The sequence below is a fragment of the Xenopus laevis genome, chromosome 4S (genome assembly GCF_017654675.1).
Source record: "Xenopus laevis strain J_2021 chromosome 4S, Xenopus_laevis_v10.1, whole genome shotgun sequence".
In the NCBI taxonomy this organism is placed as follows: domain Eukaryota; kingdom Metazoa; phylum Chordata; class Amphibia; order Anura; family Pipidae; genus Xenopus; species Xenopus laevis.
This window is the reverse complement of record NC_054378.1, coordinates 14192394-14336572: the sequence shown is the minus strand read 5'-3', so window position 1 is coordinate 14336572 and position 144179 is coordinate 14192394. Positions and strand designations below refer to the sequence as shown.

General features: G+C 41.2%; 1 protein-coding gene across 7 annotated transcripts; it reads left to right on the top strand.

The window, feature by feature from the left end:
- The first annotated feature begins 37827 nt into the window (after window positions 1-37827).
- phf21a.S (PHD finger protein 21A S homeolog) lies at window positions 37828-143896 on the top strand. 7 transcript variants are annotated; one of them, XM_018260210.2, is made up of 18 exons: window positions 37828-38644; window positions 73661-73802; window positions 78356-78388; window positions 80470-80535; window positions 116371-116583; window positions 120461-120709; window positions 121047-121136; window positions 124111-124395; window positions 124772-124855; window positions 126490-126585; window positions 126686-126737; window positions 127354-127433; window positions 129457-129517; window positions 134803-134825; window positions 136740-136895; window positions 140750-140825; window positions 140948-141051; window positions 142983-143896. In XM_018260210.2, the coding sequence occupies exons 2-18, from the start codon at window positions 73743-73745 to the stop codon at window positions 143226-143228; spliced, it is 1974 nt and encodes a 657-aa protein (XP_018115699.1). In that variant the 5' UTR covers window positions 37828-38644; window positions 73661-73742; the 3' UTR covers window positions 143229-143896. The 7 variants fall into 7 exon arrangements, with proteins under 7 accessions (XP_018115699.1, XP_018115701.1, XP_018115703.1 ...); XM_018260208.2 differs by lacking the exon at window positions 134803-134825 and adding an exon at window positions 134887-135050 and having other exon boundaries at window positions 37830-38644; XM_041560950.1 differs by lacking the exons at window positions 37828-38644; window positions 134803-134825 and adding exons at window positions 61329-61696; window positions 134887-135050.
- Window positions 143897-144179: the final 283 nt, after the last annotated feature.

Genomic DNA, 144179 nt, shown 5'->3' with positions numbered 1-144179 from the left:
AACTATAAAAAATAAAGGGCAATTAAAAAGTGGCGCAGATATGGCATTCTATACATAGTAATATAGTAAGTTAGGTTGAAAAAAGACTCGGTCCATCAAGTTTAACCTTTTAAATTCATCTAGAATCTGCCTAACTGCCAGTTGATCCAGAGGAAGATGAAAACCCCCATCTGAAGTCTCTCCAATTTGCCTCAGACTCCAAGATGTAACCAGACCAGTCCCTGGATCAATTTGTACTATGAGCTATCTCCCATATCCCTGTATTCCCTCACTTGCTAAACACCATCCAACCCCTTCTTAAAGCTATCTTATGTATCAGCCTGTACCACAGATTCAGAGATAGAATTCCAAATCTTCACAGCTCTCGCTGTAAAAAAAAACCCTTCTGAATATTAAGCCAGAACCTCTTTTCTTCTAATCGGAATGGGTGACCTTGTGTCAGCTGGAAGGACCTACTGGTAAATAAATCATTAGAGAGATTATTATATGATCCCCTTATATATTTATATATAGTTATCATATCTCCCCTTAATTGCCTCTTCCCGGGCATGAACAACCGCAACTTGGCCAGTTTTTCCTCATAGCTAAGATTTCCCAAACCTTTTACCAGCTTAGTTGCCCTTTTCTGTACCCTCTCTAATACAATAATGTCTTGTTTGAGTGATGGAGACCAACTGTACGGCATATTCTAGATGGGGCCTTACCAGTGCTCTATAAAGTGGAAGAATGACCCCCTCCTCCCGTGACTCTATGCCCCTTTAAATACAGCTCAAGACCTTATTTGCCCTTGATGCTACTGACTGGCATTGCTTGCTACAGCCAAGTTTATCATCTACAAGGACTCCAAGGTCCCTTTCCATTATGGATTTGCCTAGTGCAGTCCCATTAAGGGTATAAGTGGATATTTTTACATCCCACGTGCATGACTTTACACTTAACTGCCCAGATTGCCAGTTTGTCAAGATCGTGTTGCAAGGATGCCGCATGCTGGATGGAATTAATTGGGCTGGATAGTTTTGTGTCATCTGCAAACACTGATACATTACATACAATACCCTCCCCTAAGTCATTAATGAACAATTTAAATAAAATAAAATAAAATACCGAGCCCTGAGGGACCCCACTAAGAAACCTACTTCAAGTAGAGAATGTCCCATTAACAACCACCCTCTGTACCCGATCCTGTAGCCAGTTTCCTATCCACGTGCAAACGACTTCATTAAGCCCAACAGACCTTAGTTTAGAAAGTAGTCATTTGTGGGGCACAGTATCAAACGCTTTCTACTGCTCCCCCTGTGCAGCATCTTACTTACCTCATCATAAAAAGCAATCAAATTTGTCTGACATGACATGACCTATACTTCATAAAGCCATGCTGATTGCCATTCACCAGGACAACATTTTGAATGTGATCCCTTAACAAGCCTTCAAATAATTTGCCCACCACAGATGTCAAATTTACTGGCTTATAATTACCAGGCTGAGATCGTAATCCCCAGTGGCGTAACTAGATGTTACTGGGCCCCACAGCAAATTCATTTTATGGCCCCCAACATAACTACATGTTGCCCTTTTTTACCAATATATATTGAAATTGCTCATTAATTAGGGCCTCATGGGGCCCCTATACCTCCTGGGCCCCCCTGCAGCCGCAGGGTCTGCTTCCTCTGTAGTTACGCCCCTGGTAATCCCTTTTTAAATATTGGAATGACATCAGCTTTTCTCCAATCCATAGGCACCATACCAGATAAAAAGTGAATCTGAAAAAATAATAAATAGGGGCCGGTCTGAAAAGGAACTTAGCTTTCTTAGAATTTAGGGGTGTATGCCGTCTGGTCCTGGCACCTTGTTTACATTATTTTTTATTAAAGCTTTATGAATCATGGGTGAAATTTTTTGATACAGTTCATCCAAAGACTTCATTGTATTATAAAAAAAAAATGTTGCGGTTTGGAAAAAGTCATGTGAAAAACCACCCATTGACTTCAACGCGTTTGGCAGTTTTGCTAATTTTTCGACTTGCAAAATGAGGCATATTCGCCCATCAATAGATTGCTGATGTGGGATGTGTAAACTTTTCTGCTTGATAAAGTTTTTCTGTGAAATTCACACATTTTCAAAAATTTGTGCTAAAATTTCAGCATGGGTTTTGACAGAGCCCATGATTTTGCTACTTTTTCGGCTGATATTATCCTGGTTGTGTTATCAGTATAGGTATGGGATCCGTTATCCGCAAAGAAAACTCCGAATTACGGAAAAGCCGTCTCCCATAGACTCCCTTTTATACAAATAATCCACGTTTTTAATGTAGTGATTTCATTTTTCGCTGTAATAATAAAACAGTAGCTTGTACTTGATTCCAACTAAGATATAATTAATCCTTATTGGAAGTAAAACCAGCCTATTGGGTTTATTTAATGTTTACATATTTTTTCTGGTAGAAAGATCTGTTATCTGTAAAACCCAAGGTCCCGAACATTGTGGATAATAGGTCCCATACCTGTACCTGAATTAAAGGAAAACCCAAGATGATGGTGTCTATCAGTCGCTCATTCTGCACAGCTGCATTCCTTGACTATTTCCCCATTCCACTGGTACATAGTTTCCTATAGAGCGATGAGAGCAAATTAAGTTTAATATATTGTATTTTCCCTAATCGCAACGTTTAGCGATGAAACTAATGGCGAATAGCAGATAAATTCAGTGCAGTTCATGAACTCTGCAGGGGAACATATTCAGAAAAAATGCAGCAGCTCACAGGGTGCACAGACATAGAATAGCCCTCCCCACCCGCCTGACACTTTCTCATTTCCCTATTTATTGGGTGTCATTGCTTGGGCTGGCCCAGACATGCTGGGTGAATTTCGGGAGTGCACTGGGAGAGTGGAATCCCTCAGGGTTAGAAATGAGAGGGGTGAATATAAAAATCATGTGAGCTAACGACTTACGGCTATTGTGGGAGTCACAGGGCGCAATGGAGACTACGAAGCATTCGCGACTCCCTAATAAAACCTCCAAGCAACAGGCTGCCTTCCATCAAGATACAACTCACACAGGGATTTGCCGTTACTACACTCTCCAGCCTGTTTGTTTGTTTTATACACTGGAAACATATCGGATTTCTGTAGTGAGAATGGCTATAAAAAGGGATCCAGGATTTATATCCCAATTCAACATTGTATTCCTGCTGTTTATTCGAGTTTTATGCATCATGAACAATGCTTCTAGTTATGCAGAGAACTCTAAGTATCACTCATATAAGGGAAAATGTACCCCCTACTGTAAATGATAAGGATATTAGAAGTCACTGAGGTGGTCTGTGACCATATAAAGGCACAAGGCTGCAGGCTGAGTTATACAGGGAACTCTATGTATCACTCATGTATTATAAGGGATAATGTACCCCCTACTGTAAATGATAAGGATATTAGAAGTCACTGAGGGGTTCTGTGACCATATAAAGGCACAAGGCTGCAGACTGAGTTATACAGGGAACTCTGGGTATCACTCATGTATTATAAGGGATAATGTACCCCCTACTGTAAAGGATAAGGATATTAGAAGTCACTAAGGGGTTCTGTGACCATTTACAAAGTCACAAATCTGCAGGCTGAGTTATACAGGTCAGGGATCTCTGAGTATCATGTAGTCAAATATAAAGACTTGGATTAAGGTGACAAGGTCAGTAGCAGGCGGCCAGAAGGCACCCAGAATTTCTTGTGCACCACAAGTGATTTGTGAATTCTGCCAGTGGGTGGGGGCTCAGAAGTAAAGTTTTGCACCATAAAAATTTTAAGCCACTGCCAGGAGGTATAGGGGGCCCAGTGGGGAACTGACTGATAAACATTTACTGTGCTCTATGGGGACCATAAAATGATTTTTCAGCCAGAGCCCGGTAGTGTCTAGTTACTGATGCCTATATATACTGGGATTTTAATCCTAGCGACATTTGGGGAAAGTATGCCTGAGAAAAGCGATCTCCCCTTAAAGGAAAGTGTTTTCCTTAGTAGGAGCAAAAGTATGATCAAATTCTCTTCCAGCAAAGGTTGTTTTGGCAGACAAATGAAATACCTTCAAAAATGTTTGGATACCTTCTCAAATAAGCAGTATATCCATAGTTACTGGATTTAAGTTGAACATGGGTAATGGGTAGGATGTTGATCCAGGGAGAAATCCAGTTTGTAGGAAGGAATGCTTTTCCCCACTCAATGCATTACTGGCCACAGCTTTGCGGTTCCCTGCCATCTTCTGGATACTCACCAAGAATGGGGTTTTTATTAAGGGTTGATTTGGGTGGAATTACAGTTCCTTTCAGTTAAAATAACTATGAAATTAAATAGCTAAAATGTGAAAATTGATGGGGTAGATGAGTATGCCTTATATCAATGTGGTATCGCCATATGGACCTTACCGGGAACTGAACACTATACATGCTTGGCGGTGCGGTTTGGTCTCCCAGATGATGTCATGTAGAGCAATTTTACTCAACCTCATGCTAAGGACCACCTAACTAGCATAGATTTCTGGATAACTCTGCTTAGGTGGGGTGCAGAGGCACCCAACTGATATTTCATGCTAGTAATTTATATACGTTCTCAATTTGAGAATCAATGATCGGCAGGTGATCAATGGTAATTTTAAATGATGCCTAGTCTAGCCACCCAGCCGATATGATGGACATCTTTGACATAGTACCATGAACATGCCCAAGTGGCCCTACCATAAACTAGGGAGGTAGAAGGGACATCACTAGAGAAAGTCCACCCAAGCCAGCACCAGAACTTGTCATAGCTGCTCTAGGAGCAGATAACTTTTAAGGGAAAATGACCTGAAAGTTAGACATGGGCTACAAAAAAGTCTCCTAATTGGTCCAGCTGGCTTCTGGAGATCTATTGTCTACTTTGTGAGTATCTTTGGAGATATTCGATGGTGGCTGCTGCAATGAAAATAAGACGTATGCCAGTTCCCACTTTTCTCACGCTCTATAAACCTACTTTAGTGTCTATATTTTTGAGGAGCTTCTAAGAGTCTAAGACTGATGGAGTGAGATAAGGGATTCCACATTTATATCATATTAGGAAATATTTTTTTGCTTTAGCATCATGATAACGTAATCTCTCAGCCACAAACTACATTGCTGAACACGCAAGGACCTGGTGTTAATCCTATCAGTTTGGCGTACTCTCCCTGTTTTATATCTCAAGTTCCTACATTCTACATTGACATATTTTCTCTGGTCTAATGCCTCCTTAAAGCTGTCTTGAGAATCAGTGGCGTGCAAGTGGTCATGGAGAAGTAAAAATGATGTGTATTTAGGGCTGTTGTGTGGTCCAAATTCACAGCTCATATATCGTTTTTGGATGAGGGAAGCCGAAATGGAAAGTCTGAAGGGCTTTTAGGACAATGCCTTAAGCTTACCTTAATAGGTATGATTCGGGGTAATATGATTGCAAGTTTTGTGCATTAAGATATAAAATTCAACTTGGCCGAGGCACGGTAACATTGGATAATCATATTTCTGAAATAACATTTTTTTTACTAGAAAGTACAGTATCTTGATAATCAAGTGTAACATCATGAACTACACCAAATAACTCACTTTGAAATTAGCTTTGGTTCCTAATAATCCTATAGTTCCTAATTCTCTTTTGACAGAGCATCCAACAGTTACTTGATGTGTGGTCAATCAAGGTTGTCCTAGTCAGTCTGATTACTCCATAGAACTTGCTTGCGATTTAAGGATCTTCTAGTGCAGGGATCCCCAACCTTTTGAATCCATGAGCAACATTCAGCAGTAAACGGAGTTGGGGAGCAACACTAGCATGAAAAATGTTCTTGGGGTGCCAAATAAGTGCTGTGATTGGCCATTTGGTAGCCCCTATGTGGATTGTAAACCTACATAGAGGCTCTGTTTGGCAGTGCACCTGTTTTTTATGCAACCAAAACTTGCCTCCAAGTGTGGAATTCAAAAATACGCACCTGCTTTGAGGCCACTGGGAGCAACATCCAAGGGGTTGGAGAGCAACATGTTGCTCACGAGCTACTGGATGGGGATCACTGTTCTAGTGCCAATGAGGAACTGAAACCGGTGTGTGCTTAGCACTGCAATGTGGTCCAAGCTATTTGCTCATAGTGTCTGGACATAAGTAGGAATTTTAGAGCAATTCCATAAATCTAACACAGGGATTATGTTTTGAGTACAAAACTGATGGATTAAAGGTGAACCTTGGCCCTAGCCAAATACCCAAATGCAAACATATCCCAACTCATTAATTGATTCCTGGTTCAGAAAACCTTAAAATAATCTCGATTTCAGTCATCGGGTCATTGATTGTTTGCAGTTAGTACCATTAATGGGTTTTCTGTTGGAGATCATGGCTACATAAAGCTCTCAAGTTCCTACGTAATCTGTTGACGGAATACTAGACTGGCGCCTTACGGGTGGCCAAACAAGGTTATGCTAAAATTCTAGCAGGCCATTGATTGTTTTTAGTTAGTACCAGTTAGGGGCTTTTCAGTTGGAGATCATGGATACATAAAGTTTTCAAGTTCCTACATCATCTGTTGACGGAGCACCCAACTGGCAATTTATGAGTGGCCAAACAAGGTTATGCTAAAAATCTAGCAGGCCATTGATTGTTTGTAGTTAGTACTAACTTGGGGCTTGTCTGTTGGAGATCATGGCTACATAAAGCTCTCAAGTTCCTACATCATCTGTTGATGGAGCACCCAACTGCCACCTTATAGTTGGCCAAACAAGGTTATGCTAAAATCCAACTGGCCTTAGAAGTTATTTAGGACCTATGATTGGATCAGTATTTAAAAATTATGCGTGCTATGCTACTGTGTGGTCTAGCCACCTTTAAGCAGAGTGAGTGGAAAGTTTGAGGCTTATAGAACAATCCATTCATCTTATCCCAACAGTAGGTTTGTTTTTGAGGGGGACAAGATTCTGAGACTGACAGATGAAGATAGAGAATTCCACAGGGTGGGTTCAGAAGTGTAACATTTGCTAATCATCTGTAACATTTGTAAATCATATGAACGGCACTGGAGAACATGAGAAGAACTATGAAGATAAAGTATTTGTTCTTTGAGCTTTTTGAGTTTTTTTTGTTTGGCTGAAACCCTTTTGAAATTTTCTCAGCTCTCACTTTTCTTTTATTTACACTTTCTTTTCCATTACCTCTGTTTTGTATTTTGGTCTTCTCTATTATGTGTCCCATTCCAATTCCTTCATATCCTCTCTGTCTTTCTATATCACTCTCAGCAAAGAGATGATATTTCCACTGTGAACATTGCTGGGTCAATCAGTCACTGGCAGCCTGGGGAGCAGTGTAATTCAACTCAGATCTCAGTACACAGCTGCCAAAAAATATAAAGAAACAACAAAAAAAAAGGAGAGGAAGAAAAAAGATCCTTGCACACTTTGCTTACACATCTGGAGGAAAGATTGTGCTGATGTGGGGGGGTTGGAGACAAGAGAAAGGGTGGAAAGAGCAGATGCATTGAGGATACAGGATAGAAGAAGGCAATGGATCTGCAATAGAGACAGTGTTTGCAACACACATGGGGAAATAAAAGATATGGAATCCAGCAGTGCAGTGGGGGTGCTAATATTACAGCCATGAGCAGGATTCCGCAGAGCTCGGAGCCACTGGCTTCTGCCTTGCATACTTTATGGGTTTTCCTCCAGTGCTGGCAAGTAGGCAACAAAGAACAGCCATTGAAAATAAGTTGGTTCCTATGCTTGGTGAAACTGGGAATAAAACCCTAGCAGATGTTTCTCAGTAATTACATAGACTGTAACATGGTAGCCATTATACACACATGGGCCAAGTATGTGTTGAGACAGGGTTTGTTGGAATAAGGAAAGGATTGCTGTATATGAAACTGTCAATCGTCTTCAGCAGAGGTGTCTAATGACTATAGCTGTGCGGTCCAGCAAAGGATAATCAATCATAGCTGAAACTTGCAGGCTGGGTATAGTTATTAGTATGTATCAGCAATATCTATATTCCATTTATGTTATGTATAAGAAACTATGAAGGCATATCATACTTTTTTGTGTGGCTGTATTATGACTTGACCCAAAGGTACAGAGTTTAGGAAAGAACATTTCCTTTATTTATTATGGGCACCAAGAGAATGTGTAGGCAGAGAAATTAACCATTAAAGAATAATAAGTTAAGACCTACCTGAACTGGGAAGCAGAGTGGAGCAGGGGCTGGTGGTCCTAAGACATACTTATACATACAATAAGTTAAAAGTTAGAGTTTGGGAAAGAGCATTTGCCATTATTACTATGGGCAGAAACCAGATAAGCCAACTAATTAAAGACCAATAAGCTAAAACCGACCTGAGTCAAACTGGGATGCAAATAAAGAGTGGAGTAGGAGCTGGTGGTCCATTACCATAATGTGCACTACAGTTTGGAAAAGAGCATTAGCCTTGATTATTATGGTCCCCAACAGAACAGGCAGAAATTGGATATCCTTACCATTCAAATTGTGACCTACCTGACTGCAATTGGAACTCAAATGCAGAATGGAGAATGGAGCTGGAGGTCCATTACCATAATGTGCACTAAAGTATGCAAAAGAGAATATGCCATAATTATTATGGGCACCAAGAAAAAGCATAGGCAGGAACCAGACAACCTTGCCAATCTATTAAGACTGAGCTAGGACCAGGTTCTGGTGGTCCTTGAACATCATGAGCACTACAGTTTGGAAAAGAGCACTCCTCTTGATTATTATGGTCACCAACAGAATGCATAGGCAGACACTGGAAAACCTTACCACTCAAACTCTGGGCTAAGACCTCCCTGACTCCAATTGGGACTCAAAAGCAGAATGCAGTAGGAGCTGGTCCTTGACCATAATGTGCACTAAAGTATTAAAAAGAAAATTTGCCATCATTATTATAGCCACCAAGAGAAACCATAGGCAGAAACCAGACAACCTTACCAGGACCAACTGGCTGCAAGCTGGGATGCAGAAGCAGAGCAGGAGGAGAGTAGGAGTTGTTGGTTCTTGATCACAATGTGCACTAAAGTTTGAAAAAAAGCATTTGCCTAGATTATTATGGGCACCAAGAGAAACAGACACAACCAGATAACCTTACCACTCTATTAAAGGCTGAGCTAGGACTTACCCAACAGCAGTGGCGTAACTAGTTGTTACTGGGCTCCATAGCACATTTAATTTAGGGCCCCAAAAAAAAAGTTGGCCTATTTTACCAAGATATACTAAAATTGCTAATTAATTAGGGTCTCACTGGGCCCCCTACACTCCTGGGCCCCCCTGCAACCGCAGGGTCTGCTTCCTCTATAGTTACGCCCCTGCCCAACAGCTAAACTGGGATGCAAATGCAGAGCAGCATAGGAACTGGGGTTCCTTCACCATAATGTGTGTTAATTCTGCAAAAGGGCATTTGCCATGATTATTATGAGCACCAAGAGTATGTGTATAAAGATAAATTTACCACTTAATTTAAGGCAGAAAAGTCATGACCTACCTGATTGCCAGTTGGGTAGCAAATGCAGAGCGGAACACATGCTGGTGGTCCAAAGACATTCATGACTAAAAGTATGCTAATATGTGGGAAAGAGAATTAGCTTTGATTACTATGGGCACCAAAAGAAGGAATAGACCTACCTGACTGCCTGCTGGGAAGCAAATGTTGAGTAAGAGATGGCACTGTATGATCAGGAGAATGATTGGCTGAAAGTGTGAATAGCATTGATACTATGGGTTGCTAATGCTTACTCAGGTTAGTGGGATGGAGGTAGCAACTTAGGCAAAAATAAATTGTTTCCTTTCACTAGTGGGGAAAAGAAAAATTCCAATGGGAATTGCAATTACATGCAGGAGTAGGGGTATATGAGTGGTCAGAATTCTGTAGCAGGAACGCCTAGCACTCTCACTGCTTTATTTTTTTTACATATTCTTTATTTGGTTTTCATTTTTCAGAAAGATAAAACAAAGACAATATACAGAAAGAAGAATGAAAAACAAAATAATAAGAATAATAGAAATTATACCAGAAGGGTGTGACCCCTGGTTGCATTCACATGACGGTTATACAGTTAATGCATTCAGCAGTACATAATACTTGACATCGTCTCTGGAACAATAAAAGTAGTACCCATTAACTTCCTTTTAATCAGTTGTGTCAAGGGTCTTCAAAACAAAAAAACAAGGGTGGATCAGCACATCACAATCTATCAGATCATAATAATACAGCAACATCACGATCTATCTTCTAGCTCGTAGTACAAGAAGTTCACATATTTTGATATTACCTTTCTCACTAAGAAACATCATACAGCAGCCAAAGCATGGGTATAATCCAGGGATGATTTGAATAAGGTCCAGGATGTCAAGGATTCTATATATTTGGTGGGGGATTTATTTGTGTATGAGAGTAACTCTTCCATGCGTTGTATCTGGTTAATTTCCGCTACCCATTCAGCCACTGTAGGAGGCCTAGTACACTTCCATAATCTGGGAATGACAGTTCTGGCTGCTGCTATTGCAAATGCTACAAAGCCACTCTCACTGCTTTTAATGTTATAGGAGTACGAGAGTATATGCCGAAAATGTTACATTTTATACCAGGATTCCATCCAAGGTGAGAAACGCTGCAAATTAATTGACACATATTCCATTAAAGGATAAGTCAACCCCAAAAAAAATTTTTTGCCTAATAAAAGAAAACACAATTCTAAGCAACTTTCCCATATATATTCATTACAAATTTTCTATGGTTTTTAATTTATTTGTATATGTATTGCTATTGTCAGCGCTGCAAAATATGTACAGCGCTACAAAATATGTTGGTGCTATATGAATACATAATAATAATATTGAAAGCAGTTTGTCTGACCTGCTTTCAATAACAATACATATACATTAACTTTTACTTAAAACCGCAGAAAATTTGTAACAAACGTAGATGGGAAAGTTGCTTAGAATTGTGTTGTTTAGGCAAAACCCATTTGTTTTTTGGGTATACTTATCCTCTAATCTACACCTATGCATTATTTGTGGAATTAAACAGAATTCATCTGTAACAAGTATGGTGCATTGTCAACCCTATAAAACTACCGCATGGGATGTACAGTGGATGGAAATATGTGCACTATGTCGCTAAAAGTTATTTTTGGCCTATTTTTATTATCAGACTGACATTATTATAGCCGTTCAGATTGTACTCACCATCCCTCCACTGTAGGGGTGCATTCTGCAACATAAATAGAGCCTGTAATCATAATAAGATTTAGGTTATGTTCTACAGATACACAAAAATGCTATAAAACATTAATATCCCATTTAGGATGCACTCTTTACTCTCTGCCATAAACCCTCCTTATGTAGCAAGAGGCCCTCTTTCTCTTATGGCACCTGTTAGTTATTAGCTGGACATTTGGTCTAGGTTTAGGCCCATATATACATTTCAAATGTCTAGTAGGAGAAGTAGTAAATAACTATTGTATATCGTGCAGCAGGAGCCAAGGGCTTTCCCAGGTCTGGGCTTTAACTTATTTACATTGGATGTGAGGCGAGCAATTACACCCCCACCCGTATACATTTAGCACTTCCGATGGTGCAATGCAAACTGTGCTTGCAGACAATTTTTTGGGAGTCTCCAAGTTTTGGCCCCACTCTTCTGGTCAGCCATGTCCTATTCTAAATAAATATATAGATATTTATGAAATGTGATGTTGTCTCTAATTTGTTCACTACACAGAGTTTCTGGTTAAAATTATAAGTAAAGTTCATTTTCCTTTAAAGTTTCTGAAAATGCTCTGTCTTTTGCAGCCCCACAGGAAAATATAAAGACTGGAAATATTTGTGGAGCGTTCCCTCGGCACTTGGTGCCACCCCACCCATGGGCCTAATTTGGGCTGATGAGGAAAGCAGATGGGGCACTTTCCTCCTGTTAAACTGACAGCAATTGGAGCTGACAGGCAAGAACAGCCTATCTGTTTTCCTTCACTCTGATACCCTGGAAGCCTGTTGTTTGGAATATATGCTTCCTTTCTTCCTTTCTTTGCTCCTGTATGTTCCTTCACTTCTCCTCCAATGTATAATCCAATATTTCTCTGTACTTATTCCCCAGCCCCTTCTCCTTTTCAGATCCTTGTTCTCGTAACTTCCCTAGCACTCCAGTTCCTGCCATTCTCTGCCCACCTGAGACTAGGTGGGTGCAGTAGGGGACATGCAAGTATGATGCAGAACACATTCCTATTGGACACTGTCTGTTCATAATATGGGAAAAGGTTTGGAAATCTGTAAGTTTCCCTTTGAGATTCTAAGCTCTTGTGGGCATGGCCCTCTCTATCTTCCAACAATGGCTACTTTAGTGACAGTTAATCCCCAACCAATGTGATTTTGTTGCAGAACACATTCCTATTGGACACTGGCTGTTCATAATATGGAAAAAGGTTTGGAAATCTTTAAGTTTCCCTTTGAGATTATAAGATCTTGTGAGCATGGTCCTCTCCGTCTTCCAACATTGGATACTTTAGTGATAGTTGATCCCCCTACGTCCACAACCTCACTCATGCTCTTGTGGCTAATAGCTAATCCCCAACAAACGTGGGTTTGTTGCAGAATACATTCCTATTGGACACTGGCTGTTCAAAATATAGGAAAGGGTTTGGAATATTTTAAGTTTCATTTTGAGATTGTAAACTCTTGGCCCTCTCTGTATTCCAGCAATGGCTACTTTAGTAATAGTTGATCCCCAACATCACCAACTTCACTCATGCTTTTGTGGCTGAATAGGAACAAATCTCATCAACTATGTCCCAAAATCTAGTGGGAATCTTCCCAGGGGAGTAAGGGCTTTTATAATGAAGAGAGGGGTAACTTCATACTGGTTCATGAAATGTTGGACAGGTAGGCATCAGACTACTATTGGGCTTACAGTGTGTCTGTGTATGCATATATCTATATAAATTAAGTTATGTGTTCTTCTAGAGGTAAGGGACAATGAGTCAGAGCTTGGCTTTGGAACTGTTATGTGCATCCAGGAACTTACATAATGCTACAAATTTCTGGCATGAGAGCAGGTGTAACTTTAAGTCTCCTTTTCAGAAGCAGAAGAGGGCAGCTCAATAAAAAATCAAGTTTGAGGTTAGGACCAGGGAAAATCAGAATTCATGGAGGAGGCGCAGTTTCAAAACAAAATAAAAGGCAGATCAGGTCAGACACAAGCTCTCCAAGGCTTGGTGCTACAAGTCTAGCAATGGGATATACAGGCAAGGGACGAGATGGCAGTTATAGTTGGCCTAGTGTGAGGAAGAAGCCATACTAAAGTCCTCCATCCCACCCCCCAATGTTGTAGGGGAGCCAGTGCGAAGCCCACATGGAAGGATAAGTGCATCTGCCACCTCCAGGGGCAAAGCTTCCTCTCCCATGTCAGAAATCCTACTTGGGATGTGACAATATCATAACGACACTGGGAACATATGGCAAAAGGCTTTGTGGTCAGAGGAAACAAAACAGGCACTTTGTCCCATAAAAGCCAGTCTCTACCTCTCCAACCAAACTAACACAGTGATTCACCCAGTCATCGCCATCCGCTGCTTGTACAGTCCCTCGTCGCCTAAATATAGATGGAAAATGACACACTTGGCCACCGGAGAGACTTGTAATGCTGTCATTAGCAATTTGCCGCAGGCCTCTTTCCCTGCAAAATACAACTCTGGCTGGAACAGACCAGAAGAAAAATCATAGAACAGCAACAAGTTGTGGGTAAGGAAGAGCTTGTTGTGTCAATGGGCTGTGGCCTTTGACTCTGATTTGTGGATACTGCTTTAGGGGGTCAAAATGGGGACAACGGGCTCTTTTGATTAGAATGGCACAGAATATTATGTGTATCCATCCTCAGGGCCGCCATCAGGGGGGCACAGGGGGTACTTTTGTACTGGGCCCCCAGGCTGTGCTGCACTTTTTGAAATAGCCAGGCCCCCCTTGACAGTGCCGAAGCCGTGCCTAAGCCGCCACGGTCCCGAACCTTTTAAGTTCTGAAGCACCAAAGTCCTGAAGCCGCGAAAAGACCCAAAGCCACGAAACACCAATGTGTTTTTTTTTTTAAATTTTATTAAATCCGTGGCCACTAATGTATTATTTTAATACTCTATAGGCCCCTGCCACCAATGTTTTTTCAAAAACATGTGTGGGGGAGTTTACTATTTTTAGCACTGATGTCGGTGTGGTCTTTTAACTGTGGGGTGGGTGGGATCTGGGGTGGGGCTTGGGGGATGTGGTGAGCAGGGCGCAAGAGGCCCAGAATAATTTGTTCGGGCCCTATGATTTCTAATGGTGGCCCTGTCCATCCCCACCCCAATACTTCTGAGCATAGTCAGCTGTTGTGGTTCAACGACAGCTGACCTACCGCCTTACTTAATACCAGTACCCCCAACTACTAACCCAAAGCCTCTTTAGCCATAGGCTCTGCCGATAGCTCTGCATTTGCTACCCAGCATGATATTGGGGTCTCATAATTTCATATCATGTGCCCCTGCATCAGGCCTGGACTGAGATTCAAAATAGGCCCTGGCATTTCAGGTACCCAGAGGCTCAAACAGCAGCCCAAACAGCCTCCCACCAACTGAATATACAGTGACTCTCTATGGCAACTTACAGCAGCCCCTCTGGCATTTGCCAGAACCCACAGATTGCCAGTCCGGGCCTGCCCTGGGTCTTCCTCCCCCTTCGAGTTTTCAGCCTATGATTCACTGTTAATACAATGCTCAGACGTGTTGAGATTCCTGTGGATTCCGTTCCTCATGTGGCCTAAATATGAAAATGATTACACAGGTTTTCTCTTAATACTTGGCTTTCCACCACAACAGAAATCTCAGTAGCAAGGAGACTGTAAAGGATTCTGTTTGGTCTTCTTACCTGGTGACAATGGGGACTCACTGTCCCCACAGTTCTCCAATGTAGGCAGCCAAGGAAGGGGGTGGATCACCTTTAACTTAACTTTTAGTATGTTATCGAATGGCCAATTCTAACCAACTTTTCGTCATTATTTATTTTTTATAGTTGTTGAATTATTTGCCTTTTTCTTCTGACTCTTTTCAGCTTTGAATGGGGGTCACTGACCCCATCTAAAAACAAAATCTACACATTTATTGTTATTGCTACTTTCTATTACTCATCTTTCTATTCAGTTCATCTCCTATTCATATTCAAGTCTCTTATTCAAATCAATGCATGGTTGCTAGGGTCATTTGGACCCTAGCAAAGATAAATAATTTAAAAACCACAAATGATAAAAAATGAAAACCAATTAAAGGGGAAAATTAAAGGGGAACTTCGGCTTCCAAACCAAAATGTGATAAAGAGGCCCACATAACACAGAAACCCCTAATAAACCCATCACAGTTATCTGTTTCTTTGAAAAGTATGAATAAATGGCATTTTCTGTGCTGAAATCCAGCTGGTTAACAGTTCTTCTCTTTCTGCATCATTTGAAATCCTGGCAGGGAAGGAGGGACTAAAACACTGATGTTACAAATTGTAACAACTTCTCCACCGCTTACAGACAGCATGCAGGAACTACATAACCCACAATGCATTGCACTGTGATGTTCCGTTCCTTATTGAAATCACGTGTGCAGGGAATTGTGGGGATTGGAGGATGCAGGCTGAGGACAGATGGCTGTTGATACAAAGTAACAGTAGTCAGTCAGCTCAGCAAAGTAGTCAGAGAGATCAGCAGGAGAGCAGGGGGCTAGGCTTAGGGAACTGTTCCAGAATATTAAAAATCATGAAAAGTCTGCATATTTTTTTTAATTGATGTATATTGCAAGGTTGTTTGAAATTATGTTTACTTTTCAAAAAGCTTAAATTATGTTTTTGTGGGGTCCCCCTTTAATTTAAAGGTGAACAACCCCTTTAAGGATTCCCAGCAGTTTGACACTTTCCTGGGGTAAGGGTCCTAACGAATCGACACATTGGGGTGTTAGAACTCAGGAGCACACCTGGTTTTTAACAAATCTCAGAATCATTCATTACTGCTGGAACTGCATATATGGTTCATAACCATCATTACCATATCTGCCTCATAATTACAGCTGGGGAAGGATCCTCCAGTGATAATCCTGCTTACAAACACTAGCTTTTTGGGGTAGGGTCCCCCCTTTTCAAAGCCAACGGCCAACAAGTGGCAGTGCCAATAGCTGGATGGCTAAGGGGGTTGATATGCAGATAAGGAACACGATTTAGGAGGGTTAAACTCTCTAGTAGGAGAGGACCTGCTTGGGCTAGCGCAGGAATACACATCAGATAAGGAATTAACCTGGGGCCCCCCTGCAGCTGAGCAGAGGTGAAAGGAGTCACGGTGCTGTTTTCTGATGGCTTGGGGCAAGAAGGGGGAATGTTCTTTATCAGGTGTCTGCCAATTTCGCAGAATTGGACACTACAGCCATCACTCCTCCCAGTGCCTGGAGCCTGCATTGTACTTGGTGCAGAGCTATCAGCTGCGTGTGTGTGTGTCGGAGCATGCTAAGTATGTCTGTGCTGCTGCCTCTTCCTTCTTCTTTATGTGTTCCTATATAAGAGTGCACTGTACGTGACTGACAGGACAGGGGGCATATTCAGGGTAAGCAGGGGGGGGGTGCCTTATAAAAGCAGAGGTTTCCATATCCAGTACTGGACACTTGCTTGATGGATGGGTAGAACCACAACCGTTGACATTAGATTGTAAGCTCTTTGGGACAGGGCCCTCTTCATTTCTTTTATCCGTTATCGGTTTCTTTGTATGTAATTCTGTATGCTCATTGTATAGTGCTGCAGAATATGTTGGCGCTTTATAAATACATGTTATGCAATCAAACACCTTACCAAGAGGTAAGTAAAGGCATCGTAGGGCCCTGGACAGAGCTAGGGTCAGCTAAGAATCATCTGCTGAAATTATATGCAAAAATAGGAAACACGAACCAATAAAATTGTTTGAATGTATGTTGACCGGATGATCCAATCTGTAGCCATATACTAGCGCCTGCTTTGAAACTGTCATCTGCCAATAGCCAGTTTATGGTAGGTGAGAAAGCAGAGGGGAACAGTAGCTTCTCTTCTCTTCCTTCAGTTCTGATTGTTCAGGCCCAAAAGAACGGAACAATAAAAAGGTGGCAGTCAAAGCCCCTGAATGGATCAGTGTGGAGCCAACCTGGAGAAAGTGGGCATGATTGCTGCACAAAGGGAACGTACCGTACTCTTACTCTACTCAAATCTCTTTTTATTTAGCATTCTGTATAAACCAGAACCCATCGTGTTTTAATTAGAAGAAAAAAATTCAACTCTCTATATCAGTTCATATGTCAGATGGTTTCTTGAGGAGCACACTATAATTTATGGGAAAGTAAAAAGGAGCCAAATTGTATCAAGATTTTTCTTAATCTATTGAGTAACCATAGGAAGCTGAACTGTGTAGAACTGGGGGTAGATTTATAGGAATCAACAGCCAACAGCAGCTCCGTACTGCTCCCTCTGTACTCCTGGGGCCCTCCAGCAAATAATGTGAAATTATGAGCTAAGGGGGCCCAGCCTGAAGGCCAGTTAGGGGCAGATTTGGGGTGAGTGCTTATTTCTACCGTGGGTACCCCTGGAACTATAGCAGGGTGACTGTTACCCCAATGTTTCTATATATCTGTAACCTTGTTATGAGCTAAGGGGGTCCAGCCTAAAGGTCAGTTAGGGGGATATTTGGGGTGAGTGCTTATTTGTGCCCTGGGTACCCCTGGAACTATAGCAGGGTGACTGTTACCCCAATGTTTCTCTATATCTGTAACCTTGTTATGAGCTAAGGGGGCCCAGCCTGAAGGCCAGTTAGGGGGAGATTTGGGGTGAGTGCTTATTTGTGCCCTGGGTACCCCTGGAACTATAGCAGGGTGACTGTTACCCCAATGTTTCTATATATCTGTAACCTTGTTATGAGCTAAGTGGGTCCAGCCTGAAGGCCAGTTAGGGGGAGATTTGGGGTGAGTGCTTATTTGTGCCCTGGGTACCCCTGGAACTATAGCAGGGTGACTGTTACCCCAATGTTTCTATATATCTGTAACCTTGTTATGAGCTAAGTGGGTCCAGCCTGAAGGCCAGTTAGGGGGAGATTTGGGGTGAGTGCTTATTTGTGCCCTGGGTACCCCTGGAACTATAGCAGGGTGACTGTTACCCCAATGTTTCTCTATATCTGTAACCTTGTTATAAGCTAAGGGGGCCCAGCCTGAAGGCCAGTTAGGGGGAGATTTGGGATGAGTGCTTATTTGTGCCCTGGGTACCCAGGAACTATAGCAGAGTGACTGCTCTAAAACACAATAGTAATAATGTAACAGGTAAAGTTCCCTAAACAAGTATTTCAAATCTTCTTGATTGAAGTAATCTAAGCTGGCTTCCTCCCCAGTGCTAAGCAACCCTGTATGTTATATTTTAACAAAAAAAAATGTTAGACACAAGAATAAAAAAGCGATCTAAGGGCCTGGTCACATGAACTTACAATCTAAAGGTGGAGATATAAGCAATAGATTTTTTTTAAAAAGTTGCAGGGCCCGACACTGCTTATTTTGTAAGAGCTAAGATTCTTAGCTTTCAGCCTGACAGCGCCCTTGGGGCTAAGTAAAATTAAATGTGTAGGGAATCTACCTAATCCATGGCCTGATCTGCCCAAACACCTCCCAAAGCCTGTCCATTCTCAGTTTAACCCCATCCCCTCTTGTGGTCCACACAGGATTGTTCCACTGGGACTGGTGAGCCCCTATGCTCAGGGCCCGGATTTACATAGTGGCCGCTCCTAGGCCCACTGCTGTTTGTTGCCCCCATCCCCTATATATGGGCACATTTTCTTCATCGGGACAGGAGCAATGGGGATTGGTGCACAGGAAATTTAAAAAATCATATCACCGGTGTTTGTGAACCAATGTGGGTGTGGTTGGGCTGCATGCTGGCCCTAAAATCCTGCTGCCCTAGGCCCGGGCCTTGGTGACCTTTCCACAAATCCAGTCCTGCCTATGTTCCAGGTTGGTGTGTCCAATAAGAGTTTGCTATGTTGGGGCAGGAGGCATCAGCTAAAGGGGCAAGTGATTGGTGGCAGGAAGGGTGGTTGCCAGCTGGGAGGGGTGGTTGGAGGCGATGGGGCACTGCAGATCCTTCAATGGGCACTTGGGTCTCCACACTGACACTGCATGAAGATCTGCCATCAGGAATCAATAACCCCCATACTACCCATGGGTTTTCATGGACCCAAGTAGCCCTAATTTTTTAATAGAATAGGACCCAAATAAAAAAAATGGCATAAGCATAAATGACCACATCCCCTGATCTGCCCCATACACACCCCATTATGCAGAACCTCCACCCATTATTTACCCTAACCCTGCCTGCTGCCCACAAGCCCTGACCCCTTTGCAACCTAAAAATCTCACTTACTTGTCATGGTGGTGCCCCAGATTACAGAACCCCCTTGATAACAACCCCAGTTCCATCATTGAGTACATTACAACTTTCAAGACTCTGCCACTGCTGTGGGGGGCCCCACAAGCTTAGGGGCCCTAAAATGATTTTGCTGTGGGGTCCATAACAGGGTACCGTAGTCCCTTACATGAGTAAGTAGTGGAGTGATTGTGATTAGTAAACTCAGCAAGGAAAACGGAACTACTCAATTACTTTCTGAGATGAGTGTCCCTAAACTCTTGCATCACGTTTGCAAAATCAATTGGAAAGATGTCTCATTCTTATGGGAGTTGTTTTACAAGAGGAAATGACCATGTAAGTCCCAGAGTTTATTTTATAAGGCCACAGAGGAGGCACAACTAGACCCTGGGGACTAAATTCCATTTTTCTGCTACTGTTTGTCTTCCTTACGCCTCCGCAGCCAAGAATCTCTTTTTTCTGTTCTTCTAACAGCCGGGGATTGCCTGGTGGGAGAGGTCATAGTTCAACAGCGCTTGATCCCCATTAAAGGTCACCAGCCATCCCTAGTAGTGAAAGTACGAGACAGGACTAAGGCAAGAGGAAGAGTGGGTCCTGCTGCTTTTTATAAAGGTTCTGGGAGATTCTGCAGCAGAATGTAATGTGCAATTTGGTTTTTATTTTAATATAGCTTATGGTACAACTCTTGGCAGCTGATGGTAACCATTGGCTTGTACTGATTTCTATGGGGAATGGGAGCAGCCATACTGTTACTCTAAGAACAGAGTGTGAGCTCTACTGGGGGCAGGGACGGCTGTGAATGATGTACAAATTCTGTAAAGTGCTGTCCAATGTTGGTGCCATATATACAGTATCAAGTAATAAAAATGTTCCATACACTTTAATGTGAAAAAGTGTCCTCTAGTGGCCACATCATCGTGGAAAATGGTAGAATGCCACCCACCTTTTCTCTTCTCCCGCACAGTGATGCCAGGGGGTGGGAGAGATGATATTAGGGGAAGGAATAATGATTTTTAGAGGCTGGGTGACATGTCAGGGGACAACCATACTCCTGAGACATGGACGAATGTAGACTCAGCAGGAGAAGCCAACCAAAACATGAATGACCATTCAGAAACAGAGCGGCCCGGGAGGAGGAAGAACAGAAAATCAGAACACTGTATCCGGGTAACTACAGGGGGAAACTGGATTTACTTTACCCACAGGAAGGTTCTTGCTTTGGCTAATGAAAATGGGTAAGTGCCCCTATAGGCACGAAACGTGTTAGGTCTTCATGTCCTAATACATTTTTCTACTTTTTACATCTGTTTCTTTATTTTTGGAGACCCTCACACCCTTTGGATACAATGTTTTTGGTTTCTGCACCTTGGGACTGAGGTGAACTGTGAGTGTTTTTCTCCTTATTATTTCTTCTATTATACATTTTTGTATCTTTACTTATTTAATATTCATTTTGTTGAGTGGTACCATAGATACTTTTTTGTAGCAGTAGCATAAACCAAAGTATTTTCAGTTTAATGAAAATGGTCCCTGGTTCATCTCAACGGTACTTCCCCTTTAAAGATGTATCCACTTGAGCAAGATCCATTGAGCAAGAACCATTTTTTTCAGAGAAATCCCAAGTGCCATGATCGATCTTGTTCTAATAACCCTAAACAACCAACCAGTGGGTAGAATTTGAAAGCAAAAGCATTATTGGTTGCTATGGGTTACTAGACCCGCTTCAAGCTTTGGCTCTGTAATGACTTTACCAATCGGTGGCCCAATAACTAGTAAAGAAGGAACTTTGCACTAGCACTAAGGATATTATTATTTTGCTAGGGAGTCTGAAACTATACATTTGCACTACTAACATCAATCTAACTCCTTTTACCGCCTGAACTCTATCAACCACTCAGCGCAACTTTCCTCCAGATCCACGGCCAATCAGCTGCAACACAAAGCATGGAGACGCCTGTAACATACGAGCAGCTCCCGCTTTGATTGAGGTACATTGCTACCATGCACAAGAGAAAGGGCTGCAAGATAAATGGACTGGAATGCAGTGCAAAGTTTGCTTTTGTTTTTTCAGCGGGTAGAATTTGAATGCAAACGTCTTATGTGTTGCTATGAGTTACTAAGCCCACTGCAAACCTTGTGTCTGTAATGACATAAACAGCTTGTGGCCTGTACTAACTAATAAAAAAGGAACTTTGCACTTGCTGTAAGTGACCCCTAGTAACTATTAATTTTGAACTCTTATGTTTACCCTTTGTTGTGACTGTTTTGTTATCAAGAGCCCATTATGCAGGATTATTCTGTGCTGGAATTGGAATTATCTACCTCGCATGGAGTAGCTGCAAAACGTAATATATACATCATACTAAAAGCCCATTTTAAGGTAATCTACTCTTAGTTCTTTGTTGGGATTCCCTGCTCCATGGCAGAACCATGAACTACAAGAGCTTTGCTGACATCAACTGGCCAGTATGAGGAATGATCAGACACATGCCCCAACAACAAATATTCACAAAGGATCATGGGGCACATTTAAATACAGGGTGCCAGTTTACTTAGCAACCAATCAGAAATAAGCTTTTATTTTAAGTGTAGTACAGTAAGGGTAAAAGAAAACCACTGACTGGTTGTTAGGGATAAAGCAATTTGCTTGCCAATGTCTATATAATATTAAAGGAGAAGGAAAGGTACCAAAGAAGTCTATTATCAGAAGATTAGCCACAATAGTGCAAGCTATAACACTATTTATTCTGTAGAATGCTTTACCATACCTGAGTAAACAGCTCTAGAACCTCTCTGTTTGTTTAGGATAGCAGCTGCCATATTTTCTTGGTGTGACATCACTTCCTGCCTGAGTCTCTCCCTGCTCACTCATAGCTCTGGGCTCAGATTACAGCAGGGAGGGGAGGGGGAGAGGAGCAAACTGAGCATGCTCAAGCCCTAGCCCTGGAGGTTTAAGATGAAAACAGGAAGTCTGATACAGAAGCCCATGAGTACACAATAGAAGGAAAGAAATGCTGTGTTTCTTTTGACAGAGGACTCAGAGCAGTATTACTTTGAGGGTTTACTGGTGTATTTATATAGACCTTTCGAAAAAAGCTTACTTAATTTTAGCCTCTCCTTCTCCTTTAAAGGTCATTTAAAGATCAATTGGACCTTTAAGGTCAAATCTATAAAACAAAAAAATCAAAAAAAATAACAAAGTTTGTTATAAATGACATGTAGCGATGAATGAAATCTGTCCCATTCCTCTTCGCGGAAAAATTCAAGAAACTGTGAAAAAATGCACGAAAAATGCACAAAACACATTGAAGTCAATTGGCGTCAAAATTCTTTTGCATGCGGGACAATTATTTCTCACACCAAATGCATTAACGTCAATGGGTGTTTTTTTTTGTGGCGACTTTTATGTCTCTGCGACTTTTTTGTCCAAATTGGACAATTTTTGGGGGGTGTTTATTCACCGCAAGTCCATGGCTGGCGAAAAAATTCGCTCATCACTAGCCGTGAATCCAGGACTGTAGGAAAAATTTGCTCGTCAGTAATTACATGTAGCGTATTTGATTGCGTCCTGCCGTCAAGGATACAATTCCCGGGTTTACCAAGAGGTGGAACCCATGCTCCGCCAAAGTGCTTCCATATATGACTTTGCTAACGGCAAACTGTCCATAACGAGGGTGCTGCCACCCACTGACTCTTCCCCCTTCCCTTCAGGAGGGAAATACAGCAGGTAGGTAGTCACAGAAAGAAGGTAAGTATGATACAAGTATACATAAGAATATTGCATTTCAAGCAGTGGTTGGGATGAGACTCCCTGAACCCTGTGCAAATGACACAACACCATGGTGCCTTGAGCAAAAGAATATGAACATGAATGTCCTCCTTGACTTATATGCCCAGATTTGGTCATTTCATCCAACAGCTATCTGAAAATGTATTTCCTGAGCAAGGATGCTTCTTCTGATGTTCACACTACCCTGCTCACTAACTTCTTTATCGATACAGAACAATGTCACAGAATGTACCTGATCCTCAATAAATTAATTTTCAGCTGACTGTAGGCACACAGCAAGAACAGCAGGTGGCACTGTTGTTTCAAGTTCATATTTACAACATTGTAAGTTTAAGATCTCAAAACTAGAACCAATTTAAACTGCAAAAGTGCTCAGATGAGCATTTTATACTGATTTGTTTTAGGGCAGGCCCGGACTGGCAATCTGTTGGTTCTGGCAAATGCCAGAGGGGCTGCTATAAGGTCCCATAGAAAGTCAGTATTTAGTGGGCTGGTGGGAGCTGTTTGGGTCTCTGTGTACCTGAATTGCCAGGGCCTATTTTAATTCTCAGTCCGGACCTGTTTTAGGGGTTTATATTTCCTTTATTACAGGTTGATAAAAGCCGATGAAGGCGCCAGGATTGTAGGGGCCCCAACGGGGCTCTAATTCATACCCGGACAAAATCTAGTCAACCACGGAAAGAACAGACAGACCAACTGGGAAAACACAGTTTCTTATGTATTGCCTGTTCCTTTATCGATTTCTCGGTGGAATATTGCATAAGGCTGCTTTACTTATTGCATTCCTACAAAGACCACTAGAGGGCTGCATGGCAACAGTATTTGCAACATGGGAATGCCAGACACCAACCTTTCACATATGGGAGATCCTCGGGTATTTTTAGGCCTTTTTTATTTTTAGAACAAGAGCAATTGTGAAGCAAAGCACAGGGTGATATTCTCATTAAACTCATCAGCTGCCAGCAGTAAAAGCCAAAGGAATGTACAATAAATACATATTATACTACAACATGTATTCTTTATATCCCTGTTTTAATCCACGGATCAGCGCTTGCTTTCAGTTCAAGTCCCCCCCCCCACCAAAAATTGGTCAAGTCCCCCCCCTCCTCAGCAAATACAGGTTCATACCACAGCTCTCTATTCACTTATTTAGCATCTTTTGGGCAGTGGTACACGGGGCTACTTTGGCCACTTTATGTGCTGTCTCCAAAGCACTAGCATAGCTTGATGCTCCATATTTTATCCTCTTACCTCAGACCCCAAAACACTGCACACTCGTGTGTCAGATAACATGGAGAGAAAAAGGGACTGGGAATAGGTGAAGACAGAATGGAGAATGTGGGGTGGGTGAAACACATATAGGGCCCATATAGTTACATAGTTAAATCGGTTTGAAAAAAGACCAAAGTCCATCAAGTTTAACCCCTCCAAATGAAACCAAGCGTCCATACATACACACACACACTGACAATGAGCCCTCTATACACATAAACTATATATACTAATATCTTTACTAATTGTAGAATTTAGTATCACAATAGTGTTGGCTATTATGCTTGTTCAAAAAATCATCCAAGCCCCTCTTAAAGTCATTAACTGAATCAGCATCACAACATCACCCGGCAGTGCATTCCCCAAGAGCAATGTCCTCACTGTGAAGAACCACCTTCTCTGCTTCAACTGAAAGTTATTTTCCTCTAGTCTGAAGGGGTGGCCTCTGGTCTGATGATCCATTTTATGGATAAATATATTCCCCGCTAGTGGTCTATAATGCCCTCTAATGTACTTATAAAGAGCAATCATGTCCCCTTGCAAGCGTCTTTTCCGCAGAGAAAACAACCCCAACCTTGACAGTCTCCCCTCATAAATTAAGTCTTCCCTCCCCCTAACCAGTTTAGTTGCACTTAGTCTCTGCACTCTCTCCAGCTCATTTATATCCCTCTTAAGGACTGGAGTCCATATCATCTGAGATCCTGATACTAATACTATTCCACAGTCCCTTCCTACTGCTACTATAGGCACCATTTCTCACTACTATACCTGCTATCCCACAGCCACACTCCCTTCCCAGAGACTATTATCCCACTGTTATTATAGGCACCATCTCTCCCTACTATACCTGCTATCCCACAGCCACACTCCCTTCCCAGAGACTATTATCCCACTGTTACTATAGGCACCATCTCTCCCTACTATACCTGTTATCCCACAGTCACACTCCCTTCCCAGAGACTATTATCCACTGTTATTATAGGCACCATCTCTCCCTACTATACCTGCTATCCCACAGTCACACTCCCTTCCCAGAGACTATTATCCCACTGCTACTATAGGCACCATCTCTCCCTACTATACCTGCTATTCCACAGTCACACTCCCTTCCCAGAGACTATTATCCCACTGTTACTATAGGCACCATCTCTCCCTACTATACCTGCTATCCCACAGTCACACTCCCTTCCCAGAGACTATTATCCCACTGTTACTATAGGCACCATCTCACCCTACTATAACTGCTATCCCACAGCCACACTCCCTTCCCAGAGACTATTATCCACTGTTACTATAGGCACCATCTCTCCCTACTATACCTGCTATCCCACAGTCACACTCCCTTCCCAGAGACTATTATCCCACTGTTACTATAGGCACCATCTCTCCCTACTATACCTGCTATCTCACAGTCACACTCCCTTCCTAGAGACTATTATCCCACTGTTACTATAGGCACCATCTCACCCTACTATACCTGCTATCCCACAGTCACACTCCCTTCCCAGAGACTATTATCCCACTGTTATTATAGACACCATCTCTCCCTACTATACCTGCTATCCCACAGTCACACTCCCTTCCCAGAGACTATTATCCCACTGTTACTATAGGCACCATCTCTCCCTACTATACCTGTTATCCCACAGTCACACTCCCTTCCCAGAGACTATTATCCACTGTTATTATAGGCACCATCTCTCCCTACTATACCTGCTATCCCACAGTCACACTCCCTTCCCAGAGACTATTATCCCACTGCTACTATAGGCACCATCTCTCCCTACTATACCTGCTATCCCACAGTCACACTCCCTTCCCAGAGACTATTATCCCACTGTTACTATAGGCACCATCTCTCCCTACTATACCTGCTATCCCACAGTCACACTCCCTTCCCAGAGACTATTATCCCACTGTTACTATAGGCACCATCTCACCCTACTATAACTGCTATCCCACAGCCACACTCCCTTCCCAGAGACTATTATCCACTGTTACTATAGACACCATCTCTCCCTACTATACCTGCTATCCCACAGTCACACTCCCTTCCCAGAGACTATTATCCCACTGTTACTATAGGCACCATCTCTCCCTACTATACCTGCTATCTCACAGTCACACTCCCTTCCTAGAGACTATTATCCCACTGTTACTATAGGCACCATCTCACCCTACTATACCTGCTATCCCACAGTCACACTCCCTTCCCAGAGACTATTATCCCACTGTTACTATAGGCACCATCTCTCCCTACTATACCTGCTATCCCACAGTCACACTCCCTTCCCAGAGACTATTATCCCACTGTTACTATAGGCACCATCTCTCCTAACTATACCTGCTATCCCAAAGCCACACTCCCTCTTTTGTCCTGCCAGAACAATGAAGAGATGAGTGTTGCATTACTGTGCTTTCCAACATTCCGCCCTCTAATTACCGCTCCTGTTCTTGCATCTCAACTATGTACAGGGTCCAGAGCATTTGGATCATTGTCATGTGCACACTGTCAGCTGGTGGCAAAGCACATTTAGTACTTAGGTCTCTTACTGACGAGCGGTAGTAACTGTGCTCCCCTGCGTTCCGTTTTTCTGCGTTCAGCCGCAGGGGAGCGCAGGAATAGACGCATTACATTTTTTCCAATGGGGCTGTATTCACACAGGCGCGTGTAGGCGCCGAATGCCGGTTGAGACGCAACATGCTGCATTTTTCCTGTGTTTGGCGCCTACACGCGCCTGTGTGAGTACAGCCCCATTGGAAAAAATGTAATGCGTCTATTCCTGCGCTCCCCTGCGGCTGAACGCAGAAAAACGGAACGCAGGGGAGCGCAGCTACAACCGCTCGTGAGTAAGAGCCCTAAAACTAGGCCATGCTCCACTTGAACCAGTTGCCGCTGATTATCTGCCAGTCAACATCAAAGAGCAATAAGGTGACATGTAGGAGTGATATGAGAATGATTTAGTTGAGGCCCAGGGTTAGGTTTTAGTTGGAGGTTTAGATGTGATCTGGTGGCACTAAACACTAACTAATAAGATGGGGTACTCTGGGTTCACAATAAAGATATAGGAATAGTCCAGTGCAGAAGAGATCCCCCCCAAACTTCCAGCCTAGGGAAATTCAGAACTGGATAATGAATTGTGTTTCGTTCTCAGCAATTTATTACAATCACAAAATCTCAAAATCAATTAGTTAAGTGACTGGCCAGCCTACTATGCATAAGTCATTAAAGGGTTGTTAACTTTAAGTATGATGTAGAGAGTGATATTCTGAGACCATTCGCAATTGATTTTGATTTTTTGTTATCTGTGGGTTTTGAGTTATTTGGGTTTTTATTCAGCAGCTCTCCAGTTTGCAATGTGGTTGCTGGGGTCCAAATTACCCTAGAAACCATGCAGTGATCTGAATAAGAGACTGGAATATGAATAGGAGAGGCCTGAATAGAAAGATGAGTAATAAAAAGTAGCATTAACAATAAATTTGTAGCCTTAAAGAACATTTGTTTTTAGATGGGTCAGTGACCCCCTTTTGAAAGCTGGAAAAGGTCAGAAGAAAAAGGCAAAATCATTTTAAAAACTATAAATAAATAAATAATGAAGACCAATAGAAAAGTTGTTTAGAATGACCCATTGTAAGTTAATTAAAAATTAACTTAAAGGTGAACCATCCCTTTAAAACAACAGTAAACACAATGATATACACAACAACTCGTGTAAAAGAAAACTCAAACAAAGGAGTTCATATTGTGACCACTGATTAAAAATAAAAGTTCACAAATTTCAATTGAATGGTTAAAAAATCAAAGTTCTCAGGGTTAAAAACAAAGTTCGTATAAGTAGTGATCAAGCAACAACTCAGTCCTGGCAGCTAAAAATATGACTTTCTCTTTAAGGGCAGGACGCGATGATGCATTTTGACCCGACACGTCGCAATGCGACTAAACGCATGCGACGTTTCGGATGTTTTACTGAAAACGGAAGTGAAGGAGAAATCGCATGTTACAACTACGTTTCATCCGACAGTCGGATCAACGTAGTTGTAACATGCGATTTCTCCTTCACTTCTGTTTTCAGTAAAATATTCGATACGTCGCATGCGTTTAGTCGCATTGCGCCGTGCCGGGTCAAAACGCATCATCGAGTCCTGCCCTAAGACCACTAGAGACTGATGTTTTTCCATCCAATGAAAAAAATGCTTCAGCTGGGGCATTTAAAATCATAGCATAAATATAAATACAATCTGCAGAAAATATTTTTTTTATTGTGCATAATTAACTATATCTATATAAATAACATAATTACATAATTAACTATATCTCAGGTTTGGAATTTCATTGCCTATTTAATTACAAACCCTAACAATTAGGCATTTATTTGGAAGTCTGAATAAAAGATGAATAGGAGGCGGCCTCTGCAGAAGCATAAGAAATAAAAAGTTGCAATAATAAAACTGAAGCCTCTGATTTTATGAGAATCTGAGTTACTGGAGTTGGCGACCCTGCCGATCAGATAGCAGTTATAGCTATATTCTGGAAAGAGGCAGAATAGGAAGTGCAGGGTTTTAAAAAATGAGAAGCCTCATTTACAAGTTCCGTATATTTACATTCATTTTTATTGATTGTGTCCCTATGATTTTAGTGTAAAATTGTGTTTGGAGGTGGTGTCACACTAATGTGCAAAGTGTTAATAATGGCATCAGTGTCGGATCCACTTGGTGTAAGTAAGTAGTAGCTATTGACAGGAATTGGCTCTGGCCACTAGTTGCTAGGGGCATCCATTTCTTTGCACTTGCGGGGTGTAAAGGGGTGGTTCACCTTCATGTTAACTTTTAGTATGTTATAGAATGGCTAATTCTAAGCAACTTTTCAATTTGCCTTCAAGTTTTCATTATAGTTTTTAAATTATTTGCCTTCTTCTTCTGACTCTTTCCATCTGTCAAAAGGGGGTCACTGACCCCATCTTAAAAACAAATGATCTCTTAGGCTACTCATGTATTGCTATTGCTACTTTTTATTACTCGTGTTTCAATTCAATCCCCTGTCCTGTTCATATTCGAGTCTCTTATTCAATTCAATGCACGGTTGCTAGGGTAATTTGGACCCTATCAATGAGACAGCTGCTGAATATAAAGAAAAAATAACAAAAACAACATGAAAAAAATATAAAAACATGAAAACCAGTTGCAAACTGCCATAGAATATCACTCTATACATCATACTAACAGCTCAATTAAAATAAAACATCCACTTTAAAATACATCTCACACAATTAAAAAAAAAAAAAAAACAAAACATCGTCCCTGTCACCAAAATATTCATTGATTCAATGAATCTCCTACATTGGAGTGGAAAAAATTGTATAAGTAGTCTAATACATTTGCATCTATCAAAAAAAAAAATACAGGTATGAGACCTGTTATCCAGAATGCTTGGGACCTGGTGTTTTCCACATAACGGATCTTTCCGTAATTTGGGTCTTCATACCTAAAGTCTACTAGAAAATCATGTAAATATTAGATAAACCCCATAGGTTGGTTTTGCTTCCAATAAGGATTAATTATACTTGGGATCAAGTACAAGCTACTGTTTTATTATTACAGAGAAAAAGGAAATCATTTTGAAAAATTTAGAATATTTGGAAACTGGAGTCTATGGGAGACGACCATTCCATAATTTAGTGCTTTCTGGATGACGGGTTTCCAGATAATGGATCCCATACCTTTACCAGGATCACAATAATAATAGTACTCAATGAAAGGATTACAATATTGAAATACACAATTGCTATGAGAACCTCAAGCACTCAATAACCAAAAACAAATTTCACCCATCTAGCTTCCTCATGGGGAATCCCACCAGACAATTCCAGTTTGCAATTTCAGCAGTCTGGTCGCTAGGGTCCATATGACCATAGCAACCCTGCACTGATTTAAATAAAAGATTGAAATATAAATAGCATCAGGCCTGAGTAGAAAGATGGGTAATAAAAGTAGCAATAACAAATAGGCTATGATTAAGGGGTGTTCCCGAAATGAGTCCATTACACAGCAGCCACTTGTTTTTAATGGTGCAATAAACTGTGGTTTTTACTTCATGAGACAGTGTGCCTACAAACGTTTCTCTTTTTCCCATTGGTTTTGCATTCTATAACATACTAAAAATTAAAGGTGAAACAATGTGTGCACACCCTGCTCCCATGTAATCTTCACTGGACGCGTGAAAAACAAGTTTATTCACTCCCTCTCTTTTGCCCAGTGGGCTGCGACTTTGGGATTAACCGATGCTTGGCGATGGAAGAATCCACAGTCCGCTCAATTTACATGCTATTCGTCAGCTACGGCTGCTCTTTCCCGTATAGATTTATATCTAGTCACTAGTGAGATATTGCAAGTAACAGAGGAGGTGCTGATATTACCCAGAATATGCTCGGACCATGCTCCCATGAGATTACGGATCAGAACCAAACCCGTTCGCGGCGACATGCAGTGGCGACTATCTCCTAAATGGGTGCAGCACCCTAAATTGGTTGAGGACATCTCTCAGGCATTGACTTTCTACTGGGAGGCTAATGAGGGCACGGCGTCAGACTTGGTAGTCTGGGATGCGGCTAAAGCCTTTGTTAGGGGTACTTATGTGTCGCTTATCAAAGCTGTAAGGAAACAGGTAGATGAGGAGCTGGCACAATCCCGTTCTAGGCTATTGGAGGCGGAGAGGGAGCTAGCTGAGACTCCTTCTGCTGAAACGGCAACCCAGATGGCCGCAGCCCAAAGGCAAATTGACTTACTATATGTAGATAAATTTTCCCAGAAGGAGCTCTATCGAAATGCTGTTTGGTTCGATAAAGGTGACAAAAATGGGAAGCTGTTAGCAATGTTGGCGAGGGGGGCTCTCTCCCGCACTGTCATAAGAGGAGTGTATAATAGTACTGGTGACCTGGTTACTGAACGGCAAGAACTTGCTGACACGTTTGGCCGATACTACCAATCCACATATGCCGCCCCTCCCTCTGCACCCCCCTCTGACCTTGCTGAGTATCTTGGCTCCATTGGATTCCCCCGATTATCTGATGAACAGGGAGCTCACCTTGATATAGACATTTCCCTAGAGGAGATTGAACAGGCCATTAAGGACCTGCCACCAAATAAAACGCCTGGCCCTGATGGCATCCCAGGTGAATGGTATAAGCAGCACAGTAACCTGCTTGCCCCCAAACTAAATGCCTGGTTTAATGATATTACTCCAACCACAGCACTGCCCGACTCCTGCTACCAGGCTTATATAACGTTAATCCCTAAACCTGGTAAAGCACCTGATCAATGTGACTCGTACCGCCCCATTTCCTTGCTTAATTGCGATCTTAAAATATTTGCCAAGATTTTGGCTAACCGGCTCAAGGGTGTGATTGAAGATCTTGTCCACCCTGATCAAACTGGCTTCATGCCCAATAAGTCCACCAATATTAACTTGAGACGTCTCTATACTAATCTGACGCTCCGGCATGACAATGGGGGGCAGAGGGTGGTGGTGTCGCTTGATACGGCTAAAGCCTTCGACACTGTGGATTGGTCGTACCTATGGGAAGTATTGGCGTGCTATAACTTAGGTCCGAGGTTCAGGACCTGGATTCGTGCCTTGTATGCACGTCCTCAGGCGAGAGTTTTGGTGAATGGGGTACTGTCCAACGTGGTGAACTTGGAAAGGGGTACGCGGCAGGGATGCCCCTTGTCGCCATTATTGTTCGCTCTCGCCATAGAGCCCTTAGCACTACAAATCAGAGCTAACCGGCAGGTTGAGGGGCTTAGGTTGGGACCGGTGACAGAGAAATTGTCTCTCTATGCGGATGACATGTTAATCTACCTGGCGAACCCTAATCAAGCTCTTACAGCCCTCCTGCAAACAGTAGCCTCTTTTGGCGACTTTTCCGGTCTTAGGGTTAACGAATGTAAATCGGTGATTTTCCCTATTGATCCGCTTCCAGGGAATTGCCCCCCGAGAATTGGGAACTTGCAAGTAGTTGATACTTTCAAGTATCTAGGAATAAAGATCCACCGGGACCTGCAGCAATATACTGCTCTCAACTTAGACCCTATAGTGAAGACACTTTCTGCCAACCTAGATACGTGGCAAGAGCTCCCACTCTCACTGCCTGGTAGGGTGAATATTTTTAAGATGGTTAGCTTACCGAAATTTCTTTATGCCTTTCAGAACTCGCCTATAACTCCACGAGTAGGATGGTTCAAACGGGTAGAGGGTCTGCTCAGAAATTTCCTATGGGCGGGGGGACATCCACGTATAGCATTCAAGACACTTTGTGCCCCCATAACAGGGGGTGGTTTAGCCCTACCGGACCTCAAATTGTACTTTCTGGCTAGTCAACTGGTCTTTGCACATTGGTGGCTGAATCCAAAACTGGATAACCAAGCAGTGGTTTTAGAGGCAGCGGCAGTAGGCTCCTTTGAAGGTCTGGCTCGGTCACTATATAGGGGACCGTCCCTGCACTATACTGCTACTTTGCCTATGCTAACTGTGGCTCGGGCGTACCAAAAAGCACTGCAGTTGGTAAAGACAGACCCTTTATCCTGGTCCATTTGGACCCCCTTATGGGGCAATAGTAATCTACCCCATTTTCAACTTGTCCCCGATGTTAGTTGTTGGGCCAATTCTGGTATCAGGGTTTTGGGGAATATCGTGTCAGGGGGAGACCTTAAACCGTTCCCGGATCTCAAGCAAGAGTACAATCTCCCTTCCAACATGTTATTCCGCTACCTACAACTTAAGCATGCGTTCTTAACACAGTTCCCTATTAGGCCACTACTGACTGTGGAAACAACGCTAGAAAAGTACCTACTCAAGGCAGGGCTGCGGAAACCATTCTCTATGTGTTACACTCTACTATTGAATGCGGGCACTAACCCCTTAGATAAAATTAGACACAAGTGGGAAAGGGACATTCCTGAATTGGATGAGGAAATGTGGAGGGATGCACTGAAACAAGTGCCTGACATAGCAATTTCAATGAGGGATAGATTTATCCAAATAAAGTTTCTAAATAGAGTGTACTACACCCCTTATAGATTGGCTAAGATGTTCTCCAATGCCTTGGATGTTTGCCCCAAATGCGGTAACGCAACAGGGACGTATCTTCATGTCTTCTGGGAATGCCCAGAGATCCAGCAGTTCTGGGGTGCTGTAACGCTATACCTGGCGACAGCTCTGGATCTCCCGGACATTTGTTCTCCTCTTACGTGTCTACTGGGTATTGTAACAGACGGTACTATGAGTAAATACCAAAGACTGTGCTATTTACAATCACTATATTATGCCAAGAAGGCGATCTTGCTGCAGTGGAAGTCGGTGTCTGCTCCCACCCTCACCTTCTGGAAACAGTTAATCAATGACTCTCTCTCAAAGCTAAAGTTGATTTACATTACGAGGGGATGCCCTAAAAAGTTTGATGAGATTTGGGGAACTTGGGTTTCGGCCCAACCTTAACAATGTGCGTATATGTATCTGTAATGTATTACAAGTGTAACTGTTTTGGCTTGAATGATGTACTTTATGACATTGTCCGCTCTCACCGACCCTTGAGACTCTGCTTCTTCTCTTTCTTTTCTTCTCTCTCCCTTTCTCTCTCCTCTCTTTCTCTTTTTTCTTGTTAAAATTTCAAATAAAGAAAATCTTTCAAAAAAAAAAAAACAAGTTTATTCTAAAAGCAATATGGCTGCCCTTTTGATCTGGGCCTGTCTCACTAATGAGCGGGTTAGCGCCTGCTTTTCTCTATGGAAGAATTCAGGCCCGGACGGGTAATCTGTGGGTTCTGACAAATGGCTGTTTTAAGGTGCCATAGAAAGTCACTATTTATTGCGGGGCTGTTTGGGCCTCTGTGTACTTGAACTTCCAGGGCCTATTTTCAGTCTCAGTGGAAGCATGCAGCAAGCCAACGTCCACTGCTCCTTTGTGTGTCGGACCTGAAAATATAATCCCTAGGATGACACAGTAACTATTAATCAGACTGAAGAATTTAGCTGCACTCTATTGATTGTAAATCAAAGTGAAAAATTTATTTAGCTCTCCAAAAGGTAAGGCAGACGACGTTTCGGACCCCACTGGGCCCTTTTTCAAAGCTTGAAAAAGGGCCAAGTAGGGTCCAAAACGTTGTTACCCACAAAAAAAAGAGGGTACCCTGAATGAGGCTAAAATTTTTGGGTGCGGGTGTCTCTGCCCACTTTTGGTGATGTCACTTCTGGGTTACAGCAACCGCACTTCCTGTTTAATGGTGGTCATCGGGTTGACGATTGGGTTGTGGATAAGGCAGTTGTGGGCCGGAGTTGGGTAGCGGATCCAAGTGGGTAAATATACGGTTTGCAGGTCCGATTCTAAAAAATTCGTTCCGCACAGGACTCTAATCCACGGCACTGTACAGAGATTAAATATCATCATTCCCATCACTCCCTGCCCCAGCAGAGTTTCAAATCTTTTGGCCCAACACACACTATATATAATCCCTAGGATGACACAGTTACTATTACTTTTTTTATTTGTATGGCAGTGACATAATCCATGGTAGAGTCCGACAGCGCATCAGGTACCCTTGGGTTACCCACAAAAAAAGCAGGTACCCTGCGGAATGAGGGTAGAATTTTCGGGTGCAGGTATAGATGCGGGTCGGTTGACGGGTCTCATCAATATTTCTTATCTTATGTTATATTGTCTATATGTTACTAAACTTTTTTCTATCTCCGCCCCCTTTTGATGTCACTTCTGGTTTACAGCAACCACACTTCCTGTTTAGCAGTGGTCATCGGGTCGTGGATAAGGCAATTGCGGGCCGGGGGTTGGGTATCAGATCCAACTAGGTAAATATGCGGGTTGCGGGTCTCAAAAATTTGTTCCGCACAGGACTTTAATCACATAGGGTTGCCACCTTTTTAAAATATTCTTACCGGCCAGTGGGGGAGGTGACATACCAGGAGGTGGGGTGATGACATAAAGGGGTGGGATTATGGTGGTGAGGGCTGGGGTGATGACATCACCAGACGTCCGAGAGAGTCTTTGGGAAGGATGAAGAGTAAAAGACTGGTAAATTTTTACCGGATGAGGGGGAAGATTACTTTGGCACTATGGGATATTACAAATTTACCGGCAACTACATTGCCAGTAACTTTGTAATACCGGCCCCGGCTGGTGTTTTCCAAACTAGGCTTGGTGGCAACCCTAGCGGCAAAAGACAGCGGGTGTCATGACCGGCACCCAATACCAGAACAGGTACCAAGTACCCTGGTCTCGGCTCGGCTTCACCAGTAGTGTGACCACCGTTGGGCTTCGGGAGGAGCCCTCAGCTTACTTGGGTGCCACCTGGACTTAACGAGGGGTACAAGGCAAGATGTTCTGGCTAGCAGAGGGGCACGGCAGGTAGCAGAGTCTTTTGGGCCGAAGGTCACGGTACAAATGGAGCAGGCAAGAGAATCGTCAGACAGGCTGGGTCGAGGCAGGCAGATATCAAGAATCGTCAGGCAGGCAAGGGTCAAACCGGGTTGTCAATCAAAAGGGTTAATCAAAAGAGGTAGTCGGTAATCAGGCAAGGGTCAGGCTCCAGAAGTCAGAATAGTCAAAAGCCAGGCAAGGGTCACAACAGGAATCACAAACAGGTTCAGACAGAAATAGCTTAAGCTCAGAAGCACCAGGAACAAATCCTATCACGGGCAAGGTGCTGTGGACATGATGGGCTTTAAATACAGTTTGAATTTCGCGCCTTTAACTGGAAGGAGGCGCACCGCGAGCGCGCCCTATGGAGGAGCCGGGGCCAGCAAAAACACGCTGCCGCGGCTAAGAGGAAGGAAGGTGCGGCGGGCGTCCCCGCCGATGGCGCGGAGGACGACCCTGCCGCACAGGTACCTTCACAGCGGGCCTAGGGGCGCCAGCTATGTAAATTTGGCCCTGCCTAAACCCAAACAAAGGGGGCAGGGCAGACTGCATTGGGGGTGGAGCAGTGATGACATCAGAGGTAGGCACAATGAAGTAAGTGGAGTAATGATGTCAGGGTGGGGATATCGCATCACGTAGACACAAGTGGCTGGATTTCCATCCAGTTTTCTCAATGTTGTAAAATGGACAGAAAGTTTTGATGTCCAGTTCAAAACCACACTGATGGCAACCCTATCTCTTATTTATATTCTGCCTGATGAGTGAGCCCAATCCTTTAATTATAGATATGAGATCTATTATACAGAAATCAATGATCCAGAAAGCTCTGAAATACAGCAGTGCTCATTTGGAGAAACAATGTCTTATTTTTGATTGATTTGCTTTTTTTTTTGTCTCTGTAATAAGAAATGGACCTCACTTGATAATTCCTTTATTGGCCCGATTTTTGTTTGTTTTTTTTCCCAAGGCTGAAAACCGAACAGAAACTTGAGACCAGAACAGGCCTTTAAATAACGGAACTGTTCGGGTCAAAGCCAAAACCCTAAATCCATGGCACTGTAAAAGTTTTAAACATCACTCCCATTGCCCCAGCAGAGTTTAAAATCTTTGGGCCCTACACACTAGATTCCGTTATATCAGGAGCCAATGAAACCGCCCGTATGTATTGGGAGTGTGGGAGGAAACCAGCGCAGCCTGAGGTACTACGTCGGCCATCTTGCTAACATCTTAAGGCTGTTCCCATACTGTTTTGGCTTGTTGCTATTAGATGTTCTGCGTAGCCAATAATTAATTATTTAAAAAAAAACATGAACAAACCCCCGCAAAGTTTTACCGCACAATAAAAACGAGTTCCTGGCAGTCCAATGGTGGTTTTTTAAAGTCACTGAATGGTATAAAATTTGTCTTAAGTGATTTTGAAACTACACTACAACTCCCACAATGCACTTACAGCCACATTATGTGGTAGAGATACTGGGAGTGGTAGTTCTGCAACGGCGATGGAGTTACACCTTAAGAAAAAGACAGTTATTCTATATAAATCCACTTATATTAATATCCCTGACTTGTGTGGAGTTGTTGTGTCCCATGTTCAAAGTTATTTTCTTCAGTCCCTTTATTATTATTATTATTAATTAGTACAGCAATAAAATTGAGCCAATATTATACAAGTGACTAGAACTTTCTTTGTTCTATTTTTCCGTATTGCTTTTATTTTATTATGTTCTCCTGCTCTACTCTCCCTCTTCTATTCCCGCTCAGTTCTTTGTCCTGCCATTGCTTTCCTTTCATCCTCCTCCTCCTCCCTCTCTCCCACCCTTCCCCTCTCCCCTCACTTCTCTTTACTTTACTTTTCCTCACTTTACATCCGGGTTTTTTCCCTAGGCAATGGGAACCGCATCACACCCCGTTCCTTAGGCAAAGTGAAATAAATTCGCCGCACCGACACGTCAAGTAGTCCCTGCTTTCCCTTCGCTTTTTCTCCCCACCGGCCGCGACTAACTCAGCCTTTCTCCACTCAGTACAGGGGTTGTGGCCTATGGGGAACCTTGTTGTCCGAGTATGCGACGTCTGTGAAGCTTTTCACCACTAACCTGTAGGTCCCATCACACCCCCTCTCACTCCGCTTGCCGGGCCGCTCGGGCCCTTTTCTATTCTACGTCACAGGGCCTGTGTGCGCGCGTTCCCGACAGCCCTCTCACTTTGCTTAGCGGATAGGACCCCGCGGGAGCGCGCCTGATAGTGAGTGAAGGGGGGAGAGTGCAGCGGAAGGATCTGACTCCCGGTGCGCTGCGGTCGGGGAGGGAGAGAGAGTTCTTTTGGCATCACTTTCTCTTTATTTATTTATTTGCCCCCCGTCCCCTTATTACCCTGCCCGGGGCAGCTCAACCTCTGCACCGCACTCTCACATCCCTCCGGCAGCTCTCTTACTCTTTGGCCTCTGCTTTTTCTCTCATTCACCCCCTCCTTTTCCTGGAAGGGGCAGTGCTTGTGGTGCAGGGGGGCGACCCCCCATATTATTTACCCCCAGCCTGTTGGGGCAGGGGGGAAGGGAAAGAAGATGTGGCGGTGACAGCCTGGGCCCCCTCCCCTGAGAGGAGAACAAGAAGAAGAAGAAAAAGGAAAGAAAGAAGAAGAAGAGAAAGAGGAGAAGAAGAAGGAGGAGGAGTGGGGAGCAGCCCTAGGAGCGGGGGAGCACGGCAGCAGCAGCAGCAGGTGTGGGGGGATGAGGTGCTGGGGTGGAATTGGGGGCTGTTGGGAGTTGTAATGGGGGGGGGGGCAGGAAGTTGTAGGAGAGAAGTCACAGGCTGATCAGACCTGGGAGGGAGTCAGTGTGGTGCTGAGGGGACAGCTGCTTCCTACTGCCTGCTGGGATTGTTTGTGTCACACACTCACTGACACTCTCACTCTGTGTGTATATGTAACACTGACACTCTCTGTGTGTGTATATGTAACACTGACTCTCACTCTGTGTGTATATGTAACACTGACTCTCACTCTGTGTGTATATGTAACACTGACACTCACACTCTGTATGTATATGTAACACTGACACTCTCACTTTGTGTGTATATGTAACACTGACACTCACACTCTGTATGTATATGTAACACTGACACTCTCTGTGTGTATATGTAACACTGACACTCTCACTCTGTGTGTATATGTAACACTGACACACTGTGTGTATATGTAGCACTGACACTCTCTGTGTGTCTGCTGTGGAACACTCTTCAAAATCACTAACTCTGTGTGTGTGGAACACTGCTGCAATCACTGCCATCCTCCATAATAACATTCTGTCACTCTCTGTGTGTGTATATGTAGCACTGACACTCTCACTCAGTGTGTATATGTAGCACTGACAGTCTCACTCTGTGTGTATATGTAGCACTGACACTCTCACTCAGTGTGTATATGTAGCACTGACATTCTCTGTGTGTATATGTAGAACACTCTCCACAATCCCTAACTTTGTGTGTGTGTGTGGAACACTGCTGCAATCACTGCCATCCTCCATAATAACATTCTGTCACTACCTGTGTGTATATGTAGCACTGACACTCTCACTCAGTGTGTATATGTAGCACTGACACTCTCACTCAGTGTGTATATGTAGCACTGACACTCTCACTCAGTGTGTATATGTAGCACTGACAGTCTCACTCTGTGTGTATATGTAGCACTGACACTCTCACTCAGTGTGTATATGTAGCACTGACATTCTCTGTGTGTATATGTAGAACACTCTCCACAATCCCTAACTTTGTGTGTGTGTGTGGAACACTGCTGCAATCACTGCCATCCTCCATAATAACATTCTGTCACTACCTGTGTGTATATGTAGCACTGACACTCTCACTCAGTGTGTATATGTAGCACTGACACTCTCACTCAGTGTGTATATGTAGCACTGACACTCTCTGTGCATGTGTGAAACACTTCACAATCCCTAACTTTGTGCTGCAATCACTGCCATCCTCCATAATAACATTCTGCCACTTTCTGTGTGTGTGACAAACTCTGCCACACTCCCTGCAACTCTCTCTCTGCCACCCGCTGTGTCTGTGGCACATATTCCCACAGTTACCGTTTGTGTACTACACACTCATCCTGTTTGTGTTCAAAGCTACAGTCACAGGCTGTGTGTGTGTGTGTGTGACTGCCACAATCTTTGTGTCATTCTTTGATTCTTCGGGGACCTGAGACAACCACTGGCCATGCCATGAGTTTGTATATAAATCAACCACAATATTTTTTTCTGTGCGTGTAACACTCTGATAAGTCACTAGGACTCGTTGCTAAAATGACTGGAGATTTTGTGTGTGACACTTTGCCACAGTCAGGTGCATTGTTTATGAAGTCAGCGTGCGACAATCTTTCTCACTTAAGCAAGTGATGACCCCCACCCCCCAAAAAATGTTGCTGTACACTGACTTAAGAAACAACTTGCATAATTGGTATTATTTGCGAATGCCTTTTTTTTTTTTTTTTTTAAAATACAGGTATTGGACCTATTATCCAGAATGCTCGTTACCTGGGGTTTTCTGCATAAGAGATCTTTCCAGTAATTTGGATCTTCATACTTTAAAGGGGATGTTCACGTTTGCATTAAGTATTTGAGTATGATATAGAGATCATTATTTTGACTCAAGTTGCAATTGGTTTTCATTTTTTATTATTTGTGGAGTTATTTAGCTTTTTATTCAGCAGCTCTCCAGTTTGCAGTTTCAGCCATTTGGTTGCTAGGGTCCAAATTATCTTAGCAACCATGCATTGATTTGAATAAGAGACTGGAATAGAAATAGGAAAGGCCTGCATAGATAAAACTGACAGACTAATAACAATTAGCAATAACAATAAATGTCTAGCCTTACATGCCATTTTTTTTTAGATGGGATCAGTGACCCACATTTGAAAGCTGGAAAGACTCTGAAGAAGAAGAAGGCAAATTATTAAAAAACTATACAAAATAAATAACAAAGACTGATTGAAAAGTGGCATACAATTGGCCATTTTATAACATACTAAAACCGGTATAGGATCTGTTATCGGGGAACCCATTATCCTGAAAGCTCCAAATTACAGGAAGGCTGTCTCCCATAGAATCCAATTTTATCCATATAATCCACATTTTTAAAAATGATTTCCTTTCTCTCTCTAAAAATAAAACAGTATCACGTACTTGATCCCAACTAAGATATAAATAATCCTTTCTGTTTATTCCTATGGGATTTTTTAGAAGGGTTTCTATCAATGGGTGAAAGCTCACCATTTGAGAAATACACTTCTAAAAATCCCACCCAATAGATAGAAAGTGGGGGAATTTTTCTCTAATCTCACATTGTGATTAAGATGATCCTAAAAGTAAATTTAAAGGTGAACTGCCCTTTTAAGTGGGTGGTCTGTTGACCGTTCTCATAAATGAAGTGCAGATATGGTTCCGGAAACCCGTTATCCAGAAAGCTCTGAATTACGGAAAGGTCGTCTTCCATAGACTCCATTTTATCCAAATTTTTAAAAAACAATTTCCATTTTCTCCTTATTGGAAGCAAAACCAGCCTATTGGGTTTATTTAATGTTTACATGATTTTCTAATAGATTTACGGTATGAAAATCCAAGTTAAGGAAAGATTCCTTATCCAGAAAAGCCCAGGTCCCGAGCATTCTGGATAACAGGTCCTATACCTGTATACCACAACTTTTACACTTAAAAAAAAAAGTTTGCACCTATATCCACCATAGTCTGCTTAGACAGCTGCTTATATTTGTTTTGACACTAACAGTTTTTCAGTGACTGTGGCAAACGCTTACAATCAGTGGCGTAACAATAGGAGGCGTAAACCTTGTAGAGATTGGAGGCCGGTAAGGACCTGCAAAACCCCAGCCCAAAAACCTGTGCCACCAGATGGATAGGCATGGAGGATCCTGGGTGTCATGCCTGGGCATGGCGGAGCGGAGGCCATAATACGTTTTTTTTCATGTTACATTTTATATGTTTGGAGTAGGGATGCACCAAATCCACTATTTTGTATTCGGCCAAATCCTTTGCGAAAGATTCGGCCGAATACCGAACCAAATCCTAATTTGCATATGCAAATTAGGGATGGGAAGGGGAAAACATTTTTTACTTCCTTGTTTTGTGGATAAAAAGTCAAATTAGGATTCGGTTCGACCAGGCCATTACCGAACCGAATCCTGGATTTGGTGCATCCCTAGTTTGGAGGGCCTGGTTTATTTGTCAAAGTTAGTGATGCTCTGTGTATCTGTTCAGTACTATATGTCCGACACAAACTCCGTTGCAGTGAACCTTAAAAACTTTGTGTGGGGATATACATCATACTAAAGTTACTCTTGGCTTGGGTTTGTGGGAGACCATGAGTTAATAAGATTGACACAGTGTGTCTCACAAACAACCCCAGTAAGTAGGGCTCAGTGGGTTGATTCACTGACATAAGGCATCCATACACAGGCTTATCTCATACTCTCTCCAACCAATCTGGGGCAGATGGAAGAGGCGGTACGAGGGGCCATACATAATATGGGCACCTTTCTGTTATTCCAGTCATTTGTGCAGAGCACACAAAACCATTGGAAGTGAAGAGTAGCTCCAGTTCCTCTTAACTTAAAGGAACAGTTCAGAGTAAAAATAAAAACTGGGTAAATAGGTAGGCTGTGCAAAAAAAAGAATATTTCTAATATAGTTAGTTACTGTCTGGTAACCAATCAGTGTAAACCAAGAGAGCTGCAAAGCAGGAAGTAGTGTTCTGGCTATTATGTTAGACATCCAGTCACTCCAGCCTTTATACATTACGTTTTTTGCTAACTAACTTTATTGGAGACATTTTTTATTTTGCACAGTCCATCTATTTACCCAGTTTTTATTTTTACACTGAACTGTTCCTTTAAGCTTTCTAACCTGCCTGATCTCCTTACCAACCAATACCCATTGGGCATGGTTATCAGTCGGCAGGCCGGCCTACAAAGTTGTGTGTGTCACTGGCCCACAAACACCGACACTATCTAAGTGCTCTATGATTACTTTATGCTTTCTTAGTTCATGTTTGTGTGTTTAGCATTTTAAAAGTAAAATGTTTATTAGTTATAAATATTTAACATTTATTTACATGTTTAAAATGCAGTAATGCAATAAATCGGGTGCACAGTGATTGCCCTTTAAGGATACAATAACTTCTAGTGTAATCAATGTTTTTACTTTATAAATATGGAGTTATGTCTACACTTATATTATTGCTCCATTTCTACTTTTATGCAACTTGCTTATTGTGTATTTGTGTGTGTGTGTTAAACACTATAGTAAAATTGTGTTTGTTTAAGTTGGGTACTGAAATCCTGGTCACACCAAGGCAACACATTTGTGTGGGATTGTGGTGCATATGTGTGTGTGTGTGTGTGTGTATGTATATATATAGAAGTTCACAAAGTACCTGCACTCCTTCTTTATTAGTCAAAGGTGGGTGCTTGGTCAGTCAGAGTATACAATGTTCAAAGTGGACCAGCACACCAAATCTTCAATCAAAAAAGGTTTATTTCAACATCACTCACGTGTGAAACGTTGGACACGTGAGTGATGTTGAAATAAACCTTTTTTGATTGAAGATTTGGTGTGCTGGTCCACATTTTATATATATATATATATATATATATATATATATATATATATATATATATATATAAATAATCAAAGTCCCAAAGGTGCACTCCGTTTCCTCGGGAAAGTACCTGGGTGCCCGCTAAGTAAGAATAGCGGCACTCACAGGGTTTTCAATAAGAATTTTTTAATTTTTTTTTATTAAGCTCAACGTTTCGATCCCCCACAAAAAGCTCAGAATAACGGAAAGACCGTCTCCCATAGACTCCACTATAATCAAATATAATCACATTTTTCAAAATGATTTCCTTTTTCTCTGTAATAATAAAACAGTAGCTTGTACTTGATCCCAACTCAGATATAATTAATCCTTATTGGAAGCAAAACCAGCCTATTGGTTCTATTTAATGTTTAAATGATTTTCTAGTAGACTTAAGGCATGAAGTTCCAAATTACGGAAAGACCCCTTATCTGGAAAACCCCAGGTCGCAAGCATTCTGGATAACAGGTTCCATACCTGTTACTGATCTCCTTGGCGACTTCTAATATTTCTACAATTAATAATAGGGGCTATAGTTTCTCTTATAATACATGATACTTAGAGTTCCCTGTATCACTCAGCCTGCAGCCTTGTGCCTTTATATGGTCACAGAACCCCTCAGTGACTTCTGATATCCTTATCATTTACAGTAGGGGGTACATTATCCCTTATAATACATGAGTGATATTCGGCATTCCCTGTATAACTCGGCCTGCATCCTTGTGCCTTTATATGGACACAGAACCTCTCAGTAACTTCTGATATCCTTATCATTTACAGTAGGGGGTACATCATTTTGTCACTATGTCTGTTTCTCATTTTTATACACACAAAAACTGTCTTTGATGTTTCTTGTCTGTGACATTGACAAAGTGTGTGTAGTGCATTTATATAGTTAATCATGTGTAATGGAAACACATTTTCTGTGCATGACAGGTGACACATTTAAGGCTTGTGTGTTTCTATGACACTGTGCCATGTGTTGATGTCATTTTGGCTGTATCTTATATAGAGGATGTGTGAGAGGGGAGTAAACTGATATACAATATACAAAGTATGTGTAATGCGGGACACTGTGCAAATGCACTCGCATGCCATTGAGAGGAGCAATGTAGTTTAAAGTCTAAAGAAAAGCCTTTCAGACTCAAAGGTTGTGAGTGATGTTCTAACCATGTATTTAGCATTTATTTATGTACACAATGTTTTGCTCTGCTGTAGGGACATTTGTGAAAGAAGAGACTGACCCTTAGTGGCAGATTTATTAAGGGTCGAATTGAAAACTAAAATTTTCAATTTTTTTTTTATGATCACAACTCTCAAATTCGAATTGTGAATTATCCAAACTCAATTCGAGTTATAATTCGAATTTCGAGATTTAACACACTCTGGCCCTTTAAAAACTCAAATCCGACTGTTCATGTATAAGTCAATGGGAGAGGTGCAGGGACCAATTTGAACATGTTAGTAGCCTTTCTGACATAAACTTGAATCTGATTTGAATTCAATTTGAGTTTTCGATTCGGTAAAATTTGTGCGAGTTTAAGATATTCGATTTTTTTATTACATAACCCCCAATCCAATTTAGAGTATATTCGACTTTAAAGGAGAAGGAAAGGCTAAAATTAAGTAAGCTTTATCAGAAAGGTCTATATACACCAGTTAACCCTCAAAGTAATGTTGCTCTAAGTCCTCTGTCAAAAGAAACACAGCATTTCTTTCCTTCTATTGTGTACACATGGGCTTCTGTATCAGACTTCCTGTTTTCAGCTTAAACCTCCAGGGCTAGGGCTTGAGCATGCTCAGTTTGCTCCTCTCTCCCTCTCTCTTTTCCCTCCTCCCCTTCCTGCTGTAATCTAAGTCCAGAGCTATGAGTGAGCAGGGAGAGACTCAGGCAGGAAGTGATGTCACACCAAGCTAATATGGCTGCTACTATCATAAACAAAGAGAGAGAGCTTCAAGAGCTGTTTACTCAGGTATGGTAAATCATTCTGCAGAATAAATAAAGTGTAATAGCTTTTACTATTGTGGCTAATCTATTGCCAATATACTGCGTAGGTAGCTTTCCTTCTCCTTTAATAGAGTTAAAAAAAAACTCACATGAATTCGAAATTGGACCTTTAATAAATGTGCCTCCTCATATAGTTCAGGAGTTACCCGTACCTAATTACTTGGGGACTGGCACTTTTCTCGTTGCAGCACTGTGTAAGTAAATTGGAGAACTAGCAGCTAGTTATGTGCAAGTAGGCACAAGAGCCGACCCTAACCTGCACTCTCCAAACACGACCCAGCGTGCTGTCATTTATATACCCATCTCTGATGTCACCAGAGGGGGCAGGGCTTGCAGGTGACTGCTGCAGTCTTTGGGGACACACTAACTTCAGGGGTGGGGTGGTGCTACGGGCAGACCACTAATGATGTGATTTGCCTCTTGAACCTGCCCAACCCACAGGTAAACTCACTGGCATTGGGCTGGCCCGCACATCTCTAATAGCAGCAGCTTGATGGGCAAATGCCGTGGGTTTACTTTAAGCAACAGTTTAATACCCCTTTGGGTTATTTAGAAATAAAATAATAATAATAATAATAAATCATTTGATTTAATATGGTGTACTGGTGTGCAAACCATCCACCCCAGTTTTCCTAAATCTGACGGCTATGAGTCAGGTTTGATATATTTTTCGTTAAGCTGACCATACAGGAACCGATAAAACCATTTTGTCGAATTTTTCTGTATGTTTATGCCGACTGGATGATCCTGATTTATGTCTAAATACCAATAGTGGGTTTGAAAATGTAATCTGATAGTGTACTTTGTTGGCCAGTTTATGGTGCATAGGCAGGTGAAAAGTGAAAAGGAGCTGCAGCTTCACTTCCTGCACTTCTGGGCTATCGGCCTAAAGAAAAAGACAAAAAGCCATTACGTGTATGGCCTCTTGTGTGATATCCATCTGTTTGACCAGGGTCTGATGGGCCAGATACTACACAGCAGTGATCCCCAACCAGTGGCTTGTGAGCAACATGTAACTCTCAGTGGCCTTAAAGGAGAACTAAACCCTAAAAATGAATATGGCCAAAAATGCCATATTTAATATTCTGAATTTATTGCACCAGCCTAAAGTTTCAGCTTCTAAATAACAGTAATGATCCAGGATTTCAAACTTGTCACAGGAGGTCACCATCTTAGAAAATGTCTGTGACACTCACATGCTCAGTGGGCTCTGAGCAGCTGTTGAGAAGCTTAGGGGTCGTCAAAAATTATCTAGCAGAAAATGATGTTGGTCTGTAATATAAACTGATGCTACAGGGCTCATTATTAAATTCTGATGCTAATTGCACTGGTTTCTGTGCTGCCATGTAGTAATTATCTGTATTAATTACTAATCAGCCTTATATTGGGACATTTCTATTCTATGTGTACTGTATATTGTGAGTGGGTCCCTAAGCTCAGTAAGTGACAGCAGCACAGAGCATGTGCCATGAATCAGCAGAAAAGAAGATGGGGAGCTACTGGGGCATCTTTGGAGACACAGATCTTTACTGCTAATGCTCGGTGATTGCTTTGGGCTGGTACAGAAGCCCACAACATCATGCACAACATTTCTAGCTACTTCTTTAGTTAGGCTTTACTTCTCCTTTAAAGCAGCAGCTTATTTTTGAATTTATGGCTTGGAGGCAAGTTTTGGTTGTACTGTCAAATACAACCTCCTATAGGTTGCAAGTCCATATAGGGACTTCCAAATAGCCAATTACAGCCATTTGGCACCCCAGGAACTTTTTGCATGCTTATGTTGCTCTCCCAACTTTTTTTTACAGTTGAATGTGCCTCATGATTTTAAAAAAATAAATAAATAATAATAAAAAAAAAATGTTGGCGACCCCTGCTATACATGATTGGCCGTGTAGTTTCACCTTTAGAAAGGTGTTTGGTGGTGCCAGCAGGAGATATTTATCTCAGTCTTGATAAAAGTCCATGTAACAATGCCGTACATGTTATTTGGCCTCCCCAGCCCTATAACCAGTTGCTGATCCTGGAAGATGTAATTATTAATTGGCAGGGGGCAGAGATCCCGCACAGAATAACAAAGAAGAACAACATTTTGTTTAGAAGAGAAGTACGTGTCTCTGCAGTCGTCCTGTGTGTGTTTAATTAATGTTGAACTTGGTAGGGATAATTTACTTAACATATGGTGAGTAACTGTAAAGCAATTACTAGAGATATCACTTGTCTGTCGTGATTGTATTATTCTACCTGTGCTAAAGTGTGTTACGTCTCTCCAGTGTAAAATACTGTATTTAGAAACTAAAAAGGTGATAATTTTTTTTTAAATTTGAAATTAATATTTAAAAATGTCATATTTAGCTCCGTAACGGATATAGCTGCAGGTGTAAGCACACCTAAATGTATTTTACTTTCCTTGGTTGTCCCTGTGAGCGCTGAGATCTGTGTGTAAGCAACTGATGCAGTTTGATTTGTTCAGCATGTGCCACTCATTGAAATGTATAAGGGCCCTTAAGGCGGCCATAGACGTTACAATTACAATCTTTCCAGGAAAGATCATTCTTTTCAATACACACGTGTAGAGCTAAATGGTCAGATATACAGATAGAAACGATAGAATTCTACCTGTATTTGACGATTCAGCACTAACAGTGGCCGATGTTCTAGTGCCTTCTAAGATCAAAATTTTTCAGCCAACCCTATCGTTGAGCCATCTGATATCCAAGTCTTCTGCCGATATTGGTCCGCTTGTGTCCCACCATACACACTAGAGTCCTGCAGCGGGTCGGGTATAAGTTCCGGGTGCGGGTATAGACACAGTTCTGCGGGTTTGCTGGTCCCGGGTCGGGCAGCGGGTCTTCTCAATATTGATTTTTACTCTGATCACGCCTACTACTGATGATGTCACTTCATTTACAATGACAGCACTTCCTGATTCTTGACGGTCAGCGGGTCCGGGTTGCGGATAAGGTACTTGCGGGTTGGGTCACGGGTCCAAGCGGGTAAGAATGCGGGTCTGGGTTGCGGATTGCAGGTTGCGGGTACAGGTCGGGTACGGGTTCCAAAAAGTGGAGCCGCGCAGGACTCTAATACATGCACCGAATATCATACAACTATATTGTTTCATACCATATTATCGGTGCATCTACGGCCACCTTGAGACTTTGTTCAGCAGATGCAGTGTTTGTTTCAAGATTTTGAAACAAACACTGCAGTGGGGGGGAGGGTTTTTGCGCCAACTAGGTTTCCTTCTCCTTTAAGAATAATTCTTTCAAAATGGGTAAACTAGTTTTTAATTGTATTAACGCCTATATAGTAATTAATTGCAATGTGCTTTTTCACACAAATACTGTTTGTTTGTTTATCTATGTACCCCAGGTTTCCTTATTTCCATCAAGTTGCACTTCTATTTTTCTATTTGAAATTCTCCGCTATTGTTAGGGCCACACTAGTGAATCGATAAGGTCATACAATGGCTTGCAGTTTCACACATGTATTTGGTTTGACAAAAGATGTAATTCCTTTTCTAACTCTGCTTTCAATTTACTTGCACTACATGTTTTTGCTAAGATGTCACATCAATATATATTTAATTTCTGTTTCAGAATAGCATTCCAGGATTTTGTTTTTGTGTACGTTATGAGTTTTTAGTGGTCATTATGATTTTTATCTTGCACTTGTTTTCGATGGTCAGCAGGTCACGGATCCGGCTTACAGATAAGATACTTGCGGGTCGGATAGCGGATCCAATCGGGTAACAATGCGGGTTGCTTGTCCGGGTTGCGGGTACAGGTTGGGTATGGGTTCCAAAAAATGGACCAGCGCAGGACTCTACCAGGAGCATCTGTACTGTTCCAGTTTGCTACATTTCGTTGATGCAATTAGTTACATAGTTAAATTGGGTCCATCAAGTTCAACCCCTCCAAATGATACATTTTGCAGCAGGATCTTTGGAATATTAGCAACTATTGTATCAATTCTAACAGCTACCTTTAAAGGGGAACTCCACACAAACATTACAAGCTTTTTGAGAAGCAAACAGAATTTCAAGCAACTTTGCAATATATATCATTTAAAAAATATGCAGACTTTTCATGATTTGTAATGGTTTGGAACAGTTCCCTAAGCCTAGTCCCCTGCTCTCCTGCTGATGTCAAATTATCAATTCGACCCTTGCTAAATCGGACCCTAAGTATTGAAAACGAAAGATTGGTCTAAGGAAAGATCGTATTTGCCACGTTTAGTAATAAAAATCCTTAACAATCCTTCGTAATAAAATAGGAACAGAGTAGTGATGCATCCCACCTGAACCCCAACGGCACTTCTATTTATAGGGATGGGCACGTCTATAAATAATGGCTGCCAGAAGCAGAAGCCGGCACAGTAAGGTCATTACCTGCAAACAGTGTGCGGAAACCGACCCTAAGCCGTCCGACCCACAGGTATCGGGTCGTACCGCACATCACTAAAACAGAGGCCCTACTATACAAGTTTTTACAATAAGAAGACAAGTGTTGCAGTAATTACAAATAAATAGACACTGTAACAAAAGATTATAGTTCCTTTTAAGAAATGCGGGTGGTCCCTGTCTTGTTTTATAATCTTACATCACCTGTGCAGTTGTTTGTTCTAATGAATATTTATAAAATGTTATTATTTTAATATTTACCATTGTAAAATAATGAATTGAATGTTGAGGCTACATAAAGAACGCAAAAACAAGGCTACATACAAAAACGCACCCAGAATGTGTTTTTATACTTTGAGACTAAGTAGCGGTGTTCTTCCTTGCGTTTCCTACATAGTAGATTCTCTAGGTTTTTACCAGTGCCTGATTTCTATAGTATTATGTGCGTGTTAAAGCCCCTGAAATGGCACGGCTGATCCATCTAGTTGCACCTGTCTCGTGCATATTGTGTGCTCCTTATCCCGTCCTCCTGCAAAGGCCATTATTGTCTTCACGCGGCATGTGTTTTTCTGTAAGCACAGCTGCCATACCATCACTAAGCAAAGTGCACGCCGCTCTCTCTCCCCACCCCCTCGCACTTTACAGGGGTTTGAAGAGGACACAATTTGCACTGCTGGAGGAGAGACTTGTGTTTTCAGAGCCTTTGTTCCAGAGAGGGCCTGCCTTTCCCCCTGGTTTCTTTATAGCAACTTATAAAGGATGCTGCCTTTTGTGTAATGGAAATCTTCTCAGCCAGAAATGCATTTTTTTTTTGTTCTCTGCAACAAATTTGTTGATTTTTTTTTTTTTTTGGTGTTTTTTTTCATAGACTAAAGTGGAGAATGTTGGTTTACTTTCTTTCAAACGGATTGAACCTGAACTTTATCTTTATCATTAAACATTGAACTTGCAGACAACTTTATGTATACTGCAAAGCTTTACAAGTGTTATCGCTGTATTTGTGTACACTCCGACCCATCTGGCACTGTGGGTTTTAAAAGACAGATGGTAAGGGAGTTAACCAATAGAGGTTTATTTAATAATTGAATAAATATATATATAAGGGGGTTATAACTAAACTCTGTTGGGCTTTTTGTGGCAAACCGTGAACTTTTCGTTTTTTTTTTTTTTTTTTTTAACTCAAATTTTTCGAGACTTATTAAAGTCCGATGCAGCAAAAAGCCGAATCCGACAAGCCACCATCTCAGACCTGCCGAGGTTGTGTGTAAGTCAATGGCAGAGGTCTCTATCCTAGTTTAAGTTTCTGTTGTCTGTGTTTGAATTAACCCGAAAAGCCGTCCTTTTCAAGCAAAATTCCGAACATTTTTGGGTTTTCGGGCAGAGCCCGAACAGTTTTTGTTAAAATAATTGATAATATGATTTTGGGATTTACTGAGCTTTTCATTGAGCTTTTTAATTAATAAATTAGGTCAAATTATGGATTTGGTCGGACATTTTGTATCTAAAAAAATCTGTAAAATTCGGATTTTTCTAAATAACCCTCTTAAGTTTGTGTGTATGTATGTATGTATGTCTGTGTGTATGTGTGTATATATATATATATATATATATATATATATATATATATATATATATATATATATATATATATATATATATACACAAAAGCCATGAATATCTTGTAAATTATATCCTTATAAACGGTGAGAAGTGATGTAATTTCGGTCACATGACTCACTGAAGCTTGTCTAATATTAAATAAAGTGCCCCCTCTTGTAAATTATAAGGATATTAGAAGTTACCTCGGAGTTCTATGACTTGTATCATGAAACTCCTCGGTAACTTATAATATCCTTATAATTTTCAAGAGGGGGTACTTTATTCACTATATATTTTACATCCTCTCATTTTAAGTTTTCCCTCATTTTACATTTCTGTAAAATCACTTAAAATGGGGGTTCTATTGTGTGTGTGTACATGTGTGTGTGTGTGTGTGTGTGTGTGTGTGTGTGTATATATATATATATATATATATATATATATATATATATATATATATATTTACGCTGCAAAGAGATTCCACACTCTCAGGACTTATAATTATTTAATATATATATGTATATATATATATATATATATATATATATAGATATATATAGATCTATATATATATATATATATATATATATATATATATATATATATATATATATATATATATATATATATATATATATATATATATATATATATATATATAAAAAGAGGGAGTATGGAGGAGAGCTAATATATGCCAGTTGGTATATGGGACATTCTGTTACGTTAGCATTTTCCTTAGACTGGTGCCTGCTTGTTTTGCTGTATTGTTGTTTTTTTTCCCCCTTGATGAAAGTGCTTAAAGGCTTAGCAGATCATAGCACTGAATGCATCCTCTGCAAATCATTTTTATTCTTTAAGGTACAGTTAAATCTTGTAAACTTTAGCAGGCTGCTGTTCCCTCTGTAGACTCCCGGTATTACAATATAAATCCCATTCTCATTGTGGTAGAGAATGCAGAGAGTGATGCATAAGCTGTGTAAGATCTGTTCTGCATGAGTACTGGTATAATGTTAGTCTAATAGCTATTGTTTAATTCATTTCTATGAGCCAGATTATTTTATACAGGTATGGGATCTGTTATCCAGAAACTTGTTATCCAGAAGGGCTGAATTACAGAAAGGCTGTCTCCCATAGCCTCTATTTTAACAAAATAATCCTCATTTTTAGAAATGATATTCTTTTTCTCTGTAATAATAAAACAGTAGCTTGTACTTGATCCCAACTAAGATATAATTAATCCTTATTGGAAGGTATGAAGATCCAAATTAAAGAAAGATTTGTTATCCTGAGCAGTCTGGATAACCATAGATGGGCAGATATCTGTCACTTTGGCCCACCAATATATGGGCAGATACCAACTGTCAGTTTGACCTCTTTTGGTCTGGAGCTGTGTTAGGCCCTATGCTCAAGTGAGTGCTTTTGCTGGAACTGCTCTGTGTAAAGCGTTGGAATGTCTTGGAATCTGTTATCTGGGAAACCAGTTATCAAGAAAGCTCCGAATTAAGGAAAGGCCGCCTCCCATAGACTTAATTATATAAAAATAATCCAAATTTTTTAACATTATTCCCTTTTTCTCTGTAATTATAAAACAGAACTTGATCCACACTAAGATATAATGTATCCTTATTGGAAGCAAAACCAGTCTATTGGGTTTATTTAATGTTTACATGACTTTCTAGTAGACTTAAGGTATGAAGACCCAAATTACTGAAAGATTCATTAACCGGAAAACCCCAGGTCCTGAGCATTCTCGATAACCGGCCCCATACCTGTATATATGTGTGCGTGTGTCTTTTTTTTTTTCTTCTTTTTTTTTAATTGGAGACGCTACCAGCATATTCGTTTAACCCCTGGGCCACTTATGCCCTCAAGGAGTGAAGCTGTATGAGTCCTAATAGTCTGAAGTCAAATCTCCGCTGTCCGTCTGTCACTGCTTGTAATATTAAATTCTGAAACATGCAAACGTGGTAAATGCTCAAAATACCTCTTGTGCCATTAACCTTTTAGAACAGGTGGGGTATCTTTAGTGTGGTTTTTGCGTGGACAGTGTGTAGGAGAAAGACGATGTAGAGTGCGGGTAATATTATTTGTGGGTGCGGTCCTTTTATAAGAGCAGCTCCTTTCTTTCCTGGCTTTCACTTGCCCTTTTTATCCCACCCTTGTTTTATAATGGGTGATCTGTTGCAAGTTAAGTTGGCGGTTCAGCAAACACTGGGCCTTAGGGTCAGGGCACACGCTCAGATTCTGGGAGATTAGTCGCCCGGCGACAAATCTCCTCTTCTTCGGAGCGACTAATCTCCCCGAACTGCCTCCCGGCGGCTAGAATGTAAATCGCCGGCGGGATGGCACTCGAATCGCTTCGTTTTCCGAAGTCGCCCGAAGTTGCCTCACGAAGAAACTTCAGACGACTTCGGAAAAGTGCCATCCCACCGAGGATTTCCATTCTAGCCGGCGGGAAGGCAGTACGGGGAGATTAGTCGCCCTGAAGAAGAGGAGAATTGTCGCCGGGCGACTAATCTCCCCGAATCTGTGTGTGTGACCTGAACCTTAATTAGGTCATGACAGACGGTATCTTTCCACTAAATAATGTTAATCCTAAACAGCATTGTAACATGATCAATAAATCACTTGCAAGTCCTTTAAAAGACAAGGAAAGACTGGGGTTGTTAATTTGCCCGGTTTCCCATAGCGACTTAAATTGCTAAGCTTTTACCTTGGGCTAATATGTGCCTCTATTTTGCTGCAGAGGAGACCCCTAATCTCAGGTTCCCCTTACACAGACTTGGGCTCAGTGAATGCACATTATAGTAATTCTTGGAAGCCATACTGCACCGTCTACTGCTACTCTAGTCTCCAGGTATTTAAGTGTCCCTTAAAGCTGCAGGAATACAATTTTTTTTAAAATCTGCCATTCAAGGGGGTTGTTCACCCTTGAGATAACTTTTAAGGGGTTATTTACTAAATTCCAAATGCAAAAATCATGAAAAATGTGTTGTTTTTTTTTAAATAAAATATGACTTTTTAATAATCTTTTGTAATTTATTAAAACCCGAGGATGGAAAAGTCCGATTTAGAAAATCCGGCATTTCAGACCTGTCGAGGTTGCATATAAGTCAATACTCAAATCTGAGTTTTCGGGTGAAAAATCCGAAAAATTTTTTGAAAATGGGGATGAAAAATCGTGAAAATCTGATTTTTTTCCCCATAAAGCAAATTTTCAGGAAAATGTAATATTAAATAAGCGTAATAAACCTGAGCGGATCTGATTGGAGTTTGTAGCAGAAAATATTGAGATAAATAACCCCCTTAGTATGAGCAGAGAGGGATATTCTGAGACAATTTGCAATTGGTTTTGATTTTTTATTATCTGTGGTTTTTGAGTTATTTAGCTTTTTATTCAACAGCTCTCCAGTTTGTAATTTCAACAATTATGTTGCTTGAGTCCAAATTACCCTAGCAACCATGCATTAATTTGAAAAAAATACTGGAATATAAATAGGAGAGGACCAAATAAAAAGATGATTAAATAAAAAGTAGCAATAACAATTAATATGTAGCCTTACAGAGCAATTTGTTTTTTAGATGGGGTCAGTGACCCCCATTTAAAAGTTGGAAAGAGTCAGAAGAGTAAGGCAAGTAATTAAAAAAACTATAAAATAAATAATGATGACCAATTGATAAGTTGCTTTGCATTGGCCATCTTATAACATACTAAAAGTTTACTTTAAGGTGAACCACCCCTTTAATCTTATATGCTAGAAAATTCTAAATCTAATATACTTTTTGTTCAGGAAAAATATAATTTAAGAAAACATGCTTTCTGTAATGTAACGTCTGTTTTTGCTACGGATTTAACCCGATCTGTTTCATGTTGGTGACCTGAATCTCAAGAATAATCGTATTAAAGTTCCCATAAACATTTTACAGCTCTACAATAATTTATAACAAACAGCAATTTAACAAAGGGTTAAAGAACAGAAATACATTTGGAGGGCCCGTTACAGCTCACAATCTAAAGGATGAACGAGAGATCTCTCGTGACTACACATATCCTTTTGACAGATGTGACGTGTTTGCTTTACACAGCGGTGTAAAATTTATTATTATGTAAATGACACTTGTTCAGCATTAAAATCTGCCATATGGATGCTAGTTATGATGTGCGTAAAATGTGTCATGTTCTGTTATTCCGACTTATTTGGCATGCCTTGCTCTTAAAGGAACAGTAACATCAAGAAATGAAAGTGTTTTAAAGTAATAAAAATAAAATGCAGTGTTGCCCTGTACTGGTAAAACTGCTGTGTTTGCTTCAGAAACAATGCTATAGTTTATATAAATAAGCTGCTGTGTAGCAATGGGGGCAGCCATTCAAATGAGAAAAGGCTCAGGTTACACAGCAGATAAGCTCTGTTGAACATAATGGTGTTATCTGTTATCCACTATTTATCATGTGCCATATAGCCTTTTTTCACTTTCTGCCATTGCTACACAGCAGCTTGTTTATATAAACTATAGTAGTGTTTCTGAAGCAAACACACCAGTTTAACCAGTGCAGGGCAGCACCACGCGATATTTTCATTACTTTAAAACACTTTAATTTTTTGGTGTTACTGTTCCTTTGATGGTTCACCTTTGATTTAACTTTTAGTATGTTATCGACTGGCTAATTCTATGCAACTTTTTCAGTTGGTCCTATTTTTTATTTGGTATTGCTTTATAATTATTTGCTTGGCTTATATACTTCTTCTGAATCTTTCCAGATTTCGAATGGGGGTCACTGACCCCACCTAAAAACAAATACTCTGTAAGGCTACAAATGTATTGTTATTGCTACTTTTTATTGCTTCTCTTTCTAGGAACCAGATGGCTGAAATTGCAAACTGGAGAGCTGCTGAATAAAAAGCGAAAAAAGTCAAAAACCACAAATCCTATAAAAAGAAAACCAACTGCAAATTGTCTCAGAATATCACTCTCTACATCATACTAAAAGTTAATTTAAAGGTGAACAACCCATTTAACTTACAATTTAGGTATATTAAGACATTATTTGTATTGCTTTTATAAAATTCTGTTGCAATGTGCAGTTTTGTTTTCTTCAGCGGCTAGCCCTCTTCCCTTAGTATATCCCATTTTATGATCAATCAGTTTACATATTACTGGTATGGGACCTGTTATCCAGAATGGTTGAGACCTGGGGTTTTCTGGATATTTCCGTAATTTGGATCTTCATACCTTAAGTCTACTAGAAAATCATATAAACATTAAATAAACCCAATAGGCTGGTTTTGCTTCCAATAAGGAATAATTTTATCTCAGTTGGGATCAAGTACAAGAGACTGTTTTATTAAAAAAAAGGAAAATCATTTTTAAAAATTTGGATAAAATGGAGTCTATGGGAGGTTTTCCAGATTACAAATCGTAACGGATCCAATAACCCGTATACAGTGTTTTTAACTTGATTTGGCTTTTCCCTTCCTTTCCTCTGTATTCTTATCTCAGCAATCAATGGCTTGTGCAAATCTAAGCGATTTTGATCAGTTATTTGGCTGCCACTTACCTGACTGACTAAAATGACATTTAATGTTCTGTGACACTCGCATCTGGCCTGTGGCTCATTTTTAAGGCACTAAGCAGTATCAGGAGTGCCTAGAAAACTCTGCAATTACTTCTTGTCATTTGGCATTGTACTGCAAGACTCCATGCTGGTATTAGAATGCAATTTGTGCTTGGTGCAACGGTGCCCAGACTTTATAGATGTAGTTTGTACTTTTGTTGAAAGGCCCTTAGTGATACCGGTATGTGATCCGTTATCTGGAAACTCATTATCCAGAAAGATCTGAATTACTGAAAGGCCATACCCATAGACTCCATTATTATCAAATAATTACAATTTTTAAAAATGATTTGCTTTTTCTCTGTAATAATAAAAAAGTACCTTGTACTAGAGTCCTGTGCGGAACCAATTTGTTAAACCCTAACCCGACCCGCAACCCGCATACTTACCCGCTTGGACCTGCTTCCCCACCCGCAAGTACCTCATCCGCAACCCGATCCGCGACATGCTGTCATTGTAAACTGGAAGTGACATCATTAGAAGTAGGTGTTATCAGAAAAAAAGGAGTAAAACAGGAAGTGCTGTCATTGTAAACTGGAAGTGGCATCATTAGAAGTAGGCGTGATCAGAAAAAAGGAGTAAAACTCGCTAGTGAGAAGACCCGCACACCCGAAGAACCGCCGACCCGCGTCTATACCCACTCCCGAAACCTGCAGGGTACCACAGATTTTTGCAGGTAACCCGCAGGTACCCAACCTGCTGCAGGACTCTACCTTGTACTTGAGCCAAACAGATATAATTATTAGTCCTTATTGGAAGCAAATTCAACCTATTGGGTTTATTTAGGGGCACATTTACTATGGGTCGAATATGGAGGGTTAATTAACCCTCCATATACGACCATCGAAGTTAAATGCTTCGACTTCGAATATGAAGTTGAAGGATTTACCGCAATTCGTTTGATTGAACGATCAAACGATTCGAAGGATTTTAATCCATCGATCGAACGATTTTCCTTCGATCAGAAATTGCTAGGAAAGCCTATGGGGACCTTCCCCATAGGCTAACATTGGTGCTCGGTAGGTTTTAGGTAGCGAAGTAGGTGGCCGAAGATTTTTTAAAAGAGACAGCACTCTGACTATCGAATGGTCGAATAGTTGAACGATTTTTAGTTCGATTCGAAGTCGTAGTCGAAGGTGGAAGTAGCCAATTTGATGGTCGAAGTAGCCAAAAATATACTTCGAAATTAGAAGTATTTTTTATTCTAATCCTTCACTCGAGTTTAGTAAATGTGCCCCTTAATGTTTACTTTTTTAAATACAGGTATGGGACCTATTATCAAGAATGCTCGGGACCTGGTTTATTCTTGATAACGGCTCTTACTGTAATTTGGGTCTTTATACCTTAAATTTACTAGAAAATAAATTAAACATTAAATAAACCAAACGTGTTTTCTTTTAAATAAGGATTAATTATATCTTAGTTTGGATCAAGTACAAGGCACTGTTTTATTATTATTATTATTATTACAGATAATATAAAAAAAGATAAATTTGGATTATTTGGATAAAATCAAGTTTATGGGAGACGGCCATCCTGTAATTCGGAACATTCTGGATAACTGGTTTCCAGATTACGGATCCAATACCTGTATATTTAAGGAACGGAGATCCAAATTACAGAAAGTTCCATTATCCAAAAGACCCGGGTCCCGAGCATTCTGGATAACATGTCCCATGTTTTTTTAGATGACCCCCACCTACAAAAGACTACAAATGTATTTTTATTGTGACTCTTTTTATTTCTCTTCTTTATAGTCCAGCCCTCTCCTAATTATATTCCAGTCTTTTATTCAAATCAGTGCATGGTTGCGAATGTAATTTGGACTAATTTTGGAGAGCTGCTGAATAAAAAGCTAAATAACTCAAAAACCACAAATAATAAAAATAGAAACCAGTTGCAAATTTTCTCAGAATATACCTCTCTACATCATATAGAAAGTTAGCTCAAGGGTGATCCACCACTTTAAATTTTATTTGTACTGTATCCAAACTAAAATACAATTACTTAATGAGAATGGGGGAGAAACAATCCTTGTTGCGTTCTTGTTAAGTGAGCACTATGGGGTGTGATTTTGCCCCCTGTAGTGTTGCACTTACATTTACAGCCCCCATTTCCAAATCCATTGTGGGTTGAAGGGTGATTTAAAACTGACCAGATATTCCCAGGTGTATTGATTTTGACCAAACTGTATGACCTTATGGTCATGATTAGCAAGTCAAGGGAGAGTTTTGATTAATAGTCCGCCAATCCTGGTGATCAGCTGGTAGGAAATGAATAGGAGCAGCAACTCTGCAGTCCGTTACAAAGCACTAAAATCACATAAAGAACTTGGGCAGGGAGAGTGCACGGCCACTAGTGATGTGGGGGCGGCCAGAAGCCCGTGGGAACCGTGTCTGCGGGTTCAGACTGACTTCCACAGCACGTCCTTTGGCTGCAGGCGGGTTCGTGCTAAACTTTAGCTTCCATTCTCCCCGCAACCTTCTTCTACCCCACTTCCGCCTCTGTGCGCACTTTTTTTATACTTGTGAAGGCCCTGCCCCGCTGTGATGTCGCTAAAAGGGAGGCGCCTGCACAAGTATATAAAAAGGCACGTGCAGAGGCAGAAGTCGGACACAGGTATATAAAGAGTGGAGCGCGCTGGGTTAGGCTCTGGTACTGGTAGGGTTGCCACCTTTTCTAGAAAATAAATAATATTGTCTTTCCTATATATTTATGTTTTTTCCCTATTAACAACATTGGGATCAACCATCATTGTTACTGGACAGGCCGGTAAAATACTGGCCAGGTGGCAACCCTAGGTACGGGCTTGACCCACACATCACTAACAGCTGCACCAACCCAAACCCACAATAGTCACCAAAAATTCAGCCCGAACCTGCCTATTTGGCAGTAAACCCGTGGTTCCCCGTGGGTTTCGGTTCACATCACTAATATCTATCCCTTCAAAGGGGGAAGACTGCTTCTGTCCACAATGCCTCCGTAGTTGATTTTGCACTTAGAGGACAGTCTGAAATTCCTGAATATAAACAGTATTGGGACCTTTGCACCCCCCCATTTATGATGTTTGCTTATAAGACATATAACAAAAGAGCTGCATCACCGATCAGTAAAAGGGGGAACAGCGGGGCTCTGTTCAAAAGTTTAGAGCTAAATTAAAGTTATGGCAACACTTAAGGAATGTGTGACAGTATAGCAATGTGTTACTGTTACTTTAAATTCTTGGAAGTATTTAAAACCAATGTAAAGAATAGTAGAGTGCAGTCGCAGGAGTAGAGTCCTGCACGGAACCAATTTCTAAGACCAGCAGCGCAAAATTTACCCACTTTGATCTGCTACCTGACCCAGACCCGCAACTGCCTTATCCGCGACCCGCAACTCGCTGACCACCATCAAACAGGAAGTGATGTTGCTGCAAAACGGAAGTGACATCATCAAAAGTGGATGGGATAGAAACAAGTTTTGTAAAATTTGAAAAAAGGACTAAAATAACGACAATTTAAAACAATATAAGAAATTTAGATCAGACCCACATCTATACCCGCACCTTAAAATCCTAATGCTTTTTTTGAGGGTACTAGACCAGCTGCAGTACTCTATGCAGGCGCCATTAGGTGACTGAATTTTCAGAACACTTATATGCCGGTGGCCAAATTACACTTATCCATCTCTTTACATGCTGTGTGATTGATCAAATCCCATGTGTGCACCATTGACCAGCTGTGATTCAAGTCCAAATAATGACTTGCGTAGTATAAACCCCCTACATACATTGGCAGACCCTGCAGCTGCTGGTAGTGCCTGGGAAATATCCATTATTCCCAACGCTAAAGGGACACTGAAAATGATTTTGCTGTGGGGCCCAGTAACTTCTAGTGATATATACAGTATATTTCACATGCTGCTCTTGTTTCTTTACTGGCTGTTTTAAAGCATCTAGATGGTTAAAGCAGAGACAGCTATGCAGAGAGCATGCAGCCACCGTGTGGGAAAAAAGGTTAATTATAACTGGCATTTTTTGTTGTAAATGAAGGCAGCCTGCTCTGTTTATCTGTTGCTGCAGCTGAATCACGCACACTGACTAACCACTTGCTTGTAAGGATTGCATGGGTGTAGGAGGCTTGTCCGTACTGGATAGGCTGCTTCTCTACCAACCCTTCTCTCTCAAGCGTTTTCTTTGCACGGACAAACCTGATGCCTGGAAAGTGTAATGGGAACGTCAGGAGTTTGCTGCCTGCATGAACATAGAGTTTGGTGTTTTGGGCAATAGGATTACGATTGTTCAGCACAAATCGTGCTGTTGAAGTTCCCTTTTGAGACCACAGATTACTGACAAAAGAGGAGATGGATCAGGGATGCCGTGCTCCTGTGAATTCTTCTCTTCTTGGGACTGTGGCCTGCATAAGCAGCATCCAAATACACATAATGCTAAGGATATTGTCTTTCTAACAGTTAAAGGAAGAAATGTTTTAATAAAGTATCCTAAGGACTTCAGGTAAGCTGTTTCTCCCGTATCACGCAAAGTTGTAGTCGAACGCTTGGGCGACGTGGGAACCCCTGGGTACTTTTCTCATTAAAAATATAGTGGTATAAATCAATTTTGTTATTATTATATCGGAATGTAAATATTTAGGAGGTGTTATTTGACTTCTTTGGGCCAACAGAAAATATTTGTTGTTCCCCTACACCATTTGCAAAACCTGCAAACCCGCTAGGGCCTTACCCGGGCAACTCTCAGTTCATTCCCCCTGCAGCCAGTGGGTTGGCACATTTAATACCACCCTGAGCTTTAAACAAAACGATTTAAAAGCCTGTGGCAGACATGGTGGCAGTTTTATCAAGGATTGAATTGAAAATTTGACTTTTTAGAATTTTTTAATGGTCAAAACTGTCAAATTTAACTATGGAGTTTTTGCATATGCAAATTAGGGATGGGAAGGGGAAAACATGTTTTACTTCCTTGTTTTGTGAAAAAAAAGTCACGCAATTTTCCTTCTCAACCCTAATTTGAAATTCGGATTCAGATTCGTTTCAGCCGGGCAGAAGGATTCGGCCAAATCTGAATCCTGCTGAAAAAGGCCGAATCCTGTACCGAATCCTGGATTCTAGCATCCCTAGTTTGAAGCCTTCCTGACATTCAAGATTTTTTCGGAGAAAAAACTCGAATTGAGTTATTAAAATTCGAATCGAATTCAATTCGAGTTTTCGGGACGTTTCCATTCATCCGATTTTTTTTTTAAAAATAAGTTTCGATTGGTCTAATTTTGAATTTTTGGGGGTTAAAAGGGGAGTTTTTTAAAACTCAACATCAATTTGAAACTCGACCTTTGATAAATGTGCCTCGTGGTGTTTTGACCATCGCTACTTGACACTGTTTTAGGAAAGAGGCAAATTAAACAACCCATTTGCCTAGTCTAAAAGACAAAAAAATGTTGCGCTTACAATCCACAAGAATTTAGGGGGGAGCATCAAAGGTGTAGCTTAATAGCCCCAGCCCTTCCAGGGGCTGTCCACTATGGGGCAGATTTATCAACGGTCAAAGAGTAAATTAAAAATTTTCGAGTTTCAAAATTGACACATTCTAATGTTAATCCCCCTATTCGAATGTAAATTTGAATGTGAGATTTATTACACCTCGACAATGGAAACCGTCCTTATTCAAATATTCGCCACCTAAAACTTGCCGAGTTCATGTACAAGCCGATGGCAGAGGTCCCGTTGAGCCATTTGGAGATGTTAATATTCTTCCTGAAATTCAATTTTTTTCAGGAGAAAAACTTGATTCGTGCAAATCAAATACAATACGAATTTTCAGGTTGGAACCATTCGATCGAATATTAGACATTCAAATTTTTTCTTAAATACCCTCCCAGTCGAATTGTGAGTATATTCTAATTAAAAAAAATTCACGTGAATTTGAAATTTGACATTTGATAAATGGGCCTCTATGTGTTTAGTCTTGGGTGAGCAACTACACTTTTGTTTTACATGGGATCTCCCTGCACATTATATTCTTCTGCATTGTGGTCAGTTCCCCCCAACAGTTACACCAACATTAATTGTGGCATTTACCACTCAAGTGACTGAACATCTCTTCACTGTTAATGTGACTACAACTATGATAAAAATATAATGAACCCATTCTGGGAGAAATGCTTATTTGGGCAAGTAATACTGGAATGGGATCTGTTATCCAGAAACAGGTTGTCTAGAAAGATCCAAATTATGGATCGCATAGATTCCATTATAATCAAATAATCCACATAGTATAAATGATTCCCCTTTTCTCTGTAATAATAAAACAGAAGCTTGTACTTGATCCCAACTAAGATATAATTAATCCTTATTGGAAGCAAAACCAGCCTATTGGGTTTATTTAATGTTTACATGATTTTCTAGTAGACTTAGGGGCCGATTCACAAAGGGTCGAATATCGAGGGTTAATTAACCCTCGATATTCGACTGGGAATTAAAATCCTTCGACTTCGAATATCGAAGTCAAAGGATTTTAGCGCAAATAGTGCGATCGAACGATCAAAGGATTATTCCTTCGATCGAACGATAAAATCCTTCGAATCGAAGGATTTTAATCCAACGATCGAAGGAATATCCTTCGATCAAAAAAATTTAGGAAAGCCTATGGGGACCTTCCCTATAGGCTAACATTGAGTTCGGTAGCTTTTAGATGGCGAACTAGGGGGTCGAAGTTTTTTCTTAAAGAGACAGTACTTCGTCTATCGAATGGTCGAATAGTCGAACGATTTTTAGTTCGAATAGTTCAATTTGAAGTCGTAGTCGAAGGTCGTAGTAGCCCATTCGATGGTCGAAGTAGCTCAAAAAACACTTGGAAATTCGAAGTTTTTTTTACTTCGAATCCTTCACTCGAAGTTAGTGAATCGGCCCTTAAAGTATAAAGATCTAAATTACAGAAAAATCTGTTATCTGGACTCTCTCTCTCAGCCAGGAGAGGGTATGCATTTTTCCAGTTAAAATGCCATCTGACTGCCAGTTGACACCTGATGTAGTTGGCCATCTGTGTATGTTGCTAAACAGCACAAAAATACAGTCTTTTAGGCCCTTGGGCCAAACAGCTGAACTGCACAAGAATTGGCCTGTGCTCATCCAGCTTTAATCACAGTTGCTTGTCGCACGTTTTCAAGCTGCAAATGGGGAGATAACTTGTTTTTGCAATCGACAATAATGGGATTAAGTTTGAGAATGCATTTTATTTAATAAATAATGTTGTATGTACAGTCTGCTTTCTAAGCCTGCATGCTTGTGTGAACTGTTATTATAGTAAAATGTTCTTAGACTGCCATGTTTAAAAAAAAATGTATGTATGTATATGTATATATATGTGTATATATATGTATATATATATATATATATATATATATATATGTATGTATGTGTATATATATATGTATATATATATATATATGTATGTATGTGTATATATATATGTATATATATATATATATATATATATATATATATATATATATATATATATATATATATATATATATATATATATATATATATATATATATATATATAGTGAATAAAGTACCCCCTCTTGTAAAATATAAGGATATTATTAGTTACCAAGGAGTTTCATGACCATATAAAAACACGAGGCCGAAGGCCGAGTGTTTTTATACAGGTCATGGAACTCCGAGGTAACTTCTAATATCCTCATATTTTACAACTGGGGGTACTTTATTTATTATAATACACAAATTTTAGTGAGTCATGTGACAGAAATGACATCACTACTCACCGTTTATAACTGATGAGATCACTACTCACCGTTTATAAGGATATAATTTACAGGATATTCATGGCTTTTGTGTATTATTTATATATATATATATATATATATATATAATATATATATATATATATATATATATATATATATATATATATACAGTGTATATATATATATACAGTGTATATATATATATATATATATATATATATATACAGTATATATATATATATATATATATATATATATATATATATAGAGATGAAGAAGCTCGCACTCACAGGACTTATCAAATCAAAAAATGGTGTTTATTCAGTAATGAAAACAACTAACGTTTCGGCTTGCACTCAAGCCTTTCTCACTTTGAGAAAGGCTTGAGTGCAAGCCGAAACGTTAGTTGTTTTCAGAAAGACTGTCTCCCGTAGACTCCATTTTATCCAGATAATCCACATTTTTTAAAAATGATTTCCTTTTTCTCTGTAGTAATAATAAAACAGTAGCTTGTACTTGATCCCAACTGAGATATATAATTAATCCTTATTGGGATTAATCCCTATTGGGTTTATTTAATGTTTACGTGATTTTCTAGTAGACTTAAAGTGATACTGACACTAAAAAAATGAATTTTAGCATATGAATGTACATTAAATGTTACCTAAAGGTCATGTTGATCATTTGTTGCTGAGAGGTTTGTTTTTGTTTATAATTGTTAGTTGAAGTTCCTAAGCCTGACTCTCTGACACTCTGACACTCTGACACTCTGACTTTGCCAACCTGACTGTCCCATCTCAGCCTGTTAGTTACAGTTTCTAATGCTAACGGACTCCTGCTGCACAAATATGGCAGCCCCTTCATACAGGAACATGGGGGATCAGACAGGTAATGTAAAAGCATCATGCAAATACTTTATGGCTAAATTAGAAGTAGCTTGTAAAGAGAATATTATAATAGATGTAAAAAAAAGTTTAATTTCAGGTGTCAGTATCTCTTTAAGGTACGAAGATCCTTATTACATAAGGGTCTGTTATCCGGAAAAACCCAGGTCCCAAGCATTTGGGATAACCGGTCCCATACCTGTATATATAATATTTTCTGGTGTATTGTCTAAATACAGTATGCTGCCTAGACAAATTTACGTAAAATTTTTCAGAGAAATCAGTAATAACTGAAAACAGAACAATTTATTTGTGCTGTAGTGCAGGGTCCCCATCCTTTTTTTTGGCCCGGGGGTGGGAGGGGTCGGCGTCCAATTCGGGGGCACCGTGTTAATTGTCCCCTAGGCTCGGTGGCCCAGTTGAAGACTGTCTGCGGCCCAGTACTGGGCCACGGCCCGGTGGTTGGGGACCCCTGTTGTAGTGGAATGATTTTTAAGTGGTATGTCTCAGCAGCAATCACTTGAGCTTTTAAAAGTGGGTAATGAATTAAAGATATGAAGTTGTGGCAGGTCCCAACTGTGTTAGCAACTTACTGACCTGTGCAGTGGTCACTCCCAACAGACTGCCCAACCGTTATCTGCCCGAAAGGTGTCAAGATATCTGTCGGACATATTTGAAAATCATATTGAACATGTGCGTTGATGTAGTCCACTGTAAGGCTGCAGTATGATCCAATCCTGGGCCTGATGGCCAAACCATAATATCAGGCTGCCCAATCAAGTGTATGTCTACAAGGGCTTACTACCTGAGCGAGTCAAGCGCACACAGGGGGCCACACACTACAGCTGCCTTTTATTGTTCCGAGCATGAATGATCAGAACTACAGGACGCGAGAGAGAATTCTGGCTCCTCTTTTCTTCCTCGCATACCAATTCATCTTTCCTGATTTAAAAGGAACCTTATTACTCATAAGAACCATTTCCCATCATCCCTTAAACTGACAGTTTAAAGCAATCACTTGGTCCTTATAAACAAATCACACTGGTCCCTATAAACAGAGATGACTATCATGGTTACCTTTCAATTCTGTTATCCAGAATGCTTGGGACTGGGGTCTTCCGGATAATGGATCTTTCCGTAATTTGGATCTTCATACCTTTAAGTCTACTAGAAAATCATGTAAACATTAAATAAACCCAATAGGCTGGTTTTGCTTCCAATAAGGATTAATTATATCTTAGTTGGGATCAAGTACAAGAGACTGTTTCATTATTTCATTAAAAAAGGAAATCATTTTTAAAAAAATTGGATTTGGATAAAAATTGAGTCTATGGGAGACGACCATTCCTTAATTTGGAGCTTTCTGCATAATTGATTTCTGGATTACGGATCCTATACCTGTATTTGGAGTATGTTGTATGTGTGTAAAAAATAAATAAATATCCATTTATATTTATTTGGAAGTTTGGACATCGTTTATGCACCTTTTCTGCATAAGCCCGAATCAATTATAACATGTAAAAGAGGGGGTTCTTTTTCTTTCCCTCTTTAAACCAAATCGGTCTATGCCATTACACGAAGCAGTCTAACTTGCAAGTCATTGAATGATCATGCTGCTTCTGTTTCATTTATACTTTGTGAGATTGCACAAAATTTCTCAGTGCCATCCCACCTACAAGGTGGTGTTTTGTCCCAGGGAATATAATAATGAAGGCAAATGAGGGTTTAAAAACAAGTATAAAAATATCTGGCGGCACATGATAAGAACAGATGTCACATTAATTTAACGTGGAGCACAAATAGATATTTTTATATATATATATATATATATATATATATATATATATATATATATATATATATATATATATATATATATATGCTAGAATTTGCTACTTTTTATGGCAATTGTGTAAGCAGTTATTTTGTTTTTAATGATTCTTAATTGTTCATCAGGATGTGCTTAATAGTGAATGCAGTGGGTACGGAACTGCTCAGTTTTTCCATTGTGGTACAGGTCATAAGCTTATTTTGACTGGCTTACTATATGAGCACGTCATTGGCCAGTTCTACAATCCTATGGGCTGATATCAGATGATCTTTAAGGGCACTGTCTGAGGGGGAGATTAGTCCCCCTATATAAAAACGCACTACTGCGGGAGCGACAAATCTCCTGAAAGTGCCTCTCCATTGGAAATAACAGAAATCTGCCGGCTTAAATTGCTCTCAACACCGTACTCCATTCGTGTTTCATAGGCGATTCAGATGTCACGGTTATCTCCAGGTCATTCTAACTAGACAGTGGTAGACCAGTTGGTGGTAATAAGATCAAGGAAAGCTAAATCCCTAGAAATTCTATATTTTCCATAGTTTCCATAGTGTAGAAGCCCAGAGGTTCAGAAGCCATGTAACAATATATGCCATACATTTAGGTCCACGGCAGCTCCCTATCCTATAATTTTGTTTATCTTTTGAGTGTTAAGGTGGCCATACACAGGGAGATCCGCTAGTTTGGCGATGTCACCAAATGAGCAGATCTCTCCCCGATATGCCCACATTGAGGTGAGTGATATCGGGCTGATCCGATTGTGGACCCAAGGGCCCAACAATCGGATCATAATGGAGGCAATAAGGGTGCTCGGATTAAGGGACTGCATCAGCGAACAGATGCGGCCGACTATGTGGCCTGTCGGAGGGCCCCACACACGGGCCAATAAACTGCCCACTTGGTGTATCACCAGCTTTTATCGGCCTGTGAATGGGGTCCTTAAAGGAACAGATCAGTGTGAAAATAAAAACTAGATAAATATATAGGCTGTGCAAAATAAAAAAATGTTTCTCATATAGGTAGTTAGCCAAAAATGTAATGTATAAAGGCTGGAGTGAGTGGTGTCTAACAAAATAGCCAGAACACTACTTCCTGCTTTTCAGCTCTCTAAAGGTGGCCATACACAGGCCGATAAAAGCTGCCGACAGATCGTGTGGGGCCCCCCGACGGGCTTCACCGATCGAGATCTGGCCGACACTTCACCGATCGAGATCTGGCCGAAAGTCGGCCAGATCTCGATCGGATGGGACAAAAAAATCCCGTTGGATCGCGGCCGCATCTATTCGTTGATGCAGTCCCGCGATCCGACCGCCCGTTTAGGCATCGTTAGGATCCGATCGTTGGGGCCCTAGGGCCCACGTTCGGATCAGCCCGATATTGCCCACCTCAAGGTGGGCATATCGGAGGGAGATCCGCTCGTTTGGCGACATTGCCAAACGAGCGGATCTCTCAGTGTTTGGGCACCTTTACTCTGAGTTAGTCAGCGACTTGAAGGGGGGCCACATGGGACATAACTGTTCAGTGAGTTTGCAATCGATCCTCGGCTCAGATTTAAAAGCAACAGATATGGCCCATGTGCCCCCCCTCTCAAGTCTCTGATTGGTTACTGCTTGGTAACCAGGGTTACTAGTCAGTGTTAACCAAGAGAGCTGCAAAGCAGGAAGTAGTGTTCTGGCTATTTATGTTAGAAATCGTCACTCCAGCCTTTATACATTACATTTTTGCCTAACTAACTATATTAGAAACATTTTTTCTATTTACCCATTTTTTATTTTTACACTGAACAATTCCTTTAAGTGAATTTTTGGACCAGTGATATTACTAAGCCAACATTCAGGATGGTTGGAAATCATCAAAACCCGCACTGGTTTCAATGCTGCTATGTAAAATGAATTTGAATTATTTACTAATCAGACTTGTATCATAAATTGTATAGCTGTATATATTGAGTTGGTCACAAACTCAGGAGATGGGAAGCTACTGGGAGGTGCAGATTTTTACTGCTAAAAATCTAGTACAGGTATGGGACCTGTCATCCAGAATTCTTAACTGAGATTTTCTGCTTAAGGTGTCTTTCTTTTTGTGGTTTGGATCTCCATGTCTTAAAGTAGATCTAAAGCTTAACTAAAGTAGTAGGCTAGAAATGTTGTACATTATGTTTTGGACTTATGTACAGCCCAAGGCAACCACAGCCCTTTAGCAGTAAAGATCTGTGTCTCCAAAGATGCCCTAGTAGCTCCCCATCTTCTTTTCTGCTGATTCACTGCACATGCTCTGTGCTGCTGTCACTTACTGAGCTTAGCGACCCACTCACAATATACAGTACACATAGAATAGAAATGTCACAATATAAGGCTGATTAGTAATTAATACAGATAATTACTACATGGCAGCACAGAAACCAGTGCAATTAGCATCAAAATTAAATAATCAGCCCTGTAGCATCATCTTATATTACAGGGGAAGCTCATTTTCTGCTGGATAATTAGTGACGAGCCCTAAGCTTAGCTTCTCAACAGCTGCTCAGAGCCCACTGAGCATGTGAGTGTCACAGACACTTTCCAAGATGGTGACCCCCTGTGACAAGTTTGAAGTCCTGGATCATTGCTGCTATTGACAAGCTGAAACTTTAGGCCGGTGCAGGATATAAAATTTGGCATTTTTAGCCACATTAATTTTTTAGGACTTAGGCCCAGAACTTGATGCCTTCAGTACGTCAATAGGCACTCCTCATAGATTTTTCCAAATTTCCAGTTGTGTCTCTTTAAGGTGGGAGCAGTTGCCTCACTTTCCCTTTGTGCCCTGTTTGTCAATGGCTATGCCATTATTAGTTTCCATAGCAATGTCACTTTGAGCATTGGATGCTAATTTTGAGGCACTCAAAATTAAATTCCAAATTGCCCTCCTTTCTGCAGAAATATATTTGCTTATTTGAGCTGTGCATGCCGTCCAGAAACGTGACGCTTGCAGCGGGAACCAGCAGTGCGTCCTGATGTTACAGCAACACTATAGTCTGCAAGACTGAAAGCCCTTTACACCTATTCTAGTATTCCAATGAATAAATACACAGGCAAGAAGTCCTGAAATGCTCCGCTGCTTTTATAGGGGGGATGTACCAAGTGAATGTTTACCTATTTGTGTTTGTATGATTCAGCCTGTTATGGTACAGTTAATGTCTGATCTTCCCAGGGAAGGCTTGGCAAAGCTGAATCCTGCTGCAGTGGTAATTACTCCATGCATTTCACGTAAAAAAACCAACCGAGATGAGATCTACAGCCTTGGTTATGTATTTTCAAAGCTTTATTGGGATTCTGCGGAGGGGGGATTTAATTGCTCTTTGAAAGCAAAAAAAAAAAAAATACGGGCCTGTAAAATTCCATTATGTTTGTTATCGCGGCTGCTTACAGGCATCAAATTGCAGAAATGAAAAATGTTAAGCGTATTCCTACAACACTCAGATTTTTTTTTTGGGGTGAGGGGGGGGGTTTGCTACACCTGAAAACAGATATGTTCATATACATATTCCTCGGCCTGCTCTGTACTAGTTGGGGCCAGACCAACCCAATGTCAACTTTTGCTAAGTAACAAGTTGTGAGTCAGTTAATTCCTGTTCTCCTGTGTTATGGATCAGATAGGGGGTGATTTATTAAAATCTGAAAAAGTCTGACCAAACTAGAATCCGCCTTGTTTATTATTAAAAAATCACGATTTATGGGATCATGGGAAAACTCAATAAAATCAAGCGAAATCCTGAATTGTATGATTTTTTTTTTGAAAGTTTTTCCCGAAAAGCCCACATTTTTCGGAATTTTTGCCCGAAATAGTTAGATTTCCGGGCTAATTCCAGTACAGACCACAGAAACTTTCAAATAGGATTGACTTATGCATTATCCAGAAAGATACGAATTACAGAAAGGCTGTGTCCCATAGACTCCGTTATAATCAAATAATAATAATTTTTAAAAATGATTTCCTTTTTCTCTGTAATAATAAAACCGTAGCTTGTACTTGATCCAAACTAAGATATAATTAATCCTTATTGGAAGCAAAACCAGTCTATTGGATTTATTTAATGTTTACATGAATTTCTATTAGACTTAAGGTTTGAAGATCCACATTACAGTCCGTTATTCCGGAAAACCCCAGGTCCCAAGCATTTTGAATATAGGTAGGCAGGTCTGAGATGGCGGATTTTCGGATTCTGACTTTTTGCACCAGTGAACTTTCATAAATCTCAAAAAAAAATTGAGTATAAATAACAAAAAAAAGAACAGTTCGAGCCAGACCAGACTTTAGTAAATAACTCCCTTAATGTCATAGCAAACCATAAATAAGGATCACTAGACATCTAAAGTGTATTCAGCGGGCTCTACGTGCATTACTATGATGGAAGTGGGGCCAGTTTCCACCTCACTATATACTGTGTATATTGTTCATTAATGCCTGTATGTTTTTGGAGGGTGGAAGGGAATCTGTGTACCTGAAGGAAAACTATGCTTCAACATACAAACGCAGTGCAGATTGAGCCTACGACCTCAGTGCTGCAAGGCAGCATTGCCGAAGGCTCCTTTAAAGGCAGTTTTTCCATACTGCAGGTATGGGATACGTTATCCAGAAACCCATTATCCAGAAAGCTCCAAATTACGAAATGGCTGTCTCCCATAGACTTCATTATAATGAAATAATCCAAATCTTTAAAAATGATTTACTTTTCTCTGTTATAATAAATTAGTACCTGGTACTTGATCCCAACTAAGACATAATTAATCCTTATTGGAAGCGAAACCAGCCTATTTGGTTTATTTCATGTTTACATGATTTTCTAGTAGACCCATACCTGTACTAACTAAAGGGGTCGATCTACTTCTATATTTCTTGCTAGTGGAGGTGGTGTACCCAGTAGGGATGCACTGAATCCACTATTTTGGATTCGGCTGAACCCCTGAATCAGGGTTGCCACCTTTATGTCTGGATGAGACAGGGCGGGGGTGTGGGGGGTGGGTCTGTGATGTCAGTGGGCGTGTATGTGACTTCAGTGGGCGGGGCTATGACGCAGCAATCAGCGATTGCCCGATCGCCGTGTCCATCAAGGGAATCCCGCCTGGTTTTCCTTATTTGGAAAACTGGTCAGGAAGTATAGACCCGGGCAGCCCCTCAAAATACCGGGCTGTCCAGGTCAAAACCGGACAGGCGGCAATCCTAGCCTGAATCCTTTGTGAAAGATTAGGCCGCACACCGAACTGAATCCGAATCCTAATTTGCAAATTAGGGCTGGGAAAGGGAAAAACATTTTTACTTTCTTGTTTTGTGACTAAAAATCACGTGATTTCCCTCCCCACTCCTAATTTGCATATGCAAATTAGGATTCGGTTCGGCTGGGCAGAAGGATTCGGCCGAATCCTGTATTCGGTGCATCCCTAGTACCCAGTGCTGACCCTCCTCACTTTCCATGGCTACTTATCTATAGACCAGGTAAGAGGAAAGGGCACGTGCTGAGTGGGTTTTCTGCATATTTCTGGAAATAAAAAGATGGATTTTAAATTTACAAGGAGCCAGTGAAAAATAATAAAACCCCCACTTTTCCTTGTGGCGTTAATCTCCCCCTGCCTGCTTGTGTATGGTCTCCTTTTAGCCTATGGCACGCAGCAATTAGGGACAGTTTGTTATGTTATTCTTCGTTGGGAAAACAATAAAACCTTCCGTATATTCCATTCCGCTGCTAATCTCCCATACCTGAACAGACAACAGTATTCCAAGAACTCCGCTCAGTAATGTGGTGTGAAAGAAAGCATTCTTCATGAAAGTCCACCCTGATTCAAATACACCTCAGGAGGTTATATAAGATATGTGTAAAAAAAAAAGTACAGTAAGTGCAGTTCTTTCACTGAGTTTTTCCGCTTAACTCAGTATGTATTCTTCCTTTAGGTCGGATCTTCGTGTACTGTACTAATTTTTCCCCTCCTTTTTGGGCCTCTCTTTTAGAATTTAAAAACGTTCCTTGAATTCTTTGAAGACTGAAAGTGTGAAAGAGCTGCCGAATTTAGGAAAGGAAGAGAGGAAACTGATGAGGATGGAGCTGCAGACTCTACAGGAAGCCCTAAAAGTGGAAATACAGGTTCACCAGGTGAGACTACCTATAGCTGTAATCAGTAGTCTTTTGTAGGTGTACAGTCTATCAGCTAGGGATTCACTGAATCATGAATTTGGTTCGGGATTTGAAAAATGGTAGGATTCAACCAAATCCAAGTTTCTTGCAAACTGCATCTGAAACCTTAAAGGGATACTGTCATGATTTTTATGGTGTAGTATGTATTTCTACATTACAATGTTTACACTGCAAATAATTCACTCTACCATATAAAATGTCACTCCTAAGCCAACAACTGTATTATTTTTTAGTTGTAATATTGGTGTGTAGGTGCATCTCAGGTCATTTTGCCTGGTCATGTGCTTTCAGAAAGAGGTGAGAGTGTGAGAGAGATGTGATGCTCCCCGTATTTGGCTTGATATTGCTTTCAGAAAGAGCCAGCACTTTAGGATGGAACTGCTTTCTGGCAGGCTGTTGTTTCTCCTACTCAATGTAACTGAAGGAGTCGCAGTGGGACATGGGGGGAGATATCACTCCAACTTGCAGTTCAGCAGTAAAGAGTGACTGAAGTGAAGTTTGTCAGAGCACACATCACATGTCTGGGAGCACCTGGGAAATGGACAATATATCTAGCCGCATGTCAGATCTCAAAATGAAATATAAAGAAATCAGAAAAACTGATTTCAGTGCAGATTTCTGCACTATTAACTGATGTGTTTTGTAAAAAAAAACATGTTTTCCCGCGACAGTATCCCTTTAACATCACAAGACTTTTTTCTTAATTTGCTGCTGTTTTTCCTGTGATTTATCTTTTGTAAATATCAGTTAGGGTTTAGAGTTGGTTCGGGATTCGCCATTCTTGTTATTCAGCTGAATTCAAAGAAAAGGACGATTTGATGCACTGCAGTACTGTAGAATTCATCAGGTTCTGTGGCTGATTAATTGTGTTAAGGTGGTCATCTATTAGCAGAAAAAAACCTCCAACTTGAACTTCCACAGAGAGTCGGCAGCTTTTTGGCTCAAGCATGTGGCTCTTGACAGCCTGCCTGACCAATATCTCCATGAAAATTGTCCAGATATTTATCAAGACGTTTAAAAAAAATCCCCTCAGGAGAGGACTTTATCAGCGGTGGTGGGCACAAGCACATATTTGGCCCCTGGGCTGGCATGTAGTTGGCCAAATCAGATAAAAATCCACTCAGTTGGCAGATGTGCTAAATGAGCAGATCTGTTTGTTAAAGTTCGGCTTTTTGTTCTACTGCGCATGCGCACCCGCAATAAGAAAGAAGAAGCAGGAAGACGATCGCTCTGCGGTGCTTATTGGAATAACCCCAGGCCGTTGCAGTTTACTGTGAATAGGAGCACTGGCCGGGATGTTAGTTAAGTAGATACAATCACTTGGAGTGCCGAACCCGCACCCGCACCCGACCCTAACCCACCCTCCCGTGGCCCACACCCGCACTTCATAGACCGTGGCAACCCGCCGATGATGTCACACAAGGGGCAGGGCTAGCAGGCGCAGCTTCTATAAAAGACGTATTTGGAAGCCGGCATTTGGTGGTGGCGGGCGGGGAGAGCAGGAAAAGAGCTCAACCTGCACCCGCCCACCACAAAGTTTGCGAGGTCGGGTAAACCTGTGGGTATCGGGTTGGCCCGAGCATCACTACTAGAAACCTTAATTATAAAGAGTGACAGGACTTCTGCTTTGTGCAAGGTTGTTTCCACTTATTGAAATTCTCACCTCGACGTGGGGTGATTTTTATGAACACATTTCTCCTCACTCCTGATCATTTCTTCCACCTTTGAAAACGTCCATGTTACCTATTTTTTTTAGTTTGTTTTTATTTTTCAAACCCAGTTCTGACTTTTAACATTGTGCAGCATATAACTTTGAAGCAGGAACGTTTCCCTTTTACACTGTCGAAGCTGAGCAACACTTGTAGGAATCTCTTTGCCCCGTTACATTCTTTTTTGATGCACATGGATCTTAAAAAAAGATAAAACACTGAATCATGTGAGGCATCAAACATCTTAAGATGCAATAAAAATATTTGCCATCTAGGTTAATCTGAGCTTAGTAACATTTGAAAAAGCTGCACAATGCATTTGCAGTCAGTTCTTGCTGTCCTTTTTTTGTTCTTGGGGCTACAGGACATACTACTTGCAGCTTCTCTCCTTTCCTTTCAGGCACCAATTAAAAGAACAGTAATACCAAACAGTACTAAAAGTGTTTTAAAGGAATGACAATATAATGTAGTGTTGCCCTGCGCTGATAAAACTGGTGTGTTTGCTTCAGAAAAACAACTATAGTTTATATAAACAAGCTGCTGTGTAGCAATGGTGGCAGCCATTCAAGCACAGGATACACCGTAGATAACAGATAAGTACTACTATAGTTTATATAAACAAGCTGCTGTGTAGCCATGGGGGCAGCCATTCAAGCACAGGATACACAGTAGATAACAGATAAGTACTACTATAGTTTATATAAACAAGCTGCTGTGTAGCCATGGGGGCAGCCATTCAAGCAAAGGATACACAGTAGATAACAGATAAGTACTACTTTAGTTTATAGAAACAAGCTGCTTTGTAGACATTGGAGTAGCCATTCAAGCACAGGATACACAGTAGATAACAGATAAGTACTACTATTGTTTATATAAACAAGCTGCTGTGTCCACTAAATACACCTCGTGCGTTTTGTGTGCATTAACACGTCTTCTTGGTTGTTCCTATTGCTTCCTGAAGCTATGAGTTGTGGTTGGGCTTATGGTCAGCGCCACATTGGGATGCCTTGTAGGAACAGTGCAGTGCAAAAATACAAACTGGGTAAATAGATAGACGACTGTGCAAAATAAAAAATGTTTTAATATAGTTAGTTAATCAAAAATGTAATGTATAAAGAATGGAGTGACTACTTCCTGCTTTTCATGCTCTCTAACTCTGAGTTATAATATCAATATATTGATATAAGGATCAATTGCAAACTCACTGAACAGTTATGACCCATGTGGCCTCCCCTCAAGTCTCTGATTGGTAACCAATCAGTGGAAACCATGTCTGCTGCAGAGCAGGAAGTAGTGTTGTGTTCTGTTATGTTAGACATCCAGTGACTCCATACATACATTTTTTTGGGACTTTTGCCAGAAATAATCGTATTTTTGGGCTAATTCCAGCACAGACCACAGAAACTTCCAACTAGTATAGGGACCTCTCCTATTGACTTTTATACTAACTTGGCGGGTCTGAGATGGCAGATCTTTAGATTCTGACTTTTTGCAGCATCAGTCTTTAATAAATCCCCCCAAAAAATAAAATTTTAGTTTTGGACCAAAAAGCCTGACTGGATTTTAGTAAATAACCCCCGTAATGTCTTGCAAAGAATCCTATTTATAGCTGAAGCAGTGTAGAGGACATCACATCTCTAGAGGGCTCCATCTAGCTTGCAGGCCTCCAGTTTGCCAGAATATATGTGGCACTTCAGTTGCTGCACCATGTATGGAAACATAAGGCCAGACTTGTGGTAAGGAGATGACTTTGGAAGTTATAGATCCCAAAAACATGAGGCTTCTACATATAATATGAAGACCAAGTGAAACCTAATACAGGTATGGGATCCATTATCTGGAAACCCATTATACAGAAAGCTCCGAATTACGGAAAGTCCATCTCCCATAGATTCCATTTTATCCTAATAAATCTAATAAATATATAATAAATAAAAATCTGTAAAAAGGATTTCCTTTTTCTCTGTAATAATAAATCAGTACCTTGTTCATGATCCAATCTTAGATACTATTAATCCTTCTTGGAAGCAAAACCAGCCTATTGGGTTTATTTCATATTTACATGATTTTATAGTAGACTTAAGGCATGAAGATCCAAATTACAGAAAGATCTGATACCTGGAAAGACCCAGGTCCTGAGGGTTCTGAATAACAGGTCCCATACCTGTAGAGCATTCTTAACACAGTTAGGGGCAGATTTATCATAAAAAACTTCGAATTTCAAAGTATTTTTTGGGTACTTCGACCATCGAATAGGCCAAATTCGGCTTCGATTCTAATTGAAAATACTTTGAATATCTAACCATTAGAAAATTAGAAAAGTACTGTCTCTTTAAAAACTTAGACTTTGACACTTCGCCTTAACTTTAAACCTGCCGAATTTCTATGTTAGCCTATGGGGACCTCCTAGAACGTAGAGCCAAAATGTGGCTAGTTTTAAAATGTCAAAGTTTTTTTTTTTTGAAAATCGTTCGATCGATTAAATCGTTTGAATTGATCGATTTCAATGATTTTACTTTGACCAAAAATGGCCAAAAATTCAAAAAGAAAAGTTCGACTATCGAATTTGGCCAATTCGATGGTCGAATTTCGAAGTTTTTTAACCTCGAAATTCGACCCTTGATAAAGCTGCACCTTAAAGTTAAATTAAAGGTAGACAACTTCTTCAAAGCTATAAATATGCAGTGAATCAGAAGGCTTCTTCACCTTTCTTTGACCACTTTAACAGCCCTCTTAATGAACATTGTCTTGCATATATTTTAAATCATGAGTAATGATAATGTTTGCTTTTCTGTCTCTTAGAAACTGGTTGCCCAGATGAAGCAGGATCCTCAGGTAAGTTTTGTATTCAATGCTGCTTTTTTTTTTTTTTTTTTTTTTTAAAAAAAAATTAACATTCTTGATTTGGCCTAAAAAAAAAAGTTGCCCTTTTTTGTCCTTGCTGTGTTGATATTTCATCTTTAAAAGCAACGTTTCTCAAATTAAAATAAGGAGACTCAATGTTAAGCCACAGTGCTAAGTGCTTCATCTGTAATTCTAGCACCGTGTACATGATAGGAGATGTGCCTGGTATACCGGTGCTTATAAGTGGCATTTAGGAGATACTGCAGGTTGCATTTGTAGGTTATATTACAGGGCACACATTTATCATGGGTGTCTCTTCCTAACTGACTCCTGTATCTAGCAGTAAAATAAATATATATACAGGTATGGGATCTGTTATCCAGAATGCTCAGGACCTGGGGCTTTCCATATAGTGGCTCTTTCTGTAATTCGAATCTCTATACCTTAAGTCTACTAAATAACCATTTAAACATTAATTAAACCCAATAGGATTGTTTTGCATCCTATAAGAACTAATTATATCTTAGTTGGGATTAAGTACAAGATACCGTTTCATTACAACAAGGATAAAGGAAATCCTTTTTAAAAACTGGAATTATTTGTCTATAATGAAGTCTATGGGAGAGCACATTTCTGTTATTCGGATCTTTCTGTACAACGGATCCTATACCTGCTTTCACTTCAACTCTACACAAAACATACTGATGCCTATGTTCCCCGTTATTATCATTACTTCCGCTACTACAATATCCTTCTCATAATCTTCAGTTGAAGACACTTGTTGGCATTTAGTCTTTGCTGTCTGTCTCTATAAAAGTCATGGCAACAAATCTTCCTTTGTGACATTCTGCAAGACTTAAATTACGCCGGGTGCCCGCATGTAAAATTCAGATACACATACTTTTTGGCCAAGATCGTATTCAGACAGCACATCTGTGATATTTAAAAAAAAAAAGTCTGATCTTGTTGGAGGCACAAAATATGACAGCCACAAATTGAAAAGGGAAATTGAAGCACATGGCAGTGGGGCTTGTTTGTTACCAATACCCTTCTTCTGAGATTATCGTCTTAGATAAAAAATATTGCAGGGATGACTTAAATAAATGTCTTAATATATAAAGATATTAGAATGAGGGTGCAACTGGTAGTTGGCATTGAGGATGATTTTATCTTATCATTTATGTTCACTATATCCATTCTTAGTCTGGATGCACCTAATCCAGGATTCGGCCTTTTTCAGCAGGATTCGGCTGAATTCTTCTGGCTGTCTGATCCGAATCCTAATTTGCATATGTAAATTAGGGGCGGGGAGGGAAATTGTGTGGCTTTTTGTCCCAAAACAAGGAAGTAAAAAAAATGTTTTCCTTTTCCCATCCCCTAATTTGCATATGCAAATTCGGATTCGGTTCGGTATTCTGCCAAATCTTTTGCGAAGGATTCGGGGGTTCGGCCAAATCCAAAATAGTGAATTCGGTGTATCCCTAAGGGTAGGACTCCACGAGCGTTTTCGGCGCAATCCGACGTGCTGCTAATGCAACAAAAATAAGATAAGTAATAGAATTGTCGGATGGTGTTGCAGCGTTGATCCGACGCGACACGACTGTCGGATGCAGACACCATGCGAAATTCTATTAATTACCTTATTTTTGTCGCATGCGTTTTGTCACAGCTCGTCGGATTGCGCCGAAAACGCCTGTGGAGTTCTACCCTAATTCTTTGGCCTGTTTTTGCCTGCGCTCCCCTGCGTTGTGCTTTCTTCCGTTCACCCGCATGGGAGCGCAGGAGTAGACGCACTCAATTATTTTGAAGGGGGCTGTTCTCACACAAATGCATGTATGCGCCGAATGCAGGTGAAATGCAACATGATCGCCCCACCTGTGTTTGCCGCTTACATGCGTTTGTGTGAGTACAGCCTACTCCTGCGCTCCCCTGTGGCTGAACGGAAGAAAGAACAATGCAGGGGAGCGCAGGTAAAACCGCCCGTGTGTAAGGGACCCTAGACTGATGTGCTGTTTATACGGTGTGCTATATACACATTCTCATTATGTACGTCTGTTCTCTTTCTTGTTTAGAATGCAGACTTGAAGAAGCAGCTACATGAACTCCAAGCCAAAATCACATCTTTGAGTGAAAAGCAAGTAAGGGGGAAAAAAAAAGTTTTTATTTGTTGTGTTTTTCCTTTTGTCCTTTCCAAATTGATGACTATGAGAAAAATGTCTGCCTGCTTTATGTCTGTATGTTTGAGCAGTAGGTTGATCATCCAAATCAGTCACGGGCCTCAAACGCACAAATGTTCATTCATTGAGGGCAACAATTTTTCAAACTTCAAATGTTTCCGAGTGACCAGCATTAGTAAGCATCAGTTGCAAGAAATTGTATTATTACAGAGGAATAAATAGCTCATCGGACAATATTGCTTGAAAGCTTGACTGTTGACATAGATTCCGTGGCAGGTAAGACAATGGGATTCTTGATTTTTAAAGCAGTACAGGAATAACAAGAGTCCAGACTGGGCTATATTCCATGTATCGGCACCCAATGATCCTCAGCTGCTAAAGTAGGGAGAAAAAGCTTTACCAAAAAAGTTCTGTGCCTGGCGCTGTACGATTTTTGGCAGTGGAGTTGACAATTGGTACATGCTCAAACTGTACAGGTATGGGACCTGTTATCCAAAATGCTGGGGACCTGGGGGTTTTCCGGATAAGGGATCTTTTCGTAACTTGGGTCTTCATACCTTAAGTCTACCAGAAAATCCTGTAAACATTAAATAAACCCAATAGGCTGGTTTTGCTTCCAATAAGGATTAATTATATCTTAGTTGGGATCAAGTACAAGCTACTGTTTTATTATTACAGAGAAAAAGGTAATAATTTTGAAAAAATTGGATTGTTTGATTATAGTTGAGTCTATGGGAGACAGTCTTTCTGTAATTTAAAGCTTTCTGCATAACTGGTTTCCGGTTAACTGATCCAATACCTGTACTGCAGTAATGTGCATGCGCCAATTGCTCATGGGAAGAGAGTGGGATGATGCTTTGGGCAGCGCCAGACCAAAAATACAGCCCTGATTCCAGATTGTATCTTACCTTAGGGCTCATACAGACGAGCGTTTTTTACCTGTGCTCCCCTGCATTCCGGTTTCATGCGTTCAGCCACAGGGGAGCACAGGAGTAGATGCACTGAATTATTTTCAATGGGGCTGTATTTACACAGACGCATGCAAGTGCCAAACGCAGGTTAGGAAGCAGCATGTTGCATTTGCCCTGCATTGGGCACTTACATGTGTCTGTGTGACTACAGCCCCATTGAAAGTAGTGTGTCTACTCCTGCACTCCCCTGTGGCTGAACGCATGAACCCGGAACGCAGGGGAGCGCAGGTAAAAACGCTCGTCTGTAAGAGCCCTAAGTGTTGTTTTTTATATGATAAATGTGTGAAATAGTGATGTGCGGGTCGGGCGGGTTCGGCTCAACCTCGCAGTGCTCCTCGCGGGTGCAGCTCTTCTCCTGCTCTCCCCGCCCACCACCTTCACAATGCCGGCATCCGGGTTCCGGTTTTTAGTCTCGCGTCTGCTCGCCCCGCCCCTTTTGCGAAGTCATTGGCGGGTCGGGCGTGGGTCTATAAAAGGACCCCGGAAGCGCTGGCTGGCGCGGGTTGCAGCATGGCGGGTTAGGGTCGGGTGCGGGTCATGAAAACCCTGACCCGCACATCACTAGTGTGAACAGTTCCTGTTCAGGCTAACAGTCTCTGTCTTTTGCATGGTATTATTTTATCAAATGACAATGTTTCAATTACTGTGTATCAAGCATTTTCTGGATTCTTGCTTGGTTTTGATAACCACCTGTGGATTCCGCTGTATATAATTTGGGTTTTGATTAAAAAGTTCCTTCTGCTGACTAGGAGCAGCTAGTTAGCAAGTCGCTTTTAGCTTCTCTATGCCAGTACATAAGGATAGTTCTGAAACAATAAAGCAAATCATTTCCTTCAGTGTTCTTTTCCCTTTCATAAAGCTATTTGAATTAAAGGGGAAGTATTTCTTTTGAAGTTTTTTTTTTTTTTAAAGCTACTAGCATTTGTTGGTTACCTTTGTGCCAAAGCAGGGCCCTCATTACCTACTGCATCAGTTTGTCTGGATGTCATTTATAATGTACCCTTATGTATAGTGCATTCAGAATATGTTGATGCTGTAGAAATAAATGTAATGAGGATAATAAAATTCCTATGATTCTTTTGTAGGATTTTATTGAATAACACAAATCTTTCAAATGTTTCATAGGATTTGCAATTTAGATTTATAATATTTTTCGACACGCTGCTTGAAGGATGCGATCAGTCGATGTGAGGGTAACCCACAAAAGCTCTCAAATCTTACAGCCTACAGGCTTTCGTGAGATTTTAATGCATAGGGTTTTCGGTGATGTTCTGAAGCTGAAGTATGTGCTGTTTATAATATAGATACAAAGGGCTGATCTAGATTTTCAATAAAAATAAAGGGGTATTGAAAAACGGTACCACATGACTCATGCAGTGCTTTCTCTGAAGCCAAAACTTCTCTTATAATATCATATATATATATTTAATCATATTAACGGGTGCTTGAGGTATTTTGCATTGGTCTACCTGGATGTGAAGACTTTTAGGGCTATTCCACACGGGGAGATAGCGACGCGTTTGCGGTCGCGGCGACAAAGCGCTGCGACAGTCGCCGCGACCGGCGCAGGCGACAGTTTTGTATGGGCGCCTATGTAAAAACGCCTGTGCTAACCACACGAGGCGATGCGCTTTTCAACAGTCGCCTGAAAATGCCTCGCCAGGCTTTTTCAGGCGACTGTTGAAAAGCGCATCGCCTCGTGTGGTTAGCACAGGCGTTTTTACATAGGCGCCCATACAAAACTGTCGGCGGCGACTGTCGCGGCGCTTTGTCGCCGCGACCGCAAACGCGTCGCTATCTCCCCGTGTGGACTAGCCCTTAAGGTAACCATACATGGGCAGATAGCTCCAGGCCAAAAGATGTCAAACTGACAGTTGATGTGTTAGGCCCTATGCTCAAGTGAGTGCTCTTGCTGGAACTGCTCTAATGTGTAAAGCGTTGGTGCTCATATCTTACAAGTACAAGTATGGGATCTGTTATCTGTAGGGATGCACCGAATCCTCCTGTCCGGCCAAACGGAATCCTAATTTGCATATGCAAATTATGGGCAGGGAAGGAAATCACGTGACTTTTTGTCACAAAACAAGGAAGTAAAAATGGTTTCCACTTCCCATATGCAAATTAGGATTCAGATTTGGTTCGGTATTCGGCCGAATCTTTCGCGAAGGATTCAGGGGTTCAGCCGAATCCAAAATAGTGGATTCAGTGCATATGGAAACCCGTTATCCAGAAAGCTCCGAATTACATAAAGGCCATCTCTCATAGACTCCGTTTTAATAAAATAATAATTAGATTTTTTTTTCATTTTTCATTTGAAAAAATGATTTCCTTTTTCTCTATAATAATAAAACAGTAACTTGTACTTGATCCCAATTAAGATATAATTAATCCTTAAAGCAAACAATCCTACTGGGTTTATTTAATGTTTAAATGGTTTTATAGTACACTTATGGTATGGAGATCCAAATTTTAGAAAGATCACTTATCCGGAAAACCCCAGGTCCCGAGCATTCTCGATAGCAGGTCCCATACCTGTATGTTAAATTCTGTTGAATTCATTGGGACCCTTTATATTTGTTCTTGTTCATTATTATACACAGTGCCAGATTTTGATTTTGTCTGTGTGGCTCACTTCTAATCTGCATTATATAAATCTGCATGCCTTCCTACTCTCAGGCCTAGGCCCCTTTTCTCTCTTAAATAAAGATTCTTTGATCTGGTCTACAGATGTGTGTGCTAACCGAGCCTGCACTCTGGTTTATACAGTACAGGCATTGGATCCGTTAGCTGGAAACTCATGATCCAGAAACCCGTATCCAGAAAGATCCGAATAACGGGAAGGTGGTGTCCGATAGACTCCATTATAATCAAATAATCCAAATTTTTTAAAATCGTTTTTTCCCCTGTAATAATGAAGCAGTCCATTGTACTTGAGCCCAACTAAGATATAATTAATCCTTATTGGAAGCAAAACCAGCCTATTGGGTTTATTTAATGTTTACATGATTTTCTAGTAGACTTAAGGTATGAAGAAAAACCCCAGGTCCCGAGCATTCTGGATAACTGGTCCCATACCTGTACCCAGTGCGGTAGGCCATGTTTGGTCGTATGCATTTACTGGCACCTCTGGGGGGAGAGCAATTTTTCTATGATCGGTGCCCTTTAACATTTATTTTCCTTTTTAGGGATTTTTTTTAATGTGCCAAACCCCATGTAATATAAACCGAAGTGAGACAGTTTACGGCATTTTGTCATTGAGCTTTTTTGCTTGGGGAAAACACTGAGACAATACATGCGTGCTGGCCAACCTAAAGCAACATAGCAGCTGTTCAGGGTTTTTATAAAAATAATATTTATATTTACCCATATCCCTATTGTCATTTCAGTAATGATGTTTTAGAGGTTCAGGTCTGGTTTGCCGAGTATGATAAGCATATGGGGCCTTGCAGAGGAAAAACAAAGACTGAGAAGCCCTAAAAACTATTGATCTTAGTACAGGTATGGGACCTGTTATCTAGAATGCTCAGGACGTGTGGTTTTCTGTAATTTGGATCTTCATACCTTAAGTCCACTAGACAATCATTTAAACTAGGGCTGCACCGAAATCTACTATTTTGGATTCGGCTGAAACCCCCGAATTCTATTCGGGCGAATACTGATCCGATTTCCCTCCCCGCCCCTAATTTGAATATGCAAATTCAGATTCGGTTCGGCTGGGCAGAAGGCACGAATCCAAATCCTGGCTGAATCCCTGGATTCGCTGCATCCCTAATATAAACATTAATAAACCCAACAGCCTGGTTTTGCTTCCAATAAAGTAATATTTGTAAGAAATTGGATTATTTGGATAAAATGGAGTCTATGGGAGACGGCTTTTTCGTAATTTCTGAGCTTTCTGAATAACGGGTTTCTGGATAACGGATCCCATACCTGTACAATTTCATCCTACTGTGCGCGTTGTCCGCTAGGGGACACAATCTTCTATCAGGGTAACAGTGAAGGCAAATTATTTGCTCTAGAGCTCCCGAAAGGCTTGTTACGCTCCTGTCTGATAGCATTAAGGCTGACTAAATGTTACAGATTATTTTTCCATTATAACAGAGTAAAATAAAAATGGGTTAGACTATAATTTTAGCACGTCAGTGCCTTGTGACCGTCTATACTCGATTGATCGCTTAAACTGCGAAAGCAGCAATGCCTAATATTACAGTAATGAAACTTAAAGCATTTAAAAAAAGAATAAAACCTATAACTGCATGCCGCCAGGGCTTCCAAAGTGGGTTGCAGAAATGTTACCCAACTGTGAATTTATTCTAATGGTTTTTGGAATGAAGAGTCTTCTTTTATTCAAGAGCCACACTGCAGGACGCCAGCTTTCACTTACAAATACATAGAAAGCGATGTCAAATATTTATATACAAAGTCATCCTGGGTGCATCTGTAGCAAGGAAATGATGCGCCATTGTTCTTCTTTAATAAGTTGTTTGCTTAGGCTTTAACATTGCCGGGGTTGTGGCATTAACATGAGGCTGTGCAGATTCCTAGATGTAAAGGAGCGGCCATTTATTCTTCGGAGGAACCGTATTCAGCATTTCATAATGAAGGTCAGTTTATTGTATTTCGTGCTGAAGGTTAAGTGCTGTTTGGAGATCGGACACAATTTTAAAGAAACAGTAACATCAAAAAATTTAAATGTGTATAAGTAATGAATAAATAATGTATTGTTGCACTGCACTGGTAAAACTGGTGGTTTTTTTTGCTTCAGAAAGATTATAGTTTATATAAACAATCTGCTTTGTAGCCATTGGGGTAGCCATTCAAGCACAGGATACACAGTAGATAACTGACAAGTACTACTATAGTTTATATAAGCAAGCTGCTGTGTAGCCATGGGGGCAGCCATTCAAGCACAGGATACACAGTAGATAACAGATAAGTACTACTATAGTTTATATAAACAAGCTGCTGTGTAGCCATGGGGCAGCCATTCAAGCACAAGGATGCACAGTAGATAACAGATAAGTACTACTATAGTTTATATAAACAAGCTGCTGTATAGCCATGGGGGCAGCCATTCAAGCACAGGATACACAGTAGATAACTGACAAGTACTACTATAGTTTATATAAACAAGCTGCTGTGTAGCCATGGGGGCAGCCATTCAAGCACAGGATACACAGTAGATAACAGATAAGTACTACTATAGTTTATATAAACAAGCTGCTGTGTAGCCATGGGGCAGCCATTCAAGCACAAGGATGCACAGTAGATAACAGATAAGTACTACTATAGTTTATATAAACAAGCTGCTGTATAGCCATGGGGGCAGCCATTCAAGCACAGGATACACAGTAGATAACACATAAGTACTACTATAGTTTATTTAAACAAGCTGCTGTGTAGCTATGGGGGCAGCCATTCAAGCACATGATACACAGTAGATAACAGATTAATACTACTGTAGTTTATATAAACAAGCTGCTGTGAAGCCATGGGGGCAGCCATTCAAGCACAGGACACACAGTAAATAACAGATAAACTCTGAAGAATCCCATTGTATACTACAGAGCTTTTATGTTATCTGATGTGTATCCTGTTCCTTTTTGCCTGTTTCAGCTTTTAATGGCTGCCCCCATTACTACACAGCAGCTTGTTTATATAAACTAGAGTTGCCTTTCTGAAGCAAACACACCGCTTGTACTAGTGCAGGCCAACGGTGCATTATAGGATGATTTTAGACTTACCGTAAAATCCTTTTCTAGTAGGCCCGAACTGTCAGTGCAAACGTGTGGGTTATGTCTATCTTCACCTCTGGAGGCAGGACAGAATATTAAAAACTCTCGACCCCTCCCCTAGTATATCTAGTCTGGAACCACCTCCCATCCCCAGTTCGTTTATAAAGCTCAATGAGGTGGAAAATCCCAGATAGAAAAAAAAAAAAGGAGAATTAGATCAAGAGCTCGTAAGAAGAATATACAGACAGTAATGTCCACAGACCCATACTAAAATCAGCCTGGGTGGGACTTATTGCACTGACAGTTCGGGCCTACTAGAAAAGGATTTTACGGTAAGTCTAAAATCATCCTTTCTCTAGTCGGCCCTCCTGTCAGTGCAAACGTGTGGGGACGTCCCAAAGCTGTCCCGTAATAAGTAGGGTGGGCAAGATAACGATGTAGTGTAATCATTAATCCATACTCATGTGTTGTGTTATCTTCAACTTGTATTATTGAAAAATGCAAACATTTACTGAATCATCAACAATGGTAAACATTTACTGAATCATCCATAACTATATGAATAAAACATGAGCCATCAACAGTTGTGTCTCAATAAAAATGACAAAAAGAGACAATTTCCCGTGTCATCAATACTGAAAAAGTCATAAACAATTGCTCTACGAGTATCATGACCTTACTGAGCTACCGCTGCCTGTAACACTTTGCGACCAAAAACAGCTGATTGTGAAGCAAAAACATGCAATTTATAGAACTTGATAAAAGTATTTGGAGAGGCCCAAGTGGCTGCCTTGCATATCTGCTCAGATGTGGCTAAATTTTGAAGAGCCCAGGATGTACTCTGTGACCTAGTAGAGTGTGCCTTGACCTTGAACGGCTTTGGTTCTTGTTTGATTTCATAGGCTTTGTTGATTGTCTCTACCAGCCATCTAGCAATGGTTCGTTTGGACACTTGTAAACCTTTGCGTGCTGTGGAATAGGAAATTAGTAGAGATTCAGATTTGCGAAAAACTGCCGTTCTGTGTAGAAAAATCTTAATTGCTCGCACAACATCCAACTTATTGAGTTGAGACTCCTTGTCATTACTTGGATTCGGACAAAAAGATGGTAAAACCAGTTCTTCATTAATGTGGAAGCCTGATACTACCTTTGGTAAGAACCCTGGTACTGTCCTGAGGACCACTTTATCCTGATGAAGGATTAACCATGGTTCTTTACAAGATAATGCCGCCATTTCTGACACTCGTTTTGCCGATGTAATCGCAATAAGAAAAGTCACTTTCAGAAACAACCACTTAAGCTCACATGAGGCAATGGGTTCAAAAGGAGGCCCTTGTAATACTGACAGCACTAACGGTAAATCCCAGGATGGAGTAGGGTCCTTGAATGGAGGTCTAGCATGTAGGACTCCTTGTAAAAACCTCTGAATCGTAGGATCCTCTGCCCACCTAACATTAGATAGGGCGGAGATTTGCGATCTTAGAGTGTTGAGTGCAAGACCCTTAGAAAAGCCATCCGTAAGAAATTGTGTGATCACTTGTGTGGTACTGTCTGACCAGATTAACTGTCTGGCTGAGCACCATTGAATGAAAGTACTCCATACCTTATAGTAGGCCTTTGCTGTAGAAGGTTTCCTGGCCTGAAGTATTATTTTTATGGCTGCTGGTGTGAATCCCTTCTGTGCCCATAGCTGGGTCTCAAGAGCCAGGCCGTTAAACTGAGCATGTTTAAGTTGTGGTGTCTGGCTGGCCCTTGTGTCAATAGATCGGGCAGTAGAGGTAGCCGCCATGGTGTGGCCACCGACATATTGATCAGGTCTGAGTACCACAGTCTGTTTGGCCAATCTGGCGCAATAAGAATGGTCGTGACATGTTCTTGTTTGATCTTTGCAATTATTCTGGGGAGAATTGCTAACGGTGGGAATGCATACACCTTGTTGAAATTCCATGGAATTACTAGTGCATCCGTAAATGCTGCTCCCGGGTCTCTGGTCCTGGAGCAGTAACATGGAAGTTTGAAATTTTGTCTGGATGCTAAAATGTCTATGTCTGCTACTCCCCACCTTTCCATTAATTTTGCAAAAACTTCGTCGTGCAAGGCCCATTCTCCTTGGTCTATTGTCTGTCTGCTGAGGAAGTCTGCTTCCCAGTTCAGAACTCCCGGAATGAAGACTGCCGATATGACTGGAACTGTCTTTTCTGCCCATGTCAACACCTTTGTTACTTCCAGCATCGCTAGGTGACTCCGCGTCCCCCCCTGCTTGTTGACATATGCCACTGCTGTAGCATTGTCCGATTGCACCCGGACTGGATGTGATCGTAGCAGGTTTGACCATCCGTGTAGTGCTAAGACGATTGCCCTCAGTTCTAATATGTTGATTGGGAGTTGTGCTTCCTGTTGAGTCCACCTGCCCTGAAGTGTGAATGTGCGGTATACTGCACCCCATCCAAATTTGCTGGCGTCGGTTGTGACTACTTCCCATTCTGGTTGAGACCAGCTTCTGCCCATCGCTAGATGCGCTCGGACTGTCCACAAATGTAAGCTGGCCTTGGTGATCTCGGCTATGGGAATTGTCTGTTGCAGTTCCCGATGGTTCTTGTTCCAGTGTTGGAGAAAATTGTGTTGCAGGGTCCTCATGTGAAATCTGGCATACGGAATGGCTTCCAAGGCTGCCACCATGTAGCCTAGCAGTTGCAGGCAGTCCCAGGCAGATACTTGTTCCTTGCAGAGAAATAACTGAGTGCACGTGCTCAATGTTTGTATTTTTTCGTCTGTCAGTTGGACTGTTTGAGTTGCGGTATCGAACAGTAGTCCTAGGAACTGAATGCGCTGTGTCGGTATGAGGACGCTTTTGCGATGATTTATAAGCCAGCCATGCTGTTGCAATACTTGCAAGCAAACTTGTGTGTCTGCTGCGATCTGTGCTGCTGTCTGAGCCTTGAGAAGCAGGTCGTCTAGGTACGGTAAAATGTGGATTCCTCCACGTCTGAGGTATGCCATCACTGGTGCTAAGACCTTTGTAAATATCCGTGGAGCGGTACAGAGACCGAAAGGTAGAGCTGTGAATTGGAAATGTTGCTCTTTGACTGCGAATCGCAGGAATGGTTGTGAGCTTGGATGGACTGGCACATGTAAGTACGCATCGCTGAGGTCGATTGACACCATGAATCCGTTCGGTTCCATGAAGGCTATGGTGGAACGTACGGACTCCATTTTGAACCTGTGGTTGTACACAAACTTGTTTAACTGTTTTAAATTGAGAACAGGTCTGAAGGTGCCTTCCTTTTTTGGCACCAGAAAAAGGTTGGAGTAGAAGCCTCTGAACTTTTGTGAATCTGGCACTGGCACAATGACTCCTGCTTGTAGGAGAGAGTTTACTGCGTGGTCTAATGCTCCCCGTCTTTTTGGAGGAACCACCGATGGAACAAATCGTTTTGGTGGGATGGATGAAAAAGGGATCTTGTAACCATTTTGGATAATGTGGAGGACCCATTGATCTGTCACATGTGTCTCCCACACAGTGTGGAATTGTTTTAATCTGCCCCCCACTCGCCCCTCCAGATGTTGTGGAGCGTAGTCATGAAGATAATGCCTTCTGGGGGACTGGCTTTCTAGATTGTCTAGCTGGGTGTTGCCACTGTGGTCTGGCCTTTCGTGCGCTCTGGTCAGAGTTGGTGTTTCTAAACGAAGAAGAGCGAAAGGAACGAAAATTTTTATTGTGGGATTGCCACGGTCTTTTACCGGTGAACCTGTGTGTTTGATCTGGTCTCCCTTTCTTGCCCGTCGGAAGGAAGGTGCTTTTCCCTCCAGTGACATCCGAAATTATCTGCTTTAAATCAGGACCAAACAAGGAATCTCCTGTGTATTTGAGGTTCAGTAATTTGTTCTTGGATGCTGTGTCGCCCGACCAGTGACGTAACCATAGCGCCCTCCTGGCAACCACCGTACTGGCCGTGGCCTTTGCTGCCAATCGTACCATCTCCAAAGCGGAGTCCGCTAGGAATGCCACAGTAGTGTGTAGCTTATCCACTTCTGTAGCTAGTTGTTGTGCTGTTGAAGGTGGATGTAAAGCTAGCTCCTGGGTCCAATGTTTTGCGGTGCGGGCCAGTCCAGCCGTTGCTGTTGCTGGGCGTAGAATTGCCGTGGTCTGGGTATAAGCTCTCTTTAGAGCCGGCTCTAGTTTCTTGTCCATTGGGTCCTTAAAGGCCGCTTCTTCCGTAGGTAAAGTAGTTTGCTTAGAGAGACGTGCGACTGCTGAATCCACCTTTGGAGGTCTATCCCAAACTTTACGGTGTTCTTCTGGAACAGGATAAGTATTGTAAAATCGCTTATTTAAAGTTGAACGGCGATCAGGTTGCGCCCATTCAGCTTCAATGGCCTGAGAGACAGCTTTGAAAACTGGAAAGGATCGTGTCTTTTTCTGGTAGACCCCTAGGACTTTATCAGCTTTGGATATTGCTACTGATTCATCCTTAATTTCTAGAGTGTCCATCATTGCTTTTAACAACTTGCTTGAGACCTCTGGTCTGGCCAAATCATTTGTGTGTTCAGTTTCAGAATCACTGGCCGAGTCTGAGTCCTGGTGATCAGACGTCTGTAAGTCAGAAACACTCTGTGGCCCAGCCTCCTCCTCAGGAAAAAGATCCTCTGGTTCTGATGAGTCTGATAATGTCTCTTGTGCCCTACGTTCCGTGTACTCGAGCGCCTCGCGTATGACGTCACTTGCGCGTCGTTGCGCAATGACGTAGGCGCGTTTCCACGCCACACGGAGCGCCTATCGTGTGTGCACCTAACAGTGCGCGCCTCTACCTTGGCGCCAATGCCGCCATAGTGAAGCCCGGAGGGGGGAGGGTTCCATCCACGGCCCCTAATTTTCTGCACTTACCCCAGGTATGAGTGCGCGTCTCTAAGCCTCATCCCCACTAGGGTAATGTGAGGTCTGGAGTAGCCCAGTATACCTCTCACTCTCCTACTGCAGGTTAGGTGCTGTGAAAAGCCACCGTCTCTGCTATTTATGCCCTTAGGCACATAGTGTATCAGGGCAGTGGAGGCTCTCTGCTGTCATCCCAGCATTGCCTGTTCCATTCCACTTGCTGCTACATGCCAGCAAGGAGGGAATGTTATTATGTTGGGGAGAACTCTGTCCCCCAAATCCTCTCCGTGTGTGTGTTCTGGTGCTTCCATTTACTGCAACTGCCAGCAAAGAGGGAAGGGCACCGATCGTTGGGAGACAGCTTTGCCTGTCTCCAACCAGTGTTCTGTGATAAGATAAAGGAAAATAAGGGAAAACATAAATAAATAAGTAAAAGTTTAGGATAACAAACTCCTTCTGTCCTAACCTCCGAGGCAGGACAAAGAACTGGGGATGGGAGGTGGTTCCAGACTAGATATACTAGGGGAGGGGTCGAGAGTTTTTAATATTCTGTCCTGCCTCCAGAGGTGAAGATAGACATAACCCACACGTTTGCACTGACAGGAGGGTCGACTAGAGAAATTTTCATTACTTGAATACATTTTCATTTATTGGTGTTACAGTTCCTTTAAGTGTTTTAAGTTCCTCTGTTCAGTGGGGCTTCCAGTGGTCTTGTACACAAATATTTCTTTGTTTTCTGCTGCCACAATCCAGTTTCATTTTTGATTTATGGATTTTCTTTTTCCTGGTGGTGAAGCTATTAGCGTTACTGAATTCTGTGCAATTAGCTGTGTGCTGCTCGCTATAGACTTGCCAGTAGGTGGCTTATTAAGGCCTGTATCTTGCCGCGTAACATATAAACAGATGTTCGCTTTCTTCTTTTATTTTGAATGTTGTGAATTTGTAATATAATTTCTTAGAGACAGATTTGCTACACATCCCAAATCAAGCGATTGCGAAATATAAAGGGAAGGTATGCTACAGCCTTGTTTGAAATGCAGGGTTGCCCAGCATCATTTTATGCCAAAGGTTTTAGGTGAAACTGAAGTATTAACATTAGGCTCTGTTTTGGAAGGGTTTTCTTGAACCACCCACAAAATAACATGCATGGTTGTACCTAACAATTTCTCCGCTCAGTATTTTATAGGGATGCACCGAATCCAGGATTCAGTTCAGGATTCAGCCAGGATTCTGCCTTTTTCAGCAGGATTCGGATTCGGCCGAATCCTTCTGCCCGGCCGAACCGAATCCTCATTTGCCTATGCACAAAACGAGGAAGTAAAAAATGTTTTCCCCTTCCCACCCATAATTTGCATATGCAAATGCAAATTAGGATTCTTATTCGGTTCCGTATTCGGCTGAATCTTTCCAAAAGGATTGGGTCCGGCCAAATCCAAAATAGTGGATTCGGTGCATCCCTAGTATTTTATAAACAAACTTCATGGTTCATTTAATAATGTTTTGCATCTTTAAAAGGGAGTTATCATGAAAATTTAATATAAGCTTCATCATACTGAAATAAGAAACTTTCTAAATTCAATCTATTAAAATTTCTGTATTGTTTCTGAAATAATCAAGTTTAGCTTTACTATCCCTTTGTCAGCATCTGTTTCTCTTCATTCTCTCTTCATTCAGCAGTTGGGTGTCAGATAGTCACTGACAGTTAGATCCAATATATCTTATACCTTTTGCCTAGAAGATGTATTAGAGCTCACTCTATATAAATCACCAGACATCATGTCTCTCTACATGCAGAATTTGTGCAAAAGGCAGTTATTTTGTTAGATTTTGTTTTTACTGGAATCAGTTATTTGAGTGAGCTCTAATTTATCTGCTAGGAAAGGAGCCCCCTATAAGATATATTGGATCTAACTGTCAATGAAAATTGACCTTGGAATACCTTGATTTGATATCACAGCAGCTGTAGTCTTTGGGGTCCAGGACCCCAAATATTAAATCCTCACGAGGAGCACTGTAGCTAAAACACAGACTGCACACATGAATATAGCAGTCAAAATGAAAATATTTCACCCTTTCTGTAACTGCATGTACTGTTTGAGTAGAAGTTATTTTTGACTATGTCTTATTAGCTTTTAGAGCAGTGCTCTGTACCTTGGCTTATACAGCTGTAAAGTGGATGCATCAGTAAAGCATAGTACAAAGTTATTGTATAAAACGTGTCATTTAAAATCCCTTCTCTCAAATGCAAGAAAGTAGCACAGAATTCCAAGCTCTACTAAAGAAAAGAAATAATTCCATCCATTACAAAATACTTGTACGCTGCCATCTCTCACAATCTAAAGGTAATGTGAACCCAAAAATAAAACTGCCTACTGAAAAAAAAAATATTTCTAGCCAACTATAGCTCCATAAAAGGACCAGTAACATAAATTTTTTTTTTATTAAAAAATTCCTTAGTGTAGAACGAAAAATAAAAAAACACAAAGACATATTAAACTTTTAAATTGCTAAGTCTTTATTAAGAAATAACTTGCTGAAATTCCACTTGTGTCTTTGTGGTTTTTTTCTTTCTTTCTACAATAACGAATTTTTTTATAAAAAAAATTAGATAGGCATCAAATCCAGGATACAGTTCGGGATTGTCCAGGATTCGGCTTTTTTCAGCAGGATTTTGCCGAATCTTTCTGCCGGCCGAACCAAATCCTAATTTGCATATGCAAATTAGGGGTGGGGAGGGAAATTGCGTGACTTTTTGTAAGAAAACAAGGAAGTAAAATTCCCACCCAGTATTCCCCAAGGATTCAGGAGGTTCAGCCGAAACCAAAATAGTGGATTCGGTGCATCCCCTAAAAAAAAAATTGATGTCACTGATCCTTTAAGAGCAGGGACACACTCTCAGATTCAGGGAGATTAGTTGCTCGGCGACAAATCTCCTCTCCTTCGGCCGATTTATATCCCGAACTGCCTTCACGCCGGCTAGAATGTAAATCGCCGGCGGGATGTCACTCGGATCGCTTTGTTTTCTGAAGTCGCCCGAAGTTGCCTCATGAAGAAACTTCAGGCGACTTCGGGAGATTAGTTGCTCCAAATAAGACGCCCATAGACTCCAATGGGCGAAAAAAATGTGTTGCACGTCAAAATAAATGTTGTTGGCTAATGTGTTTGCTGAATTGTTCGCCGTTTTGCAAATTTTCAGCAAAGCATAACGGGTCAGATTGGCCCATCACTAGTTATTTGTAATTGCAACTGAAACCAGTATTTTTCAGCTCCCCTCTACTAGTTATGTGCGGGCCGACCTGATACCCGCAGGACCCGCTTGGGCTGGTTCGGGTCCACCTCGCAGTGCTCCTCGTGGGTGCTGGTTGACCTCTTCTTCTGCTCTCCCCGCCACCTACAAATGCTGGCATCCGGGTTCCGGTTGCATCTGTGGGTCGGCGCGGGTCTATAAAAGGACCCCCGGAAGCGGTTTTCAGGCGGGCGTGGGTATTGGCAGGGCGGGTTAGGGTCGGGTGCGGGTCAGGGAAACCCTAAACCGCACATCACTACCCTCTACAATTCCACTTTTCTTGCTTTCTTGAAACAATGTAGCAGAAATCAGCCTTGCATGCTTTTTTATGGGTCTGGAAGTCAGTTGGCTTCTGCTACATTGAATCAAAAGGAAGAAACACCTTGGCAGAAAATAGGAGTCTGAGATACTGCTTTAAAGGGGTTGTTCACCTTTAAATTAACTGTTAGTATGATGTAGAGAGGGACAATTTGCAATTGGTTTTCATTTTTTATTATTTGTAGTGTTTGAGTTATTTAGCTTTTTATTCAGTAGCTTTCCAGTTTGTAAATTCAGCAATCTGGTTGCTAGGGTCCAAATTACCCTGGCAACCTTTACTTGATTTGAATAAGAGACTGGAATATGAATAGGAGAGGGCCTGGATAGAAAGATGAATAATAAAAATTATAAAATTTGTAGCTTTACAGAGCATTTGTTTTTTTAGACGAGGTCCGTGACCCCCATTTGAAACCCGGAAAGAGTCAGAAGAAGAAGAAGGCAAATAATTCAAAACCTATAAAAAATAAATAATGAAAAAAAAACGATTGAAAACTTGCTTATAATTGGCTTATCTATAACACACTAAAAGTTAACTTAAAAGCGAACTACCCCTTTAAATTGTGATTATATTAACAAATAACATTTGAACATTTTCTTTTATTAAGCAACAGTTTATTTTTGGGGTTATCCCCATTTTTACTTGTCTCTAGCATTTAAATGTATATGTGCTGTATGCAAGCTATACCCACCAGTAATGTCTAGTACAGGTATGGGAATCGGTTATCCAGAAACCCCTTATCCAGAAAGCTCTGAATTACAGAAAGGCTGTCTCCCATATTATCCAATTTTTTTAAAAATGATTTCCTTTTTCTCTGTAATAATAAAACAGTAGCTTGTACTTGATCCCAACTAAGATATAATTAATCCTTATTGGAAGCAGAACCAGCCTATTGGGTTTATTTAATGTTTATATGATTTTCTAGTAGACTTAAAGAGATACTGAAACCAGAAAATAACATTTCTTTATACTGTAGCTATCGTTATATTTATTTATATATATATATATATATATATATATATATATATATATATATATATATATATATATATATATATATATATATATATGGTTTATAAAAAGCAACTACTTACAAAAGCAGAACTATCGGTGAAAAACAATCAACATGACCTATAGGTGACTTTTTAGGGGGTTATTTACTAAACTCTGAGTGCAAAAATCATGAAAAATTTGTGACTTTTAAAAAAAAAAAAAAATCACAAATTTCTCAGGAATTTATTAAACCCAGAGGATGGATAAGTCTGAATCTGAAAATCTGCCATCTCAGACCTGTCAAGGTCGCATGAAAGTCAATGGGAGAAGTCCCAATGATTTTCTGTTGTGCTCTGGTTTTTTGGCAATACCCCAAAGTTATTCGGGCAAAATTAAGAGTTTTCGGGTGAAAAATTCGAAAAAATTTGAAAATCGGATGAGAAATCAGAAAAAATTGTGAAAAATCTGATTTTCTGATTTTTTTCTCCACAAACAAAATTTTTGGAAAAGCGTATTCATAAATAAGCCCAAAAAAACCTGTGCGTATTTGGTCAGAGTTTTTTCAGAAAATATTGAGATAAATTCGGACTTTGATAAATAACCCCCTTAATGTAGATAAAGAAAATTTTTAGTGTCCGTTTCACTTTAAGGCATGAAAGATCCATTATCCGGAATACCCCAGGTTCTGAGCATTCTGGATAACCGGTCCAATACCTGTAGAAGGAATTTTTTCTGCAGTTTGAATCTTACTACCCAAAGTCTACTAGAAAATCGTGTAAACATTAAGGGGCAAATTCATCAAGAGTCGAATATCAAGGTTTAATTAACCCTCGATATTCGACTGGGAATGAAAATCCTTAGACTTCGAATATCGAAGTCGAAGGATTTTGCGCAAATACTTCGATCGAATGATTAAATCCTTCGAATCAAATGATTCGAAGGATTTTAATCCAAAGATCGAAGGATTATCCTTCGACCAAAAAACTTAGCCAAGCCTATGGGGACCTTCCCCATAGGCTAACATTGGGTTCGGTAGCTTTTAGGTGGCGAACTAGGGGGTCGAAGTTTTTTCTTAAAGAGACAGTACTTCGACTATCGAATGGTCGAATAGTCGAACGATTTTTAGTTTGAATCCTTCGATTCGTAGTCGAAGGTCGAAGTAGCCCATTCGATGGTCGAAGTAGCCAAAAAAACACTTCGAAATTCGAAGTATTTTTTCTTCTATTCCTTCACTCGAAGTTAATGAATTGGCCCCTAAATCAACCGAAGGAAGATGAGGCAGAGCACACTCCTAAGGGTAAGGCCACACTAAGCGATAGCGCGGCGATTTGACTCGCCGCGACTATTCGCCGCGACTATTAATCCTCAATCGCTGGTGAAACTTTGGCGCTGGCGTCTATGGGAAATCGCGCAAAATCGCCAGCGTAAAAACACACGCGGCGATCTTTTTTCTATTGTCGCTCGAAATCGCCTAGCGAGGCGATTTCGAGCGACAATAGAAAAAAGATCGCCGCGTGTGTTTTTACGCAGCGATTCCCCATAGACGCCAGCGCCAAAGTTTCGCCAGCGATTGAGGATTAAAAGTCGCGGCGAATAGTCGCGTCGAGTCAAATCGCCGCGCTATCGCTTAGTGTGGCCTTACCCTAAAGGTGATGTAGCGAGAACACCTGGTGCACAGTGTTAGGAGTACGGCAACCTCCAATGGATAATCAAGTAGTAAAACACTGGCACACAAGGAACTTCATGCAGGGTTACCACTTGCTAGTTTATTAGGTGCACGTCCGCACCTAATAAACTAGCAAGGGGTAACCCTGCATGAAGTTCCTTGTGTGCCTGTGTTTTACCCCTAAATCAACCCCAATAGGCTGGTTTTGCTTCCAATAAGGATTCATTATATCTTAGTTGGGATCAAGTACAAGCTACTGTTTTATTATTACAGAGAAAATGGAAATCATTTTTTAAAAAAATATAATTATTTGGATAAAATGGAGTCTATTGGGAGATGGCCTTTCCGTAATTTGGAGCTTTCTGAATAATGGGTTTCTGGAGAACGGATCCCATAGCAGTACCAGGTTTGATTCATAATGATGACTCCTGCATTAGTTCTTTGGAACCTTGGATATGGCACTTCAACTCCCTGTGATGTAGGAACGACATTATAAATGTTCTACAGGATAGAGTCCTGCGCGGTCCATTTTTTGGAACCCGTACTCGCAACCTGCAATCCGCAACCCACATTCTTACCCACTACCCGACCCGCAAGTACCTTATCAGCAACCCGGACCCGCGACCAGAAAAAAGGAGTAAAAAACGCTATTGAGAAGACTCGCGGCTCAACTCGCAAACCCACAGAACCGCCGACCCTCGTCTATACTGGCACCCAGAACTTATACCCGCAACCCGCAGGGTACCTGACCTTCTGCAGGACTACAGGACAGGGATTTATTGTGTATTTGCTGTAAAATAACATAGAGTGTATGCAAGTTAGAAATGATGTGGCTGATGGGTAGTCGCTAAGCCTTTTCTTGAATGAAACCCATGGAAAACATTGAGTTGTGCGTCTTATTCAAGTCAGCTTAATGTTATCCTTTACACTCTGGCTAATTACTCTATGTGCACACTCAATACCTATTTGGTTTGAAGAATAAAATGCATTTAGTGAATACGATGTATAAGATGAGGTTTGGGTAGAACGAATCTATTCTGTTCTTGTTCATTGATCGAGTCAAGGCTTTGTGCTAAGAATGCATATACTTGTATTACGTATAGTAACCACCAGCAGAAGCCCAAACACATTTACATGTCAAGGTCTACAGCAGTCACTTTTGTCATTTGAATCATTGCAGAGAAAAGAGATTGCGCAGTCAACAGCAAGTATGATTACATTTTTATTATAAATTCATGGGGCACCGGGTGCCTAGTACATGATGCATGATAATGTGCATTATTCGGAGTTGCATTTGCATGGAAACTCTATCCTGACTATCTTGTAGGGCAGCACTCTTTCCATGTTGTGGACCTATTAGTTGACCTAATACAGCCTGGATTACTGTATATTTTATAAACCCAAGTGCAGGCATGTGGGCTATGATAATAATTCGGAGGTGAACAGCCAACAGGCAGGCAGGTTTTTAACTGGGATTCAAAGTAGACCTTGGCAAGTCCAGAGAGACCCAACAGACCCAATAAATAGTGACTTGTCCAAATCCACAGACCCACAGTCTGGGCGGAAGGCAGAAATAGTTAGGGTATCAGTGGACATGTCTGGAACACTGTGCCAGACTTCAAAATTAGGTGCATCTTTTTCTTGGGTTAATTTAGTAAAAAGGTTAAAACATTAGAACCATCAGATGTTTGCTCTTATTGCTCTAAGATTAATATTCCAGTAAAAGCTTACTGCTAAATTTAGTGTATTACTGGACCACGGCAGATGTAGGATTAGTTATCCGGAAACCCATTATCCAGAATAATCCGGATCTGAATTACGGAAAGGCCAACTCCCATAGACTCTGTTTTATCCAAATGTTTCTTTTTTCTCTGTTATACAGGTATGGAATCCGTTATCTGGAAAACTGTCATTTGTAAAGCTTCGAATTATGAAAAGGCCATGTCCCATAGACTCCATTTTATCCAAATAATCCAAATTTTACAAAATATTTCCTTTTTCTCTGTAATTATAAAACAATACCTTGTACTTGATCCAAGCTAAGATATAATTCATCCTTATTGGAAGAAAAAACAGTCTATTGGGTTTATTTAATATGTATATGATCTTCTAGTAGACTTAAGGTATGACGATCCCAATTAAGGAAAGATCCATTATCCGGAAAGCTCCAGGTCCATGAATTCTGGATAACAGTTCCCATGTTACCTGTATCTCTTTATGCGTCTTACAATACACTTTACAGCCTCCATTAAGACACTAGACACATACAAATAGTTGCTACCTCTGTGATATGTACTGTGTTGTAGAATGAATAAAGCATACACTTTATCTTAAAGGGATCATTTCATGCTATATTTCAGCAAGTTCCTGTAAGCTGCGTCTTCCATTTCCGTGTTACCCTTTTGAATTGAAGCCTTAAAGAGATACTGTCGTGGGAAAACATGTTTTTTTTTTTTTTTTTTTTAAACGCATCAGTTAAAAGTGCTGCTCCAGCAGAATTCTGCACTGAAATACGTTTCAAACTGATTTTTTTATATTTAATTTTGAAATCTTACATGGGGCTAGACATATTGTCAGTTTCCCAGCTGCCCCCAGTCTGTACTGCAAGTTGGAGTGATATCACCCCCTCCCCTTCCCTCCCAGCAGGCCATCAGCAGAACAATGGGAAGGAAACCAGATAGCAGCTACCTGACACTAGATAACAGCTGCCTGGTAGATATAAGAACAGCACTCAATAGTAAAAATCCATGTCCCACTGCGACTCCTTCAGTTACATTGAGTAGGGGAAACAACAGCCTGCCAGAAAGCAGTTCCATAGTGCAGCACTGTCTCTTTCTGAAAGCACATGACTTGGCAAAATGACCTGAGATGCACCTACACACCAATATTACAACTAAAAAAAGAATATAGTTGTTGGGTTAGGAATGACATTTTATACGGTAGAGTGAATTATTTGCAGTGTAAACCATGTCATTTATAAATACAAACTACACCATAAAAATCATGACTGAATCCCTTTAAGCTCATCTTGAACATTCTCAGCACTGCCATGTTGTATGAACATTGTTGTTACTTTTGGAATTAGTAGGTGTTGGATATCGGCTGTGGTCACTTAGTGAGAGTCTGCAAGGCTGCATTGTAATCACAGGGAACATAGATTGAAGGGCTGACCTTGCAAATGCTAGCGGATGTGAATACATTCCTGCTTAGTGATCTCATTACAGAACTAATGGAGTACACAAAACCGGCACAACACGGAATGACAAAGGCAGAGTTTGTTTAATTCAAGAGACAAAGCCCAAGAAAAGCACCTAGTTCTCCAATAATATCATCATAAACAGATTTAGACACAATCCTGATCTTTTCAAGTGGATTGTAATTGCACATGCTTTTTATTATGCACCTCAGCTTGGAGGTTGCCATATCCCTGGAGATTAAAGGTGGACACAGACACACAGATAATATCGTACGAAAGAATATTCATATGAAATTCGGTGCGTGTATGGTGGGAGACTACTGATATTGGCAGAAGACTTTAATATCGGTCGGCTGGTCTATTGGGCTGGATGGAACATTTTGATTGGGCGCCTTAGAAGGCACCTGAACTTCGGATATTGTTGGTGCTGAATCATCAGATACAGGTAGAATTCTATTGTTTCTATCTGTATATCTGACGATTCAGCTCCACACGTGTGTGTTGAAACGAAAAATCTTTCCTGGAACCATCTTTTCCAGGGAAGATCGTAATTGTAATGTCTATGGCCTCCTTAAGTTAGGGTAGGATATGTTGTTTTGATTTGTGGTTCCCTCATAATGTCATTCGTGGGACCCGAGATGTTGGCACTGTTGAAGTCCCCCCCAAAGTAGTGAATAAAGCCGTTTCTCCACACACGTGTTTGTGTTTCCTAGGTTTTATCAAGGTTTGATGTTTGTTAAGGGCAGGGGCACACAAAGCTACAGGGGCACACAAAGCTACAGAAATCGCTTCTTCTTCGGGCGACTAATCTCCCCGTACTGCCTCCCCCCCAGCTAGAATTTAAATCACCGGAGGGATGGCACTCGGAGCGATTTGTTTTCCGGAGTTGCCTCCCAAGGAAAGTTCAGGCGACTTTGAAAAACGAAGTGCTAAGAGTGCCATCCTGCCGGCGGACAACTATAGCTGCCTGTTAAGGTGGCCATACACGGGCCGATAAAAGCTGCCGACAGACGGTGTCGGCAGCTTATTGGCCCGTGTATGGGGCCCCCCGACGGGCTTCACCGATCGAGATCTGGCCGAAAGTCGGGCAGATCTCGATCGGATGGGACAAAAAATCCCGTCGGATCGCGGCCGCATCTATTCGTTGATGCGGTCCCGCGATCCGACCACCCATTGCTATTCGTTAGGATCCGATCGTTGGGCCCTAGGGCCCACGATCGGATCACCCCGATATTGCCCACATCGCCAAACGAGCGGATCTCTCGGTGTATGGGCACCTTAAGTCAGTGCCCTTTTGCTTTATTGTTTGACAAGTCCTTGCTAGCAGGTGGACTGCACCAATTAGGCGAGTCGAGAGTAATGTGCTCTCTGCGCTAGCTTCCTGGACCCCACAGGACCCCTCCAGCGGCTTCTGGACCCCCTTCACAAAAAGGTGAATACTGTTTGCTTCATTGTTTCAGGAGTCCTTGTTAGCAGAACCTTGTTTCAGGTGGTAGCGCCCCACTGGTTAGCAGTAGGGATGACTACATTTTTTTCACTGAGTGACGTCCATAGACTTTAATGCATTTTCGCCGATGGCTAATTTTTGGTGAAGCAAAATGGGTCAAATTAACCCATCCCTAGGTGTGGCAAAAATGCAGCTCCTGGTAACTTTAAGGGGGTTATTTATTAAAGTTTGAATACTCAAAATTAGAAAAATTCAGGTTTTTTTAACTATAAAATCTGATTTAGTAGACAAAAAAAATTAGAATTTTTCAAGATTTATTATACCCCCATGCTGCAAAAAGTCAGAATCGTGTCAGATCTGCCGAGGTTGTATATAAGTCAACGGGGAAAGGTCCCTATCCTGTTTGGAAGTTTCTGTGGTCTGCGCTTGAATTAGCCCGAAAATCAGATTATTTTGAGCTTTTTTTTGCAAGAATTCGAAAAATCTAGTCTTTTTAGGGGGAAAAGGGGTGAAAAAGTTGTACGTTTTGGTAAAAAAACATACAAATCAGGATTTCGGTCGATTTTATCAAGTTTCCCCCTGATCCGATTAAATTGTGCTTTTTTAATAATAAATAAGTTGAGATTGTGGAAATCTGAGAATAGGATTTTGATAAATTACCCTCCGCAAGTTGAATTTCTGGTTCTCAACCTGGAAACTTGTCTCTTCTAGCGCAGAGAGCGCATTGCTCTAACATCCTGACCCCACAGGGCCCCTCCAGTGGGGAGGGACCAGGATTACTCCTGCTTGGTAGAAGTGCAGTTGATGTAAACAATCAGACACATATTACTTTTAATAGCAATTAGGCATGCTTTAATAAGTCTGAACCTTCGAGTGGATATCGGTAATAGAAGCATATTCTGATGCAGAATAATTTCCTTCTGCTGCTCCACCAGTTTTAGACTAGGGCGACACGGGGCCCGTTTCCGATTGTGACAGCGATTAGACATGACGTTACTCTGAAAACTTTAATAAAACATTAAGGGGCAGATTTATCAAGGGTCGAATAGTAAATTGGAATTTTAATTTTCAAGTTTCAAAATTCACCCATACAAATTTTAACCCCCCTATTTGAACGTGAGATTTATCACAACTCGACCATGGAAACCGTCCTTAGTCGATTATACGCCACCTAAAACCTGCCGAGTTCATGTACAAGTCAATGGCAGAGGTCCGTTGAGCCTTCCTGACATTCGAGTTTTTTTTTTCCAGGATAAAAAACTCGATTTGTACGTTTCGAATACGTTTCGAATTCTCAGGTCGGAACCATTAGATCGAATATTAGACATTCAAAAATTTTCTTAAATAACCTTCCAGTCAATTTGTGATTATATTGGAATTAAAAAAAAAAAAATCACAAGAATTCGGAATTCGACCTTTGATAAATGGGCCTCTATGTATTTTTTTCATATAGTTTAAAAATGGCCAATTCTTCATTATGTAATGAGTGATCTAGCCCATGGGTCTGCAAGCATTTTGTACCGAACATGTAGAACTGCTCTCTTTCTAATGTTCTTAATTCTGTATGTAAATGGATTATTACCTGTTTGGTTCTAATCAACAGGATTAAGTTGCTTCTATATCTGGTTAATTCCAAGTCCAAGTTAATGCAGAATTCCTGCCTCCCGAGGCTGAGGATCATGTGTGACATGTTGACTTGACTATTTTATATTTTTATAGCCCTCTGGCTACAGATATTCAGGATATAACTGGTTGTAAGTGGATGTTCTAGGAAGGTGACTTTCATTACCTCTCCTGTTCTCTTCTTCTTTGTGTTCTTCAGCTGACCTCTCAATATCACCTCTTCTGAAAGCCTCTTTGAATATTGATCTGGCCTTTCCAATGGATCCGTTGGGGGGGGAAAGGACAAAGTAATCTTATCAGTAAACATATAAAGTAAAGATATAACTAGAGTTGAGGATATTTTACTATTGCAAATGTCCAGTTTATTGCTTTCATTTTTGCATAACCTCAAAGGATGTAATTAAAGGGGTTGTTCACCTTTGAGTTAACTTTTAGTATGATGTAAAGAGGGATATTCTGAGACAATTTGCAATTGGATTTCATTTTTTATTATTTGTGGTTTTTGAGTTATTTAGCTTTTTAATCAGCAGCTCTCCATTTTGCAGTTCCAGCAATCTGGTTGCTATGTTCCAAATTACCCTAGCAACCATGCACTGATTTGAATGAGAGACTGGAATATGAACAGGAGAGGCCTGAATAGAAAGATGAGTAATAAAAGTAGCAATAACCATAAATGTATAGCCTTAAAAAGCATTTTGTTTTTCAGATGGGGTCAGTGACCCCCATTTGAAAGCTGGAAAGAGTTCGTAGAAAAAGGCAAATAATTCAAAAACTATAAAAAAAAAATAATAATAAAGACCAATTGAAAAGTTGCCTAGAATTGACCATTCTATAACATACTAAAAGTTAACTTAAAGGAAACCATCTATATGTTGTGCTACTGATATTTTTTGTTTGTTTTTTGGGGGGGGGCTTTATTAACATCTTAATTAATTAATTTTCTTTTAACATTGGGAGGCACATTTATTAAAGGTCGAATTACGAATTCGTGTGTTTTTTTTTTAAAGGGATACTGTCATGGGAAAAAAATGTTTTTCAAAATGAATCAGTTAATAGTGCTGCTCCAGCAGAATTCTGCTCTGAAATCCATTTTTCAAAAGAGCAAACAGATTTTTTTTATATTCAATTTTGAAATCTGACATGGGGCTAGACATTTTGTCATTTTCCCAGCTGCCCCAAGTCATGTGACTTGTGCTCTGATAAAATTTAATCACTCTTTACTGCTGTACTGCAAGTTGGAGTGATATCACCCCCCTCCCTTTCCCCCCCCAGCAGCCAAACAAAAGAACAATGGGAAGGTAACCAGATAACAGCTCCCTAACACAAGATAACAGCTGCCTGGTAGATCTAAGAACAACACTCAATAGTAAAAACCCATGTCCCACTGAGACACATTCAGTTACATTAAGAAGGAAAAACAGCAGCCTGCCAGAAAGCATTTCTCTCCTGAAGTGCAGGCACAAGTCACATGACCAGGGGCAGCTGGGAAATTGACAAAATGTTTAGCCCCATGTCAGATTTCAAAATTGAATATAAAAAAATCTGTTTGCTCTTTTGAGAAATGGATTTCAGTGCAGAATTCTGCTGGAGTAGCACGAAGGATACAGGGATTCGGCCGAAATAGTCGATTCGGTGCATCCCGACTGTGTGTGTGTGTGTATATATGTATATATATACATAAATTTTTTTATTTTTTTTTCAACTGTTACTATTAGTCTGCCCTTAAAATGAACTCCATGCAGCAAGGGTTTATTTATTTCAATTGATATCCTTTTGGCATTGCAGAGGATGTAGAAAGCTAGCTCTTTGGCCAGCTGTAGATAATCCATAGATAAAGATAGACCTACCCTGGAAGTTTTATTTGCCCTCTAGTCCCACTGGGAATTAGGAATCTACACTGGTTTATTGGCAATGGGCATTATATCAGTTCTGCAGGCAATACTCTGACTCATTTGATTGAGACATTGCTTTTAATTTTGTTTTATTTGAAGCTTTAAAACCCCCAGCTCGTCCGAACACAACGCTGAAAAGCTGACATGTTCATTTTTGTTTCTACATGAAAGCCTGCATATAAATATCAAGTGTTTGCTGTTTAGCATCATACGCTGGTATAACACCAAATGGGTTGCACTGAATTGTCAAGAGGGCAAAATAACTTCTATTGTTTGCCTCTGTGAAACCCTCTGTTGTTCGTCTAATCGCAGCTGCCAGTTCAGACAGGGGAGAAATATACAGTAAAAAAACTGGTTTCAGAGAAAAGCTTGCAGAGATAAGTGCTCGCATAATTCATAAATCTACTTTTCAGTTACCTGGACAAGACCAGTAATGGCAGTGTTTAGGTAACACCACTACTAATTATTTGTCAATAAAAGTCAGAGTTATTATGGGAGTGCTGTGCTTGAGTACAGCTGCCTGTTTCCATCTAACACGAGTTATTAATTGAAACAACCTCATTATGCATTCAGGTTCAAAGATCTAATTGAAAGAATGCCTTGCGTTGCTGTGTAATACAGGCCTCTCCAAAAAGACGGTGGCGTTTATTTATTTTTATTTGTTTTTTCTGATTGTGCTGAACATGCACGGCAATGTAGCTGAAGAACAGACACGTGGTTGCTTGCATTTCGCCAGGTATTTAAAGGAACAGTAACACCAAAAAATTTAAGTGTTTAAAAGGAATGACAGTCCAATGCAGGGATCCCCAACCTTTTTTGGACCGGGGACCGGTGCAAAATAATTATTTATTTATTTTTATTTATCTTTTTTTGCAAGGACCGGGGGTGTGGTCGGCAGTAAGTTTTGGAGCACCTCATATTTGTGTTCTGGGCTCGGCAGCCCAGTGCAGGAGTGTCCGCGGCCCTGCGGTTTGAGACCCCTGGTCTAATGTACTGTTGTGCTGCACTGGTACAACTGGTGCGTTTGCTATAGAAACACAACTATAATTTATTTACAACAAGCTGCTGTAGCTTGGGTTGCCACATGTCCAGATTTCTCCAGACAGCCTATTTTTCCAAATTAGAAAATCCGGATAGGACATTGAAGAGACTGACATAGCCACGTCATCCGCCCCTTACGTGTCCGGCCCCTGCACCCTTTCAAAGGGAAAAAAAGTGGCAACCCTATGTGTAGCCATGGGGGCAGCCATTCAAGCTTTTTGCATCTGCAATAAATTTCTAGCAAGGTATAACCTGCTTGCATTACCTGTGTGCCGGTGAATTTCTTGTCGCCATTGGATCGTGAGGTTGCCGTTTCCTCCATTTTGCTGTGCACCAGGGATCTCTACTTTTCGGGAAGGCCAGGGTGTGCGAATACTTCTCTGTTGTTCTACGGCAGCCATTCAAGCACAGAATACACAGTAGATAACAGATGAGTACTACTATAGTTTATATAAACAAGCTTCTGGGTAGACATCGGGACAGCCATTCAAGCACAGGATACACAGTAGATAACAGATAAGTACTACTATAGTTTATATAAACAAGCTTCTGGGTAGACATCGGGACAGCCATTCAAGCACAGGATACACAGTAGATAACAGATAAGTACTACTATAGTTTATATAAACAAGCTGCTGTGTAGCCATGGAGGCAGCCATTCAAGCACAGGATACACAGTAGATAACAGATACTTTCGGAAGGATCCCATTGTATACTACAGAGCTTATCTGTTATCTGCTGTATATCCTGTGCCTTTTCTCCCTTTTCAACTTTGAACGGCTGCCCCATTTCTACACAGCAGCTTATTTATATAAACTATAGTAGTACTTACCTGTTATCTACTGTGTATTGTGTGCTTAAATGGCTGCCCCCATGGCTACACAGCAGCTTGTTTATATAAACTATAGTAGTACTTATCTGTTATCTACTGTGTATCCTGTGCTTGAATGGCTGCCCCCATAGTTACACAGCAGCTTGTTTATATAAACTATAGTAGTACTTATCTGTTATCTATCTTGTATCCTGTGTTTGAATGGCTGCCCCCATGGCTACACAGCAGCTTGTTTATATAAACTATAGTAGTACTTATCTGTTATCTACTGAGTATCCTGTGCTTGAATGGCTGCCAGCAAAAAAAAAAAATCCCTATTTCCCCTAGGTACTCTCCTGGTAATGGTTGCCTAGTGTTGGCTGGAGGGGTCGGCACCTCTCCCAATAGTATCAGCACAAAAAATTGTCTGTGGAAGGGGCACACCCCCAAAACGTTACATCACTTGACAAAATAAACGTGCAGGGGATATCCCCGCTACACTAGCCTTCTGTGTTTGGCAAAAATTTTTGTGCTTGAATGGCTGCCCCCATGGCTACACAGCAGCTTGTTTATATAAACTATAGTAGTACTTATCTGAAGTAGCGAAGGCAAGTCTGGTGCAAGAGGTAACATTCATTAAAATCCGCATCTTAGTGAATTTGCTATGATGTCCATTCGCCAGAGCGAAAATTCGCCTGGCGTTAGACTGCGAAGTAGCACTACAGTCTATCTCCTTCACTAGCGAATTTATGCCAGCGCCCGTTAGTAGGCGAAGTCCCGAAATGATGTCACGCTGGAGATTTTTCGCCAGCGTTAGTCACTTCGCCCTTTAGTAAATTTGCCCCATAGTCTCTACTTTGGCTCCTGAAACAGGACAGAAGAAGTAGTTGACCTGGAGGTAGAGTCCTGCATGGGGGTTATTTCAGAAATCTGGATCTGTATGCTACACCTACATCATTTGCAACTGCTTTATTTGCATTCCAACCTGCTGGTCACCATAAACCCAGAAGAGACAGAATATAGGGGAGGTGAAAAATTAACACAGATGAAGGAATAAAATTTACCTCTATAAAGACCTGTGACATGAATGACAGACCGACTGAGTCAAAATAAAATTGAACTCTGGAGAACCAAATCAGCTTCTGTGTATTTTATTCAGTCAAAACATGTTTCGGACAGATTTGTCCGTCATCAGGTGCTAGACATATCTGTCCGAAACATGTTGTGACTGAATAAAATACACAGAAGCTGATTTGGTTCTCCAGAGTTCAATTTTATTTTTATCTTGGATATACTGTGGCTTGGACGGTGCCACTTACTCTGTTGTGCAGAACCGTGATACATTTGGAGTGAGGGACCACCTGACAACCAATCTATTTACCTCAGACTGACTGAGTCATCTACCAGCATCCTGCAAAATATCCATTTTGGATTACATGTAAAAATATCCATTTTTTACATGTAATCCATCCCAATAGAAGACTCTTTTGCTACATTGTTTCAAGAGTCAGAACCAAAGAATAGCTAAAAAATGAGTGTTTATAAGAAGGTTTTTACATTTTCTGTAACTATGAAGTTTTTGGGTGGGGTTGCCCTTTAAAACAGGGTAAACCATTTGGGTAGTGGCACAGGTGAAGATTTGTCGCCCGTGATTTTTTTTTTGACGCAGCTGCAGGCGACAAATCTGCAAATGCCTCTCCATTGCCAGTAATTGAAATTGCTGGCAGTATGTCCGCGCTTTCCCTCCCTGCCCCTAATTTGCGTATGTGAATTAGGATTCCGTTCAGACGGGCAGAAAGATTCGGCCGAATCCTGCTGAAAAAGGCTGAATCCTGACCTAATTCTGAACCGAATTCTGGATTCGGTGCATCTCTAATTATTACTCCTCGTAAGAACCAAACATGGAGGAACTTCAGTTTCCCTTCTTGCCCTGCACAGAGGTGGCCATACACGATAAGATCCGCTCGTTAGAATTACATTTCTATTTATAGCATTTTATTTATGGGTTTACATCCTCTTTAATAGGGATATTAACCACTGAATTGAGTCAGATTTAGACTGATGGGTTGGGGGGGGCAGCTTTACTGGATTTCGGTGCTTCTAAGCCGGCTGAAAACCATCATAAGAGAACACCGTGTGCCATCAGAACATTGGCTTTAAGAGATGATGTTCTCTTCTCCGTGGCTCTCCTTGTAACTTATATAAGGCCCCCGAACACTTCTACCTAAACGCTTTATCATTGGTAAGTGCCTTTATCAAGTGACCCATCTATGTTTCTATGGAAACCTATGCTTGACATAGTTACTTTTTTTTCCCCACTGTATTTGCCGGTACTAGTGTGCGCTGAGAATGACAAAAAGCAGACTTGAAGCATGAATGACAGTTGGCGAAGAGGCAGTTACGCATGATTGTGTATCTCACTCTGTAAGGTCATCCTGTATGTCTTCTTGCTCGAGTCTAATCCACATTACAAACCCAAGTGTTTCTGCTCGTCGCTCAGGGGTAATAGCTCTACAATCTACTGTGCATCATGAAAGTGTACACATACCTAGTCACAGTCATTCTTTCATGAGTGGGGACTCTCTGCTTTTGCTTGTTCTTCCTTAAAGGATAACTAAACCCCTCAATAATAAAAACCCTTACCCACTACCCTACATAGTCTCCTTTCCCTGCTTCCCCCCCTCCCGCATAGGTTATTACCCCTAAAAGCGCCCCTAATTCATTACTCACGTATAGGTGCAGAGTATGCCATCTTCCGGCTATTCTGTATTCTATAGAGCAGTGATCCCCAACCAGTAGCTCATGAGCAACATGTTGCTCTCCAACCCCTTGGATGTTGCTCCCAGTGGCCTCAAAGCAGGTGCTTATTTTTAAATTCCTGGCTTGGAGGCAAGTTTTGGTTGTATAAAACCAGGTGTACTGCCAAACAGAGCCTCAATGTAGGTTGAAAATCCACATAGGGGCTACCAAATGGCCAATCACAGCCCTTATTTGACACCACAGGAACATTTTTCATGCTTGTGTTGCTCCCCAACTCCTTTTACTTCTGAATGTTGCTCACGGGTTTAAAAGGTTGGGGATCCCTGCTATAGAGACATATTTATATAATACACAAAAGCCATGAATATCTTGTGAATTATATAGTGAATAAAGTACCCCCTTTTGTAAAATATAGGGATATTATAAGTTACCGAGGAGTTTTATGACCATATAAAAACACGAGGCCGAAGGCCGAGTGTTTTTATACAGGTCATGGAACTCCGAGGGATACCCCGATGATGGAAAAAGTCAGAATCCGTTAATCCGCATCTTAGACCTTCCGCGGCTGCATATAAGTCAATGGGAAAAGTCCCGAAGATATCCTGATCTGCCCTAGTTTTCATGCAATAATCTGAAGAGTTTGTGGTTTTCGGGTGGAAAATCCGAAAAATGTGTTTATTCTTTTTTCACGATTTTTTGGGTTTTTTTCCCCACAAAGAAAATTTTCAGGATGTTATTGATAAATAAGGGAAAAAAAAACTCGTGTGAATTTGTTCGGAGTAGTTTTCAGAAAATATTGAGATAAATTAAGACTTTGATAAATGGGCCTCTATAGTGTCCGGAGTTATTTAGCTGCCCCGATGCTGCATTTGGTGTATCTCACCCCCTTTCCATGGCTTCATATATAATTGAACTAAACATGTCTGCTGCTGTGTAACAGAGCTGCAGTGGATTCTGCTTAACTCGGCACTATTAAAGTGCAGCCGCTGTAGTGTGTGTGTATGTGTTGGATGTGCAGATTCCGAAAGGCCTTATCAAACGCAGCCAGTTGGTGGTAAGAGTGCAGGGGAGCTCTCATGAGGAAGGTTAATGGAGTGTAATTACAAAGAAAGATGAACTGCTAAACCACTCCGTCTTCCCTACCTGCATTGTGAGAGGCAAGTGCCCTTTTTTGTAGACTGCCGAGCAGATGTTTATCAGTCGAAATATGGCCGTGTCTCTTATGTAAATAAATACCGCTGTCACCAGTGCTACTTTCTCATAAAAAAACGGCTCTACATTCGGAAAGGGTGGGCTGATAAGCTGGTCCATTTCGTATCTTGCATGCATACGCCTGAGACGTTGGAAATGCTCATTCAGCTGTTGTTACTGTACCAACCAAACACTTTAATCACTTTACAGTGAGGCAATTGTTTGCCGAAGCAAATGTATCCTTTTAAAGAGGAACGCCTCCCAAAAACTGGCTGTATAGTGAAGACGAAATGCAAATGAAGCGACTCTCTGTATTAAAGATTTTGTAAATAGAAATCTGTCTGGCTCTATAACTGCTCTGACTCCTGATGCAGTGTTGGAAGCCAGTTGGTTAAGACCTACCCTCGTGACTGCACCCGGAGCCATTGAGCGGATTTCAGCTCCGAAATGTATACTTAGGGGCAAATTACCTAACCAGCGAAAATTCGCCAGCGACGGCTTCGCAGCACTTCGCCAGGCGTAAATTCGCTAGGACAATGCCAATTCACTAAAGTGCGAAGTTGTGCACCGAATGCTGGCGAATTTTTGCTAGCGTTACTTCGGCAATCATAGCGAAGATGCGCTAGCGTTGACTAATTTGCATACGGCGGGAAATGACAAAGTTACATGGACGTTTAGGTTGCAGCAAATACATTGCATTACACAACTCCAGGGACCCTTAATAAATAAAATAGAGTTGTTATAATGCCCTACACATGAGCCCAGTGTATAGTTTATGTTCCAAAAAAAAATTTTATGGACCTTTGCAGGCTATCACAAAAAGGAAAAGACGCCAGCGTTTTTTGGAAACTTAGAACGATTTTGCACTAAAAATTGAGGAAGTCCTATGCACTTGCACTTCTCCCGGTCTGAGTTGGCGAAGGCAAGTCTGGCAAATGAGGTAACGTTCAGTAAAATCCACATCTTATTGAATTTGCGGAGTTACTTCCGTTTGCCAGATCGAAAATTCGCTAGGCGTTAATAGTGTGAAACAACGCTTGCGTCCATCATCTTTGTTAGCGAAGTGACGCCTGCACCCGTTAGGAAATTGGCGAAGTTCAGCAATGATGTCACGCTGGTGAATTTTCCCTAGTGTTAGTCACTTATACTACTTATGTTTGCACTCAGGCTAATGCCATGGCTTCTGGCGCAGTCCAGGGTCGGACTGGTGGGTTCAGGGCCCTCTTGGTCTGCTGCCCTAGGGTCCCCCGCTGCACCCCCATACCCCCCTACAGGGGGCGCCACCACCCATCCTCCTCCGAGTGCACATAAATTAAACTGCACGTTGGGGAAGGGAGATCAGAAGCCTGGGGCAGCTCCGTCTGCATCGTATCTGGGCCGGTGGGGCCCTTCGGGTTTTTTCCCGGCCCATTCTGACCCTGATGCAGTCACAAGGGTAGGCTGAGGCAAGTGAAGGGGCTGATACTTGGCAGAGAATCACCCTTGTGAGGCAGTAGCCTAAGATGGACATACAGGAGCTGATTAAATCAGTTGATTCTGACCCTCCAGACCCATGCATGGATCTTCAGGAGTGCCTGCTTGACCAATATCTGCCCGAATATCTGACAGGCGTCTATAGAATAGGTATTAAAATCTCTTCAGTGCTTTAGTCCTTTCCTTACTTGATGGGTCTTTCAGCACGATCCAACCATTGGACCCCAGGGCCAACAATGGGATCAGCCCAATTTTGCCCATGTCATGGATGGACAAATCAGGTAGAGATCCTCTTGTGTGTTAACCTCATGAAAGGAGGGAACCTCAATGTGTACGGCCAGCTTTAGAGGATAAACTCTAATTAAAGCAAAGTGGGTTTCATTTTCATATTTGAGACTGCTTTCTACTGACTCTTGCGCCTATTAGTGTTAGTGCCTCTTATTCCATGGAACCGTTGCACCAGACTAAGGCCAGCCTGGGGGCACCCTTAATAACTCCGATGCAATTAGTCTGAGATTTAATAACAAGTGCAAGCCTCGCTACTTCATTCTAGCATGACCTGTGACTAGCAGTAGGCTTGTTGGGGCTGATTTATCAACACTGGGCAGATTTGCACCTGGGAAGTGATGAGCAGATTTTCCCAGCAAAAATGCCGCCCATATGGGTGAAAAAATTGTTGCATCGTGCAATAAAAAAAAAATTTGATGCCTATAGACATCAATAGGCATTATTCGTTTTTTCACGAATTTTCGGCGAATCGAAAGCGGGTCAGATTCACCCATCACTACACATGTGCAGTAACCGATGGCAACAAGTCAAGGGCTTTCTTTTCTACCTGCAGCTGGTTGAAAAATACTAATCATTGATTGGTGTCTATGCTTTACTTCATTTGCCCTGTGTTGATATTTAATCTACACTGAATCTACACTTATTTAGGCTATTTTCAAATGATTTCAGTGCAAACCCCCCATGATTCTCGGCACATTGTAGTGCATTCATCACGGGCAGCTGTTGAATTCACCTGCCCCTGTGTGTAAATAACAGAGCAGGAGCTGACAAGCCCCCCAGGCCGCATACATTCACATGATTTGTTTTTGCACTTTTGGGGCTAATGAATATTTCCAGTCCTGTTTGCTCCGGTTTTTGTCTCATTTCCCAGAGGAGAGAGTGCCGAAAATACTACGTGAATCACTTCGACTCCCACCATCGCTATTCTTCTTTTCATCGGTTTTCTTCTCTTGTTAGAGCCATCTGGCTTTAGAATTCTCCTAGCTGCCTGCGTTGCCCCTACTGTTGCTTCTGCTAAGCCTATTGTCTGCGTTGCAATCAGTAGACCAGAAAGGATGCCCATTAGCCCAGTGTGCTCTAAGGGAAGTCACTTTAAATTTCTAGCAGGCCACTCTATGATCCGGTAGGAAAGCAGATCAGTCCTGTTTGAAACTGTCATCTGCCCGTGCTCTATGTAGGTGGGTGCCTCAGCAGATGAGCCGCAGCTCCCCTTGGCTGCCAGCAGTTCCAATCTCTCCGGCTGCCGTGGGGAACTTTTTGTTCTCTACTGTTTGGCCACTTAGTCAGTAAAGTGATGCGTCAGAGCCTATGAAAGACTTGCAGCACGGGCTCGAGGAAGCCTGAGCTAAGCAATATATCAGCTTTACAGATTTTCTTTAATTCAAAGATTGTCTGAGAATGTATGCAATTTCCCTTGGCCCCCTTCCCAGAATCCTTTCTGCTGCGTGATCCGGCTTGGAGCTTCTCTTTGTCTCTGTTTTTACTTGCTTATGGCAGTCTCCTGTCAAGTACAAGTATGGGACCTGTTATCCAGAATGCTCAGGACCTTGGGTTTTCCGAATAACGGATCTGCATACCTAAAATCTACTAGGAAATCCTTTAAGGATCAGGGCACACAGGCAGATTCGTGGAGATTAGCCTAATCTCCCCCGAATTCAAATGGCCGGCGGGATGGCACTCGGAGCGATTAGTTTTCCGTCGCCCGAAGTTTCAGCGTGAGGCAACTTCGGGTGACTTCGGAAAACGGATCGCTCCGAGTGCCGGAGATTTACATTTTAGCCAGCGGGAAGGCAGGGGAGGCAGCTCGTGGGGGGTTAATCGCCCCGAAGAAGACGAGATTTGTCGCCAGGCGACTTATCTCCCGAATCTGCCTGTGTGCCCTGACCCTAAACATTAAATAAACCCAATAGGTTGGTTTTGCTTCCAATAAGGATGGATTATAACTTAGTTTGGGTCAAGTACAAGCTATTGTTTTATTATTACAGAGAAAAAGGAGAAAAAAAATTAAACATTTTAGATTATTTGGATAAAATGGAGTCTATGGGAGACGGCCTTTCCATAATTCTGAGCTTTCTGGATAATGCGTTTCCGGGTAATGGATCCCATACCTGTACCGTCTTTTCCCTCATTCTTGTTTGTAGCAGATATTGAATAAATGACATATTGTTAGTGGTTATGCTGACTGGAACGTATATGTTACTCAATCCAACCTGGGCATTTATTATATCTTTCAGAAAATGGTAGTAGAACAACTTCGGAAAAATCTGATCATCAAACAGGAACTCCCCGACAACAAGCTTCTCATTCAGCCTCTCCTTCAGCTAGAAAGCAAGCCACCAACACCACAAGTGCAGCAACAACCACAGCAAATACAATTGCAACAGCTTCAGTCGCAGCCAATGTCGCAAGCATCCACTTTATCTCTTCCAGGCTTCAGTGGGTCACAGGTGAGTGGCTAGTGACCTTTGCTTACAGATAGGGTTGCCACCTGGCCGGTACAAATGATGGTTGATCCCAATGTTATTAATAGGGAAAAAAGATGAATATATAGTATTTTTTTCCAGAAAAGGTGTCAACCCTACTCACAGATATGGACCTTGCTTATTAATGCTCCAGACACAAGTTCTAGAGAACCAAGGGCACAAATTTGTGTCCTGTAGTGCTCATTCCAAAGCACTTGGCTCCAGGGCATACCTGCGTGAAACAGATTTGAAATCTCATCTGTGCAAGTTAAAGGAACACAATGAAAGTGTTTTAAAGGAAAGACAATATAATGTACTGGTGCCCTGCACTGGTAAAACTGGTGTGTTTGCTTCAGAAACTATAGTAGTACTTATATGTTATCTATTGTGTATCCTGTGCTTAAATGGCTGTCCCCATGGCTACACAGCAGCTTGTTTGTATAAACTATAGTAGTAGTACTTATCTGTTATCGACTGTGTGGCTGTCCCCATGGCTACACAGCAGCTTGTTTGTATAAACTATAGTAGTAGTACTTATCTGTTATCGACTGTGTATCCTGTGCTTGAATGGCTGCCCCCATGGCTACACAGCAGCTTGTTTATATAAACTATAGTAATACTTATCTGTTATCGACTGTGTATCCTGTGCTTGAATGGCTGCCCCCATGGCTACACAGCAGCTTGTTTATATAAACTATAGTAGTACTTATCTGTTATCTACTGTGAATCCTGTGCTTGAATGGCTGCCCCCATGGCTACACAGCAGCTTGTTTATATAAACTATAGTAATACTTATCTGTTATCGACTGTGTATCCTGTGCTTGAATGGCTGCCCCCATGGCTACACAGCAGCTTTTTTATATAAACTATAGTAGTACTTATCTGTTATCGACTGTGTATCCTGTGCTTGAATGGCTGCCCCCATGGCTACACAGCAGCTTGTTTATATAAACTATAGTAGTACTTATCTGTTATCTACTGTGTATCCTGTGCTTGAATGGCTGTCCCCATGGCTACACAGCAGCTTGTTTATATAAACTATAGTAGTAAGTATCTGTTATCTACTGTGAATCCTGTGCTTGAATGGCTGCCCCCATGGCTACACAGCAGCTTGTTTATATGAACTATAGTAGTACTTATCTGTGTGCCCCAACTCACCCATCACGAATACAGCAATGAAGGTGGAACTGTAATTATGGGTGCAGTTTGCATAGCAATGGCCTGTGTCTGCAAGCACGTATGCGCAGGGCATGGTTGTTTGCACCTGTTTTTGCACCCTGTCCTGCGCGTGATAAATTACCTCTCTGATCTTTGCAAATAATGCTTACACTCAAATGGCTACAAACTGTAGCAAACATTGGTTGTCTTATTTATCAAAATCCCAATTTAAATATTTAAATAAAAAAAGACCGACCGAACTAGAATCCACACTTGGACCTTATTTATTATTAAAGGACCAGTAACATCAAAAAACTTTTAAATTGCAAAGCCTTTATTAAGAAATAACTTACGGAAACTCCACTTCCTGTCCTCGTCAAAAAAGGCGACAGGGCGACCATCCATCCTGCAGTGATTGATTTCTCCTCCCTGGCTATTCTAGGGACAGTGAGTCTGCAGCTCTTCCCTTATTCCAAGCAGCAGCAGCACGTACTGGGTAAGCCGGATCAATGGGGTCTGCATGCCACTTGCTCCCCATAACTGTGCCCATCTGACTGTGCTGGCAGTGCCCGCTGCTGAATCCTCCCAGTCGGTTACGATTCAGGATATAAAGATAGTAAACGGCATCTCGTCTCCTACTCAGTCCATGTCTCCCTGCACTCAGCGATGTGCCCGAGGTAGAGAGTCGGGACAGCAGCAGCATGTCCAGCGGCAGCCCCCACAGCATCCCATCCAACAGGTCCATGAGTCTGGAGGCTGCCCGCTGCTGCAGGAGAAGGCGAGGATTCAGGAAAGGAAAAAAAGCACCATTTAATCTGGTCAGGGACAAACTCTATAAAATCTAGTGAAAATCAATTGGGAGAAAAAACAACTTTAATTTTTCGAGTTTTTGGTATTCGGATTTTAAAAATAAATTTGGACCTTATCACTGATATGAGGCCTTGTTGTTTCATTGTTTGCGCTACCTAACCTTTGAGCTATGACTTTTTTAAATTCCTATTTAGTGTACTCGTTAAGTAAGTAAATAGCATTTGCTAAAAAGTAAACACTGCTTTCCACAATATACAGATACATTGCTTGTTCTACTAGAATTGGTTTTTCTCTCTGTATACTGACCTCTGCTGGAAATACAAGGAACTGTCCTGCTAGTATTTAAAAAGCTTTAAATACACAATATACACCCATGTCCAAGTTAAGTCCAATAAATAGGACTTGGGTTGGGCATGTATTCTGCATTAAAACAATACTTTTTTTGTTATTTGTTGCACGTAACAGTTCAGTGTAATGGAAACCAGTTTAAGTTTGCAACAGTTCCAGCCGCCTTGGGAAAAGAAAGTGTGGAGAAAGTCACATTACACTATAGATAAAGGGGTAGTGTACACCTACATACAACTATATACTGTATGTTTATTTACTAGCACACTGTACAGTATTTTACTATACTTTTGCAGGCCCATCAATTGGATATGACCCATGCCTTCTTGTCATATGCTGCATGATGTGGTGGTGAGCAAGTATCATTCTGTTTTTGGTCAACAATGGGCTAAAAAATTGTCTCTTAAGGTGGCCATAGACGTAACAATTACGATTTTTTTCTGATGATTCAGCATTAACAATGGGCGATGTTTGGGTGCCTTCAAAGGCACCCGATCAAAATTTTCCATCCAGCCCAATCGACGAGCCAATTGATATCCAAGTCTTCTGCCAATATTGGTCGGCTCTTTTTCCACCATAAACGCACCAAATATCTTACGAGAATTCAAGTCGTATATTATCTTTGCGTCCATGGCTACCTTTAAGGTAGTGAAGAGGGGCCACTGCACCTCTCGCTTCCTCATCTGTCCATAACATCTGTGCATTTAGGTGTATTGGCAAATTCAAATTTGAATTATACAAGGATCACATTATGGCCTGTCGAAACTGACGTGTGCCGTGAAATAAATACAGTATGGTGGAAATTGGCCACGTTGCCCACCATAATGAGAAAAATGCAGATCTGGGTAAATGCATTGCTTGTGTGCCATGTGTTCACCAGGACAGTACTTAGTATTTTCTTTATAAAAACCACCAAGAAAAAGGCACGCACAAATCTCTGTGTACCATTAGGGCAGAGACGCACGGTCAGATTCGGGGAGATTAGTCGCCCAGCGACAAATGTCCTCTTCTTCGGGGCAACTAATCTCCTCCCCGTCGGCTAGAATGTAAATAGCCGATGGGATGGCAATCTGAGCACTTCGTTTTCTGAAGTCACTCGATGTTTCCTCGTGAGGCGACTTCGGAAAACGAAGCGCTTCAAGTGCCATCCCACCAGCGATTTACATTCTAGCCGACGGGGAGGCAGTTCGGGGGGTTTGGTTGCCCCGAAGAGGAGGAGATTTGTCACCAGACTGTGTGTCTCTGCCTTTAGCCCTAAAGTGAGACTGTTTCTACGCCAGTACAAGTATTGTGCATCCTATCCATATTCCTTTTAGACGTCAGATTGTTGAATGGAGTAAAAAAAACGTATATTTTACCCATTCAGGAAAAGACACAATATCAGCTTTTATCCATCATTTATTTTCAAAATAGAAGACTGTAAAGTATGAGGGTATAGCTTGCATCAACAGAACGTTCCTTTCCTGCATTTATTATTTCATTGAAAGTGCTTTATTAATTATTTTACCCTTGTCTTTATACATGGACGCTGCCTTCTTTTTGAATGAAGACTGTGGCCACCGCTTCTCTGATCACGGCAAAGACTCTACCTCTTGTGTTGAAAGCTGCAGCGGCAGCCATGCCCGCTTCTATAATTGGACAGAGACCAACCATTGCCATGGTGACTGCCATTAACAGCCAGAAAGCAGTCCTTGGCACTGATGCGCAGAATGCAGCTGTCAACTTGCAGACATCCAACAAAGTCAACAGTCAGGGTGCAGAGACCTTTCAAATAGTGGCAAAAAATGCTGTTACTTTGGTGAGTTTTTTTTTTAATGATTGTTTACTCATTGTCTGCAATAACAGTGTTTTTCTGTAGCTTGTATGATTCTTTCATTCACTTAAAAGGAAACAAAGACTATTCTAATGTTGCTATTCCAGCTTCTAAAGTAGTGGGTTTCCAGGCTTCCTGGCTTTAAACCCACTTTATGTATAAACAATAACTTTAAGAAATATCTAGAATATTAACTCTATCATGATGTCACCCCATTTTTTTTTTATCCTTTTTTTTTTCCTGTAAAGTCACGAGCCATAAAAGATTTGGTGTTTGCAGTGGGTCGTTGTTCATGCATATCTCTGTTTTTTATCTGTTGTAGCAAGTTCAATCTACAACTTCACAGCATATCAAAGTCCCTCAGTTCATCCCACCCCCTCGGCTCACGCCTCGTCCAAATTTTCTTCCACAGGTATGTTCAGTTTTAAAAATGTTCTTTTTTTTTTTTTGATTAACATGATGCTGTCCTGATGGTCACGACATTGTTGTCATTATTGTAAAGCAGTGATCCCCATCCAGGCCCGGATTGGCAATCTGTGGGTTCTGGCAAATGCCAGAGGGGCTGCTATAAGGTGCCATAGAAAGTCACTATTTAGTGGGCTGGTTGGGGCTGTTTGGGCCTCTGTGTGGGCTGATTGGGCCTCTGTGTACCTGAAATGCCAGGGCCTATTTTAATTCTCAGTCCGGACCTGTCCCCAACCAATAGTTTGCGAGCAACATGTTGCTCACCAACCCCTTGGATGTTGCTCCCAGTGGCCTTTTTTTTGAATTCCAGGCTTGGAGGCTTTAATTGTTTAAAAAAACAGATGTACTGGCAAGTAGAGTCTCCTGTAGGCTGCCAGTGATGGGCAAATTTATTCACCAGGCGTAAACTCACAGTGAATTTCCGTGTTTCGCCCACGGCGAATAAATACGCAAATTTGGCACGAAACGACAATACTGACTCAGGCGACAATTAAACGCACGCCCATTGACTTTAATGCGCGTCAAATTGTCGCCGACCTCATGAATTTTGCAGGAAATTCTAGAATTTTTTGCCAAAGCCAAATGGGACACTATAGGCTGCCAGTCCACATAGGGGCTACCAAATAGCCAATCACAGACCTTATTTGGCACTAACAGGAACTTTTTCATGCTTGTGTTGCTCACCAGCTCTTTTTACATTTGAATTTGGCTCACGGGTAAAAAAAGGTTGCTCTTATAAAGCATTGGTTTAGCCTTTAACAAATTGCATTTTCCAAGAACAGGTATGTGATCCGTTATCCGGAAACCCTTTATCCAGGAAGCTCAGAATTAAGGAAAGGCCGTCTCCCATAGACGCCATTTTATCTAAATTAATAAAAAAAATTCAAAATAATTTCCTTTTTCTCTGTAATAAAAAACAGTAACTTGTACTTGATCCCAACTAAGATACAGGTATGGGAACTGTTATCCAGAATGCTCGGGACCTGGGAGTTTCCAGATAATGGATCTTTCCTTAATATGCCTCTTCATACCTTAAAGGGATACTGTCATGGGAAAAAAAATTTTTTCAAAATGAATCAGTTAATAGTGCTGCTCCAGCAGAATTCTGCACCGAAATCCATTTCTCAAAAGAGCAAACAGATCTTTTTATATTCAATTTTGAAATCTGACATGGGGCTAGACATTTTGTCAATTTCCCAGCTGCCCCAAGTCATGTGACCTGTGCTCTGATAAACTTCAATCACTCTTTACTGCTGTACTGAAAGTAGGAGTGATATCACCCCCTCCCTTTTCCCCCCCAGCAGCCAAACAAAAGAACAATGGGAAGGAAACCAGATAACAGCTCCCTAACACAAGATAACAGCTGCCTGGTAGATCTAAGAACAACACTCAATAGTAAAAACCCATGTCTCACTGAGACACATTCAGTTACATTGAGAAGGAAAAACAGCAGCCTGCCAGAAAGCATTTCTCTCCTGAAGTGCAGGCACAAGTCACATGACATGGGCAGCTGGGAAATTGACAAAATGTCTAGCCCCATGTCAGATTTCAAAATTGAATATAAAAAAATCTGTTTGCTCTTTTGAGAAATGGATTTCAGTGCAGAATTCTGCTGGAGCAGCACTATTAACTGATTCATTTTGAAAAAAATTTTTTTTCCCATGACAGTATCCCTTTAAGTCTACTAGAAAATCATGTAAACATTAAATAAACGCAATAGGCTGGTTTTGCTTCCAATAAGGATTAATGATATCTTAGTTGGGATTAAGTACAAGAGACTGTTTTATTATTATACAGAAAAGGGAAATCATTTTAAAACATTTGGATTATTTGGATAAAATGGAGTCTATGGGAGACATTCCGTAATTTGGGGCTTTCTGGATAATGGGTTTCCGGACAATGGATCACATACCTGTATAATTAATCCTTATTGCAAGCAGAACCAGCCTATTGGGTTTATTTAATGTTAACATGATTTTCGTGTAGACTTAAAGGGGTGGTTCACTTTTAAGTAAACTTTTACTATGTAATAGAATGGCCAATTCTAAGCAACTTTTCCGTTGGTTTTCAATATTTTTTTTTTTTTTTTATAGTTTTATAATTATTTGCCTTTTTCTTCTGACTCTTTCCAGCATTCAAATGGGCGCCGCTGACCCCATCTAAAAAAAGCAAATGCTCTGTAAAGCTACAAATTTATTGTTATTGCAACTTTTTATTTCTTATCTTTCTAGAAAGGTGCTCTCCTAATCAGATTCCAGTCTCTTATTCAAATCAATGCATGGTTGCTAGGGTAATTTGGACCCTAGCTACCAAATTGTTTATAATGCAAATTGAAGAGTTGCTGAATAAAAAGCTAAAAAACTCAACAGCCTTAAATAATTAAAATTGAAATCCAATTGCAAATTGTCTTGGAATATCAATCTCTACATCATACTAAAAGTTACTCAAAGGCGGACAACCCCTTTAAAAATTATGGGAAGATCCGTTATCCAGAAAACCCCAGGTCCCGAGCATTCTGATAATAGGTCCCCTACCCGTATATACATAATTTTCATAGCAGAAAATTAAGGGGTGATTTTACCCTTTTTTTCATAATGGATTTGGCTTCCTGTGTGGAATACAAATGCCGCAATTCTATGAGCTGCTAATACTACATGATATACTATTTATACATACATTATATACTACTTATATGGCCAAGGATCTGCTTCTCCGGTATTATTCGTTAAAAGCAAAGGGAGACAACAGGGCTTCTGTTTTTTTTTTTTAAAGTTCATGGAATTATCCTTTTCATTTGTGTCATGTTCTGATGAGATTGGACATGATTATATGTTAATGTGCATGCGCTGTATAGCAGAAATACTAACAGAATGCTTAAAATTCTCTAATATTTGATATCTTACGTCTAATTTACTTTACAGGTGCGGCCAAAGCCAGCAGCACAAAATAACATTCCCATAGCCCCTGCACCGCCCCCCATGTTGGCAGCTCCTCAACTCATTCAGAGGCCAGTTATGTTAACCACAAAATTAACCCCCACAACACAGAACTCTATCCATCCCGTGCGCATAGTTAATGGACAGCCTGCGGCCATCTCCAAAGCCTTTCCAACGGCACAGCTTACTAGCATTGTGATAGCAGCACCAGGAACACGGCTTGCTGCCCCCCAGACTGTGCAGCTTCCCAAACCAAATGTGGAAAAGCAGGTAAAGATTCATCTCTGGTGTGAGCACTTTGTATAACTTAGAAGTTTAGGGACAAACTCATTTTAAAACACATTAGGGTACATACATAAAGGTGGGGGTTGTACCTTGCATTTTGTGGGCCTCAACTGAGAGTAGAGTCCTGCAGCGGGTCGAGTACCCTGCGGGTAGAAGTTCCGGGTGCGGGTATAGACGCAGGTCGGCAGTTCTGCGGGTTGGGCCGTGGGTCTTCTCAATACCGATTTTTACTCCTTTTTTATGCTCACGCCTACTTCCGATAATGTGACTTCCGGTTTACAATGTCAGCACCTCCTGTTTTACTCCCTGTTTTCTGATTACGCCTACTTCTGATGACATCACTTCCGATTTACAATGACAGCATTTCCTGATTCTTGATGGTCAGCGGTTCGCGGGTCCGGGTTGCGGATTAGGTACTTGCGAGTCGGTTTGCGGATCCAAGCGGGTAAGAATGCGGGTTGCGGTTCCAGGTTGCAGATTGCAGGTTGCAGGTATGGGTCGGGTACGGGTTCCAAAAAATGGACCCGCGCAGGACTCTAACTGCAAGGTTCCCCATAGAATTGGCCCATTTCTTACATTTAGCTCCGCAACTACATCAAGATAGACATAGTAAACGCAGAACTTTGCTTTGTGATTAAGACAACTGCAATGTCTTTACAAACTCAGCTGACCCATGGGCTGAACGCTTATTATACCTGGTAATAACCATGTAGACCCCCCCCTCCCTCCTCCCCCCCCCCTCCCGGGAGAAATGCCCCAAACTTTATACTTACCCCTCGGTGCAGATTCAGGCATTGGAGTTCTCTGTAGCCATCTTCCGGGTCGTGTCTTCTTCCGGCTCTTCAGCAATTTCCGTCTATTTCAGCAAAATCGCAGTTGCCGCAAACCGGTAAATTGCTCCAACTGCCCAAGCGCCGCTTGGTCGGTCTCCCACTTAGCTTAAGGTGGCCATAGAAGTAGAGATCCTCTCTTTTGGTCAAATGAGTGGATCTCTCCTTGATATGCCATCATTGAAGTGGCCGATATAATCGTGGGGCCTAATGGACCGCAGGACCACATACACGCATAGATTCGGCTGCGATCCGACGGGATTTTTTAACCTGCCTGATCGAGATCTGGCCGACTTTCGGCCAAAAATCGATTGGGGTGCTAGTCGGTTGACTCTACACACTCCCGTGTATGGGAAGACCTGGAAGATGGTTGGGCTGAACTCCGATGCCAGAATCTGCACCAAGGGGTAAGTATAAAGTTAGGGGCATTTCCCCGGGAGGGCAGCTAGGCTGGGGGGAGGGGGGTCTACGTTGGGTGGGAGTAGGAGTTTTTTTGGTAAACGGTTGAATTCTCCTTTAACTGCCCTCTGTATTTTAAAGGATAAGGAAAGTTAAACTAAAGAAGTAGGTAGAAATGTTGTACGTAATGTTTTGTGCTTCTGTACCAGCCCAAGGCAACCACAGCCCTTTAGCAGTAAAGACTTGTGTCTCCAAAGATGCCCCAGTAGCTCCCCATCTTCTTTTCTGCTGATTCACTGCACATGCTCTGTGCTGCTGTCACTTACTGAGCTTAGGGATCCACACACAATATACAGTACACATAGAATAGAAATGTCACAATATAAGGCTGATTAGTAATTAATACAGATAATTACTACATGGCAGCACAGAAACCAGTGCAATTAGCATCAGAATTTAATAATCAGCCCTGTAGCATCAGCTTATATTACAGACAAACCTTATTTTCTGCTGGATAATTAGTGATGACCCCTAAGCTTAGCTTCTCAACAGCCGCTCAGAGCCCACTGAGCATGTGAGTGTCACAGACACTTTCCAAGATGGTGACCCCCTGTGACAAGTCTGAAGTCCTGGATCATTGCTGCTATTGACAAGCTGAAACTTTAGGCTGGTGCAATAAGTTCAGTATATAAAAAATAGCAGTTTTAGCCATATTCATTTTTAGGGTTTAGTTCTCCTTTAACTGTATATATGTAACCATTAATGTGCAGAACAAAGATTGGTCTCATGCAGCAACCATGACTAGTTCTCAGAGGCACAATGTAATGTTTGATGTCTTTGTATTCCCTAGACAGTCAAAGCTCAGGTGGAAACAACAGAAAAGCCAACCGAAATCAGAACGCCGGTGCCACCCGCCCCCAAGCCAAAACGAGAGGAAAATCCACAGGTACCTTTGAAAAAAAAAAAAAATGCACCCCAGGTTTATTGCTTCATTTTGTACGAATACAATTAATTCTCACTCTCTTTCTTTCTGTTTTCCCCCAAAGAAACTTGCCTTCATGGTGTCACTAGGACTTGTAACGCATGACCATTTGGAAGGTGAGCTTACACTTTTTCTTTTTAGCTATCTGTTACCATAGGCTACAATTTCTGTTTCTTTTACTTTTTATATTTCTTCTATTGTGAGTATACAAAATGTATACATGTTATACAGGCATATACACATCTATTTTAGTGTTGCAGACAAAGGAGGTGCATTTTAACAAATAGTTCCTGCACAAAATGTTTTTTTGCTAAAAGCAACATAAATGCCACTCGGCGTTACCATGGCAACCCGGATCATGCTAAGCAATTCTCTTTGCATTATGACTGGGCAATCGTTCTCCCTGACAACTTGGTAAACACAGAGCCATGAAACGTTCAACTGTAGCCTTATTCTGTTTAGCTGCCACTGAGTTAAACTAGTGAAAGGATCCCGTCGGTGTTACACTAACACATGGATCTCTAGAAAACCAAAATGAATATTGCATGCAGGGGAATAACCATAGAGGAATCAGACCCTGTGACTGCTAGTTTCACTGTGTGTTTATGAAAAATATCTTGTCCCTAAGGTTTAGGGGTGCTCTAAAAAAACTTGCTGTGGCTCCCAGTGATGCTTCTGTACGTTATTAGTAACGGTGTATTTTTTTTTTCCTCCCTTTGCCTGATTTGTCAGAAATTCAAAGTAAAAGACAAGAGCGGAAAAGAAGAACAACGGCAAATCCGGTGTACAGCGGGGCAGTGTTCGAACCAGAGGTACGCAAAGCTTTGAACATACCACCTGAATTCCTCTGTTGCTAATTAATGGAGTTTTTATCATCCGTGTATATATAATGTTGGGTGTTTGGCTAATATTTGAACTAATGGATTTTCCGTATCTTGAATTACTACAATTTTACACCATTAAAGGAGAGTAAAAAGATAAAACTAAGTAAAGGTGGCCATACACAGGCCGATAAAAGCTGCCGACAGACCGTGTCGGCAGCTTATTGGCCCGTGTATGGGGCCCCCCACGGGCTTCACCGATCGAGATCTGGCTGACTTTCGGATGGGACGAAAAATCCCGTCGGATTGCGGCCGCATCTATTCGTTGATGCGGTCCTGCGATCCGACCGCCCATTACTATTCGTTAGGATCGGATTGTTGGGGCCTTAGGGCCCATATCGGATTAGCCCGATATTGCCCACCTCAAGGTGGGCATATCAGGGAGAGATCGGCTCGTTTGGCGACATCGCCTAGCTTAAGCTTAAAGCTTAAGCTTTATCAGAAAGGTCTATATAAATACACCAGTAAACCCTCAAAGTAATGCTGCTCCAAGTCCTCTGTCAAAAGAAACACTGCATTTCTTTCCATCTGTTGTGTACACATGGACGTCTATATCAGACTAACTTCTTTCAGCTTAAATTTCCAAGGCTTGGGCTTGAGCATGCTCAGTTTGCTCCTCTCCTCCTCCCTCCCTGCTGTAATTCTGAGCTATGACTGAGCAGGGAGAGACTCAAGCAGGAAGTGATGTCACACCAGCTAATATGGCAGCTGTTCTCCTTAACAAACAAGGGCTGTTTACTCATGTATGATAAAGCATTCTAGAGAATAAATAAAGCATTCTAGCTTGCATTATTTTGGTTAATCTATTGGCAGTAAACTGCCTCGGTAGCTTTCCTTCTCCTTTAAGGTGGATAAAAGCTGCTGACTCTGGCTCTTCAGGCGTGTTGCTGACTCATTTAGATACCAGTCTTGCAGGTTTGAAATCCAGCTAGAAGAGGACCATAGGGCCCATGGTTAATTTGGGCAGCTGGCTGTCTTGTTTAGGCTAATGATACATCATATGTTTTCTCTGCTGAAGGAGGAAACCATCAGTCCTGCCCAAATCCTATTTTTTATGTAGTAACAATCATGTATGGGATCTGCCTGCACTTGTGATTGAGTTTTGGCAAGAAAATGCATTTTTTTCTTGCAGGCTGGAGAAAAGCAGAATAGGAAGCCTAGCAAAATAAATTAATAAATAAAATGTAGGAAGGTAATCTTCCCCTTTAAGATTTGGGGAATGGTAATCTGTAAAGCAGCTATCGCATAAGGTGTTTGATCACTGCAACTTTTATCTAGAAAAATTAGACTACAAAATATAAGATATAAGACCTGAGAGTATTTCTAAGATCAAAGAGATCTGTTACGGGAAAAAAAGCTGTAATTCCTACCAAGAACTGTTACAGAGCACAGAATGATAGGGAATATGGCCCATGAGTGCCCATTTTATTAATCTGGTTCCATTACAGTATTTATATATGGATATATTAAAGGATAAGTAAACCTTAAAAATAAGTGAATGTAAAATTGATGAGGGTGATATTGAACATTGCAAAAGTGCCCTCATCAATTTCACATTCACTTATTTTTAAGGTTTACTTATCCTTTAAGTATGCTACTTTCAGGTGACATAATTATTCTAAGCAACTTTTCAATACACCGTAATTGCACATACTGCATGATTTTACCGTTATTTATAAATATAGTTGACTCTGAAAGGTGTATTCTGGCTCTGACTCTTGAAACAACTTAGCAGTAGTCCGTTTCCCTCCAGGTTGTTTATTTAGCTGACTTTTAGCTTTGTTTCAGTAGCCAGAGCCAGGAGTGAAGAGAATATTAAAAGCAAGACAGACACTGTGCAAAAACAATGCTTGGGTAGAAGATAACTATCCCTTTGAATGCAAAATTTGAAGTTGGGATAAAGAAGTCTGCAGCGTTTTTGAGCAAGATTTTCAATGTGTTACTTTGTTTGCAGCGCAAGAAAAGTGCCGTGACATACCTGAACAGCACAATGCACCCTGGGACGCGGAAGAGAGGTACCCCTTCAATAACGATTGGACCCCCCTTTCCTTATTTGTCTCTGTGCTGTTTCATCCTTCTGCACAGGCTTAGCATTGTGGGGGGATTTCACTCCGACCTGAATATATATGCTTGCTATCACACTACTATAACATGTGCTACTTCATATCTTTATTCGACTGCCAGGAGATGCAGTGTATAGTGCATTATGTATTTATATCCACCGAACACACAAAAACAAAACACATTTGTATTCATCCCACAAGTTAAAAGCTGCAGTTCCGGGGTAATAATTAGGCCTAAACATTTATTCTGGTAACTCTGAACCTTAAAGGAATTGTCCACCTTCAAACAACTAATTGTTTTCGGATAGAACACCATAAATAACGACTTTTTCCAATTACTTTCTATTTTCTATGTGTCACCGTTTTAGTGGAAAGTATCATTTTTCACCTTCTAAAGCAGCTGTGGGAGGGGGTCGCCGACCCTGTAAACGGTTTACATTTAGTTGATACATTTCTTATCTTTGTCCCTGCTAAACAGAATCTCTGGGTTTCATTACAGGCAGCTGTTAGGGTCAGGCGACAAATCTCCTATTCTTCGCAGTGACTAATCTCCCCAATCTGACTTCCGCCGGCTAAAATGTTAATCGGCTGGAGGCAGGCACACGGAGCGCTTCGTTTTCTGAAGTCACCCAGTTTCCTCGTGAGGCAATTACAGACGACTTCGGAAAACGAATCTCCCCAATCTGCCTTCCGCCGGCTAAAATGTAAATCGCCTGGGGGCAGGCACACGGAGCAATTAGTTTTCCGAAGTTTCCTCGTGATCTAATTACGGGCGACTTCGGAAAACAAAGCTCTCTGTATGCCTGCCCCCCGGCGATTTACATTTTATCCGGCGGAAGGCAGATCGGGGAGATTAGTCGCCGCGAACAAGAGGAGATTTGTCACTGCCCGTGTGGCCAGACCCTTAGAATTGATACAATAGTTGATAATTCTGCTGAGAAATGTATCAACTAAATGTTGCAAAATTGTAACCGTTCAGAATCTGCACCTGAATTACTGAGCTGCCAGACTCAAACACTAGACACCGGAACATTCAACTTTAAACTTAGATTTTGGGAAAACAGTAAAAAATAAACAATGGAAAGTAATTAAAAAAAGTATTTTCTGGGGAACAATCTGAAAACCACTGAACTGAATATAGTGTTTGGAAGGTGAATAACCCCTTTAAGAGAAACACACACACCTTTTTGACATGAGCTGATTCACTTGGGGTTATTTAGAAAAGGTGCATAAACACTGAACTGCAAAAAAATATATAGTTTATATATATATATATATATATATTTTTTTTTTTTACAAATAAATGATTTTTCAGATTGAGAGGAAACCATGATAGCCTGGGAAGGGATGATTTCCCAGCCCCCTTAGGCTCACAGAGTCATTCAATCCGCACTTTCTTCCATGTTCAAGTGACTTGAAGTCTATCTGCTTTCCAGAGAACCTCTGCACTGATAGCCATGGAAAGCAGAGGTACTTCAAGTGCTAGAAATCTGGAACAGAGTAAGGGAAGGAAAGTGGAATAACTCTGCCTAAAGGTGGTGTTGAGAAATGGTCCCTGTGAAGGAGTCATGGATTCCTTCCAGCCTGTGAAATCATGTGACTTGTAAAAAAAAATAATATTAATATTTCTGTACCTGTTTTATATAAGCCCAACTGAATGAGCCGATCTGAAAAAGGAGGTATTTATACCCTTTAAATATAACAAATACGTGGATCTGTGTTTACTATAATGTTTTATAGCTTACATAGTTAAATGGGGTTGAAAAAAGACAAACACCATCAAGTTTAACCCCTCCAAATGAAAACCCAGCATCCATACACCCACCCCTCCATACACTCACATAAACTATATATACCCATATCTATACTAACTATAGCTTGTCAGTATATGGAATATTTCTACCTTGAGTGAAAGTTCAGGGAAAGTCACAACCTTACAGCAGGTGTATCTGATCCTTATTAAAGGGATCCTGTCATGGGAAAATATGTTTTTTTGCAAAACGCATGAGGTAATAGTGCTGCTCCAGCAGAATTCTGCACTGAAATCCAATTATCAAAAGAGCAAACAGATTTTTTTTATATTCAATTTTGAAATCTGACATGGGCTAGACATATTGTCAGCTTCCCAGCTGCCCCCAGTCATGTGACTTGTGCCTGCACTTTAGGATGGAACTACTTTCTGGCAGTCTGTTATTTATCCTACTTAATGTAACTGAATGAATCTCAGTGGGACCTGGATTTTACTATTGAGTGTTGTTCTTAGATATTCCAGGCAGCTGTTATCTTGTGTTAGGGAGCTGTTATCTGGTTACCTTCCCATTGTTCTGTTGTTAGGCTGCTGGGGGGGGGGGTGATATCACTCCAACTTGCAGTACAGCAGTAAAGAGTGACTGAAGTTTATCAGAGCACACAAGTCACATGACTGGGGGCAGCTGGGAAACTGACAATATGTCTAGCCCCATGTCAGATTTCAAAATTGAATATAAAAATATCTGTTTGCTCGTTTGAAAAATGGATTTCAGTGCAGAATTCTGCTGGAGCAGCACTATTAACGCAAACTTATTTTGATATTTGCCTGAGAAGCCCAATTCTAGCGCAGACCACAGAAACTTCCAAATAGAATAGGGACCTCTCCCATTGACTTCTATACAACCTCGGCAGGTCTGAGATAGCGGATTTTTGGTTTCGGACTTTTTGCAGCATGAGGGTATAATAAATTTTGAAAAATTGGAGGGTTTTTTTTCCCCACCAAAAATTTGGATTTTATAGTAAAAAAAACTAAATTTTTGTCCAGTCTTTAGAATAAATAACCCCATAACTGTTTTCTAAGAGACACTTCCTAATCATTAAATACTTTATATCCCCTAGTTTTGGACTTAACTGGTGCCTCAACAATGATGCTGCAAAGCGCCGGCTCATGATTCAGGTTTTGTGGTTAGTTGAATCCCCATGGATGTGACTTTAATGATCTGCTAAGTCCTCCACTCCTGACCCCCGTATAAAATTCAAGATAGATCCCATGGTAATCATCTCTACTCAGCTGAACAGCTTTCCTCACTCCCAGCGCTGGCCTAGCAGGAGAGATGTAAATGCCATATAAATGTTCTGATCTGAACTGGACCGGGCTGAAAACTCACAGCAACTCTTGGAGGCACATTTATTAAAGGTCAAATTTCGAATTCATGTGAGTTTTTTTAAACTCTATTAATTTCAAATATACTCGAAATTTTACTGGGGGGGGGTTTATGTATAAAAAAAAAAATCGAATATCTAAAACTAAAACAGACTCGAAAACTCGAATCGAATTCGACTAAACTCGAATGTCGAGAACATGTTCAAATGTCCAAATGACCTCTACTATTGACTTATACATGATCTCAGCAGGTTTTAGGTGGCGAATAGTCAAATTTCGAGTATGATAAATCTCAGAATTCGAATTAAAACTCAAATCGAGTTTGGATAATTCACAATTCGAATTTAAGAGTTTTGACCATAAACAAAATTTAAAATTTTCAATTCGACCCTTAATAAATCTGCCCCTTATTGTAGTAGAACCAGCTAAGCATTGCTGTTTGCCAATAGGTTCTTTAGGGCATATAAAACATATTCAGTTTACCCAAAACTGCATTTAAAACTTGTCACATGACACAGGGAGTTTACCATCAGCCATTGCAGGTCCAAAGGGATCTCAGCTGACTCCTCTTTTTTATATCTAGTCCCAAACAGGACTGTAGATCACATTATGGCTGTTTCTTTTTCTCTACAGAAAAATCAACCCAATTTAAAGAAACAAACCCTCAAGTTCATCGATTGTGTTATAGGTCAATAGTCGTGTGAATGTGACAATGTACTCTTTCATATTGGGAAAGGTTCTATTTAAGACATGAACAAGATATCTTGCATTTATTTAGAGGCCTTTCTTTTTTTAATAATATTATATGATATTATTATTATTATAAGGCTTATGGGACAGTGGGCATTTGTGAAGCACAAAGGGATAGACACTTTCTTTTTACACACACACTTCTGCCCACCCCATTTCCTTATTTTGTTTTGTTCTCTACTTCTAAGTCTCATTCTTTAAAGAGCACATCAAAATTGTTTCCCCCAATGGAGGTGTGTACTAAGAGAGCCTGCATTCTGATTGGGGGACGCCATAGTATTTCTTCAAGAGAACCCTGCCTTGTTGGGGGGGCACCTGCTTGGGGCACCTGCTCATAATGCATGTGCCCCCCAACATGGCAGGGTTTTCTTGAAGAAATACTATGACGTCCCCCAATCAGAATGCAGGCTCTCTTAGTACACACCTCCATTGGGGATAGGGGCATAGAACGTATGAAGCAGGTTTAATTAAAGAAATCTGCAAAGCTGCATTGTACCTCATATACTGGATGATCAGATGTTGTGTTAGGACACAGGACACACTAAACTATGTTCCAACATAATAGAATTGTAAGTTATTCCACCCCCTGTCATTAGTCACACATGGTGGGTTTTTTGGATGCAGACTAACAACTAGGGTTGCCACCTGTCCGAGTCAGGTTTTTACACCTGCTGTCCGGTTTGAAAATACCTGCCCGGTTTTCAGAAGTCTGAAAAGCGAGCAAGCCTGTTACCTGCTTCTCGGACGATGTGGCTAATCACGGGCTGTCAATGTCACAGGCCTGCCCCTTTGCGTCACTAGGGTTGCCACCTTTTTTGAAAAAAAAAAAACACCGGCCTTCCTGTATATTTAGATTCTTTCCCTATTAATAACATTGGGGTCAAGCATAATTTTTACCGGTCAAGCCGGTAAAACACTGGCCAGGTGACAACCCTATGCATTACAGGTTCGCCCTTTAAGTTACAGGCCCGCCCCCTTTACATTTACATCATAGCCCCTTTATGTCACAGCCCTGCCCCTTTACACCACAGGTCCGCCCCTTTACATCACAAGACCGCCCCTTTACATCACAACCCGCCCCTTTACATCACAGGCCCAACCCTTTACATCACAAGCCCGCCCATTTACATCACAAGCCCGCCCCTTCACGTCACTGGCCCTGCCTCTGACATCACAGGCACCGCCCCCTGCCCGGATTCCGAATGTAGGAAAGGTGGCAACCCTACTAACAAGTTCTAACTGCTTTCTATATTTTTACTTTGCTCGCATGTCTATAAGTCTGACCTTCTTTTGTCTTTGTAATTGAGTATTATAATTCTCTTCATCTACTGCACCATTTCCTTTTCCATGCTAGCCAATGAGGATCACTGGCCTAAGGTATGTAAATCCCCCCAATCTTTTTTTTTTGTTGTTTTTATTTGTGTTTATTAACCTGTAGGTCGTCCTCCTAAATACAACACGGTGCTGGGTTTGGGCGCCTTGCCACCTACCTCCCCTCCATCCAGTCATCCCGACTCCCCTGAAAGCGAAAAGACACAGATCACATGTAATTTATCTGCAAGTGTCCTGCCTGTGTCCCTGCCCAGTCCTTTTTCCACAGACGTAAGTAACTGAAGGTGCCTTGAATGATGGAGCACTGATAATGTGGGGGGCTTGCTTGCCATACTAGTGAATGAGCTCCCCTCTCTCACTTGCCCTTTCCAGCATTGAAGGGGAAGTAAAGGTAAAATGATTCCAGTAAGTCTAATTGCAAACCTACTAACTCAGGCCTGCTATCATCTTATGTGTTGGCCTAGAGTTGCACCAGCCTCATTGTCTACTTACCCATGAAGTGCCCATGAACATGTGTACAGTGCACAATATTTTCCCAGATTTCTGTACAGCGTATGCACTAGGGACGTGCCGAATCCCTTCTTGCTACTAATTTACATATGCAAATGCGTATTCAGTTCGTCCAGGCCGGATCCCTAACCGAATCCTGGATTCGCTGCATCCCTATTCTGTATATATTCTCTATTCTACAGTTTGTGTTGCGTATGTCCATTGTTCTACATCTAATTAGATGACCTGCCTTGAGGATCCCTCGAGGGGAGCGTTGGCCTAGAAGGAGCAGTTCTCTTGTTTCTGGCACGAGATCTCATGCTGCTGGTTTATATTGAGGATTATTTTTGCTGGGATTTTGAGAAATTATTTTTCCTTCTGTCCAAAGAGCCACGGAACATTGCTGTTTGGGGTGAATAACCTGCATTGTGCATAGGAGCTAAATGCCACATTTCAACTGCCACTTTAACCAGCTGCCCTTCTATTGCTTTACTTCTTGGAGTTTTTATGTTTTATTTCATGGTTTCTTATCTAGTTTTCAGCTCAACTAGGCCAGCGATTTTCCCATCTACCATTTGTCAGTGTCTCCACTTTTAGTCGATCATATAGATTTTACCCAGTCTTACCCGAGTGTCGGTATTTGTTTCACTGGGTTTATTCTTAGCATATCCTTAAATAGGTTTCATTTGTTTACATTGTAAGAGTAGAAGCAGTTTCAATGGTACAGGTATTGGATCCGTTATCCGGAAACCCGTTATCCAGAAAGCTCTGAATCATGGAAAGGCTGTCTCCCATATAATCAAATAGTCTAAAATTTTCAAAATGATTTCCTTTTTCTCTGTAATAATAAAACAGTAGTTTGTACTTGATCCAAACTAAGATATACTGTAATTAATCCTTATTGGAGGCAAAACCAGCCTATTGGGTTTATTTAATGTTTACAGGCTTTTCTGGTAGACTTAAGGTATGCTGATCCAAATTACGGAAACATCCCTTATCCAGAAACCCCCAGCTCCCAAGCATTTTGGATAACAGGTCCCATACCTGTACAAGGGGGCAGAAACAGAACTGAGCTGGTGCTTGCAAGTCTATTATGGGCTGGCTGATACAGAAGAATGTTCTAATGCTGCACCAGGAATGGACAGCCTGTGTTCCTCCAGATATCAGTCGTTAACTCCCAGAATCCTTTGTGAATCCTTATAATTAAATCTCATAGATAAAATCAGGCCTATTGGTGCTTGTCAGAGAGGAGATTCTTCTTTCTGCCAGTCATTAAAAGCTAAATGTTTGTTGGATGAAGAGACACTGGTAGTGTCCTCTGTTTAGTAGTCCCCTCATTAAAGTACCCTTATTGGCTTCCACTATTTAAACGGAAATATATTAGGCCATATATTGTGGTCATGGTTTAGCAAGGCTAAGGAAGAGCGGAAGAAATCGACTGATCTCTCCTTTCTACCATGCTTTTTACAGGCTGACATCCATGAGGATTTTTGCAGCATCTGCAAAAAGAGCGGACAGTTACTGATGTGCGACACGTGTTCACGTGTATACCACCTGGACTGTTTGGAGCCTCCTCTCAAAACCATTCCCAAGGGCATGTGGATATGTCCCAAATGCCATGACCAGGTACTGTGAGAACCACAAACAGGCCAGGAAAGTAGGAGAAATCTAGGGCAGACTAAGAAATCATCCATCTCTTACCTCATCCAATCTCTCTTGCTTTTTCCTGGGTTTTTTCTTTATAGGGATGCACCGAATCCAGGATTCGGTTCGGGATTCGGCCTTTTTCAGCAGGATTCGGCCGAATCCTTCTGCCGAACCGAATCCGAAACCTAATTTGCATATGCAAATTAAGGTTCGGTTCGGTATTCGGCCGAATCTTTCACAAATGATTCGGGGGTTCGGCCGTATCCAAAATAGTGGATTCGGTGCATCCCTAGTTCTTTATATGCAACCAAAAATTGGAGCCAGGGTCCGTTATAAAAGTTTTTTTTTTTTAAAAAAAAAAAAACCTTGGTGGTCAGGGCCCCCCAACAAGTTAAAAAAAAAAATCATTGGTGACCAGGGCCCCCCCTATAAATATATTCTAAAAAAAATTGGTGCCAGATCTCCACATAAAAGTTTTTTTTGAAAAACATTGGTGGCCATGCCCCCCCCCCTTTACAAGTTAAAAGGAAACATTGGTGGTCAGGGGTACCATACAATATTAAAAAAAAACTTTGGTGGCCATGGGCCTATATAGTGTTAAAACTAGGGATGCACCGAATCCAGGATTCGGTTCGGGATTCGGCCAGGATTTGGCCTTTTCAGCAGGATTTGGATTCGGCCGAATCCTTCTGCCCGGCCGAACCGAATCCGAATCCGAATTTACATATCCAAATTAGGGGCGGGGAGGGAAATTGTGTGACTTTTTGCCAGAAAACAAGGAAGTAAAAAATGTTTACCCCTTCCCACTCCTAATTTGCATATGCAAATTAGGGGTCGGATTTGGTTTGGTATTCGGCTGAATCTTTCGCAAAGGATTCGGGGGTTTGGCCGAATCCAAGTGCATTCGGTGCATCCCTAGTTAATACATGGGTGGCCAGAGGTTTAATAAAAAACAAAACACATTGGTGTTCAGGGGAATTTACCTTAGGCTCTTTTCGTGGTTTTGGGTTTTTTCGCGGCTTCAGAAATTCGGATCTTTTTGTAGCTTTGAGTCTTTTCGCTGCTTCGGCTCTATCCTCAGCTTCAGGTCTTTTCGCATCTTGTCTCAGTTCAGCGATTTGAGTCTTTTTGTGGTTTCAGCTCCGTCCGCAGCTTCAGCAATTCAGGTCTTTTAGTGGCTTTGGCTCAGTTCGGGTCTTCGGCTCTTTAAAAAAATAAAATAAAAAAAAAACACATTGGTGTTCAATGGAACTTACCATAGGCTCCTTTTGTGGCTTTGGGTCTTTTCGCAGCTTCGGAACTTTGGGTCTTTTCGCAGCTTTGGAATTTCAGATCTTTTTGCGGCTTCGGCTCCGTTTAGGTCTTCGGCTCTTAATAATATAAGAAAAAAACACATTGGTGTTCAATGGAACTTACCTTAGGCTCCTTTTGTGGCTTTGGGTCTTATCGCTCCTTCAGGACTTCAACATCAGGTTTTTTTTGTGGCTTTGGGTCTTTTTGCTGCTTCGGCTCCGTTCGCGACTTCAGAACTTCAGGTCTTATCGCGGCTTTGGCTCTGTTCGGGTCTTTGGCGCTACGAGTCTTTTTGTGACTTCTGATCCGTCCGTCCATGGCTTTGGGTCTTCGTGCTTTGGGTCTTTTCACAGCTTTTGCTACGTTCAGGTTATCGGGACTTTGTTGGTGTCAAGGGGGCCCCGGCTAACTCGAAAAGTGCAGCACAGCCGGGCCCCCATTTAGGCCAGGGCCTGGTACAAATGTACCCTCTGTGCCCCCTGATGGCAGCCCTGTATGCAACCCAATGCTTATTCAGCCTTAAAATCTGCAGTTTGTGGTTTTGTTGTTCTGCTCTTTCTCTCCTGACAATAGAATGCCTCTCAGTATTATTTTTATTATAGACTAAGGTCTCCCAGTTGCACATGCTCCAAGTTGTCTGATGGTAATTACGTTTTCAGATAACACTGCAGATTCTCAATTGGATTGAGATCAAGGCTGTGACTGACCCTTTGTAGGACAATTCTAGTTGTTCTTGTGCCACTCACTATTACTCGGTTTTGTATTTGGTCTTCGGAGAGATTAACTTTTTGTCCGAGCTTCACTTTTTAGCAGCAAGAAAAAGGTTCTTTTGTAGTATTTGATTTATATAACTTAGGGACGCACTGAATCCACTATTTTGGAATACCGAACCTAATCTGAATCCTAATTTGCATATGCAAATTAGGGGTGGAAAAACATTTTTTACTTCCTTGTGACAAAAAGTCACGAGATTTCCCTCCCTGTACCAAATTTGCATATGCAGATTCGAATTCAGTTCGGCCGGGCAGAAGGATTCGGCTGAATCCGAATCCCGAACCGAATCGTAGATTCGGTGCATCCCTAATATAACTAGATGCCCAGTCCTTGTTGATGATAGACCGCTCCCAACAACATGTTTCAGCCGGACAATCATTCCAATCACAAGACTAGTATAATGGTGGAGAGGTTTAGGTACAAAGTGATGAATACAATGGTCTGATCTCTATCCAACTGAAATTGGGGCACCTATTTGAGAACTGGGGTGCAAAACTGTTAATAGAGACGCCATATCTGGCCATTCGATGTCCTTTCACCTGTGCTGAGTCAGGCATGTGCAGTTGAAGTCAGAAACAGATAGGCTACTTCTCTTTGCCAGAGTCCCGGAGAATGGATTCAAGTGGCCCAACATGTCGACTGTCAAAGCACTACACTTGTTTAAGAAAACCTTAAAAATAAGTCACTGTAAAATTGATGAGAGTGCTATTCTAAGCACATTTGCAATGTACATTCATTATTTATTTATTTTTAATTCCAAGATATTAAGGGATACATGTACTGTTAACATCAATGAATTATGTTACAACAGCGCCACCTGCTGGTCATTTTCTGACCACCAAGTAGTCAATGAAGTTGTCAGGAGAAAGAAAGAGCCTACTCTAATGTTCTTCTGCTTAGGAAAAAAAAATAGAAACATTTCTTAAAGGACCAGTAACATCAAATTTATTATAAAAAAAATTCATTAGTATATTACGGAAAAAAAAACACCAACGCATAGTAAACTTTAAAATCACAAAGTCTTTATTTAGAAATAACTTACCGAAACTCCGCTTGCGCTCCTCTTCAGAAAAGGCAATCGGGTGATCCATTGTGCGGCGCTCACTTTCTACTCCCTGGCTATCTCCTATAAGGACGGCAGGCAGGAGAAATCGAGCGCCACACAATGGATCACCCGATTGCCTTTTCTGAAGAGCAGCGCAAGCGGAGTATCTGTAAATTATTTCTTAATTGCGATTTTGAAATTTAATGTGTTGGTGGTTTTTATTCCGTACAAACTAATTTTCTTAAAATTTTTTTTAATGTTACTGATCCTTTAAATCTTTTCTAAGCAGAAGAACATCACAACAGGTTTTTTTTATTTCTCCTGACAACTTCCTTGACTACTTGGTGGTCAGACTGGTGGGAAACTGACCAGCAGGTGGCGCTGTTGTAACAAAGTCCATTCATATTAACAGTACATGTATCCCTTAATATCTTGGAATAAAAAGAAAATAAATAATGAATGTGAATGACAAAAGTGCTTAGAATAGTCCCTTCGTCCATTTTACATTCACTTATTTTTAAGGTTTATTTATCCTTTAAATGGGGGAGATGATTTTTACTGAAATCCAGACCTTTTCCATATTGGCTTCCAAGATAAGTGATCCCATACCTCTATAACAATACTCACTGATATCCACATACAGTATCCTGTGTAATACATAAATAAGATGTGTGCTTATTTGTTATATGTGAGCGTAAAATTGTCGTTATTGTTTTTCCAGATGATGAAGAAAGAGGACGCCATCCCTTGGCCTGGAACCTTAGCTATTGTCCACTCGTACATCGCGTACAAAGCAGGTATGTGACTTCTTAACAGAAACAAAAATAAATGTGAGAATGGGAATGTCTACTAGTAACATTGAAAGAAAAAAATAAAGACCAACTGCAAGTTATATTATACTGTAATTGTTTCCTTTCAGCTAAAGAGGAGGAGAAGCAGAAACTACTCAAGTGGAGTACAGACCTGAAACAGGAACGAGAACAGCTGGAGCAAAAAATGAAACAGCTCAGCAGTTCCATCGCAGTGAGTAACTCGAGTGATTCAGCGTTCATATCTGCTGATCTGAATCTTTTTTGTAAATATTGTGACTGTATTAAAGGATAAGTAAACCTTTAAAATAAGTGAATGTAAAATGAATGAGGGTGCTATTCTAGGTTCTTTTGTCATTTGCATTCATTATTTATTTGTTTTTTATTCCAAGATACCAAAGGATACATGTACTGTTAATATAAATGAATTTTGTTTCAACAGTGCCATCTGCTGGTCAGTTTCTGTCAGTAGTCAAGGGAGTTGTCAGGAGAAAGAAAGAGGATCCTCTGATGTTCTTCTGCTTAGTAAAGCAGAAGAACATCAGAACAGCCTCTTTCTCTCTCCTGACAACTCCCTTGACTACTTGCTGGTCAGACTGGTCAGAAACTGACCAGCAGGTGGCGCTGTTGTAACATAATTCATTCATATTAACAGTACATGTATCCTTTGGTATCTTGGAATAAAAAACAAATAAATAATGAATGTAAATGACAAAAGTGCTTAGAATAGCACTCTCATCAATTTTCCATACACTTATTGTAAAGTTTTACGTATCCTTTAACAACATTATTGTCCTCAATGACCTGTAATGCTGTCTGCTAGGTTTTGAAGAGACGCAAGGTTAATTACGTTGCCTAAATTGCTTTTCAGCTGCCATCTATAACATTGGTCTGCAAGTCAGCAGGGCCCTCATCTCAGGTTATTCGTCCCACCAGCCCCTGGATGTTGGGCCCTGCCAGCAATTAGAATGGGGCCCCAAAAAAGAAAAAATGCCCTGTGTGTGCATTGTCATTAGGGATGCACCGAATCCACTATTTTGGATTTGGCCAAACCCCCGAATCCTTCTCGAAAGATTCGGCCAGAAACCGAACCAAATCCTAATTTGCATATGCAAATTAAGGGTGGGAAGGGGAAAACATTTTTTACTTCCTTGTTTTGTGACAAAAGTCATGATTTTCCTCCCTGCCCCTAATTTGCATATGCAAATTAGGCTTTGGATTCAGTTCAGCCTGGCAGAAGGATTCGGCCGAATTTGAATCCTGCTGAAAAAGGCTGAATGCCAAACAGAATCCTGGATTCGGTGCATCCCTAATGGTCATCTTCATACCAAAGCCCCACCCAGGATCTGATTACACCTTAATTGCAACTCCCAAATCGTACCTTTTACAATGGCCTCCCAACTGCAGCGCCCCCTGTAGTCCCATCATCTCGGCCCTTTTGGGGAGATACATTATTGCAGAGTCATATCTGTGTAAGGCCAAAGCATTACTAGTAACTGTGGATTATGACTACCTGACGCCTCCTGCCATATTTCTCATACAATAATCTAGTTAAAGGGTTGGTTCACTTTTAAGGTATCTTTTATTATGTAATAGAACGGTCAATTCTAAGCAACTTTTCAATGGGTTTTCATTATTTATTTTTTATAGTTTTATAGTTATTTGCCTTTTTCTTCTGACTCTTTGCAGCTTCCAAATGGGGGGTCACTGACCCCATCTAAAGAACAAATGCTCTGTAAGGCTACAAATGTATTGTTAATGTTACTCTTTATTACTCATCTTTCTATTCATTTCTCTCCTATTCATATTCCAGCCTCTTATTCAAATCAGTGCATGGTTGCTAGGGGAATTTGGATCCTAGCAACCAGATGGCTGAAATTGCAAACTGGAGAGATGCTGAATAAAAAGCTAATTAACTCAAAAACCACAAATAATAAAAAATGAAAACCAATTGCCAATTGTCTTAGAATATCCCTCTCTACATCATACTAACAGTTATCTGAAAGGTGAACAACCCCTTTAATTCACGTTTTTTAGGGTAAAAAATATGCGACTATCATTATATTATTATTATTATTGTACTTGAGTGCCTGTTGGTTTAGCTGCTCAGCGAGCGTTCTGATTGGGCTGTTTGTTATGTTTCAGAAATGCATGGAAATGAAGAGCAGTATCCTATCCCGGCAGAAAGATATGCACAGCTCACTGGAAAAAGTAAAAAATCTTATCCGGCTCATTCAGGACATCGACCTCACCGAACCCGTTAATTCAGAGGTGACCTCTAACCACAGCCAGGACTGCACTGCTACTGCCAACAGCCCCCTCCCTGACCCCGCCTCCTTGTCCTCACCTAGTAGTGCCCAGAACTGCAACCAGGGGGAGGAGCCTAAGTAACACGCCACTCGCAAGCAAAAAGGCGCCATGAGAAAAGGACTAGCCGCGTCTGATTGGTTCCTGGGAGAGACTGGACCATAATCTCCCCGGGACAAAGACGTAAGCACTGGAGTTTTGCCAATAAACCTTTTATTCTGTGTGCTCCACAGGTGAGCTGGGATGTTCTGCCAGCACCATGCCAAGTGAGAAATAGAAACGAATCTCAAACTTTAATCTCTATCTTACACCAGTGTGTGCCTGCAGCAGCCTCCACAACAATCACACTTTGGCTTCATTTTTACTTTTCCTTTACCAAGTGCCCCCCTTCTGCAAACCTTGTGTGGAGGTAGCGAGGGGGGGGCGTACATACCGAGTCCAAAGACTAGTAACAGTCCCATCAGCAAAACTCCAAGACATTCAACCAAAAAGAAAAGATGAATATGCTGAAAAGATATTTCCGCACCCAGCAGTCTCGGGAAAGGGAGGTTGGACAAGGTCTCCCGACAGTATTTCAGGTTCAATGATTTTCTTTTTTTTTCAGTGTCCTCCAACGCTGGAGTGAGTGTGGGAAAGGGAAAGCTGTGTAAGCATGCGTGTGTGTTTGTGTTAGTGTGTGTGTGTAAGAGCGTGCGTGTGTTTGTGTAAGTGCATGTGTGTAAGAGTGTGTTTGTGTAAGCGTGTGCATGTTTGTGTGAGCGCATGTTTGTGTAAGTGCGTGTGTGTTTGTGTAAGAGTGTGCGTGTTTGTGTAAGCGCATGTTTGTGTAAGTGCGTGTGTGTTTGTGTAAGAGTGTGCGTGTTTGTGTAAGCGCATGTTTGTGTAAGTGCGTGTGTGTTTGTGTAAGAGTGTGCGTGTTTGTGTAAGCGCATGATTGTGTAAGTGTGTGTGTTTGTGTAAGAGTGTGCGTGTTTGTGTAAGCGTTTATGTAAGTGCATATGTGTAAAAGTGTGTGTTTTTGTGTAAGTGTGTGTA

Bases quoted from the DNA above. Each gene is read 5' to 3' on its own strand.
- phf21a.S (XM_018260208.2), top strand. From the start codon at position 73,743: ATGAGGATGGAGCTGCAGACTCTACAGGAAGCCCTAAAAGTGGAAATA. The intron at 73,803-78,355 runs GTGAGACTACCT...TCTGTCTCTTAG, and splicing joins TGGAAATACAGGTTCACCAG to AAACTGGTTGCCCAGATGAA. The intron at 126,586-126,685 runs GTACCTTTGAAA...TTTCCCCCAAAG, and splicing joins AACGAGAGGAAAATCCACAG to AAACTTGCCTTCATGGTGTC.